Here is a 118,623-nt window from a genome sequence, read left to right as displayed (position 1 = left end):
GAGGCACCAGGAGCCCTGGGTTTTAAGGACACTGCTCTGGAAAACAAGTACATATGGGATTGGAGGCAGCTCTTGTGGAGGAGAAAGGACAGATCGAGAAACAAACACAAGCAGGACCATGCAGGAGACTGAGCAGCCCCAGGATGCAGCTCTGGGAGACTCCAAGCACTGAGCTCTTCACCAGGGGCTACTTGCAAATACCTCGTTGTACAGCTTTCCCTGCACTCTAGAATTCTTGCACACAAACTGAGTTATGCCGAAGTTCTCTAACGCCATTATTAATTTCTTCTCATTGGTTAAACAATCTATATGACCCTGAAATTTTGAGTAGCCAAACATCTCAAGAACACAAAAAGATAAGAACATGGCACGCCAGTGACAAACTTAAATATTAAGAACTGTCTGGTGGATAGAGAGATATATGCATGTATTTCCATAGACGCGTATTGACATGCAGCAATAGAAATTACATGTTAAAAGGGAGTTAACCTTTGCCAGATATTTCTAGAGCCCTATATGCTGCATCAAGGAAATGTGTACAGTACTCTAAGTGGATATAATGATACCAGCGTGAAACTGATGAAAACAGAAAACACCGATATGATGGGCTATTATGTTAAACGTTGAAATAAATCTTGTTTATAAACATTAATCCCAAATATTACTCTTACACATTGTTTGCATATATATGAATGTGAATGTTAAATGTCAACAGCTCCTTTGTAAATGAGCCTGTAACAAAAGTAGACAGTGATCTAAGCGTGCACAAAGGCATGCAGAAAATGTGGCTTGTTAGCTAACAAGCTTTATTTCTTACTTCCTAGGAAATCAGCGTACAAACCGCTCCTGACTTCCACAGACTCCAGGCATTCATTCATCTGTGGTTTTACAAAAGCTCATGCTCAAAAATCTGCAGTGATTGTATGTCCATGTGTGTCAACTACAAATGACATTACAGCACTCCTTGTTTTTTCTTCTGCCTTATCTAACATTCAGTTCTCAGCAGTCTGCACTGGAAAATATAATCTGGATATTCGGCACAATTCTTCCACTCTGCTGCAGAGTGCGTTCATAATACCAAAGGGCATCATGATGGGCTCTGCATCGGCCAACAGTGCCAATTCTATGGGCCAGCACTCACATCATGCTTCAAAGGTAATTAATTTAATGTAGTAATATCGCCAGCAGATATTTTCCCCAAGTTTTATATTAATTTAATTTTTGGTGGCAAAATAAGGTGTGTTTTTTTTAAAAAAAAAGAAAATTCCCTACAATATTATTTCCTGTTGATTGGCCTTTTTGTAACCAGACCACAAACTATCGTCTGCGATCCACTCCATTCCCACTGCACAGCCTCAAGTATACTCTCCACATTGGCAAAAGAAAACTATGTTGTCACGTGTTGAGACAGTTAAGATACCTAGATAAGGAGAAAGAATGTTTCCCCACGTCACATGAAAAACAAAAGCCGTATCCCACACCACGAGCGGCACTCCCAACAGCGGGCTGACACCAGCGGGCAACGGTGCTGCGACCGACGGCCTCTGCTCGGGAGGAACAGCGCGGCAGAGCCGCTGTCGGCGTGCGGCACGTCCCAGCCGCCCCATCACGCCGATCCTCGGCAGCTCTTCGGGCCGTTGCCTCCAGCCCAAGTGGCCGGGAAGCAGCCGCAGCTCCGCCGGGCCACCGCTCCTCCAGCAAACCCCGCGGTGGGCGCTCGCTGCGCCCTCGGGCGCGGCCTCTCCTTCGCCCGCCATCGCAGCCCCGGGCCCCCCGGTGCGCCCCGCCGAGGGGGCTGACCCGCCGCCCGCGCAGCGCCCCGCGGGCGCGCCGCCTTACCCCGGCCGCCGTCTGAACGCAGGGCTCCCGGGGCCGGCCCGGCGCCCCGGCTCGCTCCGCGGGGCTCGGCGGGGGGCGGCCCCCGGCCCAGGCGCGCCAGGCGGCCGCTCCGCGGGGCTGAGCGGGCGCGGAGGGCTCGCCGGCGAGCAGCGCCAGCAGCAGCCCGGCCAGCAGCCGCCGCATGGCGGCGGGCGGCCCCTCGGCGGGCGCGCAGGGCGCCGCGGCGGCTTTCCAGGCGCTGCCCCCGAGCCAGGCCGGGCCTCAGCCGCCGCATCCATCCGCCATCGGTCTCCTCCCACCGCGGCGAGGGCGGGGGGCGGAGGGGCCCCGAGCAGCGGGACGTCCCCTCCCTTCTCCCTTCCTCTCTGCGGGCCGGGCCGGGCCGGGCGCGATGGCGGCAGCCGGGGGCTGCCTGCGGGCGGTGGGGCTGCAGTTCTGGGCTCGCTCTCTGCAGGCGCTGCCCGCGCTGCTCGCCCCCGCCGTGCTGCTGGGGCTGCTGCTGGGCGCCGCCGCCGCCGCCCTGCTCTGCCGCTGCGCGCTCGGGCCGCGCCGGCGGCGAGAGGTACGCAGGGCCGGCGGGCGCGGGGCTGGCAGCCGGCATTCCCCGCTGCCTCCCGCCGCGGGGAGGCTCGGGCCTGCCGCGGGGTAGACAGCTCGGAGAGTCCGGCCGGGCACCGGGACAGCCGCGGCCGCCTGAGCCGGGCCGGGAGCCCCGGGCCGGCCCCGGGGGCGCGGGGCGGGCGGCGCGGGCGGTGGCGGTTCTGCAGGGGACACTGCGGGCTTGGGGTGAGCTCGGTGGTAGGTGCGGAGCCCCGTAATTCCCGACACGCATCCGTTGGAAAGGGTTTTACTACTTTCTTCAGTTAAAAATTCGCTGACACCGCCACTGGCTCAAAAAAGAGGCCGGTTTAAGCACTTTTTGTGTTCTGAACGTTGCCCTGCTGGCCTGCGTCTTCAGCATAGGTGACCCACTAGTTGCCTCTCACGGCCGTCGTTTCTTGTACGAGGCTGTGTTACTTTTGGGGGATACTGGAAGATGGCAGAGACTTCCTGAGATAACTGGAAGTAAATACTAATTTCTGTCCTAAAGTAGAACAATCCGATTTCCAAAGCATTTTATGAACTCCTCCCAAGTTCATTTTACAGACGGCACAAGTGGAGTATTAGTACTAACCCACAGTGAGAACTTTGCGCCAAGGGAACACATGTACACACCCGAGAAATAAAGGCAGCAGAACACATCTGACAGTTTCTTGATGCGAAACTAACAGGATTTTCTAAAGCGTGTGGGTTTGTTAGCAGCGTACCTGCCTTACTGTTTTAGGGACTGTGGTGGATGGTTCATATCCCTCTTATTACATGAAGTGTTTGTTTGGACTCCAGGATCACAGGGATAGCACATATCTGCAGGCAGACATGTTTTCTGAGAATTGTTATCGACTTCTGCTTTTTTCTCTCATCGCGTTTAGTCCCAGGTCGTGTTGGATTGACTGGATGTAGCAATGGTTGGCTCTGGCACAGCTGGGAGATTGGGAGCCCTGTGGAGCATTCTGCCAGCCTGCAGTGGGGGGTCTGGTTTGACTTGGTTTTTAACCACACATCTTTTCAGCTATAACAGCGCTGCTGCGTGTGTGTATCTGTTAGTGTTGACTGTTATTAAACATGACATAAGAGAAAAATCCTCTTGTTCCCAACTGCTTTTAAGTACCAGGTTTGAAACTCTGTTTGAAGCCATGCTTTAGCCTAATAATGGAGGCACTTCAAATGCTGGATCAATGCATCCTGTGCAAGTGCAAGCCTCTCGGATTCAATTGCTCGTTTTCCCTGCCTTAATAGGCAGTATCTTTATTGTGCTGCCACTACCGACTCAAATATAGCCACGTACAATTTTATCCTTTATGTCGTTTATGTCAATAGGGAATAGAAGCTGTAAGTTCTCTCTGGCCCCGATCTTCAGATGCATTTAGGTGCTTAAATGCCATTAAAATCAATGCTGCTGCTGTAAAAGAGTTGTTTATTTCGAAAGAAAAATAAGCTGCCCGCTGGTGCATACAGAGCACACTGTAGGGTGGGCAGGTTATATCCCATGGGTCTGATTTCCCAAATGCAAACAGGCTGTCTGTGCCCATTCCTTCCACATACTGTCTTCCCCACCGATGCTCTGAATCAAGCCTATTGTGTGTATAGCAGATGCTGAACTGCATGCATTACGGCTGCCTGCATCCAAAGTAGAAACAGGGATAGTTTGCCTAAGTATGCCATGTTGATTCCCAAGCAGCTGAGTTATCCTTGCAGTGGGAGCAGAGCAAGTACCCAGAGTCTGAAGCAGCCATAGGCACCACAATAAGCTACTTGTCTCTCAGCTCCAATTAAACACTATTCTATAGATCTCGACCTGAATCCATGGCACTTGGATGCATGCAGTTTAGTGCCTTATTGGTTCGATGATCTATGTATAAGACGCAGCGAGATGGTTCTAAGAAGAAGCCTTTACCATGGTAACTTCTGACCATGTAGGTGCTGTAATACATTTCTGTCGATAATATTCTGCTGTTAGAGTACGGCGTTACCTGGAGGCTCTTGTGACACTTTGGGTTGGAGCTTGTCTCATTGTGGTGTTCTGGTAGATTAGCTTGATCAAGTCTTACAGTAATTACAGTTAGACTTAGTTTTTTTTCAACTTGTTAATACTCTTAAAGGGGAGCTCAGTAGCACTTCAGTTGCAAAAATAACAAAGGACAAAAACAAATCAAGAAGAAGGCAATGAGATTAGAAATGTTAGCAGGAAAGAAATGAATCCTGGAGAAATTCAAACACTTAAATTATAGTGATGGAGATATAAAGGAGTGAACATGAATGCTGGATAAATATGAACAATTGGAGAGATAAGATGAGAGAAGCAAATTCTTATTTTGGAGTGGCTATGATGTCAGCTACAGCGGTGAATCCAATGTGGCTACTTCCACAAATCCCAGTTGCTCAACCTAAATTTTGTGAACTTCTGGTTTGGGACAAATAAGTAACAAGATTGATGGGAGAGACTTGTAGCTGTTCTTTTGTCATTAGTAGATTTTTAGGAACCAGCATCTGCAATTCGCCATGTCTTGGAGACTAAACCGAGAACATAGTCTGTATTACTGAGCATCTAAGTTCCAGAAAGATAATAGAGGCAAGTCATAAGGAGTGAAATGTATTCAAAGGTTGGGCAGTTCTCCATATTGGGAGAAAATGGACTACTGTATATACCAAGTGGCCAAATAATTCAAGGAGAATCTTTCCATAAGATAGCCACACGCATGGTGGCTGCAGCCATATCATTGGACTACATCAGAAAGCAGTTAGTGGATTGAAAATCTGAAAAATAATTTTAAAAGTAGTCGAGGTAGGGTGGCTGCCACCTTTTCCTTCCCTAAAAAAATTCCTTGCAATGCTGTGTTTGGATGCGTTGACCAACATTAGTATATTTTTTTTTGGTCTATCTAGTGCACAGGGAAGAGCGTGGGCAGCAGAGCAGCAGAAGGTTTTGTTCCTGCACATCCTGTGTCCATACCAGTGGCTGTGTGTTTGTTTGGGAAGTAAAGGCCGATGGGATGGGCTGCTTTTGGGGGAGAAAGACGGTGAACTTTTTCTGATGGTTATTTCTTCCTGACAGGAACTTCCCACACATAAAACTTCATTTAGGCAGTTTTTCACATAGCAGGGAAACAAGAATACGTTCCCTTCGTTGCAGGCAATTACAGACAGTTTTAGTTAACTTGCTCTAACTGAGAAGTTTGAACCAAGACTGAGAGCTTGACTCCATAGTCTGTAGTAAGACGTTTTGAGAGCTGATGGATTGATTTGACAAATTTACAGCCTCTTACAGATTTTCAGGTTAAAATTCTACTTCTAGGCTGACAAATCAAGTTCATGAAGTTCATTAATTTGAAAAAATGCTTCCTAAACATTCTCATTCATTTTCTGGTCATATTTTTCCAAATCATCCATTTTTCCATCATTTTCAGCTGATACTGAAATCATTTTCAGGATGGAGATGTGAGTGTATCCAGGCTGCTGTCAAAGATGTTTCCAGGGAATCTATGTGATCTCAGTGTTATATTTTATCTGTTTTCTCTTGGAATTTCAGAAGGATGATTCCCAGAGACTTCTGGAAAGCTTCAACTCTGATGAAAGAGAGCACACACTCCTGAAAAGTCAAGCAGAACCATATACATCAAAAGAGGAAATTCTGCTGGAGGTAAAGCTCTGCTTATGTTAGCGATTGTCTCTTTTGCTGCACGTAGCAATGAGCACATTCAGGGCCTGGTCCAAACTGTCTTAATTTTATTGGATTTGGAATTGAGTCCTTAAAATGTGTTCAGAAAAAGCACAAGAAGGAGAGTGGGAGCTGATGGCTGCTTGTGAATGCAAGCATTTCAGGCACTCATTTCCCTTATGAATTCCATTTCTCTTGGGGGACTCTTTTTGGATATTTTAATCAAGATCCTGAGTTCTTTTTGAACAGGGGCTGTCTCTACATTGTCCTTAATTTCAAAAGGCTGATGAGAAAAGTTAACACTATTGACATAAGAAAAAGTTCTTAAGTACTGAAATCAGTGCTGATAGTTGATAGTGGATTGTTTCCTGGAGAAGGAGATTTATTAGAGAAATTTTGACAGTAACAAAGTTCTCTCATCAGGTTCAATCTGGAACAAATACTTTTTTTCTAGAGCCTCCTTAAATGCTCCAACTCTCAGTTGGGCTGAGTAGATCAATGGAGGGAGAAAGCATAAATGAAGTAAAATGAGTATGTTTGTGAACAGCAGCATCTTCAATGGCTTTCTCACATAGAAAGTTCTCCCATCAGGTACCAGCTGAAGATACAGTGCAGAGGTCAAATGACCGCAAATACTGAAACACCAGTGTGTTGAGCTGGGATTCAAGGACAATTAGAGAAACAATTTTGAAAGAAAAGTAGGAGAAGGTATAAACTTAACCCACCCTCAACTGAAAATTGAAACAACTTTTTTTTGTGTGTGCAATAAGCTCAAAATAACTGGAGAACCAGTCCTATTGTGTAGTTGTGAGATCACTGGCTTTCACCCAAAGCTGGTGAACCTAAAGGTTGTGAGTTAAACTGCATATTTAAAAAAAATGTGCAGTTCAGCTAACTCATTCAGTCTATTATACGTAAATTAAATACATGCAGAAGGTGTCAGTTCAAGCCAGCCAGTCTGGTGCTTAGCTTGTAATGAGAACTGGTTTCAAGACAAAGAGAAGATAGACATTACTGTAAACGTTTTACTGTTGGTTTAAATTCTGACAGGTAATTAATCTTCATTTCAGTTTTGTGATTAGGAATGGTGACAAACCATGGCCAGTCATTTTGCTTGAGTTAAAGTACAGCATAACAAGTGAGCATGAATTAGATTCTCTTTTGGAGTGTAAATCCTGTGAGAGAACTTACATAATGATATAAGTTTATGCATATTACCGGTCCTTTTGAAATGGGATCATGGTCTTTTAAAGATGATCATTCACAGCTATATCCATTTCCCAAACACGTTAACTCATTTATAACACATTAAGAAGTAACCTTGTTATTTCGAGGGACTGTCTCCCACCTATTTGTCTAACTACTGAAGTTAACATATGGTTTTTTTCTATTCATTTGTCCCAATTCCCAGAGGCTTTTGCTGTTTCTAGCATCAAATTGATAGTTCATGAAGAAGCATAGATGGAAGGTGCTTTTAGTTAGGTTAGAGCACTTCAGAAAAACAGATATTTTCATTCTGAGACCTTCTACATTGCAGTAATACCATAATTACTGTATCAATAATAACTGTGTATTACTCATGCCTGCTGAGAAGCAGCATGCATTAGTTCTAGCACTCTGCAATGTGGCTTTACAGCTTTGGAGAGAAGCTGCTCTGCCTCCAGCCATTGCAGAGCAATGTCTCTGTCGGCTTCTATCCCTGAATATGTATTACAGCAGTTGTTCTACTCAGTATGAGCAATGTTTTACATGCTGACCCTGTGCTTTTAACTTTATCAGTAAATCCAAAAATGACTTCTGGAAATAAATGAGGCGGAGATGAAAAGGTACAATGATAAAAGTCTAATGAATTACATAGTTTGCTCTTCTCTTCCCGTCTCTATTTTTAGACTCTATTAGTGCTTTGATATTTCCTAGAAAAATCTATATAAAGAAAATTGTGTTTTGACAGATTGGATTCTTTCACTTCATATGACAAAACCAAAAAGTTAGAATAGGAAACCTGCTAAAGCTTGCTTTTAAGCATTCTGTCTGTTGCTTATAGCCAACCTTTTATTAAGCCATATATAACCTCACAAAACAAAGCTGATTATCCCATAAAAGTGCATAAAGCAGTGGCTAGAAAAGAGGAGGAGCAGAAAGTCAGATTACATGATACAGCAGATTGTATGAAAAGAATGCATTATCTATAAAAAGTTCTTCAGAAGAACATTGGTATTTTCTGTAGATTATAGGTAAGGGTTGTACTATAAAAGTTCCTCCTAAAAAAAATGAATGACTGGTTTTGTTTAATCTATTGTTTCTTTAATTAAATTGGAACTCAGAATTTATAGCCATGATATCTGTGGAGCTTATCCTTTAGAAGTTTCTATTATTAAGGTAATTCTAGTCTCTCATGTCAAAACTTTAGTTCCTTTTAAAGCAGGGAGGGGGAACGAAATGAAAATAACTTGTGAATACCAGCTATTGCCTGTTTTCCCTTGCAGGAGTAAAAACATTTTGAAGCAGTGGTAATGACAGTGTTCTCTTTTCTGGATTTCATATTCTGAATATGAGAAGACTTCTTGTGCCAATGCAGAAACAGTCAATAAATAATTAGTTATCAATGGGAATTTCTAAGTTGTGTAACCAAAAGAGGCATGCAATTCTTACAGCGAACAATCATCAGGTCTACTGCTGTTCCCAAATGGTTTTCTGTTCTTTTCCATACAGGAAAGTGAGTCTCCTCTGAACAGTAACATCACGGCATTTGCATTAAAGGCAAAAGTGATCTATCCCATCAATCAGAAATTTAGGGTAAGGTTTTAGATTCTACTTGTAAAAATTAATGATAATCATTCTGTGTCAGAGTAAATTTGCAGAGTCAATTAACAGAAGAAAACTTACTGCCCATCTGCTTAATAGGGATTTTTCTTTGTTTATAGTCCGTTGACTCAGGGCTTATTTTGTAAGGCATCATCTGCTTACAACTCCTCCTGAAACTTGCAGTGCTTTTCATGGTCTCTGGTCAATTTTTACTGTTGTCAAGAGACCCCTTCTTCCCATTAACATAAATGGAAGTCGAGTCTGTCCAAGGAGACACATGAAAAACCCCACAAGCATCTGCCCTTCAGTAGGAAAACAAACACTAAGCAGATAACCAGAACAGAAGAATGCTTTTCTGGGCAATGCAGGAACCTGTCAGTATGATGAATCTAAATATATGTGGAAACACTTTTTCTGTGTATATTGCTTAATTTTTTGCTTGAAAGCAAATACTGCAAATTGGTGAGATGTTTAGCTCCTTATTGCGTTGTATTAATTGACCTTGTAAATTTTCTTTGACTGTAGCCTTTGGCAGATGGCTCATCCAATCCATCTTTGCATGAGAATCCAAAGCAGGCAGTTCTGCCTAATCAGGTCATGGAGACATCTATGTCAGGCAGCCTGGGATCCCTGAGCCAGGGAGACAAAGAGGACTGCAGTTCTTCCACAACAATACATTCCACAACAAGCGATGAAAGATTTCAGGCTCGAGCCTTCCTCAAGGTGACCAGCTTCCCTGAAGTGCTAACATGTGAGAGGTAAGCAGTAAACCTGCCCTCGTGTTTGGTCATTTCCTAGAATGCGTCAGTAGTTTTCAGAACAATCACTAAAGGTCTGGTGTAAACTGAAGGCTGAGCTTGAATGCATACATTCACCACATAAAGACAGGACTATCTGCGTATGACCCTAAAAAGTGACTGGAGAGACTGAAGAAATGCATCATGTTGTATATTGAAAGTGAAGTTGTTCTTTATGCAATTCTGTGAATCAGAACTTTGGCAAAAACAGTCTCATAAAACTGTGTGTCACTGTTACAATAAGGAGATCCCTTTGATTTGGCTTGTATGTTCAGTTCACAAGTGCAGTGACATGCTCAGCTAGGGATGGAGTCCTCTGCGCAGTACAACATCAAGTCACGCAACAGGTGCCTCGAGAACAGCAAGTGGCAGTGGTCTGTTCTCTCTGTTTTAATGGGAACTACTCCTCATGTCATGTGGTGGGAAAACTTCCTTTCTCAGAAACTCCATTGATGAGCAGGTAGAGCTAATCAAAATGGATTACCAGCTTTGGATTTCTTTCAGCTGCACAACAGCAAGAAACCACTAGGTGAATACATACGTGTCTGTATTCTCATTAGCAAGAATAAGGAAATCATGTTTCTGTCACTATGAGGACTCAGGAAGGCACTAGTGATGGAGAATGTTTTCAAAATGCCCACTCTAATTGTAGTTGTTTTAATTTAAAGCTTTGGTTTCCCTTTGTTACAGTCACTCATGCCTATATTTATCTTGCCTTTTTGTAAAGGGAACTGCAACTCCAGCTTAAAAAAAGCACTATTTTGTTTTGCTTACTTTTGTGTAGATATATTTCATCTGAAAAAGAAGACAACGTAAGAGTAAAGTGACTTGACAGCTGTTGTAGGGGCAGTGCTTTTAGGAGAATTTAGTGGTTAAGTGAATCTATTATATGGTGTTGCTCTGTTATGTGACCTTCATTTAGATTGATATTAACACTTTTTAAATCTTTGTTTTAGCTTTGATGTTAAGCTCTGCCTTTGCAGTCTTATTTTAAAAGATCTCATGCTTCTTGATACTGAACTCAGGAAAGAAAAACACGTGGTAGGTATTCGTTTCTCATTTATAGCTATTTTTTTTGAACAGCTTAGTTGAATATCAGTTTAGGAAATAAACTACTGACTAGCTGGGAAGTAGTGTAGCAGAGTTGCATCTCTACAGTACTTTATTTTTTCTCTTTGTTCTGTATATATATGAACTTCACAAAGGAGTCAAATATAAAGAAATATATTGGGCTTTGAAATACAGGAGGTCAGACCGGATAATACAAAAATTTGGCTTTAAACTTTACTCCAGAGGACAACATACAGCACTTGAGGGTCATAAAAATAGAAAAAATACATATTTAATATATGTGTTTATATTTTAAGGACAATGCTTGTGCGTTGCAACTCAAAGGACTCCAGGCTCTTTAAATAAAGTTGAAAGTTCAACTGAATCAGTACCATTATCATATGTGCAATAGTCCTGATTTTGTATGACGGAGGAATTAAGGTACCCATTTAAACCATAGATAGCTAACTACGTTAAGTCACAGTGTCTAAAGCTGAGAGAAAAAACCAAACCAAACCAAACTAAAAACCAAACAAACCAAAAATGAATGTACACAATTGTTTATGGTGACTAGTTATGGTCAAGTACAGAATCATCACCATTACTGAGTTTTAGCTTAGTTAATGTAAATCTGGACTTAAAACATATGGCTTTCTCCTCCCCCTTTTCCCCGACCTCTGTTTAAACAGATTGGTCATTTCTGTTGTAATTTGTTAAATGCAGTGAGAATATTTCCGTTCCGGGATTTTCTGAACAAATTTCTACAAAATACAAAAGAAAAAGCGTGAAAGTAAACCTGGAAAGCAACTTCTCTTCTGCTGCGATTTATTCCCATCTAAGTAGATAAGGACGGGAACTTGAGATCAGATTGCAGAAGGAAATTTAGCTTGACTACAGAAGATTGAACTTGATCTCAAAGTTAATCATCCTTCTGTAAATGAAGGCAAGTTAACCACATGGTGATGTAATCACAGAAACACTGAGAAAATGAGCATTTATCGTACTTTGTGGCCTATCAGAAATTACCATAAAAGGCAGATGACTTTGACCTTTAGCTGAGGCTTTGACTAGCTGTGTATGTTCACTAGCAGGGGAAAAGGGCAAAAAAAAAATCAGTTTAGAGAATAGTTTCTTCCTTTTCCACTCTGCTTTCTCTGATTTCAGAGTCAGTCTTTGTTAGCGTCAGGTCTTGGAAAAGGAAACATATCCTCTTCCTTCAGTGTTCTCCTGAATTCTTTTTTCTTTCCCCCCTTTTACAGTATGTGGTATCTTAGTGTTGTGTGTTCAGAACTTGCCAAACTGCTATCCAGAACATTGGCAAGTGAGATCCAAAACATGGCTGCTTTACTGTTTTCTCTATTACTCAACTCTAATGATAACATACTTTCCAGATTTCGCTTAGCTGAAATGTTGGCTTCAATATCTGTTTGTATGTGTAAATATGGTTTTATTTATGTTTTTACATGTTTAAAGTGGGCAACTTCCGCATCATCTGTTTTCAAGTACATGAGTAATGGGCAGGTGGCAGTTAAATTTATCTTCACATTGGAAAATGCTGCAGCAGTTAGTAACAAAGTGAATTGTCTTTACACTGAGGAAAGAGAAGAGCTTAAGCAAAAATTATCCCAGTGTGCAAAAACATCTTTTTGAAGATACTAGTATTACAATCTTTAAAACAACCCAAACAAATAAACAAACAACAACTGGAAAATATGTGTATTTTTTGTAAGAGAAGGTGGCTAGAACTTGAAATGGTTAATTTTGTGTTGTATATAAAAATGACCGATACTTCATTTGACTGACTACAGTTGAAATCATAACAGTGAATATGTTAGTATCTTTCAGTTTAGGGGTTCATTAAACTTTAAAAAATGGACTTCATATTTTTAAGTGATCTGTATATTGTCCAGTAAAGGGCAGTTGCAGATGTGTCAGTCTGGTCCCAAGGCTATATGAGATTATGTCCTTGTTAGAACATAAAACCATCTTCCAATATCTTACATGAAGCCAAAGCTAAAGAATTTTTTGTAATGGAAGTACTACAGAGTTCTGATGATGTTTCTGTTATTTCACTTGTGATTCACTATAATCTCACTGATTGATTTAAATTAACAAAAGTTATCACAATGATGGCCTTACAATGTTGAGCAGGCACTTACCCTGGCTTTTGTTTCCTTCCTTTTGAACAGATGTTTATTCAGGTTCTCAAAATATACCTTGCAGACTTTTGTCATAAAAAGAAGATTACTGATGATTTGTTCAAGAAGATCCTTTTAGTTCAAGAAAATGTAAGTGGGTTTGTTGGTTAATATTTCAGACCACAGAAAATAAGAGTTGATCCAACCAGTTGGTGTAAGTTGCCGCAGCAGGCTATATCACCTACTCTTTTTAAACAGCAGTGTCATCTATAATCTATTTCAGAAAAATGCAGAGAAACTCCTTTGTTAGTTGATTTTCTCCATTACGTTGTCCACGTTTCCTCCTTCTTGTTGTATGAGGTGATCAGGACAGTAATGTGTCTAATCTGTTAAGAATTTTGTAATCTGTTAAGTATTTTGTAGTTGAATCCATTCAAGCAAACAGAACGTTGTGAATCTTATTCACTCGATTTAAAAATCTCTTAATTATCAGATCTTTGGCTGGTTCCATGTATCATTGCTGATAATAAAATAGCAGGAAATAAAGTGCTAGAAGGAAACTCAAGGCTTTTTTTAACAAGAGGAAATATACTTATTTTCCTCTTTATCCTTTTTTTTTCTTCCATATGCTTGTATCAAAATCCATTTTCCACTTCTGAACTAGATAAAATACATTGACAGTCAATATGCATTCAGATGGAGTCACAATACCGTATTTAAGATTATCAGAAGGGAAAAAAAGCTTTACATAACTGAACAGGAGAGCTGTTGGTTCCGCTTTCCATTTTCCAGATTAGAGTCATAGAAAAGTCTGAGTTGAGAACCACCTCTGGAGATCACCTGGTCCAGCCTTCTGTAGGAAGCAGAGAATACTAAAGGCTATCCAGTGCCCTGCCAAGCCAAGTCTTGAATATCTGCACTGAAGGAGACTCCTCCATTTCTCTGGGCAGCCTAGTCCAATATTTAATTCTTCTCACAGTAATGATTTTTTTGTTACATACAGATGGAATTTAGGCATTAAAGTCTATTGGCTTGCCAGCTCTAGTTGTTGATATTTATTTTGTCCGTTCAGTCTCACAATCTGTGAATGAATATCAAGAATCTCTGTAGTTGTACCTAATAATTTATTTCAGAATGGATTTTGCCTTAAAACCACTCCTCTGCTTTAAATCCTCAGGTTTAATATTAAAATTGATTGTATTTACTAAATGAAAAGTGAGCTTTGGTGTACAAATCCCTTTTTCTGATGGACGTCTGGTAATGACTTCAAATTATAAATGCAGAGGTAATACAGATGAGGAATGTTTCCCAGATTAGCCTAACCCTCAATGAGGCTTGATGGCATTGGTGTCTTCGTGTACCTAACTGAGCTGCTGCAAGACAAATACTAAATTTTGTTTATTAGATGCAGTAATTGCTGGATTAGGTCAGTTATTTAAGTATCAATATGAGATTCCTATGTCCTATATTCTGGAGAGAAGGGTCTTGAAATGTGACAGCCTTAAGTTGGGATATCACATAGGGATGAGGCTGATTATGAGTACCATGTAAAAGAGATGTTGGTAATAAGCTTTTCCTTATTAAAAAGTATGTAATACTGCATTGGCAAGACTGATAATTATATTATTCATCACAGACAGCATTTTCCTCTTTTAGTTCTGCATTGTAAGAAAAATTCATGGGATTTTGTTGAAATTGTTCGTGAAGCTTGACAAAATCTGGTTACATTTCTTGAAGACATAGGGTATCGAGTTAATGCATAGACACCCAAAATAGTGTGATATTAAAAGTAAATGTTTGTTACATAAGGCATGTTTCAGCAACTGAAGCATTCTCCATTTCAGTACCAAGCTACTGAGTAAAGGCAGAAGACTAGTATTTGTCAGTATCATTAGCTTTCAGAAAAAAATCATCCTGGCTTTAAAGGATTGAAAAACTTCAAACGCATATATTCATGTAGCCTATGATTCGTCCCTTATGAGCATTACAGGTGTGTTCATCCATGTGTGCTAGCACTCTGCCGGAAACACTATCTGATTGTCGTATCTGCATACTTCTCTGTGCTTTCGGGTGCAGCGTATACACTCATAGCTGCCATTTCAGATAGGGAACATGCATTAGAGTAGGAAGTACGTGTGGATAGATTCAAAGGATTATTAGTGTGAAAACGCATGAAGCAGCATTTACAAAAACTTGAATTCAGTGGAGATGGACAACAGTCTTGATCATGTTCACATACTAGTGGAAATGCATGTATTTGTATTGAGTGTGCTTCAGAACTGCCATATATATAGCTTCAGTTTTCTTCGCTTGCTGCAGGAGGTGCGTTACCCAGAGACTGAACTATCTGAACAGTCTTGTTCAGCCTCTCTAGCCATGAGCCACAACTGGCTTACAAATTCAGTCTGAATTTAGAAATGATGTCTGTTTTTCCATTTAACAAATAATTTACTTTTTTTCCAGGATTTTGAAGCATTACAGAAACAACTTGACTCTAGACTCCAGAATACTGAGATGTCAGGAGCCCATAATTCAGAGTACCAGACTCTAGAAGACTTAGAAAGGAAAGAAAGAGAATATTCTGAGCACATAATAGATAATGTAACTTTCTAATTTTTCTCTTTAAATTTTATTTTAGTGTTATTCTTTTGATGGGGAATGCTTTTTTCTTTTTTTTAAACTGTTGTGTTGACTAGTCCACAGTTAGTACTTTAGATGTGCCTGAGTCCTGAAAACATTTTTACTTTGCTCCAACAAAGTATTTCCAGCTCTCTTTGGGAGCCACTATGGTTTTTATACAAACATTGTTTTATCACACTGGGTTTAAAGATGAGAAACGTCTGTTGCTTGTCAGTAAGATTTATTTCAAGCCTAGGTATAGTCTGACTTTTAGGAATATAATTCTAGCACCTTGTTTTCTTCAGTCCTTCATAACTGAGTAAGAGAGTAATAAGAGACTATAAAACATTTTAAGCTGAAATAATTCCTAAGAATTACCTTTTAGCATGCTTTGTACATTTACTTCAGCAAATCATTTTGCCTTAGCAGTTCTGCATATTATAATACATTTATTTAAAAAAATTACATTTTATGTAAAAAAATACAATTTGATAGCCAGCATTTGATTCTCAAAGTGAAGTTTGGGGTTTTTTTTCTTCTCTACAGTAGTGTCACTGTGTCCAAATAGCTTGCAGGCTAGAAGACTAGAGGTTAAGAATATTCTGCATATTATTTTCCAGTAAATTGAGTAATCTGGAAGATATTCTTCTTCCCAGGTCTGTTTTTGAGGTTTTAGCAAATTCACTGCTGATGAAAATGAGAGACTGACTAGTCAGACTGATGGCTCTGTGAGCTGCCTGCACTGATTGACTGTGACACTTCAGCGCTGAACTAAACAGCCCATCGTCTCAGCCTTGGGTCTTTTTCATAGAGGAATTAACATTTTTTAATGTCTAATGGTTAAGTGTTCACTAGGAGTTTTCTCAGCTTTCTTGTGATTCTCTGTGCCTTTCACTGTATGGTGGAAGTCCTGGTAACAATTGTACATCTGTGTCAAGTTTCTTTTGCAGTTTAACTTTGCGCTGTGAAAAATTAAGTGTCTAGAATTCTCCAGAGTCAGTCACATAAAAACTCCCTGGCAGCCTCACTGAGCAGCATGAGGCAGTTATTCACCAGCAGCAGTCATCCTTCAGTGGGTCTGTCACTCTTATGCTAGCAGATGCTTTTCATCCACATTGAAAATGATTTCCGTGTACACAGATTCATATAGATCAGGACTGTGAACTAATCCACTCTTCTTTCAGTAATATAAAGAGCTTTTTTTGCCATACTCACAGATGCCATAGTCATTTTTTTGCAAAACTCACAGATACTTAATACGAAGCTTGGCAATGAATACATTTTCTTATCTTTGTGTGTACTAGTAGTCCCACTGAAGACCACAGAATGTTCAGTTGTGCACAGTTATAATTGTTTGTGGGATCAGAGCCTAAAACTAGAGATTACCTATACAATAATATATTGGAATGAACACATACACTTTGCTGATACTGCATAAAGTATTTAATTCCAGTGCAGTTAATAAAGTGCTTATGTAGCATGTGGCTGTGAAAGGCTTTGATGGTGAAAAACAGTGCCAATTTTCAGTTTTTCTTTTTGAGCAAAAATTTTGTTTGACTGGAATATCTTCTCGTACAGCTAAAGAAATTTCCCAGAAAAAAGGGCTGCAATTTGTTGTCTTTTTTAGTTTTCCCATTAATACTAACAACGTAATAGGCTTTTATAGGTGCAATAAGTGGAGAACTAACAACAAATTCTTAGTGAACAGAACAACTGCATTTAAAAAGGTCAGGATTGACCTGCTGGTTATGTGATTCCATATTCCATCCTATGATTCTATGTGCCATCAACTATCCTCATATAGTAAATAGGCTCTTTGGCTTTGCAAAATGTTCACTATAACTAATACTGAAAGCTGTCTGTAGTCTCAGTGACTTCTATCTCTGTAGACTCATATGCCTGAAATGAAATACTATGTATATAATTATTATTATATAATTTTTATTAGAGTTATATATAGTAAAATATATATAACTATATTATTACGAAATACTGGATGATTAATGAGGGAACATGGATTATTTTTTTTAATTCATATTCCACAGATGGAAGCTTTCTGGAAGCAGACTGACAAAGCCCAGCAGGCTTTTTTGGACCAATCAAAATGCTCAAGTGCCAAAGCAACAAAGATAACGATGGATCTGACTGAGAACATGATTGCAGTAGAACGCTTATTAAGTGAATCTCAAGATTTGCGGGCAATGGTAAAGTACAAAAAGAAATAAAAGCTGAGGGAGATTTAGACAATCTGAACACGAAGCATGATGCAAGTGTACAGAGTCTGTGAGTCCCACCTTAGAAATGATGTAGAGGGCGTACTACAGTTGTCTCTTTCGGCTTTGTTGCAAAGAGCTCAACTTCCATTGCGATTTATGAAGACTCACAGGAGGTTGAACTCAATGCACTTGAATTCTAATTCTCAAAATACCATTTAGGCAGTGATTTTAGGAAAAATTTATATTAATGCAGCCAATGAGCTGGGAGCAAGAGCACTAGATCTAATGATGAAGGAGAATCAGTACCCTGGGTGTTAGGACATTTCTTTTTGTTTCAAGGTATTTATTCCACTTTGACTTGAGAAATCCTCATTTAAATTTGAGGGTGATTCTGTGTGTGCAATGAGTTTAACTGGAATTTAAAAACTTTAACATCTCTTAGTGATATGGTTTTAAGAGAGAAAAATGTGTTTATAAATGCACCATCACTGTGCTTTGTGTTGTGTTAAATCTAACAGATCCTTTATTTGCTTTGCACAGGACATACTGAAAGAATTGCTTGGAATTTATAGACAAACAGTACCATCAGAATCTGGCTTACTGCATTTATTAGTAATTTGGAGAATAAATGGATAGCAGCTTTATTTGGCTTACTAATAAACAGATACAGTAATTATTGACTTGTTAGTTTTGCATTGGAGCAGCTAAGAAAACTGAGCTGGCCAGGTATGAAAATATTCTTTGCAGCTGATCACACTTGACCCATACCAGGGTACTGTACAGCAAGTTCTTTCAGATGGGCAGACTTCAAATTAGGTGTTTGGATACAGATACAGGAAACACCCCTACCTGCAGTCAACTACTGTGATGCTTACATCTCATTGCAAAGGTCATTGTGTGTCTCTGTTGACTACAGTAGTTGTCATACTCTTTCCAGGGTTGCAGCGTTGTCTAAAGCAGTTGCAGTTTCATCCAGAAAATCTTGCTCCTTACTCTAATCCTGGGCTTCTTCTCTAATAGTGCAATGAAAGCTGCTAGGCCATAGACAGTTGTGCTAATTTTTAGTATATTTAATAAACTCCAGCTGACCATATCCCAGCAGTATCAAAATCAGGTATGTGTCCTCATTTCAAAATGAAGGCCCATACTGGCTTGCTGTGTAGTATCTTGAAAAGTGGCCCAGGACATCCATGTTATCCTTTTGTCCATTTTTCCCCCTTGAGTATTTAAGTTTGTTCTTCAAGCTTGTTGTTATCTTTTCCTGCCTTAATGTCTTCTTGACAGCTACAAATAATGAAAACCACCAATAGTTTTGGATCAGCTTTTGCAACTGAACATGCGATAAACCCACTGCTATCCTATGCCAGGCAAGGTTTTCAGGAGTGTTTAAGTACATGAAGATTGTTATTCACATGGTCTTGAGAAGCATCCGCAGTTTTCTACACAGTTTGGGAATTAATAATTCAATGAAACAACAGGCACAACCAGAGACCCATTCTTAGTTTCTAAACAGGATTTTTTAATGTTTGTTTTAGGACATTCAGGAAAGGTTATTCAGCTGGGAGCTTATGGTGAAAATGATTGATTCACTGAAGTCCTATATACCAGAAGAGTGCAAGTGTAGATTAAATATTGTATCAAATATTCTGGACCATTTAACTGTAAAGAATAATCTGTCAGTCCGACAAAAGGAAGAACTTTTAACGGATCTGCACAAGGCGTTCTGGGAACAGCTGGCACATTTCAGTAATGGTGAGTACTTAGACCAAAGCTCATGACCTAACAAAAATGGATATGAGTTCTCATTATTGTATTAAGTAGTAAAAAAATTATGGCTTTGACCCTATACCCCTCTGTTTTAAGAAGGTGTTGATAAATCGGCCAAGAACACTGTTACTGAGAAGGGTGGATGCTTAGAATAGGAACTTTGGCTTTAAGCCTTCTAGGTCTTGTTTCAGGCATTACTGTGAACTTACTCTACAGTTCACATAATCTATACCTTGCTTCATTAATTTGAAGATTGAAGAAGAGTCACATTTCTTACAAGTATTTGTGAGATTTCTCAGTGTACTGTTCACGTACTTGACATGGTTGGTGATACGGGCTAATATTAGGGACAGTAATAGCTGTATCTGCTCAGAATACTGTCTTATGATCTCCTGCTAGCATGTGGAGCCAGAAGATATCCAAAATGTAGTTGTGCTATCACTATTGTGAAAAGATAATTTTAAGACTTATGATCTTCAGATAAACATCTCTTTTATTATGTCAGACTAAAATACTTTAGGAATGAAGTCTTTTTTCCTTCGTCTTACAGCCCTTCACATTGCCTATCTGTAAAGTATGCAATTATAACAAAGTCTAAGCTGACCAACTAACTCACTGATTTAAGGTTCTCACTGTGTCACTTTGCATGTTACCTAATGCCCAACATATTGAGAAACATACTCTGACTTCTCTGATAGATGTTCTATCAACGGCTCAGTGCTTCCTATCAACACTCAGGGAAAATTATAGAACATGTTTCAAAGGAAAACAGTGAGAAGTATTTTACTCTCACACGTTTTCCAGAAACATTTCTGCTACTTGTTGGCAGATTTAATGAAAACTGTCCTAGCAAAATGGCATCAGGGTTAGAGTTCAGTGAACTGAACAGTCAGAATGAATGTAGTCTTGTTGCAGTGTATTCCTGCTGCAGTGCTGCTCATTCACATTCAGGCTTCATGTTGATAAATTGTGGCATCAGGATTGGACCCAGTATTGACCCCTGGGGTACACCACTCATTACTGGCTTCCAGGTAGACTTTGTGCAAGTTTCCAATCCATCTCACTGTCTGCTCATCCAGCCTATACTTCATCCTCTTCTCTGTGAGGATCTGACAGGAGACTGTGTCCAAAACCTTGCTGGGGTCAAGGTAGACAATATCCACTGCTCTTCCCTCATCTACCGAGCGAGTCATTTCATCGTAGAAGGTGATCGGAATTCCTATGCTGCAGACTTGCACACTTTAAATAAACATGGATTAACCATGTGAACAGTTTGCCGATGCTCACAAATTAATGTATATCATGATACAGATTATTTCATGGATATTTGCTCCTAAAGCTGGCATGTCTAGTTCATAGTCTTTGCATAGGTTCAGCCACTAACTAAAGCATAAATATATGACTGTAGGTGTTTTTTCCCCTTTTTTGTCAAGTTTCTCGTGTTCCAAAGCAAAAATACCTCTGTTGAGGCCTTGATTTTATGCAAAGTACATGTTTATAGTTAGATATAGCTGTGTATTATAATTAGTACAGCCTGTGCAGAAGGGCATTGTCAGCCTCCTGGTTTTAGATAGAAATGAAAAGTGCTTAAAAAAGAATCCAGAGTGCAGCATTTTGACATAAGAGTCTCTGTTGACCTTACTTATGAGCTCCTAAATACGTAAGTTAAACTGTACCTGTAATTCACAAGCAGAACACAAAGCCAGCAAGACTGTGCTCCTAGGAGACAAACAAGGAAGTAGTAAAGAATCAAGTAGTGTTTAAAAATAACAGTTGCTACATTTGTTCAGATGACATTTTTATTACAGGACTTTCAGTGCACTTTCAAATGTTTTGTCAGTGCATCATCAGGCTGTGGATAAACACAATAAATCAGCATGAAGAATAAGTAGCGTGCTCAGTTCTATAGTACTGTGCTCCTTTACTTCTCCACAAAATAATTTCTCATAGTTAAAGCGGCTTGATGTGATGGCAGGACAGCAGCAACAGATAGCTATTTTTTTGCATTCCCTTTTAGCTGCCTGTGTCAGGAGTGAAGTACTGGTCTGGGGCAGGGAGGTTGGAAGGAAAGACCAAAGTTATTCTTAGGTAGACAGGCAATGAGATGTGAAGTAATGGCAGAACATCGTAAGTGCCGATTCTACCCTGCAGCACAGGGTCCAGATAGACACAGGAATTTATAAATCACTTGGAGCTATAAGGGGGATGAAGGGGAGAAGAACTCAGTCCCAAATATTTCACAGTACAAATCAGAGGGACCTTGACAACTTTTGTTGGAGGTTCCTCAATGAGTCTCTTGGGAAGCCTGATATGTCTGTGTGCCCGTTCAAGCTAATCTGAAGTAGCACTGCTCTAGACCTTTTCTCCCTGCCATATGTTCCTGCCCCTGTCCTTGCAGCAGCATTTGCATATCTGCAATTAGGTAATGAGCCACTTCTGGACCTTCCCAAAGCAAGAGGGGAAGGTTTGGGGTGCCGCAGGTGGGAATCTGTATCTTGAACTAACTCACTGGCTTTGCGTAAGCAGCAGCAGCAGCGAAAGGGAGGGTGCAGGATGGTAGCAATCCAAAAACCTGATAGATTTAAGTGCCATGTAACAACCCAAAAGTTCACATCTAAAAAGACTATCAAGGTAAGAGTCAAATTTAAAATCCGGCATGGTAATTACTTGCCTATTTCACTCACTAACAAATTTCTGTGATCTTCTGTTGTGTGACAGTAGCAGATGTTACTTTCTCCCTGTGGAGTTGTGGTATCTAATCATTGGTGGTTTATGTTCCAGAATGTATTCAGCAAAGTAAAGACCTGATCTTGAAACAACTGGAGTGCCGTGCAAAGAGGAGAGAAGAGTTCAAACACAGACAGAAAGCTGAAGAAGGGAATTTTCTCGGTAAAACTTTTCATGTTGAAGGTGTTCAATGTTTTCTTAAGGTGAGCATGTAAAAGCTTATTTTTCACTATTCCATTAGTTTTTAAGGCGAAATATATCACAGATTTATCCTAATTCCATAAAATAGGGATTTTTGGATTGTCCTGAGAATCATCTACAGTAGCACAGGTAGGATAGAATCAGACCTCCTTTTGCCTAGGCTTGCCTAGAGACTTTTCCTTCAGTGTTGGTCTTGTCTTATTGGAACAAAATGCCAAAGGATGTTAATGCTAGATTGCATGTTTTGTAGAAAACATCTTTTACTTGCATACTATGTGTTAGGTTCAATATAGCAATCTCTGGAGGAAAGTATCTGGCCTGCCTTACAGAAGAAAGCAGACTGCACTAATCTAATTGCTTTTCTGAGAGTGAGGTTACTGAGGCTCAAAAGACGATCAAATTTCACATAAGCAGAGGGAAAACTCATTATGATCACTGGCAGGATACCTTAGAAAAGGTTTGCAATAGGTAGTTTAATACGGTATACAATGGCTAGTGTAATGTTTTCTTGGCTGTGTTTTCTATAGGGTTCTATTGTTATTGTTTAGAATGTATATATGAAATCAGAGTTCTTAGCTGTAAATGCTGAGAGCTGCAAAACTCCTGTAACTGCTGAGAACTACAGACCCAAGTTATTAAGAAATAAAAAAAACCCTGAATCCTCAATTTTCATAAAAAGAAATAATGTAAGGTTGAAGTGGTTACATCCAGCAGCACTGAACTTTTGATGAAATCTTATAAGTTAGATAAATTACTGTATGAGAAGACTCAGATTCCAGCTGTAGCAAACTGTCAAAATTTATTGATCTCAACACTGCAATTTTCTACTGCAGGGCCAAGTGCTTTAATTATATTGTATGAATTGGATAATGCACTTACTGTTCTTGTGTGCAACACTTGCCTGGCAACACCTCATTTCAAAACAAAAGGTTTCAGACTACTTCTTTGGCTTTTCGTAACTTGAGACAAATAATTCTGTCACACATTTTTGTAGCCGTTGAGCACTTATGAATGTATTTTCCTTATATACATCATTCAAAACTCTTGGACACTTCCCAACTTCATTAAACAAAGCTTAGAAATTTTGTATTAAGACCTCTCCCCTACAAAGTCAGAGCCACACAGCTTTGTGCAAGAGATGCTGTGTTCTGTACACCTTAGAAAGCTAACAAATATGCTTAGTTGAACTGTAGACTAATGATCTGCTTATGACAGGCTGAGCAGGAGTGGGCAACTTTATGTTGCAGGACAGAACACAGCTCACTCTTAGTATTAGGAAATGCCTGTGTGCAAGTAACAAAACAAGTCAGAAATTTAAAGCTTCCTACTGTTGCAGTGGAGACAGCCTTTTGTCGCAGAACAGATGAAGTCTTGAATCCAGAGACTTTTTGAAGAATAAGAAAAATATATATATCTCTCAGCAGTTCCCATGATTTGACTTAAAAGATGTTAACATCTTTGTTGGAGACATGGACAGTGGGATTGAGTGCACCCTCAGCAAGTTTGAAGATGACACCAAGTTGTGTGGTGTTGTGGACACGCTGGAGGGAAGGGATGCCATCCAGAGGGACCTTGACAGGCTGGAGAGATGGGCCTGTGAGAACCTCATGAAGTTCAACAAGGCCAAGTGCAAGGTCCTGCACGTGGGTCGGGGAAATCCCAAGCACAAGTACAGGCTGGGCGGAGAATGGATTGGGAGCAGCCCTGAGGAAAAGGACTTGGGAGTGCTGGCTGATGAGAAGGTCAACATGAGCCAGCAATGTGCGCTGGCAGCCCAGAAAGCCAACCGTATCCTGGGCTGTATCAAAAGGAGCGTGGCCAGCAGGTCAAGGGAAGTGATTCTGCCCCTCAACTCTTGTGAGACCCCACCTGGAATACTGCCTTCAGCTCTGGAGTCCCCAACACAAGAAGGACATGGAGCTGCTGGAACGAGTCCAGAGGAGGGCCACGAAAATGATCTGAGGGCTGGAGCACCTCTGCTATGAAGACAGGCTGAGAGAGTTGGGGCTGTTCAGCCTGGAGAAGAGAAGGCTCCGGGGTGATCTTATAGCAGCTTTCCAGTACCTAAAAGGGGCCTACAGGAAAGCTGGAGAGGGACTTTTTACAAGGGTGTGTAGTGATAGGACAAGGGGCAATGGATTTAAACTGAAAGAGGGCAGATTTAGATTAGATATAAGAAAGAAATTTTTCACTCTGAGGGTGGTGAAGCAGTGGAACAGCTTTCCTGTAGGCCCCCTTTAGGTACTGGAAAGCTGCTATAAGATCACCCCGGACCCTTCTCTTCTCCAGGCTGAACAGTACATTGACTGCCCAGAGAAGTTGTGGATGCCCCATCCCTGGAAGTGTTCAAGGCCAGACTGGATGAGGCTTTGGGCAACCTGGTGTAGTGGAGGGTTTCCCTGCCCATGGCAGGGGGATTGGAACTAGATGATCTTTGAGGTCCCTTCCAACCCTAACCATTCTATGATTCTATGATTCTATGACTTAAATGGTCCAGTAATTATTTTGTGCGAACAATCACCTCAGCGTTGATGAGCTGTTCTAAACCTGTTTTGTAGTTTCACAGCTAGCCCAGCAGTGACGGGCTTGGTCCTGAATCCTCACTATGAGCCCAGAACTGTACCCATCAAATGCACTTTTCTTCTCTGCCTTCCCCCCTCCAACTCATCAAAGGGCTCACACCACCGTGGTAGCAGCCTCGGCAGTAACTGACCTTTCTGCTGAATTTTAAGTGGTTGACAATTAAGAAGGTGGATTTTGCAATGAACTTTCTTCACATCAGTTTCTTCTGAACACAAGTTGGATGATAATGATTTCGTTGCTGCAGATCTGATTTTTATATGACAGAATGACATAGATAGTAAAGGCTAGAGTCCCTGTATCATTCTGTCTCCATCATCTACATTTCCACTGGAAGAGGAGCATTTCCATTTTGTTTTTTACTGGCAGAGAATACAGGAATAATAAAGTGAAACACACAAGCCAAAAAGTGACAGTTACACTAAACCAGTCTTGCTCTGCCTTACCTTCAGTGGACATACAACTTACAGCAATTCACTTACCAAATTTTGTGGCAAACTACCATTTTGTGATAAGTCCGGATTTTAAAGTCCACCTCTACAAGAATGACCTGTACATGAAGAGTTTATGAGCACCCTTTGCTCTTTAGAAAAGCCTTATTGACATATCTAACAATGAAAGCCGTGTTTACCATCAGAATGTAAGAGGGCACTGGCAGTTTACATCAAAATATGGAATATTTATTTATTAAGACCGCTCACTAGTCTATAGAATGAGATGTGCTTTTTCTGTGAAATTCAGTCTTCCATTACGGCACATGAACCTGCCAACACATCATAGTCCCGGCTTGAAGGAAAAAATTGCATCCCTCTTAAATCTGTGACCAAGGACCAAATCAGGACCAAGGCATAGATCAACCTTTTAGGCTGAGTGCCATCTGACACTACCATGGGACATGGTGACCAGCCCCAGTGCAAAAGTCTATGTGTGTATGATCCAGCTGTAACTAAGGTGTCTGATGGCTGTTCTGCACCTCATAGTACTGACTATGATGAAGTGATATTCATACACAGGAAAGCAAGTTGCAAATCAGATCATTTTACATGTTTTCTAGTATTAGGTACATATTATTTAACCCAAAATTGCTGAGGTTATGGAGTTTCATACTCAAGACTGGGTGTGCTGAAATTAAGATGGTAAGGCAAGTTTCACTTCCCTCTCAGTCATGGTTCCAGAGAAACACTATTGTGATGGTACGTGAGAAGGGGATCAGGGAAGGGAAGGAGAGGATCACAAGAAGCTATTAAAACCTTTTCAGCTATTTAAATATACCTGTTGTGTTTCCTTTAGGCTTACCATGAGCTGTTAGAGAAGCATCGGCAAGCACAGTGGGAACTGGAGGAGGAGGAGGACTACAAGAGCACAGAGGCTGTTGCAGATCTCTACAAGGTGCCACCTCTAGTGATATGTGTTGTTTACTACAATAATTCTGAAGATCCTCTAACCCCACTACACAATGTCAGGCCTCAGGGAGGGTTGGAGAATTGCAGGAGAGATCATGGCAACTCCAGGAAGCTAGGCTGGCAGACCAGGAGATGGAGACAGGACAGTCTTCCACATTAGCTTGCCTTTTCCATTATCTTCCCAACACACTATGATTCCTAACCTTGTATCAGTCAGAAAATGCCTACGTGGTCTGCCAAAACATGCTGCCTGGGTGGCTGACAAGGCTGCAATAGCATTGAGAGCATAGAGTGTCTGACACTACTACTAGGAGAGAGGCTTCGTTTATGTAACATAATTGTCTCCTCTGCACCTTGGCAGATGATGCTATGCTTAGTTAACTTCACTATATCTCCAAATATAGTTTTCTCATCTCTTTTCCTCTCAGAGAAATTGTTTTGACGCTAGTTAGTTCCCTGAAATAAGTTCAGATCTTTGGTGTAAGTACTATTTTTACACTTCTTTATGCTACTGATTTGAAAAATACATAGATGGTTCATGCTTTTGCGTCATCTTTAATTATTTTATCTCTACACCAAAAAAATAAGATAACATGATCTATCTGATGGAGCCCAAAACTGCAGCCAGCAGTGACCTTTAATTAGGCTGGAACTAATCACTTGCAGCTCAACTGGATCCTTGTCATGATTAATTATGACCAGATCAGGGTGTTACAGAAACTTGTAGTCTCTATCACGTTAGGATAAGATGCCCACACAGTCTTAATTAGCACTAGTCCACATGCACTTTTTAAAATTCACTTGATAAAGCCACTGTATTTGGAACAAATAGTTTTGCCATGGTTTTATGTGATAGTGCAAGTAGCAGGATACTTGAGAAGAGCTACTGCTTTTGACAAAGGAAGAGTTTGCTTGGAGGGCTATGCCAGTGAATCAGAGTAGATTAATTGTACAAAGCTATTTAATTTAAGAAAAGTCAACATGCCTGTTGATATTACTGTGCACAGTCCATTCTCCAGAGTTACTAACTTCTCCATCTCCTTCCTCAATTCACATGAAGTCTCTGGAGACCAAACAATTTTATTTTTTTTTTAACCCTGCACAGTTCTTCATTTGTGAAATTGTATTTCTTTCCTTTATTGTGTGCTCTGCTTTAGTGACACTAAGATCAGACTGAAAATCCTATTTCTTTCAGCCCTGTTAGCTAAGTTTTCTTTTCCATTGAAGAAAAAATGGTTTGGGTGAATTGTTTCTAGAATTGCCAAGTTACCAGAAGAGCTGCACAAACTTAAACTGCCAATTCATCCAGCTCTAAGCCATTATATTCCATATTACAGCTGCTCTCTTATTCCTTGACCCAAACACTGCCAGACATGAAAAACTGCAAGTACTGTGATCCAACTGGCATCTGTTGAATGAGAGTCCCCAAATCTTAATTTCCATCTTTTTTTTATATAATAAAACATTTTTATTGTGGCATTTAACATAATGAACAACTGCACTTTCTTTCCTTAACTCTAAATACAGATACTACAGACTGTTTTCAGAGGGCAGACTGCTTCTGAATATACCTTGTAAGCAGTATAAGGTAGAAAGATGAGAAAATACAAATGAGCATAGCCCCTCTGTAGATAAATGGGGCTGTTGTGACTTCTGTAGTTGAGGGAAGTGCAGTAGTTACGCATGTTGTCCGTTACCTGAGACATAAAAGGAAAAGTCAGTTTGCTTTAAGGGAAGAACTTGCATCTTGCAACCACGATGCCTTTGCTTCCCTCTACTGTACCACACTTTCAGAGCAGAAGTGCAGCTTGAACACGCACTGGGCAGCAGGGCTTTGCCCCTTCACTTAGTTTGTCTGGGTTTCTGCTAGGGAGAAGCTGCTGCTTCCCAAGATTCCCACGGGAAGGTGACAGGGATTTGAGATACTCCACAGTGCAGTGGTGTGACTGCAGCTCAGGTAGACCTAAGCAAGCAAATGTTGGACTAACCAGCTGGGTACCAGCAACTCTCACGTGGCAATAGTCAGTGTGGTGCTACAGTTAAGTTTGAACCGGCTAGTTTGTAGAACCAGCTCGTTTGAGCACATCTGCAAACACTGTGAAGCTCCATGTGTCATTCCAGAAGGTCTGTACTCCCTGAAGCTTAACCGATAGTCATTTGCTTTGCACTCATTTGAAAGGTTTGGGCTCAGCTGTTTCTGTTCTACCATGAGCAAGGAAAAGCTTAAATTAAAGAATTGGTTAAACGTTCTATTGTTCACCTAATCTCCATATTTCCATTACTGCAAGCATGTGTTACTAAGTGAGTTAGAAGGCAAGAAAAGAGGTTCACTAGTAGAGAGTTCTGTTCTGTTGCTTTTTTATCATTCCAGTAGAAATGGAAGCCTAGCAATATTACTGGAAAAAAATGAGTGAAACTCTCTAGTCACCCTGGCATGCTCCACAGTTATTTAGATGAATATTCCTCAGCCTATGGTCCACAAGACATCCAAAGACAGACCGCAAGAGAATTTTTAAAAGATGCATTCCTACATTTGTAAATACAGTCAGAGTGGAAGGAACTAGAAGTAATTAAATATTTAAGAGTTCAGCCCTGTTTTTATTTTGCTGCAAATGAAAATTAGCCTTGCAAAACTGCACAAAGTTCCCACACACAGAATTTAAATAGCTGTTGGATGTAAGGGAAGTAAAACTGAGATGTCTTACTGGGAGGTAATTACCTAAATCCAAGAGGAGGCAAAGTGTCATCTAAATCACAATTTCTCCATAACCAAGATTTAGCAATAGCATCTTATGTGCCCCCTCTACCAAGTAGCTCATACCCTCTGCTGGCCAAGGATTAAAGAAACGTCACATATTTCTTCTGGGCTGAACAATCTAATATTGTCCAGTACTCAGAGGCTTTAGGGTTCCAGACAAGTTCCTGCTTCTGTACCCAATGCCATCTTGACTTTGGTTGGAAACGCACAGAACTGAAATGAATCACACCACGCTTTTCAGATTAATGGCAGCAGAACTCAGACCGTGGTCTTTGGGTTTTTTTCCACATCCAAGCCCTCTGTTTTCTTAAGTTGCTTTCATAATCCTTGAGGCATCATCAATATTGCAATTTATCAGATAAACACCAATATCGCAGTGACGATCAGCCATGTTGCTTCAGATAGATGACCATTTGGAGTAATATTCAATAAGTTCATGTACACTGTAACAGCTGCAGTGTTAAAGAGATGCATAATATCCAGTTAGCCAGAGTTAGGTCCCATTCTCAGGCATGCCTTCAGCTAAGAGCAGTTACTAGCGGCTTTCAAATCACTGTGTTAGAGCATACAAGTGCCTCCATCCTATATCAACTTTCTAAACCATCCACCTTCATTTAAATACTGTATCAAAACTTGCACTGTAGATGGCAAACCAGAGTAAATCCTCAAGGAGGACAACCAGTACAAAGTTCCCAAGGGTTGTGCTCTGACAAATTCACTCGACCAAGCATGGAAGCCCACGTGCCCAGCCATCGCCCTAAGTTCATGGTCCTTAGCTGCTATATTTGAAGGCTGTTACACCTTTTTTTTTTTCCAAGGGAAAAAGACTTGGCAAGATCTTATATGTGATAAGTTTAGGCCCTTCATTCCTCCTTCAGTTGTGCGCTGGAATGACTTGACTTGTTTCAACAGTTACCTTGGTTTGTCCTAGTATAAGCAAGCAAAGAAGCAAGCCTGACAGACTTTCTTTCGTGAATAAGTAGAAAGATAACCTCAATACAAGAGGTGATATTAAAATATAAAGGAAAAGGTCACCATGTGACCAAATAGGGAACCAGTGAATGTCCTGGGGACACAAGAGAATATGTCACTGACCTGTAAGTGCCACTCACTTGTGGGAGAAGATCCGTACGTTGTTCTCACAATGTTCTTCTAAGCCCATCTCAAATATCTATGCCTGTTTTGTATTTTCCCCTTTAAACAGTTTTTGAGTTCACCAAGATAGGTTTATATAACCCTCTAGCACTACTGTAGGCTGTAGTGCCACAGTACATCAAAGAATTATCCAAATTGATGAATAAATATGTACAAATGCAATGATCTGGAAGCTGACTGTTTGCATAGAATAATTGAGTAGGTTTGTTTTGTGTACACATGAATAAATCAATTAAAATTATTTAACCAAGGTCAATGGAATCTGTTGATGCCTGAAGTGAATGAATGTGTTATATTTGGAGGATTGCGTAGGACTTTCCAGCAATACTGTGGATTAAAGTAGTGCACTGTAGGTGAATAGTCTGTGTCTATACACAGGTTCCATAACTTAATTTTTGAAGTGCGAGTTGAGGAATGGGGGCAAGTGATTTTGCTTATCACAGTATGTCATAACTGAAGGAGGAATTGTGCCAGAAGTAATTGAATGGCTTAGCCTAATATTTTCATAAACACAGTCTGCAGTTATCCCATACACAAGGGATATTGTTTCCCAGTAACAGTTTTGTTTTGACTGAGGTAGCTTTTCAATTGCAATGATTTTACTGTAATTTTCTTTTACATGACAGCAAAAACCCCCAATATATCCTGGTCTATTACTCATGATCTCTTGAAAAGATTAATGGCTGGCTCCTTGCAAGTCTGTCTCAAGTTTAGTGTATCAGACGTTAATTAATCTTTAATCTTATCTTTTCCCTTATTTTCTTGTGAATTACCTACTTATTTCAGGAGGGAAGCAAGAAGTGAAAAGAGGTTGGTGGTTAACAGTTCATTATTAAGAAAACAAACATGCAGATTGCACAAAAGGAAATCAATTTCTTAACAGCTAAAAATTACATAGTCCATAAATACACACAATTTACTGTCATTTATAGTTTCCCTTTGCTGGTAGCAATTCACTGGGATGTTATTTCATTTGATTTGTCAGAGCATAGAAATGCACAGGAATTTAGACTAAAAGCTATTAAGTAATGGGTATTATCAATAGGCAAGGAATAAACATTTTATGAATGGGTAAACATCAATGTGAGGTTGAAGCAAAGTATTTGATTTTTCCTTTGTTACAAAAGGGGAAAATTTATCTTTGTCAAAATAAATAGTACAGCTTGTTAGAGACTTAACTCTTTAATTACTTTCCTTATGTAATTTCATTGACATGAGATATGGTTAGGGATGCTTTTCATGGAGGGGACGGCATTTTTAGGTATCCAGAGCTAGCTGCTTTTCAGCTAACAGCATGTCTCAGGTGGAAATCCGTATCAAGAGACCTCCAACTTGAATGCTTACTTTTGAAATTTTTTCCCTATGACTTAGCCCAAAAAGGCTAAGAGAAAGCATGATCTAACAGATGAAATTTGTGAACTCTTACTGTGTGAGCTCAGTCTAGTTCTGGGTTTGGGGACTGATTAAATTTGATCTAATCATAGATTCATAGATTCATAGATTTCTAGGTTGGAAAAGACCTTAGAGATCATCGAGTCCAACCATCCCTAATCCCCATTGAACCATATCCTCAAGTAGCTCATCCACCCAGATGAACACAGATAGACTTTAGTACTGTTTCAGATCAAGTACATTCCTTAGCGTACAAATAGTTTTGAACTGTTTTGTTAACTTGGGTAACTTTGGTAGAATTTAATCACATCTGTGGTCTTTCCTAAGTGTAGACTTAGACCATTTCCCCTACCAAATTTTACAAGGCCATTCCACTGCATTTTTTCAAGTGCTGCATTAAACAGCATAACCATCATATTGTACCTGTGGTATGTCCTCTGGGTAGAGCATGCTCAAGGCCAGGTTGGATGAGGCTTTGGGCAACCTGATGTAGTGGAGGATTTCCCTGCCCATGGCAGGGGGTTTGGAACTAGATGATCTTTGAGGTCCCTTCCAACTCTAACCATTCTATGATTCTGTGATTCTGTGCTGTCATGGGTCTGGGTTGCAGGGACTGCCTGGGGTCTAATGTCCGTGCAATTGTGTGTTCAAATTAAAGAAGTAGGCAGCCAGTGGTTCCCTGCATCCTGAAGAGAAGTTAATGTTTTGATAACATTAACATAAAATAAACCACCACTAGGGGTGGTTTATTTTGTGATCCTGGACCACAGATGAGAGCAGTAAGTGCAGAATTTGTGTCCTGCACAGAGGAGAATTTCTAACAGAACTTAAAGAAAAAGTGTTCAGTCCTGTTAAAAATCACTGTCCCAGGAACTTACAGCACCTGACCAGGCTTCCTGTTGCTTTTGTGTGCCAGTTTGCAATATATATAGGATGGAAAGAACAAACTGCATAGTTCTGCTTCCCCTCCATGTATTCACCCAGCATTTTCATTTTTAAAGGAACTTTTAATGTGAAAAACTGCTCTTGGAATTTGAATCCCACTTTCTTGTCCTTTCATACACCAGTCTTAGCAGAGGCCCATAAAAAAAGTATTTTGCAAACAAATAGTTAAGCACCTTTGATCTAAAGATAACTTGGCTCGTCACATGAATGAGGTGATGTAAGTAAATAATTTTGTGGGAATAGGGCCTAGTCACATTTTTTCTGGGTAACTGTACCCACTCTGGTAGTGCCAAATGTAAGGATACAATATAATTTGAAGCTTCAGGGAGTGCAAGCAGAACTCTATTCACTTGGTCTTTAAACAAAATGGCACGAAGGTAAGTAACAAAATACCTTTTTTATGTTTGGTGCAAAAGATTTCCTAGTAAATAAAAATACAGAGCTGTCAGCATGCCAGGGAAGTGCTATCAGTTCTGCAGCAAAATGTGTTGCACAGTGATTTAGCTGCCATAGGTTGAACTCTGTTTAAGAATAGAGTTCCTTAACACTCTGCCTGAGATCTTTTGAAATTGCAATGGTAATGCCACAGACTCCTCTAGACTGCTTTTGAACTATTTCAGACCCAATAGAAATTCTTATATCCCTGAGCACCCAGTAGGGGCAGGAGAATTAACTTGTCCTGAAGGGCTAGTAAAGCTCAGAGAAGATATGGTTTTCAGAGATAGAGCAATCATTCTTTAAATGTTATATGAGACACAGAGATTAGAAACATAGCATCTTTGAGTTTCTGTTAAATCCCAGAATTTGGAGACTTGATTGTTAAAATAAGTAGCAGCAGAAGAGAGAATTCAAACAAACCACTTTGCATTAGTGTTGGCAAGCTAAGCCAGGCTCACAACTACACAGGTGTTTAAGATGGTATAAATCCTGCCTCTTATTTTAACAGGAACTGGTAACTCATAATTAAGGAGAAGGGCAGATCAATCCTTCAACATAGGATGCACCTGTGCAGTAAATGTTACCCTAATGATTCTGTCATGTCAGATTGTGAGCAGTTGCTAGAAACGGGAGAAGTGTTACCAGAAATGAGATACCCAATTGTTGGGTCTTTGACTACTAATTCTCATATTTATGCCCAGTGTCCAGTTTCAGAAACCTGTAGCCCAGTTTAGAAGAATTCAGAACACTCTGAGATTAAACAAAGCCGGTAAGTGCTGAATTCTGAAAATCCTGCATGCTTTAAACAGGTAAGAGTGGAAAAAAATCAAGACAGCTCATCTCAAAGGTGTGGTGAACACTTTTGATAGTGTTGTGCCTCAAATTTTATCCATAAGAAGAGGTTACTGCAGGGAGCTCTTAAGATAAGCTATTTATTGTTTGTGAAACAGCTCGTTATTATGGTGATTAGCATCCTAGAGGGATCTCAGGAAGAAAACAATAATTTATTATTCAGTGCACAGTTTGGATATTTTACAGTAAAGGAGAAATACAAAGTAAAGATTTTTAAGAAATATGTCCATTCAATGGGTATTGATAAACCTAAACACAAAATAGATAAAGGTCCTGTGGGACAGTACATGAACCCAAAATTTATTATTATGGGGCACAGAACTAGATTTCACGTGCAACCTAAGTTCTGGTCATTCTTTGTTTCTGAGTTCTTGACTTTAAGATCCTCTTTTGGTTTTTTTGGTGGTTTGTTGGGTTTGGTTTTTTTTTGTCTTATTTTCTTTTTCATGATACCACATCTAGCAGTTGGAATGAGTTCTTAACACAATAGTACATTATACCAGTGTGTCTCCCAGAAAAAGACAAGTCCACTAGAACTTTTCATGTCTGTGAGCTGCAGACAAATGGTTCTGACATTGAGATAAATATTTCTGTGTTCCTATTGAAAGATTCTAGATTTTGATTGCTTAAGAGATTGTAATTAAGCCTACGTTTAAAAGAAGGCACAACCTGGAAGACTTGACTTATTTTTGCCACAGGAATGCTGAAAAGAGTTTTTAAAATATTAGCTGTGTTTTAAGAAAAGGAAAGAAATATGAATATTTTCAAGAGGGCTAACACTGCTTTACAATGAAAGCAACACCAAATAGGCAATAAAGCTTTTTGGACTGGTAAGATACACAAAAGTAGTTCTTCATATTGCTGGAGTACTGCGTGTCTTTGTTTTCTCTCTTGTGCTGGGGAAGGCTACCTGCCTTCACACTGTCTGCTCGGGGATCATCTCAAATTGTAGCAAGTTTACAAACACAGCTTGTATCATCACTGTGTGTTTGACAGTGAAATTATGTGTTTTGAACAGACTTTTTAGCTTGGATGACATCTGACTAAATCACCCAAACTCTTCTTGCGAGTGAAACAGCCTCAGCAATTGAAAACCACCCATATGGGACTGTTTTTAATAAAACCACTAGATGATGTTTGTTTTCCTAAGCTTTAACCTGTTCTGCATCAGAAGAACTTTGAATAATTCTGCCTTTCCAGAAGGCATTGAAGAGTGTCATTTTTTGGAGCACCAGCTATATCATATGACTAGTGTCAATTTTGTCTGTCTAAATGCTGTACCCTCCCTTTTAAGTCTTCCTTCTTTCTTGCCTTCATTGATTTCATATCAGCACCTTTGAAAATGTGCTTATGAGATGTTGTGCTACACAGGATTGTTTCCACAGCAACTTTCAAAATAAGTGTTTTATAACATGTCACTGTAGCCAGTAAAACAAGATATTCTTTGTACTGCAGTTGCATGTTGGCAACAGTTAGGATTCACGGTCTCATGGGCTTATGCCACTGTTACATTTTAAACACTGTTGTATGCCTTGAACCAAAACATTCAAGTTGCTTCATCTACAAAACCTGGTCTTTTTAACTCAAGCATTAGTGGCATTGGATTTTAGCTGTAGGCATCAGTCACTGGTCCAGTGTCGTCACTGGGACGTGGTTCCCTCACTGGCAGCGTAGAGACATGCAGTGAAACAGTTCCACAGGGCTGGGGGGTTCACTTTCTCACCTGTCTCTCTGTCCCTCTTTGTCTCTCTGTTAGGAGCTGCACTCTAAAGCTTCCCACGCCTTAGCGGAGTTGGTGACAGAGCTGTTTCTTCAGACCTTGCCTGCTGTGACCAGACTCTCTGTAGGAGAATGTGAGCTTCTGAAAGAGGAATGGCAGGAGAATTTGGTCCCTCAGCTGGAGAAATGGGAGACTCGCCACCAGAGACGCTGGAAGCTTTTTGAGGAACAGCTATTGCAAGAAAAAAAAGTAAGACCCGTATTACGTTCTGGGACCCCAGGGTCTAAAAATGCATGTGGAAAAAAATTATCGAGATATTTATCTGTAGAGGGCTTTGTGTGTATAAATATACAGCCCAGGTCCAGATTTGGGATGGCAGTTTGACCTGCAGTATAGAGTGAATGTATGTGCTGTGTATATAGACTTGCACAGAGGAGTTGGAGAGTAATTACTAAACATCTGTCCACAGTGTTTGATGGCTTTGTCAGTCCATCAACATTTTTTGGCAAGGCTGCTGTCTGATGTCCTCAACTCTTGAGCATCTACAGAAATAGTTCAAAAAAACCTTCATCTGGCCTGCTTGGAGAGGGTACATATGAGTACAGTTTACAGGAAAGGAGGCTTTACAATGATAAATATTTCTTAATCATTTTTATGTATTAGTACTATAATAATTGGAAACATTTGATACCTACTTTGTATAAAACTTACTCTTTACTCTGAGAAGGTGAAGAAACACACATCCAGCTTTCCTGCTCTGTTTGTGCCCAGCATAGGGGGCATTGACACTGGAGGAAAAAAGCAACAACAGCAAATGTGGAGGCATGTAACTTCAGCATTAGGCTGGAACTCAAATATCCCTTGAATTTATTCATGCAATGCTATGTCTCTCTTAACACTGCTTTGGAGACTAGTGGAGCTTAGTCAAAGAAAAACCTTCTCTGTACAAAGGTGTGCCCCTTCCCAAATGCCGTGTGTGTGCTGTATAGAGTAATTGGAGCTTCTTACATAAAAGGTCGGCAGAGTTCTTTAACACTGGCAAAATCATACTTTTCCCAAGCTTCATTCTCCAAAGTACCTAGACAATACAGTACATGGTTAATAAGGTACTGATAGAGACTGCTATAAGGTGTTCAACTTTTCCACCCACTTCTGTAGAACTCTGTGCTCTGTGATTCAAGAAACTATGGGCTTTCTACTAAATCTGGTAGAGGGGTTTGCTGACCAAAGGTTTTAGAATACCCTTGGAAATACAAAAATAAAATTATTCATTGGAAATTCTTAGCCATTTCCTTCTTCTCTGTTTTCCTTAATCTGGAGTTGTACAACTTGCACCTCTTTGATCATTTTATATTTACTATGTTGTAACTCACCTGTTATCTCAATTATTTTGAAAAACTGTTCTGCTTGCCTCTTCTGTTTCTGTGTCACAGGGATATCTGTAAAACTTAACTAAAATATGCTTGGGACTTACCACTGATGCCAATGAGTCTGCTCACATGCTTTAAGTTGAGAGTCAGCGTTTGTGTTTTCTAGCACTGCTGGCTGGCATTTAGTGTTTGAATTTGACATACCCATGCCTTCAGTGATTAATGAAACAATGTCTGACCTCAACTTTTTTTTTATTTTACCCCTTTTTATCAAGGATTAGATTCTATACCTGACTTGGCAAGCTTAAGCCTCTAGGTTGCTATTCATTTTCATATTCACCGAGGGTTCACAAATTTTCTGTCCTTGTATGTGAATGACCTGAGCAGCCTGGACTAGGAGGTGCACTACAAGAATGTCTCATAGTGCATGGAGACCAAAGCGCTGTGGTGGTATCTGCTGTCATTAAAAAACGCATTTAGAGAAGGAGGAAATTCTGTTGTGCAACTTAGGATTAGTCTCAGAAGTCAGAGTGCATGTTAGGGCACCTCTGCTCTGGTCCTTTCACTGTCCCATTGAACCTCGGCCATTGTTCAGGGCCAGAGAGGATGTTGTTCAAGGACTAGGAGGCTCTCCACAGAGAGGGAGATCTCAAGTCTAAAGTTTTGTTCCAAAAATGCTGTTTATGCATTCCTCCGTTACTATCACTGAGCACAGTATTGAGTGAAGGAACCACACCCTGGGATTTTTTCTCAAGGGATTAGAAGGATTAGTTCATCTCCAGCACCCAGTTGCTGGATAATAGCTCTTTGGGCAGCACTGTATGATGGATTCATTGAATGTGAATTCAGATGTTCCAATCATGCCCAAGCATAGGTTATTTGAACTAGAAAGTGGACTTTCCATCACTTTCAGTGTATCATAGCATTCATAATACAAAGCAGATGGCTTCCTAGCTGGAAAAAAAAAAAAAAAAAAAAAAAGAATAAAGGGTTTGTTACATCATTAACAGTAATTATTGAGCTGTAGAGGAATTCATTTAGCAATGACAGAGCTCTCACATTGATCTCTGGTTCACCAGCACTGCAGTTATTCAATATAAAAATTTCCTGAGCGGCAGACAGAGCCGTCCTCAGGACAAGTGATTCTGTGGGATACATTGCTAGAACAGACAAGGGTTTCTCCTAGTGGGAAAATGTGTGATTCCTCAAGACAATATTCTTTGCAGGAGCTTACTTTTTGGAAGTGGTTTGAGCTAAACTGGAAAAAAGTCCGCTATATCTCCAAAGAGAGGATGCAAGAAGATAGCTATTTCACCATTCTGCTAGACTGGCAAATTTTCCTGTATAAACAAGTCTGAAAAACATCTCATCACTCATTATATATTATGTTCAAGTGCAGTTCTTGGCCGTTTCCTAGTATAAATGCAGCAGAATGCACATTTAAGCAATAAGCTGACACTTGTGACCTACAAAAAGGAGCACTTGGTTTCCGCCTTAAGAAGAAGAGAGATGAGACATTCGTGACAGGTGATCTTGTCATTTAGGAGATCCCATAGACATTACAGTGGTGAATATGACAGAAGATCCATAAATCAACATTCATATTGTCAGGCCTTTTAATTTATCAGGCATTTTCCAGCAGGAGATATGTCTTTCATTTGCTTCTTGATAAAGGTACTATAGTAAGAGTTACATAGTCACCTGCTTTACAAACTTGTCAAGTCTTAACACCAGGAGGCTTTTTACCAGGTTATTTATGTGTGCTTTTCAAGGTGGCTCAAAAAGACATTTTTCCCATTTACTTGAACTGCTTTTTTTTTTTCCCCTCGATTATCTTTTCTAGTGTTTATACATATTTGGATATGATGTCCTTTGAGGGAACAGAATCTCTTTTACAATCAAAACGAAAAAATCAGTTTCCTATTTAACTTTTGCCATATATGCTTGAGGATGTGAGTGAGGCAAATGAGAATAAATGACTAAGGAAAATCAATTTTGAGCATTTTCCCATATCGCCCCTACCTCCTGATTTCTGTAGAGGAGCTCTCCTGCCTGGGCCGGGCTTGCGGGCAGGAACCCGCTGCACCAGGTTGAGGTCCTTGCTTGGCATTCCACGTGCATCACACCCCATCTACAGGCTGCTCGGGAGAAACCACTTTCCTTCGATTTCCTGAGGATCTGCGCTGAAAACATCCAAACTGAGAACTGCAGAAAAAAGTCAGCTTACTTGGGTCTGATTTACTGTTGTATCTGAGGTCTAACTCAAATTATTTTATGGGTTTCATTACCTACCAAAGGCATATTCCTCACCTTTATTGCCAGAGAGTAATACTTGACGTTAGCAGTACTCCAGAAGGTCTTGTAATGGACTCGTTGCCAGGAAGCAAAACACCGAGAAGCTTCCAGAGAAAAAAATGTGGTGAGGAGATTTCTCTCCATTCCCCCACCGTTGCTTGACACCCAGAAAGCTGAACCAGCATTTCTGCTTATCAGTTTTGACATGGCATTTTATTTCTTTCTCTTAATTTTATACTCATTTTTTCATAGTAATTGGAATGACTCTTCTTTTCAAGGAGCTAGACATTCCTCGGAGCTTTGCTCCCCTGTTTATGATGCTTTTGTCACTGATTTTACTGGTTAAATGCAGGAATCAGGGAGCCCAAGTTCTCTTCTAGCTGCTGAGCCTGTGCAGCAGCGTCATTTTCTCCACTCTGTACTGACCTGTCTCTGAGCAAAGTAAGGCCATTCCCAAGAATAGAAATGTGTTGTTATTTGGTCCAAATCTCAATCTGCTTTATTTATTATCCCATCCATCTCCTCCTTTCCTCTTTATTCTCTTACTGCTTACATGGCTGATGTACTTCTACTGTTCAGTTTAATAACTGTGCCCGGGGGGATCTTCTGCTGTATTTTCAGCTTTCCCTTGGTCTCGGGGGGTGAAGAGACCTTTTATAAATTTTTCATGCAGCTTACTTTAAATACATTCGCAATGGAAAAGGTGACTCATTCTTTTCCTTTAAAAGAAACTTGCTGTTCACCACTACAGAACTAGGCTATTTCTTCATAAACAGAAGTAAACAAGGACTACAGTTCCCGTTTTGTTATTATTCTGAGTGCCTTTTTGGATAGGATATACTGATAGCAGCAGAGGTGCTAAATTTTGGCTTCTTGGCTGCAATATTATATCGTTTAGCATTCCGATTGTAATTCAGAAGACATCTCTTGTCTTCTTTATCTTGGTGATCTACATCAGATTTAATCCACATACTGTTTGACTGTAAGCATGCAGATAGGGCTTCAGGAGGAACTTCTCAGTGAACAGCCAGCTCTCCAGAAATGACAGGAAGCCACGTCTGAGCCACAGGCAGGCTCTCAGGGAAAGGAAAGTAAAAAGTCATTTTCAGCGCTTCTTTTAACTTCTGAAAGAGACATTAAAATACGCAATGTGATGGATCTCCTAGGCATGTGCAGAGAGGTGTGAAACACTAGGAAGCCGTATCCACAGAGCTGCTAAAGGGAAATACTGATATGGTTACTACTTCAAGCAAGTGTTTACCATCTGTCATGATCATACCTGACGACCTGATAGACCTTAATTTGACACTCGCAGCATGCAGTCACTGCGCTGGGCTGCGCTCTGTGGTTTTAAGAATCGCCTAAACTCAAATCAGTGGAGGTCTGGCTACACAGATACGTCCCGTGGCTCTTTCTGAGCACAGCTTGGTGGGCTCCCCGGCCCTGTGCAGACTTTAGGACTGTGCTTCACCTGCTCAGCTGTGCTCTTTCCATTTGTCACCTGTTGTTGATTGCCTGCCCATCCTTCCTGGGCATTCTGCTCAGGAGTTATGTGTTTTGGTAGGGTTTTTTTCATGGAGAGTGGTCAGTTATATGCATTGGTTTGCATACTACAGAGAAGGTGCTATCCAAGAAAGAAATACATTTTTATTTTAAAGCCAAAGATGATGTGGTTTCTGATGTTCCACGCTTTCCAGGGGAGTTCATTCTGTGCTCACAGATAAAGCCTCTCTCCTGCACAGATGACTACTTCCCAACAAAAAGACTATCAAATCCAGTAGGAAGGCACAGTACCACTCCTGATTCCTAACACTGACAATCGGGCAATTACACACCTGATTCTTTGCTAGACATATTGATCTAGTGAAACCTTGCTGTGTGCAGTAATAGAAAATTTAGTCCCACATGTTCTGAATGAGGCTAGAACATGAAGTGAAGCTGTCAGAGAGCCTGAGTATTATGTTTCGTTTAGGGCTATGCATACGTCTGCAGGAAACCTGCATTTATTCAGCTGCCATTATAGCCTAACATATACTCTTCATCTCACAGTAATAGTTTGGGCCTTGCAACCATTTCATCTTACGGCTTATTATTCATTAAATTCTGGCAATACGCTAAACAATATCTTCAGTCCATGTCTCCACAAATTTACAGTCTAATGGCAAATCTGTCAGATCATTTAAAGATTACATTCTTTGGTCTAAATATCACCCTGAAGGAGCTGTAAACTTGCAGTCCATAAACCTAATCACACAATCTCAATTTCTAACTATTAGCACTGTGTACTATAAACAAAAGTGTGATGGAAGATGACATCTTTATTTTGTTCAGTGAAAATAAAAATTACATTCTCTACTTGTGAAAAAAAAAACCAAACAAAAAGCCCACCGCAACCTACTGATAAGAGTTGATGCAATATTTTGTGCAGTATTGTTCTTTTTCTCTTGATCCTCTGTGGCTGAAACCAGAAGATCTGTAGTAGACACAGCTCAAGGCTGATCCAAAACAGTGCAAAGCCTACCTTTCTTTTCAGAGAGCTTTGCTTAAGACCTTCATCGTTGAGAAGAAAATATTCCTAAGTAGAATAATTTCAATTCAGCATGAGTTTATTTCTTGAAAGAGAGAGGTGATTGTTTTTAGCTAAATAACATAAAATAAACCTGTTTCATAATGTGGTGACTACAATGACTGAAATCAGAGTATCTTACGATTGTAATTTTTTTCTTCTGCTTTTAGCTATGGATAAAGGAATATGCTCTGTCTGCTGTGATGCAGAACCAGCTGTCTGAGAAACAAGAGAAGATAATTCAGGGTGTCGTAAGCAGACTAGGATGCCTCAGTAATGAGTAAGTTTGGTTTTATCAGTAAGCAGTGGGTGCTTACTGTTGCATGCACAGATAAAAACTTATGTACGTTACTTGTGGAAAGCAGTGTTGAGGGACTATGAGCATCTTCAGACAAAGAGATACTCTAGTTTTTTGCCCAAGTATCAAAACCAAAAAAACCCTTGAGATATCATGACTCTATTAAGTAGAAAAAATAGAGTCTTCTTGTCAAGTGGTGTGCTTTCTGTGTGTCTACTCCTACATTCTTCAGTCTTTCCCAAGATTCTGTATCTAGAGAGCTCATGGTGCCTTACACATACACACAAGTTAGATACAGGCACAAACAACGTCATCTCAAATGTGCACACAGATTTCACCCACGTGATCCAGAATCAACTTCAAAATTTGCTCTCCTGTTTAAAATTGACCACAAACTTGCTTCAGCCACGTCTGCCCTGCCAGCTAACACCAGCCTCTTCAATATTTCTTCAGAGTGTGCCTCCTTGTTAATCCAAGATATGCTCTCCTGCATTTTCTTGACGTAACTTTCCTGTAGTTCTGATTACATTCTCTTTTCATCTTATTTCAAGTTTCCTATTTAAAAACCTTTTATTATGTAATTACAGATTATTATTTATCTCTTTTCTTCTCATTTTTATTTTAATTCAACTTCAGCGTGACAGAACTAGAAGTCTGTCACAACAATACCATTCTTTACACCTGAGCAGCTCTCCAAGGCACACTTTGTACGAGAAGACATTGCACAGAGTGAATAGTAACTCGTCATCGTTGAGCAATGAACACAGGTGTGCCAAATCAGCAAGCACCTTCACTGATTGATTTTTAATGGTCCTTTTTACAGGTGTGTTAACTATATATTACAAAAACACCGACTTCTGCTGTGTTCAGTACTCACAAGGTTAACCCTCCGAACAGTTGGAATGGCAGCCCTGGCCCGCATGAGACTGTCCAGAAAGAAGAGTTTGCTTCAGGAACTGAGAGAGCAACATACCTTGCAGAAGGGATCCTCTCCTTGCCAAGATGAGGACCAGTGGCAGTTACAGAAGGCAGTGGTAGGTACAGTGTCTGGGTTTTTCTCCAGAGGTCTCATATGCTATCGTGTCTGGCATTAGAAGTGGCTGTAGAAGAAAAAGGAAAATATACACTGTCAAAAATGCACCCACTGCTGGCGAAGGAGGTCCCTGAGTGTGCTTGTTTTAGTTTGGGCAGACATTTTAAATTCCCTAATACTTTATCTACTGGCTAGCTATCTGTTATACATGTTATCATAGTGAGCTTATTTAGCTATTTATTTTATATGATAATACTAATTAAACAAGGCATGGCAACGTGTATAAAGGACTTCTACACAAGTTACTGCTTCAGGGTAAGATAAATTCCTAATTCTGCTAGGGATCGTAATATGTACTTGAAAAGTTCTTACTTGACCATCAGAAGAAATTCTTTCCTCTATCAGAACTAGCAAGTTCTTCTATACTGTCACCATTTTTCATTCTTTTTTCTTTCTCCACTGTCCATGGGATGCTCAGCATCCATTCCCCGACATCCTTCCAAATATTCTAGTTCCTCTAGGTCAAGGAGATGGGAGAAAGTTTAAAGGATTTTTAGACTTGATAGTCCCACAGATTGCTTTCAGATCTGTTTGTGACTATTTTTTAGGGTTAATTCATTAGGGGTTCGTGGTTGTTTACTTATCTGCATTGGATATTTACCTAGAACACCACTGAATTTCAGATTTCAATCTCAAAGGACCATCCTAGTGGGTGTCAGTGTTAGCCTCTGCCCAGCCCAGATGCTGCATATCTGGATTGAACCCACTGGATTTACATCACTGTGTAATTAACTGAGAGATAATAATATTGTGCTTCCCTCTTGATTCTGATTTGCATAATACAAACCCTAATTCTCCAGTTGGAAGAGGAATAAGGACGTCCTGTTCGCTGTCGTTTTCATATTTGATACTTCTGTTGAAGTAGTTCCTGTTAAGTGTGAAACTCTCATTAACCTTCAGAAGAAATTAAATACAAAATAGTAAAATACAAATGCATATGACTGCATTCCTCTTGTGAAGTGCTTTCCACTACTCCCTCTCACTTGGCTCCCACAGGGACGTTAATTGATGCAATCACTGTGTTCCCTAACAAAAATGAAATGTCCCCAGGTACTAGTGTTCCTTTGGCCTTTCTCCATTACAGCCTGTTTCCAAGGCCAGCTAAAACCCATCTCACAAGTTAAGTGCCTAAAAATACACGTACCAGATCCTTGCTGCAAAAGACGTAGGGCCAAGGTGTGGAATTGTGAAAAGTCAGAGAGAAAAAAAATGTTATGAACCTCCAAAACTAGAACCAGTGTATAAGGAGTTAAGGAAAAGGTTAATTTACAGACATTCAACTAGAGTTTTAGACATACCATGTTGTTTCAACTAAACTTAATTTGAGCTTGTGCCAATTTTAGCTTGGTAGACAGTATCATGTCTATCTGTCGATTTCATATAAAATGTAAAACAGCACTAAAGAATCCTCGTTTGGACATAATAACCTGCCATTTAGGCTCTTAAAAAAAGAGAAACGATATAATGACATTTCGACTGTTTAAAAAAAATATCAAAAACTTATGTCTGAACTATAAAGACAGACATGTCAGAATACCCCAGCATTAATAGGGACATCATTACCTTCCACAGATGAATGTGAGCAGAGCAGGTTCTTTTCATACTTGCATTTCTTATTTCCAAGAGAGAATGAAATAGGTACTGTTGAATCCCTCAGAATAATTTAATGTTATTTAGCCTTAAATGAGAATATTAATATAAGAGGACATCAGCAACTCGATAGAAGGCAATCTTTGGAAGACTAATACATGTAAGGAAAACAGAACAGGTTGTACTGGTGAGTGTATACTATTGTGTGCTAAAGAGAGTTTAGAGGGAAAGTGGATTTAAGTAGAAGCATAGAAAATGGTGGCAAGGATGGTCCAAAGACCTCAAGAGAATATAACTCTTCAGCCTAAAAAAGAGATGTCTTCTGGAATCTCATAGGTTTTAAAACTGGCATAAAAGATGTGAATAGGAAACAATTTTTCACTTGTTTCTAATAAAAAAGAGAGCACTGAGCGAAGCTATTAGATGGCAGGTTCAAAATGGAGAAATGTGTGGATAAACTGTAGAACTCGCCACCACAGGATGCTGTAGATGCCAAAAACACAAATGGTTTCCGTGTGCTATTAAACATATTCATGACCTCTCCCAAGGGCCATAAGTAGCAATATACTGACTTTCTCAGGTAGACCTCACAAACTGTATGACTATTGCAGGTGCAAAACTGTATACTTGCCTTGTTCCTATACACTTTATCAAGGCATCCACGATTATCCCTTGCTGGACTCAGGATATTTGACCTAGATTGTTCATATTTTTAATAGAAATAAGACCAAATTCAACAGTACAGAATACAAAGATGGGAATACATCACCTGGAAATGACTAATGGGACAGGATGCAGCTGTTATTGTACGTATCGTGACAGAGGCGAGTCTTGTTGCAAAGACACGTGTATTAAATGACTGTACATAAATTTCCACTGAAAAATAGATTATTGTAAGTATTAAAACAGTAGCATTCAGAATGGGTGTACGATTTCCTTTTAAAGTGAAGCTGACTAAGTTTGTCACTGTATTTAAGTGACAGTGCTATCTTTTTGTCTGGTTACCAGGAGTCCCACATTCTAGAAGAGGAGGAGAAGCTTGAGGAAGAAACGCAGCAAACCCATTTAGAATTTCACCAGCAGCTAGTCACAGAAATTCAAGAAGCTCTTCAGTTTCTTCAGCAGCACATGGAGCAGGTGATTGGGCGGACACTGCTGCAGCATGCCCGACGGGAAGCTGGAAAAAAGAGTTCAGATGATGGACAGGACTTCAAGGTATAGAAATGTTCAGCAGCAGTTTTCCAAACAAAATGAATCCCACTTTGCTAAAATGGAAGGCAATTTCATTTATGCATTACCCTGTGTGTAGAAGTATCAGCAGGAGAGCACTACAACCTATGTTAAAACTGAAGACACTGAACAGGGAGGAGTGACTGACACACCTGAAGGCTGTGCTGCCATTCAGAGAGACCTGGACAGGCTGGACAGTTGGGCGGGGAGAAATTTAATGAAATACAACAAGGGCGAGTGTAGAGTCATGCATTTGGGTAAGAACAACCCCATGTACCAGTACAAGTTGGGGACTGAACTGTTGGGGAACAGCACAGGGGAAAGGGGCCTGGGGGTCCTCGTGGACAGCAGGATGACCATGAGCCAGCAATGTGCCCTTGTGGCCAAGAAGGCCAATGGCATCCTGGGGTGTATTAGAAGGGGTGTGGTTAGTAGGTCAAGAGAGGTTCTCCTCCCCGTCTATTCTGCCCTGGTGAGGCCACATCTGGAATATTGTGTCCAGTGCTGGGCCCCTCAGTTCAAGAAGGACAAGGAACTGCTTGAGAGAGTCCAGCACAGGGCCACAAAGATGATTAAGGGAGTGGAGCATCTCCCTTATGAGAAAAGGCTAAGGGAGCTGGATCTCTTTAGCTTGGAGAAGAGGAGACTTGAGGGGGGACCTCATTAATGTTTAGAAATATGTAAAGAGTGACTGCCATGAGGATGGAGCCAGACTCTTCTCAGTGGCATCCAATGATAGGACAAGGGGAAATGGATATAAGCTGGAACATAGGAGGTTCCACTTAAACATGAGGAAGAACTTCTTCCCAGTAAGGGTAACAGAACACTGGAACAGGCTGCCCAGAGAGGTTGTGGAGTCTCCTTCTCTGGAGATGTTCAAAACCCGCCTGGACGCGTTCTTGTGTGATCTGATCTAGGTGGTCCTGCTCCAGCAGGGGGATTGGACTAGATGGTCCTTTGAGGTCCCTTCTAATCCCTAACATTCTGTGATTCTGTGTGAAGATACCTTGCAAAGTATTTACAAACACTTCTGTAGAAGTACAGTATTTTCTAGTGACTTGCTATAGCAACCAAAACAGGTTTTATTAAGCCAAAACCTAGAACATTAAAAAAAAAAAGAGAGAGTTCTTGATGACAGAGAACAGCAAAAATGAGGAGGAAATTGAGATAGTTATCTACTGATGAAGGTATTACAGTTAATTTGTGTATTAACAGCTTAATATTAATACATATATAAATAATGAAATAAAAATAAAGCTTGCTTCATAGGTTAATAAAATTGTTCCAAAGTAAATATTTGGGTTTTCTGTATAATGGAAGGTTGTAGTAGAGCTACATGTATATTGATTTACTTTGCTGGCAAGTTGGGTTCACAAGTAAAATGAGCTGTAGAGATTAAACAGATAGGGGAATGGCAACTTCTCAGATGGAGGTGAGGCACATTAGAAAGATTTTACTGTCATTTTTCGTGTTAAAATGTTCCATGGGTGAATAGAAACACCTGTTTTCCAACGTTTTAGTCTGCCGCATTTTTAAAGCACAAAATTCACAATTTTGTGTGCACGTACAAAATTAGATTGGGTCTTCAGTTGTAGACAGATCAAAACACTTTGGGTTTTGACCTAGAAAATGAATTGTGACTTGTACTATGTAATACAGGAGAAACTGGTGGAAGCTGCTGTAGAAAGTGTGTATGGGACCAGCAGTAATATCAATAGACTGGTGCAAAACTACTATCAGCAATTAGGAAAAATCACAGAAGGCTATGAAGGGAAAAAGCTTCAACAATTGAAATCCTTACAAGGTACGTATGATATTGACAACTATAAGATAATTCTGGTGTTTTAACAGATCAGTGAATTTTTTTACCGCTGTAAAGATTGCTTTTAAAGATAACAGAAATGTGTTCTTTAAACTAAGCAACAAAACAAAATTACTGTGTAGGTCCATTTCCATCTTTGAAGGAGAAGTGGTAGAACTGTTACTATTAATAATTACTTGAATTACAGTCGTAGATACAGGACCTTGTTACTTGAAGTTTGGTACAGACACACACAGAACGATGACCCAGTGTTGGAGATTATAGTTTAACCATGACCTCTGGTTCACCAAGCTAAGGTCAGAGATACCACCATAGTCACAATGACCTGCAGTTGATTTTCTGGTGCTCTAAACCTCAACACAAGGCAAAAGAATTTAGAAACCAGAGAGTTGTACAAATATTAGTTGTACAGGCAACATCTACCATAAATACTGTTCAACTTTGCATATTAATATATGCAAATAAAATGAATCAATGAATCAGATATTCATAGGGAGAGAGAGAGGGTATATGACAAGCACCTACAAGCTGGATCTTTTCCCTAGAAGGGAGGACATCTGGCTTTGCAATCCCTGCTCCCATGTTAAAAAACAAAAACATCATTGGTGGACAGTCTGCTTCCTCTGAGGTGACTACTGTCAGCTTTGGGGAGTAGATTCTTACATTCATTCCTTTTCTTGGCTCAGTGAAATGTTTTTGTTTCTGAAGTTGAGGAAATTCATTAGAGGAGACACCAAAAAGCCAAGCATGCCCATCCTGGAACACTGTGTGAGCTACCACGTTGTTTCTTAGCTGTCAACCATGACCTTCTTACAGGTTGTGAAACTGCTGAAGAGGTTTGTGAACTGCTGGATCTCACATAAGTACAGGCAGTTTCTCCTGGAATTATTTTTAATTGCTCAGTTCCTTCAGGACAGGAGAACAAAAGCAAACTGTGATTATTGATTTCTTTTGTAAACACTCTTCACTCCCCTGCGTGACGGCTGCTGGCATTAAAGAAGTTAGCAAGTTAGCAAAACAGCAATATCATCAGCGGCTAAGTATTTGAGACACATGGAATGGATTTTTTTTTTTTCTAAAAATAGAGTTAGCAAATAGAAATGATTTTCTAACCACAGAAGAGAGTTTTTGAAGAGGAACAGGCGTATCCATTCAAGGCTGAGATCCAGAGATGAGTTGGTAGGAAGGATTTGTGAGCCCCAGTAGGAGCAAGATACGCTCATGGGTTGTAAGATGGAACCAATCTGTTCTGCACTGCCCTGTTGTGAACCTTGAAGACTTAGATATTAGAAGCTGAAGTGCTAGGGTTAGGCAGAATCTGTGCAGGGATTTTTGACAATCTATTTTAGACATTGGCAGCTAGCGAGGCAGTCATTTACTTAAGTTCTTACAAAGTCTCTCTAAAGACTTTGGCCCTGATTCAGCCAACTACAGAGTCTAAAATCCTTTTGATTTGAGTTCCTTTAAGCAGAAATCAAAACTGAAGCCTGTTCCAGAACACTTCTCTGATCTGAGCTGAGATGGATGTTGTTACACACTTGAATGTTCAACTTCGTCGGTGTTTTGATATTTCTCTCAACTGGTCTCCCAGTTAGGTTGTGAGAACTAGAATACCAGTCACTAGAATCACAGTCAGCCTTCTGGTCATTGCTCATTTAGATTATTTTTTCTCCTAGAGTTTGTGTGGATATATTACTGTTTCATTGTATTGGTGTTCCGTGAATATCCTGGTTTTAGCTGGGACAGAGTTAGCTCTTCTTTTTAGCAGCTAGAAGAGCTCCGTGTTTTGGTTTTACTCAGAGGCTCGCTCTGAGAAGAATGTTGTTAGCAAGCTGATGTTTGTGGTTGGAAGTGAAACTCCAAGGACTTTTAAGTGTGCCGTGTTCTGGCCGGAGTGCAGAAGCACGGCGGGATAAGGGGGGAGCATAGCTAGGACGAGGGGGCCACGATTCCCCTTGTGATTTGTCGTAGAACTTAAGATAGAGGGCCAAACTGGCCAATTAGTATTCCATATCATGTAGCGTCATGCCCAGTATAAAAGTGAGGGACAGCTGGAAAGAAGGGCTTTTTGTGCTTTTGCTCTTTCGCTGCTTCTGCTCTTTTGCGTTTCTGCGCTTTTGCTCTATTGCCTTTTTTTTTTTCTCTCTCTTCCAGTAATCACACGCTCGGAGTACTATCTCTCTCTCCCCCTCTCTATTTCAGGGTGTTGTGGGTTAGGCCACTCCGGCAACTAAACCCTACAGTTGCTCACTCCCCCACCCTGAGGGAGGAGGGAGAGAATCAAAGAAGAAAAAGAAAGGAGACCCAAGAGTTGAGATAAGAACAATTTACTACTACCGCTACCAATATATATATGTACGGATATGTACAAGGATAAATATATACAAACGAGTGATGTACGGTGTAATTGCTCACCACCCCTTGACCGAGGCCCGTCTCGTCCCGAAGCTGCAATCCCGAAACAGATAAAACCCGATACCGCAATCCTGGATGAACGGGAGGCCCCAAGACAGAGAGCGAGAGAGAGAGAAAGCACTCTGAGAGTCCAAAAGTGAGAGTCCTGGAAGGGCAAAAGCCCTTCTCTCTGGCTGACCCTCACTTTTCTATTGGGCGTGACGCTGCATAATATGGAATACTAATTGGCCAGTTTGGCCCTCAATCTTAAGTCCAAGTACAAATCATAAGGAGAGTCGTGGACCCCTTGTCCCGGCAATGCTCCCCCCTTATCCTGTTGTGCTCCTGCCCGCTGGCAAGAACACAGCACACTGAAAAGTCCTTGGAGTTTCACTTCCAACCACAAACATCAGCTTGCTATCAACATTCTTCTCAGAGCGAGCCTCAGTAAAACCAAAACACGGAGCACTTCTAGCTGCTAAAAAGAAGAGCTAACTGTCCCAGCTAAAACCAGGACATGGGGCCTCGCGTTTGTCTGGGACTGCAGCTTCGGGACGAGATGGGCTTCGCATAAGAGGGGGTGGTGAGCATCTACACTGTGTATTAAATCATCTGCATTAAATTGTTCTTATCTCAACCCACGGGTTTCCCGTTTCTCCTTTAATTCTCTCCTGCATCCCTGGGGCTGGGGGAGGGTGAGTGACCGGCTGTGTAGGGTTTGGTTGCCGGAGCGGCCTGACCCACAACAGTGAACTGCAAGGAAGAACACTACCTGTGTAAGCAGAGCACATTTTCTTTTCAACTGAAGGAAAAGAGAATCCTTCTGCTGCAATGTAAGCCTACAGGCATGAGGGAGGATGACAGAATTTATGTTGGTAATAAAAGCAGCAGTGTTTTAGATTTGGGTGGTCAGAGAGAAGCCCAGCTGAAATTCACAGATCAAGTTAATTGCTACAGTGAAAAAATATTGCAAACCTACACATGCGTGCTGCAGCCCGGCCGAGATTTTCAGAATCGACAGATAACTACTGCAGCTTTGTTGGTCCTTTTTACATTAGGAGTGAGCACTAACATCTAATGAGGGACTTTGAGGCTTTAATACATGTAAGTCTTTCTTTAACCTAATTTTGTGCATTTGTGATGCAGAGCCCCACACCTTTCTCATTTCAGCTGCTGCATTGGCCCCAGAAGCACTTAAATTTATCTCTGTGATTCTTAACAGCCTGAAGCTCTGCTCCGGGGCACAGCCAGGACACTCTAAGCCCTGCTAGACAGCCAACTACTTTCCATCCCAGCTCAGCCAGGAGGCAGAACATCCATGTGTCTTCCTTTTCAGAAGGGCCTGATCTGTTAAGTGATCTCCAAGCACCACACTTGAGAGCGTGATCCTCCTCACCAAATACTCTTATAAGTTCTCTCTCTCTAAAACACAGATGGAAAAAACAGTGTTGGCAATAGAGCCACCTACTGTGTGATAGCCCTGGGGTTAGAATGGCCACATAGGAAACATACTTCATTCAATTGTAGCTAAATGGGAGTAAGGAGCATAATGCCGGCCTTCTCTCTCCCAGTGACTGGGCTCAGTGTCAGGCTGGAGAATTTTGCTTCTTTGGGCATTCTTTGGCCTAGTAAATCTGAATTTATGGTCTGTCTGGTACAGCCACAGGTAAAAAGTTAGAGAACACCTTCCCTCTCCCAGCCAGCCCAGCCCAGCCTAGAGCACAGCCAGTCACTGCTCCCTGATGCTGTCCTTGGTAGGAGAGGTGCCTGTCAGCCTCTCTGGGCGTTCGGAAAAGGCTGGATACTCCCTAAATGAATGCTGTGTATCCTAATCTGTTAAATAGCCTTCCATCTCCCTCCTTCTGTATTTTATTTAAAAGCAGTGGTGCAAGGAAACCTTGCACCTTGCTGCCAGGCAGGACTTCAGGGACAGGAGTCAGGAGCCTGGTCAGCAGATAAATGCGAAGTTACTTGCAGAGTGTGAGCATACAGAAAAGTACACAAAATACTTCATCATCAAATGAGGGGACATTTAGTGAAGTTAGGCATTCCCAGGACTACGTGGCCTCCAAGCAGCAGTTTTCTTTATATTGCATTTTTTTTTTTAGGTATTACAGTTCTGCTTAAGGCATCAAAGTCTTTTCATGAAATTTCTGCTTTGAATTCCACATTAATCACTTAGCCTAGTGGGTCAAGTAGATAAGGAATTCAGTGACATTACCATCTCAGCTAAATGATACACAAATTATTGTCTGTGCAACAGAGCACAGCGGCAGAGCAAGACTGTGTAAGAAGTATTTGATATACCTGAGGAGCAGTAACTTTGGGAAGACTATCTAGAACAGGGATTAATTTGTGCTGGTGCAAAGCATAAATTGTAAAGTTGCCACAACTCAGAGTTTGTAATTTTGAGCAGAAGATTTTACAAAAACCTTATTTCAGCAGAAAGAATTGAAAGGAACAGACTTGGGAAGAAACAAGAGAATGAACTGACATCAAAAGAGAAACAGACCAAAGGCCTCCAGAACATATCATCCACAGTCCACCAAAGGTAGGAGCAGGCAACAGCACTGCTGACTCTATTTAAATGTGTTTGCAGATCTGCATTTTAAATGTCTAGCTGAATAAGTGCCTTGGGTTTGCATTTGATATTTGTCTTTGATGGAAAAGAAGTATCTGTTGCCAAATTGCATCTACCCTTTGATCTCAGAGAATTACTTTCTTATTAAATAAACTTTTTTGATGCTCATTAATTACAGACTGAAGAACTATACATAGACCATTAGAAAAAAAGAAAATGAAAAACAATGCCAAAACATTTGCTAAATTTTAAAAGAAATTTAACATAAATATAGGATGGGAACTGATACAATCTAATTCATTGTGTTCCATCTTTTCTGCTTTGAACACCAACAGTGTTTGTTAATTTGCTTTTGAGTAAACATATACCATAATGAAGAGAAAGTGTTTGAAGCATAAATAATACTCAAAATGGTAAGAAGATTTCAGTGAATGCCTTGGACAATCAAGATTACTTGCAGTAAATTTAGAGTGGAATCCCTCAAATGTTAGTTAAATAAAAAACATATTTAATTCATTACTGATTTTATGAAACAGTGTCTAGACAAAAAACACTGCAATTCAAAAGGAATAAGTTGTCATTAAAAGCTGTATGACTTGGCATGCATATGATACATTTTTGTAATCATCTTATTTCTTGACTCTTGGTTTATTATCCAGAACAAGACAGCATCTGCAATTTTGACATTGTAAAGAGGTTAATTCTATTTTTAGACATACTGTTACTTCTAAATTGAAAGAAATCATCACCTACTTTCTGTTTTTCATCCTTGTTTCAATTACAATAGAAATTGATTCATATAATAAAGGGCTTCATAAAAGATCTGGTAGTTATTCATTATCAAGTTTAGCATTTATTCCGACATACAAATTAACTTCTAGCCATTGTCTCAGTTTTTTCTCCCATAATCTATTCTAGTGTCTTAAAACAAAATAGAATCAAATCGGCCTTCATGCAAACAGAAATATGATATTGAAGAATATAACTATTCAGTATCTAAGCTGGTCTCATAACCATTAGTAATCTAACCTGTTTTCCTATTGTCATTATGATTTCTTTTACAGTCAAATACCAATCCTGTGTAAATTAATGACAAAATTTCCATTAATTTGTCTAACTCCTATCCAACTCAACACAGATTATTTCCTTTTGCCCTTGGTGCAAGGTTATGAGTGTGAGTTCAAAAAGTAAATTTTGAAAGCCAACCTTCTATAAGCATTGACTATTACACTACCAGCTTCGTTATGTGTAGATGTCAGAAACAATTTGTGTTATTTCCTTCCCTGAGGAATGTGATGAGTGATTGACAGCATTGCTTCAAGGTAGATCAGGCAAGAGAACAGAACAAATACAGATTCAGCAAAGTTGCAGCCATTCAGGTTCTACTGTATTAATATTAACGTTTAACTAGCGAGATAAAGCAAGCAAGGAATATAGATGTCAATACTCCCAGTTGCCAAGTTTTGAATTACCATGTTTTTGACTGAGTCTTAATTTGCTACTGAAGAGCCTTTATCCTCACACTTGATCTTCTAACAGCTTGTCTCTTTGGCAAGCAGACAGTAAAGCTGACTTTAGAAACATACAATGGCTTTGAAAGCCAGGCATGGACAACACAAACTCTTGATGCAATTCCTACTTCCGAAAGGAGCTTGTATCCCGTGGAGAGCCAAGGCAGGTTATTAAAATAAGTAAATCTATCTAAAAATCTACAGCAAAATTTTTCGTCCCAGCAGAAGCCGGATGGGACGATAGTGTTAATGAGCCTTTCTGTCTACAAAATCTTCTAAATACACTTTGCCAGGATTGTATTCCTCCCTTGAACTCAACATCAATACTTTTAAATTTCTCTTGACCAGGATGGTGCTGCAGCAAAAGAAGGTTTTGGCTCAGTTTGAACTGCAGCAGCAAATTCGTCTGGAGTCTCTAAAACAGAAGCTGCTGGAATTGCATCACCTAGAAACTGAGTTGGAGAATCAGCTAAGGGTAAATTGGGGTAAAATGACTCACGGATCTAAGTGGTTCATGGCAAAACATCAGACAGGTTGTAAGAGTGAGTCTCGTTGCTGTCCTAGTTGAAATTGGTGCTGAGATTCACCACTGTCTTGTAGAAGACGCTTCTCTGATGCGATCTGTGTTGTTTCCTGTGTTCCTGCAATGACATACACCTTTTTTGTCATACCACATGTAGAATAACATAACGCAGAATCAAGCTGTCTTGTGTTAACTGACTTCTGGTTTATCCTTGTGTGCAGGAAGCAGAGCAGGACTTTGTGAGCGAGTTGGCTGTGCTGGCCCGAGTTCCAGTGGCTGTGAAGAAGAAGCCTTCCAAAAGGAGCAAGCCAGCAGGTTGGAACAATCCTGAATTGTTTTAAAAAAAACTCACATCATTCCACATGTCAGTGCATATTTTGTGATATAACACAATGGAGTTTCAGGCCCTAATTGGGATGTAGAAAAGTAAGGCAACCTTCCCAGGTCACCCAGCTCTCCAGTAGCACAGCCACAAAGAAGTGTCACCATTCCTCACTCCAGAGCAGTCCTTTAGCCAATAGATCACATTGTGTCCACTGAGGTAAGGCTTTGCCTTGCTCAAACCAAAATTATTTTTCATGTCTTTATCGTGTTCTTTAGAAACAAGTCTGTTCACCTCAATCACTAAGTCTTTCAGAGGACAGCAGAGCTGAATCACCCAGCTTTCGTTCTGCTGGTAGAATGGAAGAATTGCCTTCCCACACACATGCTCAAAAGTAAAATCTTAATGAATCAGGAAACCTGAAATACTTATGTGGATTTACTGCAGTTCTAACAAATTAGACTAATATATTATTCAGGAGATCCTTGAACACAAATTGTCAGAATAGCAGTTGTGTTTCCTGACTCACATTTGAGGTAGAGCTCATCCTTTGAGCCATGCAATCCTTCTGTCATTATCAGAATAAAACATTTGACATTACATTTGAAAGGTGCTGAAAGGTGAGATGGGTGCCTGAAAGGGAAAAGAACTCACTCTCCTGGAAAACTTTGATGTCTCTCTCCCCAGTCACTTTTTTCTCAAGCGTGCAGAGCTGTTTGCCCTGGTAGGGACCGTGACCTCAGGGATACATGTGGAAGCTTAGCTCAGGGCCCTAAAAACAGTGACGACTTAACATCAGATTGTTCTGATTCAAATCACATAAAATTATGAATTGGCTTTTCTTCTGTTTGCTGGTAATAAAAAGACATTTTCAATTACTTGCTAAGAAAATTTATGATAGGGCTTTCAACTGTTGCACCTCATGGAAACTCACTTCAGTGTTCAGCAAGTGTGAAACTTCAAGGTCTGCTCTGTGAGAACTAACCAGTGGTAAAAAATCAATATACTAGACTAATGTGAAGTGGAGTGATTTCCTTGGAATGATAACGTGTACGTATGAAGTGTTGGAGTGTATTTTTTTTGTTTTCAGTTAATCAAAACCAAACAAGCTCTACTATATGTGATTCATTTTTTTTAATCCACATGCATTTGGCAATTCAGGGGAAAAAACAAACTCAAAAAGAAAGTCCTTTCCGTCATCAGAATCAGCAGACAAAGATGATTCTCATGAAAATATTCAAGAGCCCCCTGGACTGACTTCTGGTTTATGCAGGTACAGTAGAGGCTAAAAAAATGATATGTGGAAAACAATAAAAAGCAGTATAAAATCTACTTCATGAGCAGGTATGTCAGCCAAACTCAAAATATAATGCCTACACTAGCTGAGCTTCTTCGTTAATAGTTACTTCTTGCATATACTTGATCCTTTTTTTCCCTATATTCTTTTCTAAATTTAGGAAAATCATCTGAGTCTGCGTCTGTGCTGCTATGTATTTTATAAATAACTTTGATTTTAGGTAGAGACCTGAGAAATACTGGTTCCAAATGTCCTTTAACTAGGCTTTTTTAAAACCTGAGTCACAGACAGCATAAATCAGCAGAGACAAGTGAATCCAATGGAACTAGGCCGACATGTAGCAACCAAAATATGGTCTGTGGTATTTAGGCTTTCAACTTCCACCTTTATTTCAGGAACAAAGGCAAGCGCCAGTCTTTGGCTGATGAGGAGAGCAGCTCTAACAATGATTTTCTTGATAGATGTTTCAGTTGGCTTATGCTGGGGTGCTAACTAGAGGAGAAGAAATGGCTACAAACCTGAAAGATGCCAGCTGATTACTACGGGCAGATCAAACCAGCCAGCTGGTCGCTGGGGCTTGATATATTGAGCAGAGAAAATCCTGTTGACAGGCAAAGCAAACAGTTGGTTCTCAGGAGCCACAGGCCTTTGGGGAAAAGTATTTATCCCCTGAGTGACCTCAGCCTGGGACTGACTTCAGGAGATGGCTCCTTTCCCTCATGGCATCAACCCTTTTCACACACTCCTTTCCCACAGCCAACAAGGGATACGTGTGCAGGGAACAGGGACCCAACAAAGGAGCGTTTATCTTTATGCAACTTTGTTTTGGCAGCCTCAACAGAGGCAGCTGAAACCAGCAAATGCAGAAGTTGTAATTATATAGCAAGCACCTTTCTTCTCTTATCAAAATTAATTTAGTTTAAGAGAGAACTGTAGTGTTTGAAAAACTCTGTCTACAATTTTGTTATATTTGTCTTGTTTATTTCTTTCAGAGAGAGGTTACAGAGTCCATAGGATGAGGAGACTGAACCAAAGAAAAACTCAAAAGATGCTAAAAAAAAGAGGCAACAGATAGTAAAAGCTTTTATATGAGCTGTCTGAACACAGAGTACCAAAGTGTACTTCTGGGGAATCTCAGCGGCTATAAATACTTACTGAGCTGCTTTACTGAGGAACAGCGGAGAACATCAATAATAACTGAGAAATCTTCTTTAGCTACGGACCAAGAATCAATCCCGACTTCCTCTATCTGTTAATAAAACATTCCCGCTTGGTGTTAGTAAGGGGGAAACAAGGAAGTCTTTAATATAAGCTCTTCCAGATTGCTTGGGGAATGTGGAGGGGAGATAGTTTTAGATTAGGAATATACCAGGGGAAAGCATGGTTGCAGGAGAACAGATGCACACTGGGCTGGTTGCGCAGGTCGGTGTGTCTCAGGTTTCGTTACAATCATGATGTACCGTTTGCTTTTGAGCCCTAAATGTGGTAGATCGGGTCTTAATATTTTGTGATTGCTGCTTTGGATTAACCAAAATAGAAATGTAAAGAATGTGTAAACAGACCTCAGATGGCATTAGTACTTCAAAAGATTGCATTTAGTCTCTCTTTTGTCATATTTGAGTGCTTCCAAGTCTGTGTATGTTTTTTTTAAATTTGTACAAAGATTTTTTATAAATGTATTCCTCTGCATTTGTCTCAGATTTCAAATCATTATTTTGGGGAAGGATGAGACAAAACCGGTTTACTGTTTCATTTTTTATACTTCAGTTTCTAGTCTTCCTCCTTAAATAAACTCTTTTGTTTCCAGCATACTTTGTTATGCTCATTACGTTTCTTATGGGAATGCTACTTGTTATGCAAAGCAGCTAGTTCTTACTGGCTGTACAGAGCACCTGTATTGTGTAATAAATTGCCCCACTTAACCAATCTTACAGCTTTCAAGAAATGACAGTTTTCTGTCTTTTTGAAATGAACGTGTGTTTGGCTATCTGAAACACTGTCCTTCGGTGCATGATGGAATATGTTGCATCAGTTATGCAGCTTACCTCAGATGAAAGTGACTTTGCCAGGCGTGTTACGCACAATTGTTAAAGGGCTGATTTTCACCTCGATCATTGTAAAGATACTTTTTTTTTTTTTCTAAATTGCAGCACTTCAAGTGTTTGAATCTGGTATTTCAGCAATTGGTCTCTGCCATCTCTACCTTCCTGATCGAGGCATTTTATTTGCTGCTTGTTGGGCTTTTTTTTGAACGGATGCAGCCTGTTCACCTCTGAACATCTTACTCTGCAGTGCACTCTAGGTAGCAAGAAGGAAGCTTTGAGTGTTGAGCTGATGTTTTAAACCACGCAGCACAGCAGTGGCTCCCGTCACTGTTAGGATGCAGCCTAATCACCCAGGCAGAGTCTCTTATTTACCCGAGTGGGGCCTGTAATTACCCGACCACGGTCTCTAATCACCCAGGCAGGATCTCCCCGGATACTCTGACTCCTTCAGCTGGGCAGGACTGAAATGGCTTTCTCTCTCCCTTGGAAGAGGCGGAAAGGCTGGGGTTGTCCCAAAAGCGGGGCAGCAGTGCCCTCTCCCGGCCAGCTCGCGGGGTTTCCGTCCCCTGGCTGGTGGAGGTGCCGGGCAGGGAGCCCCGGGAAGGAGCGAGGGAGGGTGCGGGCTCTCGCCGGGGCCCCGCGAGTTCCCTCGGCCCCGGCCGCGGTGCGGGCAGCTCCGCCCGGCCCGGCGCTGCCCCGATGTCCCTGCGCTGGACTTTCTGCAAACAGCCGTCTCCTCTCTTCTCTTCTCCCGCGAAGTCACATCAGCTTCGTGGCAAAGCACCCGCTCTTCTTACCTCTGTTACCAGCTTCTCAGTCCCCTTAAATTACTCCGTGGATTCCCTCTCCTGTTTGAAGTCGTGCAGATTTTGTGCACGTCACGGCACTTACCTGACATCACTCCCTGTCAGTGATGCAGATACTGAACAAGAGTTTTATTAGACCAAGAAACAAGTGTAGCAAAGGCCAAGCTAAGCTCACAACAGTTGCTTTTCAGTTAAGCACTGTTCAATTTTATCTTATGTTGGTTTAACCATAGTTAACAGTCAGTATCTGGATCCTGATGCTGAAGATCTCCCTCCCAGCTCCTGTCATAGTCATTACGGAGTGATTTTTTTTTTTTTCCCTACCTCTGGCCCCTCAGTTGTTTAAATCCATGTGACTGCTTATTTCCAAGCCAACACAGAACAGTACTGAGAGTGAGATTTTTTTCGTAATGCTGTAAAGTACTTTTATCACCAATCAAAAGGGCACAACTCATTGCAACAGTCACAAGGTTCAGCATAGACGTTCCAGCTACTCATCAGGAGAAAAAGATTCTCACTATGAAATGAGTGAATCCCTGGAGCCAGTTATTCAGAGAGGATAGAGAATATATATCCTTGGAGAGTTTCAACACTCAGCTGGGCAAGGTCCTCCTGATCCACCTAACTTTGAAGTTAGCCCTGCTTTTGAGTAGGAGACTGGACTCCAGCTGATATACTTCATCCAACCTAAATCTGTCCATGATTCTAATATTCCTTCCTACTGATATGTTACTGAAATGTTTGGTATATATGTGTGTCATCTGCCCCACCACCGCCTTGTACCTTCCTTGTGTTTTAAGGGACGGTAGAAATCACTTGCGAGCCAGGGATTGTGCCTAGAGAGCCCCTGGGACATAAACTGCTAAGCAGTTTTACCAGCTGAGAGCAGCCTCCAGCACAGTGGATGTCAGAGGGGGGAATATGGAGATACTAAGGTGCCAATCGCAGCTCAAAACACTTGCTTTATAACATAAATTTATAAAGCACTCTCTCTTTAGTTTATTTAGGAGAGACTCACAAGGAGCTTTGATCATGCTTTACAAGTGCATATCAAAAACATTTGCTGAAGAAACATAGGGAAAAAATGCCATGCTTTGTTTCTCCTTTTTTTAAAATCAAGGATAACAACTATTGCAATGGTTCATTATTGTGTTAAGCTTCATCCACAGCTTTATGACAAGGGTGTAGCCCAAACAAATTCTAGGCATGGTGTTAGAGTTGTTGAGTGCATTGTTTATCATGAAAGAATCAAAATCTCAGTGGTCTCTGCTGTAGAAAAAAAAAAACGTGGAAAGGCTTGTCATGCAGAAGTCCTGCTGAAAGGCAGCCTGGAGCATACTGAAAAGGTTTGCAACTTAAAAGACTTGTGCTTGGGACCTTCAGGCTGGTGCCAACTCCAGTGCAATATGGGCAGTTTCATTCCTGACATAAACAAGGACTCCTAAGTCACACATAAAGGTCCTTTGATCCAGCCTGTGCACACCATAACCCAATACCAGGGCAAGCACCAGGTTTAGTGCCTTCACTCACCCTACCGTGGCATCCACAGCAGTCTTTGGGAGCCATTCTGACATCCAGAGATCCTTCCATACGACAGCTTTTTGGTCATGTTTCTTCCAGATGAATAGATGCATCTTCTATGTGTTCAGCAGAGACTTAAGCAGAGGCTTAGCATGCCCCGTGCTCTTTGGGAACTGCCTCTGCGCTGGGAGGGCTCCTGGTCTCGGCAGCCTGGCAGCTGTGGCCACTGGTGTGCTGCAGAGCATCAGGAGAGGGGACAAGGGTCCAGACCCTGCCAGCTGAAGACACACAGAAAGAAGCAATGCAGTCACTGAGGTACCTGCAGGTTGGCCAGAGGTGACATGCTGAGACCTAACTACTTTACCCATATCACTGCAAATACTTCATGAGCATATGAAGCTCAGTGTCTCAGACTCTGCATTTTTACTGTGTTATAAGACTCTTCCATGCAATTTATTTTGAATTGAATACCCCTCACTATTGTCACTGAAACATACCTGGAAAGCTTGTGCAAAGTTCACCAAAACCATGGTGGAAAACTCTTCTCAAAACTGTTCAGATGACTGAGATATAATACTGGCCAGGTCTACATGGCAAGAATGAGCTGGTGCCAAGTAGACTAGCTTGGCAGTGATGGCAGAGTCAAAAGGAGGCACTTTGTCATCGTGCGTTAAACTGCGCAACTCCTTGCTCCAGGAAGCCATAAATGCCAAGATTTTACATGGGTTTAAAAGCGCCTTGGCAAATAAATTCATGGCAGAAAAATCCACTGACAGCTACAGAGTACAAAGATGCTGCTACTTCTCAAGAAATTACAAGCACTGGAAACGAGGGAAACACTCAGAGGAACACAACATTATATGCTTGCCGTTTTCTTCTGGCCTTATGTTGTTGGCTACCGGCACCCAGAGAACATGGTCATCTGTCCTGGTCCAGTCTGTGTTTTTAGTTCTCACACATGAAGATCAGTGTATTGCCAAGAGGAACATTTAATGGCTAGGACAGCTGTCAGTTTTGGTACAGGCTTAGCATCATCATTAACAGCCTTTGCCACAAACACTAAAATTCAAACGAGTAACTGCATTGCTCTGTAGCAGACAAACTGTAACACAAGGCAAACTGCCACTCAGGAAACAATCCATGGATCCAGCTTTCTCTTCCACATCTCTTAGTTGACAAAGACAGCCCTCAGGCTGGTCATAGGGACTAATTTTAAGGAGTCTGCAAATGGCAATAAGGAAGAGCCTGTTTTACGTCTATGACTCTATCAGGCATTAAAAGCTCATAGCCCTGCTGCAAATTTTTAGAAGCTTGACAATTCAAAAAGCGTTAAAAGCTTTGCACTGCTTTTCTTCTTGCAGTTGAGATAACAGCAGCTCCCCACCCACAAGTTCACAAATTAACCATCTCCCAGCTTGGGGCTCTCACAAGGGAACTAACTCAAGTATAGTCTCCTGCCCTGCAGATGTATTCAAGATAACCAGCTAATCCATGTTTTATTTACTGTTAACTGTTTTATTTTTTTTAAGGCTACCTTAGTGATGTAGGGGCAGGAGTATTGCTGTGAAATAGGTAGCAAGAGCAGCACCACTTACCTTGCTTGATTTCAAACCTCCGTGAACATGGCACAGCATGTTCCAGCTCTCCAATGGTGTATCAGAGCAATCATCCAGGTGAGACATCCTTCATCTCACCTGGTGACCGTGCAATAAGGTACCTGTGCTCCAAAAAAACACTGCTTAAATCACGTGGAGGTAGTAATGCTTGTCCAGAGTGGAGAGACCAAGGCACAGGACAGGATCCATAGGCTTCCTGCATGCAGCCTGTCCATCAGCAGCGCTCAGGCTGCGGGGCTCATGGACATCATGGGCACGCTAGCGTTATCTACCCTTGGAGAAATGATAGCAATTACACTGACTTGACAAGCACAGTCTTGTTCACACAGCAGCACTGAACCACGAAGCACCTAACAAACACATGTATTTATTCACAGACACTTTACCATAGAAAAATAAATGTGTGTTAACAACAGTGGATCTTGACTAACTTGTAAGCAAAGAGTTTCTTGGTTTAGGATGTTGTTTAACACGTAGGAGGGAAAAGTGGAATCTGTCAATACTACTTACACAACAATCGCTCTGTCACCTCAAGCATAACAGGCCTCCTAGATCAAGCAGAAGTTTTACCTGGAGGTGAGCAACCATTGTTACTCACACAAACACACACAAGAAAATCACTAAGGAAGTTGTAACCAGCGGTTCCAAAATTTTCACATTATGTCAAATTCGCTGCAAAGTTTCACAAATGAGCTTTATTTCTATCGTCAGGGTTAGATTACCAGAACTGTGGCCAGCTCTGTTGTCATGCATAGCAAATGGGTTGGAATAGGATAGTAGAGATGGAGACCTGGCGTTTCAGGATGGCCTTACCTGATAGGCTGTGCATTATTCCAGGGCAGGCTGTCCTCAAGCTTCTCTGGTAGCATTATTTTACTTAATTTAAAAAACCTGAACCACCAAGTGAGCAAGCAAGCCTAGGGATGAAGGCACTCTCCAGGCAATAGGAAACATCAATTTGAATCCTTAGCAGAAGGGATTGTTCATGAAAAGCTTTATTTTTCTCTTATTTTGGGAGCAATCAATTCAGTTCACTTCAGGCGGAATTGCAGTGTTTCTTCACTGGTTCAGATGAGAGCCAAAGCAAAAGGAAAAGCTGGCTATTCAGACTAGCTTTGCTGCCAGGTTTTCAGACCAAGCTGACCAAAATGGAGTTTTCCAGGGTAATGGTTCCTTCCCTGGGCAAGCTGGAAGTGATGGCATGCTGGAAGTGATGGCATACTGGCTTCAGGTAGGCTACTTTCAAAAACTTTTACGTCCTGCGTGCACCTGGCGTGCACCACATGCCCTGTGCCAACACAGTTTATTCTGTGTAGAAAGGACGGACAGGTGCCAAGTGGTCAAGCATCCCAGCCAGATAAAACCATCCCACCAGCACTGTCCTGCTACAAGACTTCTCCTGTTGCAGCTTTGTCATGTAGACAAGGGCACAGCAGCACAATGCCAAAGGGGAGGTGTTTTGCTGACCTGCTTCATTTCGTAGCACCCACCCTCCACCATAGCCCACACCTCCCACATCTGCAGCACAATCAGACAAGCAAAAAGAGAGAGAAAAGGTTTCTTTACATAGTTTGTGAGAGTCAGAAAGACAAGGAGAAAGCACTTCCTTCACTCTCAGAGAAAGAGAGAATTCAAGTCCGCTTGCCTCACCTTACCTGCAGTGTGTCTTGTTCATGCCATGCCTAAACACTGTCCCGGTTCAGTCGGCAGAGAAAACCAGTATTAAGTCAAATATAACTTATGTTAAACTGGAGCACTGCATACTGCTTCCGTACTACAGATGAAGATGATGGCAATCAATTACCATTTCAATCAAATCAGATGCAGACCTGAAGGTCTTGACAGAAAGCTAATTTAGGTCTCATTTGGCCAAAACTGAGGCAGCTGTAATGTCAATAGCAAGTGCATTTTTACTGTGAACTCTATTTAGACAGATCATGGCATGCTATAGTATGCATACGCAGACATCTATACATTTAACACTCCTTCTGATCTAAGGAGGCTCCTTCTTTCACATGATGTCAACCTAAAAGACAATTTCTCTTGAGCTTCTCCATTCTAAATTTTAAACCATTGAGCAACAGCACTGGAAAGCAGAGGAAGACGCTTACCCATCAATTTATTTCCTTTATTTCACAAGCTTTGAATTCAGAAATTGAACCACAACTAGTAGATCTTGATACGGTAGAGTAAGTAAAAATGCATGTGATTACAAAGGAAAAACTCTGTACAAAAAACTTTAAAAATCCGACGGCAACTTGGATTATCTTTAAGTACCAAAAATCTCATGCAAAAGGAGAGCACTACTGCCCAGGTGGAGAAATCCCTGCAAGGGTGGCAATGGCATTGGTATGTATAAATTATGGCTCTGTCTAAAATGGAAACAAGAAGGACACAGACTCGGACCATAGTGAGTGGGAACAGACAGGTGCTACAGAGACCATTTGTCATTACGTGTCCTGATGATTTTCTGAGAGAAGTGCTTCTTGGGTTTATAATAAATTAAGGATGAAACAGAAGCTGCCTATACTACTCTACTGTATACTTTCAAGATGGCCATTTTCTTCCTTCATAAGTGTTTTTGGTGTCGTTTCTCAAATATGGACATTAATCTTGGCATTGTGTCTAGTCAATTGTTGGCAACGTGTTCTAAAGGGACTCACCCACAAAATGCAACTTGCATAAATAACTCAGTAACATGCATTAACTACTCTAATACAGCGAAAGGGTGCAAAGGAACCATCATTCAGTTACGAGACAAAGCTAAAACCTGTAGTCACTAAAGGGGCAATGGAAGCACCATGCTTTAAGGTGACTATGGCATGAAAGCACAATTGTGAGGCAAGTAGTTCCAAGCAAACACACCACACTATTATCACCTCTTCCTATACAAAAAAAGAAAGACATTTTGTTTTTTATTTCCATTAGTACCAAATAAAACTGTGGATTCGATAACACAGATATTGAAGGGAACGGACATTATTCCCACGATCCTTCATCCTTGTGTTTCTGTCCATCATCATTTTTCAGCCAAGACTGGTAATATTAGAGCGACCACCCGGAGGTGCCACAATGCGGTGGCCAGTACGGCGTGGGTTATTGTCATCTATCTGAGCTCCTGCAACAACAGAAAATCAGGAAACAAAGCTATGAAAAGGAAAAAAACAGCAGTGATGAGATTTTACCTGGCTAGTTCCAACTGTGCTTCCCTCACATCATCAGATGGTTTCTCTTGAGCCAGACTCCTGACATTTCTGTGCCTAGCTCCAGTTGTCTTCAATGAGAAGTGTAGGATTAAATGTCTGGTATCAGACTGATGCTCACCCTACATGGGGAACTGCTTTCCACTGACTTGAAGAAGTGCCCATGCAGGGATGACAGCCTACAGACTGGGTTCCTGTCCTGACAGAAAATATTGCTGTTATATCTAAAAAAAAAAAATCATATATGTGCAGAATGGGTTTTTCAAACCTGTCTCATTGATTTAGAATATCTGTCCCCACCGAGTCCATGGGTTAACAGTACAGTAAATCTGATGTTAGTGACCATAAATCCACGCGGAAAGTAGCACTGAGCTGATGTAAACTCACATCCACTTCAAACTGCATTTTAAAATGTTGAAAGGTTAAGCTTAAGGTGACAGCAAGCTTTCTGCGAGGCTAAACATTGTCTGATCACACTCAGCTTCCTAAAGGCAATGTAAGACTACCATAGAAGAGCAAAATCATTTTAAATGCTATCGTAGTCTCTGGTTCTGTTTAATTTCACAAGAACACAGTAACGTGCGTTTGCCTGATTTGGATCAAATTTGTACCCCTAGGTGCCTTAGTAATACCCAGATGCAGCAGTGGACTGTGAAACCACAGCTTCAGATGCTTATGAAAATCCCATTTATCAGTTATTATTATCAGAGGTCAAATTTGTAAGCACTTTCTTTGCTTTATATAGATTTATGTATCTCTACGTGCTCACCATGGCCCCAGGTGTAGGGTAAAAATACACTGCAACTCGACAGAAGAGTTTTTAAAAGTTTTGCTCTCCTTGGGCTTTCTTCCAGAAATTTCATTTAGTTTCTGAAGGCAGGCTCTGTCAGGGATGAAAACTCCACCACTGGCTCCCACAGGGGAGAAAATCCAGTGCCTTTCATAACATCGTAAGGATCCCCTTATCTACCAATTGGGCTGTAGACTTTTGAAGGATAAAGATTTGACACACTAGTAACTATCTTCAAATGACAAGAATTACTTCCAACAAGCCCAAAGGATGATTTTCCAGTCTGTTTCTTATGTACCATGGAAAATGTTTTGGGCACCAAGAGCAAAGAGGACAAGAAATACTCTAATCTGCATATGAATAGCTTCTGCACTGGTTTGCAGACCGTGGACAAGGACAGTTGAGGTTTCCATGTCTAGAAGTTTTTGGAGATGCAGCAAGAAAGCAAGCTGAGATGTCTGAGCCATGTAGAGTTACGCCAGGCTCAAGTCCCATCAGCCGTACATACCACCAAGGGGCCTCAGCCACATCAACCAGAGACCTCAGGGAAATAATACTAAAAGGCTGCGTGCAGAGAAAAAATTTAGATTGCAAACATCCCGAATATTTGGTAATTTGTAAAATATTCCTCGGGAAAGAATGCATAAAAACATATGTATGTGTATGAGTGTGTATGTATGTGTGTGTATATATATATTCCCTTCATACTAGATTAAACAGGTAACTATAATTGAAATTTATCACCAATAATCCATACTCAGTCAGGCTGAATTACCTGATAAGCTAAAATTAGACTGATGGAGGTTTCTGATTGGTGGAGGCTGGTTTTTGGCAGGAGAAGATTTAGTTGAGGGTGCAGGAGTTGCGTATTTTGGCGTCGCTGGGATTTCATACACAGGCCCATCATACATTCCTCTGGAGACTCCTTGCAGTCCTCCCACCTAGGTCAAGAGGAGAATAAAAACCCAGGCACTGAATGCTCTGATAATGCTCCCTAATGATACTCCTGGCTATATACAGAGACCACTGAGCACAGAGCTATATTCTGCATTAGCTGAAGTAAAGCCACATCTGTATTTTCATCAAAGCTACCGTCTGCTTTATATACAAAGGACATCATAAATCCTCCTCCTTGCATTTTTTTACATATATAAATTATAAGAGAGATATCCTTATTAGGCATCCTTCACAGTCAATGGGGAAAAATGGGATTCAAAAGAACAGATCTGATCTAAGATCTTTATTTTAAGGAGTATCAGTCACCATCCTCTCTCCATTCAGAGGCTGTTCAGCAGGGGTGGTTCAGCTGCTGAATCCCACTCTGGTTGTTGCAAGACTGATACCCACTACGCTGACTGTAGCAATTTCACTCGTACCTGTATTCTCTCTGCTCTTCCCCTTCAAATATATCATAATCTTCATTAGAACTCATTGAAAAGTGGTGTCGATTTTTAAATTAAAATTCCAAAATTTTCCACTTCTTGTCATGAACTAGAAAGGCAGTTATACCCTAGGCTGTGGCATGGGACCCATCTTTCATTATTTGTCAATCCTCAATTGTCTGTCATTTGAGCTCTGATTTCACTTTGAGGTCTCTAGATTTTATCCCTGTACAGTTCCTATAAGGAATATGAGAAAAGACAATCATAAGAGCCTCACTGGCCTTACAATCACAGGAATCTAGGAAATAAAATTTTTAAAAAACAGTTCAAATTTTCAAGAGGAAAATTCAGTCACTGAATTGCAGAATCCAAAGCTCATCAAAAAGTTCAGAAATCTGAATTGTTTCAGAGCCATTTCCCCAACAGGTTAACAGTGAAATTAAAATACTGTATAGGAAGGACACTGTTCACAGGGGTTTGATCCAGCTCTTACAGAAACCAATGCCTTATCCTTGCTTTCAGTGACGGGGACATCAGGCTCAGAAGAGCCGCCGTCTCGCAGGCTGAGCCAAAAGTAATACCCAGAAAGGAGCAGGGGCCAATTGCAGCAATGAACCCATCTTCCAGGGACTCACAAAGGCAGGAATTTATACTGCTATCCCTGTGCCAGGGATAAATTTAAACTCCTATCCTGTGTCAGTTACAGCTCTGCAGCCCTTTGTTTGACACGTTTTTGCTATATTCCGGTTTTGTGCACTAACATAGTCAAATGGTGGCTGACATGACCATCACTGGGTTTTTCTAAATATTTCCAATCGCTAAAATTCAACAGTGGGAGAAGAAACACAGACATGAATCTGCTCTCTCTTCCTCTTGGCAGGCAGCAGAGGGAGCTGCAAGAGCGAAAACATCAGTCCTCTTGGTCTTTTTGCAGACCTAAGTATCTAAAGGTAAGTATCTCCTAAGAATCTAAAATCAAAGGTCTTCCCCAAAATCCAGGCCCGCTTGCAAGACACAGGTTACTTGGCCCAGTTACTTTTGTGCAAACTCCTGGTATAACACACCACTCTGACATTTGCTTTTAAAGTGTTGTTTTCACTATTTAAATTACATTTATTTAATTTATACATAATCTATATATAATTTACATAATTGATATATAATTTAAAATCATATTGCTGTATTAATTATTAAATTATAATAATCTTTTTTATATAGCACTCCCATGCACTAAACTCTTGAGAGGCGAGTGTGAAGAGAAGGCCCATGTCATCTAAGTGGACAATGTAAAAAAAGTGTAATAATGAGTGCTATTTTGCAAAACTTTTGCAGATGCATTTGATTCTTACAGTGCCTTTTCTTGTTAGAAGTTGCTGTATCCCGCAGCTTGACAGAATTTGTATAACAAATGATGAAAGATAAAACCTATTGACCCGCTCATAGACTTAATTTCAGCTGCCATCTCCACAGGCGATGATATATGCTCACTTGAAGAAAATATAGGTTTTAGTCCATTTGTCTTGTTACCTGTCCTCAACACAGTGAATTTCTTGCTCAGTAGCAAAAAGCAATTTCCAAACAATCCCAAACTAGGGCCAAGCCAACTGGGTTTCAATAGAGGAGCACTGATAAAATTCAAAACCAGAAGCGACCCAGTCTTAATTTTGGTCATTTCCCAAGCTTTTTATTAAACACAAAATTCTTCTGAGCTGTGAATGCTGCTAACACTCAGCTTAGCAAATGCACCAACAACAATTCAGAGATGCCAACTATAATGAGTATCTGGCTTGCATGCTTTTCTTCTTTGCAGTGTGCTGTTCAGTATGCAAAGCTCAGTAACAATTTAAAATTCTGTTTTTCTTCTGCTAATCCTCCTCCCAAAGAAGCTTTATCTTTTTTTTCTGAATTTCAACTAAAAGTAAATTCTATCGCTATTCTACTTCCCTTCAAAAGACTGCACAGCTGGACACAAGGCAATTATGCCCGAGTGACCATTATACGCTCTACCCACTGAAGCTCACGGTGTTAATTAAGTTGCATCAGTTCACACTTGCAGAGGAACCATTTTTTTGGTCATGTTTTGAACAAGTCATATCTAGCCCATCTGATATGAACTCAGTACAATAATAATAATAAAAAAGCAAGTGCTACTGTGGTTTCAAGAGTGTGCGGCTATAAAGAAGATTAAATAATATCTGACATTACCTTATTCCTGATTTTGATGCGCTGGTAAAGATATTCTGGGAAAGGTTTGCGAGGGATGAAGCGGCCCATTCCCTTATTTACGTGCAGATTTCCATCTTCAAACACAATCTTCCCTTGGCTTATGACCACAAGCGGGGCACCATGGCACTCCATTCCTTCAAAGATGTTGTACTCAACGGCCTGGGGATCAACCAACATATTCAGTGCAAGTTCAGTACAAGATCTCTTCCAGTTACTAACTTATAATCTATATTTGTAGTCATATTTTTAGACAACTGCCATTGAGAGGTGAGTAAAATTGTTTTGTCTGAAGGAAAAGCAATGCAGTACAATATGAAATGACTAAAAGAATCTCTCTGATTCGACTTTCTTGGATCAGGCTTTTCCTTTCCATTGCTCACTTTCCATCAGGGCTTTATCTCATTTATTTTTGAGGACTTTCCATATTTATCTAGAGCCTCTAGAAGTGTGACAGCCTTAATAAGAAGGAAAATTGTGACCCAGCTGCCAGATACCCAAAGGACATGGTCCCACCATGCATGTGCTGTGACTGTAAAAGGGAATTTCAAAGGTGCCAGCACACATATTTCTGTCTGAAAAAGCCCAGAAAGGACCAGGAAAGCCTGAGTCTAAATGGGGATGACTGTCAAAGGACAGGTCATTACTACTTTTTTGAAAATACAGAGAGATCCCAAGACAGAGGAATAAAAACTGAATCACCTAAACTTACTTTTTAAAGACTTCTAAGGGTTTATGCTTTCTTAATATAAGCCATATTACTGGATTTCCAGTAAAATATTTGGAAGAAATCCCCAATCTAAAAGACCAAAGCACCAAACAGTAAGATAACAACTTTGAAATACACAACACATAAGATAAAACCTGTCACAGTCAAAATCAAAGTAACTGTGATTTACTGATACTCTGCACTAAGGGCAGAGAAGTATGCAGCAAAGCCTTGGAATTAAACAGAAAATCCCAACTGTGAAGCTGCTCAGAGCTGTATTATCAAAATATTTAATAACCTGTCATAGTTTAGAACACTGTTGATTTAACCACACGATTTATAATATCAAGTGCTTTTCAGGTAAGCAAAAAAGTGAGCTGGTTTTCGTGCAATGGTATATGCAGAGAGAAGAAATCCTTCCTGATCTCAGTGCTTCCAATGCAAGGTTTCGATACTTTCATCTTCTGAAACATTCACCTATTTCAGAATAGGAGTAGGCAGCTAACCCACTTCTCTGTATCTCCTATTTTTGGTGTTCACAAGAATTAGATCAACATTTGAAAAGCAATAGTGACATTTATTTTTTCTTGCTGGTTTTGCTTTTCTCCTTACCGATTTATGGCTTTTAGCTGTTATAGTCTTCACCTTATCAGGGTCCCAAATAACCACATCAGCATCCGATCCTACAGCAATCCGGCCTTTTCTTGGATACAGATTAAAGATTTTGGCAGCATTGGTACTGGTGACAGCTACAAACTGGCTCTCATCCATCTTACCTGTGGCCTAAAAACAATGAGACTTGAGCAAAACAGGTCTATAACATGAGGATTTACTATCCAGAGTGCCAAACGATCAGGGAGATCCGTGAAGGCAGGTGGTTCATATATATGGTGATGTTGCACAAAACTGAGGTTTTATCATGCAGGACTTTATACAAAGCACATTACCTGGGACTTTCAAATAAGTCAATGTGTTATTCCTGGCATCCCAAAGAGCAGCCAATAAAAGCTTAATGCAGATAATACCATCAGGCGGCTCAGTTATCAAAGGTCCCTTTCTCTACGTGCTGATGCCCAAGTGTGTTTTGTTGCTAGACCTAGTAATTTCCATTTAAATGTTTTAATGAGTTTAAAACAGAGAAACTTATATGAGTATTACAAAATTAAATAAAAGACCAACAGTCAGAAACATTTCTTGAAAATTAAGTCCATTCTACTATTAGTATTACCAAACCTATATATCTAAGTAATACAATCCCAATTATAAAGTCCTTGCCTGGACAAATGTCACCATCAATTGAACTTTTTATACAGTCAGTGGTGGCTTAATAGCAGCTGTACACAACAGCATTTTGAATTCTCAGTAGAGTGTTTTAGGGGTCTTCCCTGGCGATAAGCAAGAACAACATTCCAAGGAAGAATAGTGCCAAACTTTTTAATATTAAATAAACACTTATTTCCTGCCTGGTAAAACATGAGATTTGCAAAATATAAGCGAGACTGAATGCTACCACCTGTAAATCCCATGTTGCAGCCCTTGCTGCAGCTCCTTCCCTTTGAGAGTAACAAAAGGGAAATATGGCTGGCTGGCTGCACTGTGCTTGCCTCCCCGCTTTGCAGATAATGGAAACTGCTTCTGTGCTTGGAATCTCAATAGAGGTCCCTGAAGAAAGTGGTTATTAAACACAACCTGGGAGAAGTGCTCGTGAAAGCACTGTAAATACTACCACTTCCCAGTTTGCAATATGCATTCAAGTGCAATGCGATGTCAGGTAGCAAGCGTGTGTGTGAGCGTGTGTGCACGGGTGTGTGTATGTGAAGATGGATAATGGAGGGAGAATACCATTATCTATTAGGACCCATGGAACCATTGAAAAATTGCTAACTTATACCCGCACCCCCCTGCAAAACATGCCAATATGAATTACATGCGATGTTCTCCTTCAAAGCATTTTCCAGCCTAGCCTCAGGCTCGGCTGCCATCCATTTATAATTTCTCCAAAATGATGAGATACTTCCCAAATTCAAACAATCCATTCATCACATTTATTTGGGGTCCACTTCAGAGCCATTAAACTGCCCCAGATCCTACATCTCTGAGAAGCATCCACTCTGACACAACTGGAAAATAGAGCAGTGGAGTCTGTGAAGCCTCAGGTCTAATACAACACGAATGTGTTGCACTGTCAAAAGTGAAACACAGCCCTGAGTTTGTAAAACTGGAGAAGGTTTTTGCAATAAACAATCCACCTCCTAGCAGCGCTTTCTCAGGGAATTCTCAGAAATATATTAGAAAGTCACTTAAGTACTGGCCAAGAGTCTCCTGGCTTTCATTATTCAGCCAACACTCAATTTCTTTTTAGTCCATAAAAGTAAGCAATTACTTACTACAGCCTTGTCCCAGACAACAGTCATTCTTTCCTCAATTCCATTGACCCCTTCAGGAATCATAGTGAAGTTGTCCTTTCCAATGGCTTTCTGGGCAGTGCTATACGGGCAATGTCCACTTCCCGTCACCTGCAGGTCCCCACTGCGGAGTTAATACACAGAAGGTTTAGACCAGGCATCACCAAGGTTACCATGGCCTCAGACTAGCTGTGAATGGACCCTTCAAGCCTACACGCCAGAGGCATAGGCTGTAAATCATGTCGGCAGCCTTTACACGTTGGCTACAGATCACTGAAGAGCGACGATGGCATTGGACATCCCCACTTTCCCCCAGGAGCACCCTGAATGCCCAGATTACAGCCCCCTTGGGTTTCAGGCTGCTTATCGACTGAGATCAGGCACAAACCCACTAACCAGGACAAAAGATTATTCTAGGATTAAGGAAATGATTGGATGCTTGTATGAAATGTTTGCCACTCTCAAGATAAATTAATTCACAACCATGCTGAAAAATAATGGCAAATTTTGCAATGCAAAGTCAAGAGCCTCAAGCTTGTTTCTCTGCATTTCTCCCCTGCACATATATTTTTCTTACAATTCTTACACAAATATTTCTTGTCTGACCCTCCAAAACAGAACCATGAAAATAGAAAAGGAATGAAAGTTTTTTATCAGGTAGTCTTCTCATTAAAGAAAGAAAGGCATAGTGCAAGTCAAACATGTGCTCTGACTTTATCTAACTTAAAGGTCTTATGCAGAAAAAGGCAAGGAGTAAACCACAAGAAGAGCTACCAATGCTTTTATTTAAGAAGTTGTTTTTTCAGCCTAGAGAAAATTTTTTTTGCAGAGCAGAACTGGATCAACAGTTGCTTTTGGGAATAAGGAGGAAGAACATAACCAATATACAGAATCTTGCAAAAAACAGTGACGAAAAACACGACAGGTTCTTCAATTTCCACAGGAAATAGGTGTTAGTTTTAGGTCCTGATTAAGCTTACAGGAGTCAAGCGCATTAGAACACACTACAATTTCTCTTCTATCACTCCAGAAGAACAAAGTCCCCAAGAGCCTCTCATCCTTTTCTTTAACTGATTATGTAAAGTTCCAGCTCTGAAACGTCTGAATGGTTCTGGTCCACAAATTTAGATTCCAGCAAGCTAACAAACAGCCATGTGCAAAGAAAAGAAAGGTCACACATCAGTAATTCTAATGCAATTTTCTGCGCTGCCAGCCGTAATGATTGCTGACAGTCAGAGAAGAATCTTTGGCGTCTTTTCTGGTTCTTCACCATGCTTACATCCATCCACCCATTTTTCAGCAGAAACCAAATCCATGTATTTAATAGTAAAAAGGCAGATATGTTTTAGCTATTTCTGATTATTAGTGACTGCCTGGTGTTATTCCATAGGATTAAGCCAAATCTGTCAGTTAAACACTCATTTATTCTAATGCAATAAAGTCAGAAGATTGCAATGCCACTTCTCCCTTTCTGTTGCTCTTCTGTCAGCTAAGCTTCTTGTGACTTACCCTCTCTCTCTCTTCTGCACTCTGACGAATACAACCACGAAAACATGGATGTCACAGTCAGGCCCAGGTAGCACTGCCCATCACCCTTAGCTTATGTTGTGCTTCTTACACCTTGCTATTAAGTCCTAAACCTGGAAGATAAAAAGGACTTGCTTCCTCTGAACTCCGTTTTCCCTCTCTGCTGACATTTAATGACTATTTTAATGACATGCACTCCACTCCTCAGTCTAATCAATAAGACTTGTGAAGCTGAGGCATATTACTCAAGAGCTGCCCAACACGTCCCGATCAACCACACAGGCTCTCCTCCTGTTTAGATGTCTCCCCCTCTGCTGTCATATGGGGGATGACCATCAGATCAACTGAAAAACTGAGAAACAAGAAGGGATCACCACGGAAAACATCTCCAAAAGGGAGTGGTGGGAATTAACAGTGGACATATGTGTAGCTTTAAATGCCACATCAATACCTCATCATCTTATTCTCCACCGTAAACAAGGCTTTCACGGCAAGTTACATCTTCCATGAAGCACCAAGTTCTCACATCTCTAGTTCAGAAGAGATGGCGTATCACAGCCGCAATAATGCAGCAGGACACCATGGAAGATGAAAGCTACCTCAGGTGCATGGCCCACAGATGAAACAAGGACCAAACCTCATGAGGCAAATCCAATCTGCAAACCCCAAAAGACAGGCTGGATTTTTATATGTTCAGCTTTTCGGTGAAAAATCAACACTTTCTGTGGAAAACAGCACAAGCAGTACGCTGCATACTTGCAGAGGAAGAATGTTGTAAGGATTTTTTAGTGAATGTAAAATACTTGACTCCTAATGAACAGTGCAGTAGAAAAGTGAAATACTGTCTTTACCATCATCTTTGCATAAAATTCCCCACAAATGCATAGTAGACTGATAAAACGTACAGTTCTTTTTTTAGTTTCACAGTATAGATTTAAAGTATTAAAACTGAAAGCAGGCTAAGCTGCTGTCATTTAAGATCTAGGACTTTAAGCCACTAGAAAAAAAAAAGCCATTTTTGCATGCTTGGAGGATAATGAAAACTTCTGTGACTCCTCAGTTTGTCTTTCTGATGTTAGTGTTAAAAAAAAAAAGTCATTATTTGGATTCCACTTCTAAAAATTCTCTTGCTATTTTAGCTAATCTGTTTTGACCCACTTACTATTATTTGGGGACTCTCCTCTAGAAAGCATGTAGCTGTGTCCGACAGCCAAACATTCTGATACACATTCATATGTGCTGGCTAAGAGCCTTACCCTCACACAGTGAGCTTCACTCTTTACAGTGCCAATCGTGACGGATCGGACTAGAAAACTAATTTTTCTTCCTTGTCCTTACTTTAAGGAACAGAAAGTTCAACTATGGAAAATTATTTCTGCCATCAGACCGTGACAACAGAACAAATTCCGGCATATTCTTACCAGAACTGCATGTAACTCAGAGCTCAATTGTGCATTCATTGATAGTGCTGTTCATGCAGCATCATTAGGGCAGCTGAGTGAAAAACTAGGTTTGGTGGACTGCACGGCCTGACCCACTGTGTGCAAGGCAGGATGTGTGCATATTGCATATTGCTCAGTGGCACTGAGCTGGAAAGGGACTTTTTACAAGAGTGTGTAGTGATAGAAAAATGGGTAACGGCTTTAAACTGAAAGAGGGCAGATTTAGATTAGATATAAGGAAGAAACTCTTCACTCTGAGGGTGGTGAGGCACTGGAACAGGTTGCCCAGAGAAGCTGTATATGCCCCATCCCTGGAAGTGTTCAAGGCCAGGCTGGATGAGGCTTTGAGCAACCTGACCTAGGAGAAGGTGTCCCTGCCCATGGCAGGGGGGTTGGAACTAGATGATCTTTAAGGTCCCTTCCAACTCAAACCATTCAATCATTCTATGATTGATGGCAGTCTCCCATCACACATCTGTGATGTAGCTGCCCATCCAACCGAAAAGGTAGCTTTGCCCAAGCCTGAATTACACATGCAAGGGCCTTGTATTACCAGCCATACTGGCACTGCCTGCCATACAGCTTGCCAGTTAGTTATGCGGAAAACTAACCTCAGAAGGAAATGTTTTCTGAAAACCAGTGGGTGACTTTTAGCGTTCAAATTCTACTGCTCTGTCTAGAGCACTGGAAACCCTAGAAAGGGGGAGCAGCAGGTGAGATGAGTGCCACCACATGGTGTTAAATAAGGTTCTGAACAGTAGAGTTCCTCACTCCAGCGCTAGCAATCTGTCCTGGTGGGACTTCAGCTGTGAATTTCCATATAATTTCAAAGCAGATTGCCTTTTGCTTAAGTTAAAGAATCACAGCCAGCTACAGGCAGAAAGTACTTCCAGGGATGGGTTTATGGTCTGAGTTGCTGGCAAGGCATTGCTGATGTCTTCTTTTCTATATGAGAAAGATACTTCTCCCTCTGCTGTCCACATTCCTTTCATCTCTCTAGTGATAACCCACTCCCTGCCAACCTGAAGACAGTCAGCCCATATCCCCACGCTGTCAAGCCTCCAGTCACCAGCTCGTCTCCAACTGTGTCCCTGACAGTCTCCTTTGTCACCCACTCTGGCCTCTTTCTCCTGCCTAACGTACCTTCTCTATAGGTACCACTTATCTTTGCTGTCTTCCAGCTTGAGGACCCTGGAACCTATAAAGACACAACGCAATCTAGAAGTAAAAACAAGGCTGCAAGAACTAAAGACAAGTAAATTTATATGATTTTGGTCCATCCAGATGAAGACAAACTACCAAGTCAGAAGTTTTCAATACACAGGAGCTAAAACCACTGAACTCTGCTACAAACACTTGCAATTTAGATTAAGACAGCCTAATTCTCAAAAATGCTCACAGCTTACAGCCCTGCACTAGCTTTGACAAAAACTGCACCAAGTAGGTTTTTTAGTTCTAAGTATCTCTGCGTTCAGGGACAACCCTGATTTCAGAAGCTGTGCTTGCCAGATATAACCAGGGGTTAAAACTGAGTCTATTCTCACAGAGGGCAGTCTATCCACTGGGCTGTTGCTTCTGTTAGACAGTGAGGATGCCATCAATCATATATTAACAATTCGGCTGAAGAAAACAGAGAACAAGGGAGAAAGCCAGTCTGAAGTCCTGGGCTAAAGACTATCTAGCCATACAACTAGGAATCACTTGAAAAGCAGAAAGAAAATGAATTAATTCCTGAATAGCCAGCAGTTGCCTCTCTATCATGCTAACCAGGAGCTGGAGTGTCCATGCCTGCTCACCCGCCTGACAGCCTAAACACAGGGATATAACCATCCCTGGTTTTCTATATCCCTTCTCCGCTGTTTCATGTATGAGACTGGTCTAAAGGAAGCTGAGCTGATTCCTACATGCCTCATCCCATGGGGCTTTTGCACTTACCTGACCATCAGACTGTAGAAAAAATTAAGGTCTTACCATGCTAAGAGTGAATTTAAGTGATCTGGAGTGGTAGGATCAGGGCTCAGAGGTGGCGAGGTCACGAAAGCTGCAGCCTTGGCCCAGTTTTTGCTCCAGTAATGTGTCCCATCTGTCCCCAAGCTGGCAGTGATCGGCTCTCCAAAAACAAGAGGACCTTGGGGAAAGCAAGGATATAGAGGAACTGATTACAATCCACTCTCTCTTCAGCACATTATCCTGCTTGCTGCATGCAGCCATGTATAATTCACACATTGCTACATGGCCAGTGTAGCTCCCAGAAAATTAAGCAGCCCTGGCTTTGTCTGTGTGATAAAAAATTAATCAGGAGGCTCTCTGAGCTACACATGCTTTTGATCAGCGTATTTACAAAGCTCCGTTTCCAATCCAGGAGGAGACAGTTCAGATCTGGTTGTAATTTGTACTGTTTTAATCACAGCCGTGTTCTCTCTGTTGCTCCGATTCAGAACGCATTTAGGTGGAGGATGGGCTCCAGCAGACAGATGCCTTTTTCCTACTCCCAGGTTGGACACAGCACCAGAAGATAGCAGCATATGGTCCCCAGCACCATACTCCACGTCTCCAAGAATACAAATACCAAGACAATATTTTGCTCTTTGGCTTTTCCATATTGCTGACACACTTTGTAGCACCAACCAGCTGAACAGTCCTAACTCATAAACGAAGCTTCAGAAGTGGCTGCCCCCAGGCTCACAAGTCGCTTTTCAGTGCTCTGTAACCTGGACCCCTCCACGGCCCCAGCAAGCAGCGTTGACCCACAGATGTCCCCAGTGTACATCGGATGGGCTCAGCCTCCGGCAGCAAGGCCAGGAGTGAGCAGGAGGCAGCTCAAAACAGCAGGTTCATGGCCCAAGCCACTTCTCAGAGGGTAATACCCCCAAAATGCACAGAGGATGTGCTAGACCCTGTTAGGAAGAAAACATCTCCCCCCCAGGAACAGAGATACAGCAGTCTAAGGGAAAGGCAAAAGGGAAGACAGGATAAAGACAAGCTACAAAGCAATCTTCAAGGGGACAGTTTGTGGGGATAGTTTCTCACCTGAAAAATGTAAAAGGATTTCCCTTTATCTTTCCCAGCCATAAATATTTAGGATCTGTGATGGTGCTACTGTTCTTTGATAACCTCTCCCTATATCTTGTGATTTGGGTCAAGATGTACCAGGTTTTTCCACTGAGCTTGTATTCAACAAAAAAAAAGAGCTTAGGGGAGAAAGGGAAGTCTCTTACCTTTCTTTCTGGCCAGTGCAATGATATCAGCCGCACTCTTGCTCATCACCTTGGTGATGTACACTGGGCAGTTTATTCGACTGGCAATGGTGATGGCACGGAAAACTGCTTCTGCTTCAAGCTGAGGAAAAAAAAAAGGAGGAAAAATGTTAACTGCAAAGGCAGACTGAAGAGAAAATGAACTGCAGGACTGAGCCATATTTCTCATTGTTTAGCAAGAATTCTTCAGTGGCTGATTCTGCTTTTTCCATAGAGAGACACACAGTGCTGGGAGAGAGGGAGCTAACCCAACCTCAGTCACTTCGCGTTAGGAGTAACCACAGCCAGGCTGTACTCGCCAATGGGGTACAGCTGTGCTGGCATAAATACAGCTCCTTGGCTCCCTGTGCCTCAGGAAAGATTATGTCCAAGCAGCTGATGGGGCTCTCTTCTGCTTCAGACTTCTATCCTGCAGTTGTAAGCAGAAGGAAGCAATACAACATTGCCCCAGCTCGGAGACAACCTTTGAGCAATCCCTGGCAGCTTACCCTATGCAATCTTTACATAAGGATATGACAATGAAGGTAAAGTATTGTCAAACAGCAACTTCAGCACTATGGACTGAATTTAGCCCATAATCCATAAAAGCCTTTGAAGCATCGCCCAGTAAGTCCCCTCTGTCAGCAAGCATAAAGGCCATCTCCTCCCAGGGAGCCATCTGGGATGTAGGCACACAAAGCAGTCATCTTCAGACAGAGAAGCAGTGTCTCCCAGGGACTCTGGAGACTCCGTTCCCCACTCATCAGTTTTATACTTCCTTCCTGGGTGGACTCAGCGTATTGGCATTTTAATACCTAGAAGTCTATTGTGATCGAAAATACTGACTCGATGGCACAGAAATTTCTCTCCAAGAGTTGTGCTAGAAAAGACAAGCGATTTAGCCCTTCCAAAACCACATGGCTTAATTCATCACAGTTTTGTAAAGTAATTTTTCTTAACTCAGATAGTCGCTTCAAGTTTTCCTAGGACTTTTATCACAACATTTGCTCTGGAAGCCCCAAATGCACCTGCTGAAGACCAGGGGAGGAGGCAGGACCCTTGCACCCCAGCGCTGGGGCTGAGGTGGTCAGATGGCAGTCAGAAAGACACAATATTCCCCTTCTGGAAACTGCAAATGCAGTTTTTCCTTAGGTGCTTGTTTTCATTAAAAGGGAACGACTCCATTCTTCTAGAATAATTTGAACAGCAAAATGAAAAAGTACATAAACAGTTCAATAGAAGAATGTGACCAATTAAGCCGATTCCTTTTGCCTTGGGGAGAGGTTATATAAAGATCTGCAAACCACAACAATCTCTTCAAGTTTAGCCTCAAATCCGCAGGGCCTTGTCTCTTTTGGTCTTCAAGGAAAGCAGTCACTTCCCACTTCCACCCTCCGTCATCGCATTAACGGTCCGAACTGTGTACATTAAGGGACATCCTCATGTCTCCACCTTTTCCTTCTTATTAAAGAAACCCTTTCCAGATGCCTGAGATGATCCTTGCCAGAGCCTGGTTTTATTATAAGAGAGCTGCACAAACTGAGCTGCCTCGCAGCATCTTTCCATTCTCATATATCTGCATTCCTATAGCCTGCATTTCTACTACAAAACTATCTTCTGGCATAAAGGTAGATTTATATGTGAGCATATGCATATGCAGGCTATATACGTACACATGAACCTTATAGGAGGTTTTCAGCCAAAGCATTTTAATGAACAGTTACCCCAAAACCCAATCCACAAGCTGCACTGCTGATCTTTACCCTGATAAGCCCGGTTCTTGTCATCATGAACCAAATCACAAGGGTGACATTCAAAAATACATGCCCACCGTGCCTGAAGGCACATAGCAAGAGCTGCAACACCTGGGTGTACAAGGACACGCTCATCCCTGGACCGAGGGAACGCACCGGCTGCAGCAGCAAAAGGGTATTCCAGGCAAACAAACAGGCTGAAGGGGACCTGGATTTTTCAAGGCTTTGAATAATACAGGAAGAGGCCGTGGGAGAAGCAGACTGTTGCCTTTCCCCGCACACCCATCTATCATCTGCACATACAGAAGCTGCGATACTACGTGCTCAACAAAGCGTTTCCACAAACAACAAAATGATCAAAGTCTCTTACCTCCTCGGGCCTGCTCAGGGCATGTCCTTCGGGTCCGGTGATTCCCATCTCCAGGATGCGCTTTTGTTCCTGCAACACAGCAGATAAACGCTGACAATCGCCCTAGGACGAGACCCGTGCACCAGGCATCCTCTGTCAGACCCACAGTCATACTGTCTGACTGCTCCTTTTTCGTCTGTGTAAACGCAGCTGCTGCTGCCCGGGGAGGAGGACTGAAAACACTGCCTCTAAACCACTCCTGCGCCACCCCGGCACCTGCTCCACCCAGCCAGCACCAGATTTCAGGGGAACATTTGTCACTGCACCGCGATACAGAGTGTTTGTGCCTCAAGCCATTGGGCTGCACCATCGGAAATCTCCTCTGCCCTCCAGAAAGTCTCATTTGACACCAAGACACCAACCCAGGGAACTGGTTTCAATCATTACACTGAATAGTAATTATGGATATTTCCGGCCTGCAATTCTTTCTTTACTCACACAAGTCCCTTTCTGGCTGCGAACCACGAAGCACTGTGATCTTCCTTAAACTTTTAGCATTGCTGAAACTTCATCAAATAAAGTCTTGCCTTTGGCATGCAGTTTTCTGCAACACTTTCTTCCTACAGACTGAATCACTAAACTTACGTTTCCACGAAAGCAAAACAGTGCCCTCCAGTTGTGAGGGCACTGTGTCCATGCCAAAAAGCCCATCTTGGGGTCAACGGGGCTTTGCCAGAAAAAAAATCTGTGCTATGCAGGTTCACTGCAGTGAGATCAATTTTTAAAACTAGATAAAAGGCTTCACCTATCTTTTAGTTTAAGGTCAAGCAGGGATATTGGAGTAAATTTCCCTTTTTGTAGAAAATGGTGGTCATGCAGTTCTGAGTGGAGGTTGGTCCAGGTCTGCCAGCAGAGCAGAAGTAGGACCAGAGCTGTAGATGTACCTTCGACCCTGCCCTGCCTGGTCCACAGGTCTCTAACGAGCCGAGTTCAACAAATGTTATGACTCTGTGACACAGACAAATGTCCCCTGGAGACCAGGATGAAGTTACCAAACATACTTTACTGTGTCATGTAATAAATATTTGATCCCAGGTCCCTGAGGGTGAAAAGCTCCCACATTGCCAACACAATCCAGCAAAACGCGAGTGAGCTAATGTTCACATACCCTTTCACCTTTGCTGCAATCAATCAAGGCTAAAGAGGCATTAATAGGAATGTATTAATCTGGCTGTAATTAAGATTATTTTGGTTAGAAAATTATGTTTCATAGGTATTCTTAAAAATAGCTGTTCTAAATCATTAATGCAACAGCTCTGAACAGTGCCAGCTAAAGACTCCAGATAATTAAAATATAATAAAAACTAAAGTTGCAACGATATAACACAAAAAATAGTTAAGATGGCAAAGAATGGAACACAAAGCAAGATAGATTTGTCATCTTGACGGAAGTCATAAAATCAGATCATATGATAAAATTACACATTGTAAGAGGATTTCATAGTGCTAATAAGATAGAATATTGGTTTGATAAGATCAAATTTGGATTTGCACACAGGATAGTCCTGCAAAACACTCCTGCAGGCAGCTTTCTTTTCACTATCCAAATAATCCTTCTAAATAAAAGCATAAGGAGAGACATGGCAATGGTGAAGAAATATGTTACGTATAATATAATTTACATTTCTTCACTACTTCCTCTTTTCCCAATAAAGTATGTTCCTATTCCATGGCTGTATACTAAAGCTGATTAACGGAAAACATAACTGAAACAGATTGCTATCAGAAATGCAATTCCACGAGTGCGCCTTGATTTTAATGGGCAACATATCAAAACATCACGGGTGCCATTTGATTTGTTTTATTTTGCCATTCCTACAGTAATATTGACTTACCAGGTTTCTTATTATTAATTTTCATTCTACTAGACATTTTATGTTGTATTAAAAACATAATTTATATATCTTGGTTGTTTTAAATCACGCTAAACTTCACGGGAAGTTTTCTTCCCCTCTTGCATCCAAATGACGGTTTTCATCTGGTTTCAGTGGGGGAAGGACACAATCGCACTGTACGTGCCTGTTGACTCCTCACTAGTAATTTACGAGCCCAGTGGCTATTTTGGCCAAACTTGAAGGGACAAGGGAAAGAAGGCTCTCCAAGGGGATAAATTCTTTTCAGGCAGATAAAGGACAGAATCCCACAGAGGGAAAAACAACAAAATAAACCCACATGGTCAAGAGCCCTTACACACTGCCCAACCACTCAAACCTTCACTTGAGGTTCTCCGTTAACCATGAGACAAGGTGGCTTCCCTAGCCCAGATCTCAAAGACAACTTGTTTTTAGCTATTGTAATTTCCCTGTCAGCTCTGCAGCCTAGTCCTTAGCGGATAAGCCAGCAGATAAAGAGCTCAGCAGATAAATCAGTCGGAACACTCGAAGCCTCACAGCCCTCAGAGGGGCTCTACGCACGTTCAAGGGATCAGAGGGGGAAGACATCTCTGCAACAGCCTTAAAGGATTCATCTGCCACAGATGTATAAAGTCGTAACAACACCCACCCAAGCCCACCCGTTCTGCTTTCTTGGGGAATCCTGGCCTCTGTAAGACCTGAGGCAGGTTCACTATCGACTGCTGTCCTTGGGATACCTCTGCCGCACAGAGCAGAGCTAAGGCAGGCTCGAGTGCAAGGGCAGTACCTACGGAAGGCACCTGACCTGCCAAGTCTGCACTGGGCATCTGAGACATTTTAATGGAACACACTGAATTTGAGCCCAGTTTCCTGATTCTGACAGGAATTTTAAAAGAGTGAGACTTAACACTTCAATGCACATTTTTGAAATGCTTAGAAGATCATGGTGGTTTCTTATTCTCAAACTTCAGACTTCTAAGAATATTCTCAAAAATAAATAGGTCTGAGAGCTTTACCACCCACTCCAAACTCACTATGCTGCTTATGCTGATAGCTGCAGCAAGACATTAGCACAAAGCTTCCCAGCTCCACTTTTTGTCCCCAAGATCTCTGAGCAAGTCTTTACGTTGTTCTGCTTCACTTGTCTCTGTCAGATTCAGAAGAGATCTTGATTCCTTCTGTCCATCTCACCCAGTCCTCATCTGCTACCAAGGCAAAGAGCTGTCTGGATCGCTGCTTTACTTCATGGATGCTCTGCCAAAGGACACAAAAGGTCCTCCCACCTTCTCATCCCAGAGGTCATATGAGCAGTGTGTAGGACATCAGATCAAATTAAGGCATTCGCCAAGTAGTTCCTTTCTTTCTGCCCATATTTCGACTGGAGGGCTTTACTTCTCCTCTCTGATGTCCACCTTTTCACAAAGTGTAACAAAAGTGACAGGTCACTCACCTGAGCTATCAAGTCTCCATTTTCAGCATGGACCAGGATAACAGCCCCAAGGCTTTTTAGAAAGGTAAAGGCTTCATAAAGCTGCAGGTAGTAGAAAGAAGGAAACACCGCTGAATAAGGAAAACACATTACTTAACACTCAGACCTCTCTGTACACACCAGTTTTGCTCCTTCTATGCTGGTAATTATCTAGGCGAATAGCAAATTATCTCCCTCTTCCACTCTCTACACAGAGGCAAGGCTTCACTGCCAGGTCTTGACTCACCCTCCCCCTTACACACCAGCCAGTCCAGGACGAGCCTCTGCCCTTCTGGGGCCCTGCCCCACCGGGTCAGAGCCAACATTCCCACACGGGGTTGCGTCTCCCTCTGACACAGTGGCTCCCCCAGCCCCTGGTACAGCAGGGCTATCTCTTCACACCCTCCCACCCACGGCTAAATTTGGAGAGCAGTCTCTATTCCGTAGTTCTAGCAAATGTAAAGTGGAATTATTGCCATGGAATGGTAATGATGAATGGGCTAAAGACACTTTCAGTACAGCTAAAACACCTCTTTTCTGAAGAGCAGGCATTTTGCACCATTTTCTTAGAGCAGACAGTGTCAAGCTTTCAACAACATCTTTAATTCTGCAATTAAAAGTCATAGTATTTTCTCTAGAGCATCTTTTTTTTTATTGCTTTGTAAGATTCAAATCCCATCCATACAGAAGGGAAATAATTAATCCTATTGCTTTTACTGCGAATTCCTAAGCACAGATCTACTGAAATTCAGTTCCCTTTCTAAAAGGTACTCAGCTAACGTGCTCCCTGTTTAAACCAGACTTCAGCAACATGGGAGCCCAGTTTCCACACACAGATCAATTACTGAAGACACGGTTTCTTCAGCGCCCGCTTTTGCACTAGGGCACTTCAGTGAGCATTGAACGAGTCGGAATACACGGCCTGCAACATGCACATTTAAAGGTGGTAATAGGCATTAGCCTAGCCGCACGTTAAACAGTTTGATGTATTTCTCTTGGCAATTCCAACAGGGAGCTGAATTTAACAGGCACTCCCTCTCAGAGAATATTTATATATTATTATGTCTAAAATTCCAATTAAAGCCACATGTATTGGAGGTGTAACAACAGTTATCTAACAGACCTAGAGCTATAGCTCTGGGAATAAGTAAGAAAGAAACATTTTCTCAAGCGAATAAGCAAACATTATTATTACTAACAGATGCCATTGTCCATTTACAATGACCTGATACTTATGAATGGGAAAGCTGAAGAGTCTGGAATCTGTAATGAGCTCTGGACAAACAAGCTCATTGTTATCTCTAGCCCTAATAAGAAAATGCCACCTCCCCCAAAGAGCAACTCCATTTCACTGTTTGCAACTCTCGAAATCTCAAAACTGCCACTGCCTTGAGTGCTTCATCTTTTCTTGCCTCTCTGACCCAAAGTTCTGGAAAGGCAACAGCAAAATAAAGTAGGGGCAAAATCCTGAGAAGTGCTGAGTGGCTGCAGTGTTGGGAGACACCAGAAAAATCTTTGCAGAAAGTGAATGTCATACACTTGAAGGACCACACACAGATGTTCAACACTGCTCAGGCACTGACCCTCCGGAAAGAAGTCTGCCACTGCTCATTTCTCGCAGTGTCACTTGAGTCAGTGAGAATGTTTCTCGAGGATTCAACCTTAGCAATTCCTCGCAAGTGTTGAGAGGGAGATCTTAGAAGAGACGACAGATCACAGCAATTAAAAGCATTCAGAGCAATACCTGGCTGTCAGACATTTGGTAGAGGTCTTTGTAGGCCATGTAGACTTGGAAAGAGTTCACACCTGTTCCAAGACAAAATTCAAAGGTGTTGCCATGTAAATAGATTCTTAAATTGTATTTGAACAAAAGCTTCAGGAAAAGTAAGTCATAGTCTATGTCTGGACTAGGCTTTTCAACAGTGATTGCCAGAAACAAAGCATGGCTCCTCCATGCTAGGACTAGAAGCCCGAAATCCACTCTTCTCTGGGGGAATTTGTTGGACTCTCTGAATTGCCTGTGTTCAGCCCTGGAACAACCCAGACACCACCACAAATGAGACTGCATGTAGCCAAATCACAGACAAGCGAAAGGGGCTAAAGCAAGTGTGTAAAGTTTGTAAAGTTTAAAAAAAAACTTGTGTAAAGTTCCGGGAATCACTGGTTTTCTTTTTAGCTTTCTTCAGCTAATCAGGAAAACATTTCAGCTTGACCTGAAACTGTGCTTTTTAATAGATCTAGTTAATTTGCCCCTAAGCGCTGAGAAGCTGTAGCAACTATGTATCTGAATTTGCATACAAACTTTTTTTCTTGATCCTACTGCCCAAAGCACCCATCTTAGCTGACGGCAGACACTGGGAAGGAGTGGAAGCAAAGCCTGAAACCAGTTACAAGGACAGCTCACCATACGTCTCCTTCCACCTTCCAAAGACGGATTTATGTCGGCAGTCATACAAAACCATGAAAAGATGACAGCTCAATAAACGCTAGTGTTGAGTGTTGGTGGCCAAGAACCAACTGAATTCAAACCACTACAAGATTTGCTAGTTATTTCAAAGACTCAGTTATTTACACAGCTTTGTATTCTAAGGGAATAGGAATTCCAAACATCTTCTGTTCCCATCTTCCGTACACAGGAATTTATATTCGTTTATAAATTTGCCTTACACTTTAGTTGACTGACAACATCCCTAGTTTGGTATGGGGACTGATCTCAGAGGTTTCTAACTTAAAAGAAAAGTAACTTCTAAGCTGTCTAAGCCATGTATGCTGCATTTCAAAATAGCTGTCATGAAAACCGTGCTTCCTGGGCAAGAGGAAAAAGAAAGAGATCTGCATGTTATTCATGTTGACTACACCAAATGAACAAGGCTCTCTGATGAAGATGTAACTGCTTCGTGAGTCTAGAAGGAGCAGATACATCCTCAGGCAGAGGGCACAGCTGTTCACATGCACACAGAGAATTTGTTTATTCACAACTGCAAGATTAAAATACCCCAGGATACACGCAGGATAAAACCTTGAAATGATCCCTGGTATTATGTCCTCCTGCTAAGGCCAGGCAGCTCAGGGAGCAAAACAAAGCGGGAGCCGGCCGCTCCTTGCTGCTGCCGCAAGGATCAGCAGCAAGATCCCTCTGACGGATCACATCTGCCCAGTCTGCCTTGGAGGAAAGCTCCGTTTCTCTTCACAAACTCGCAGAGTGTAGCGTCTTGGACGTCAGCTGCACCTCGGAGTCACCTTTCTGCGTGGGTGACCGTGCACACGTGAAGCAACGAGAGCCATGTCAAGGCTGGTCCAAGCCACACTGACTAGCCTCAGTGACGGCACTGCACTGAATCCTCTTGTACACATTTCCCTGTAAGCAAGGAGCTGGGTTACCTATTGCTCTCCTTTATCCACTAGGATCTAGCCAAAGGTAATTAATTTAATCACAACTCCGCAGGAGATCAAGCAGCTTTCTTGGGGTACTGTGGTTGGAAGACATACATTGACTCAAGTACTACATATTCTCTTTGTTGTTCTTCTATTGCCTTTGTATCGTCTTAGCCCCTTTTCCGACCTTGGTAAAATGACTGCTATGAGTTTTGCCCCCACTCATGTTGATGTTCTCCTTGAAGTCAATGAGAGTAGAAGGGATCCCATCATGGGACCTTGAGCCTGTCCTTTACGACAACTCCCATGGTGCAGCAGCAGAGCTCTCCCATCTAAACGCACATCCATGCCCTCAGCTACCACAGCAGATACACACAAGTGGAAGGGCATCTCACGGGCTGCCTTCACAGCTGCCAGGAGAGATGGTTTGAACCATCCCAGCTTGCAAAGAGACCTTTACAAAATATCAAGATAAAATAACACCCATTTACATATACAGGTACTCAAGATTCGACTCTTTGCCTAATGCCTTAGTCTGGTGTCTCGACCTACTCATATTGAAATACATGGCTTTTCGAAAGACCTGGTCCATGGCCTATTGACCTGAATGCTTAATGTTTGTTCCATACTACATCCTTGTTAATGTACTACTTGGTCTCGCACCAGGAGTACTCAACAGGATCCTCTCCAAATTTCAGACAGTACTACAGGTTTTTTTGAACAGTGACGAAGTGCAGTAGTTAAAGGAACGAGTGAGGTGTCTGTCAACACATTTCGGGCTGTTGTTCCTTTGCAAATACTGGAGAAGACCAGTCCCAAATTAGCTGATGAAATGCTATAAGCCTGAATCTTTATAATCAACATTTGGTTCTACAAAATCTCCAGGTCTTTCCAAAGCCTGTGTCTCCTTAAATTAGCTTTGTATTGATTTAAAACTGATTAATTATTCAATTATATCTCATGACAGGGCACCTCAACAGCAGCTCTATGAGCTCCCCTGTTACTCGCATCGAGATTGTATTGGGCACACGCTGCATTGAAACGTGATTAACTGAGCCCTGTTTCTTGGCCAACTCACCCACCAGACAATCAGCTGAGAACAAATTTAATCCAGACTCCCAGCTGATGAAAACCAGTGTCACTTCACTGACATCAAGTCTATTTGCACCAGGTGGCTCAAATGTTTCCAATTATCACCAGATACTATCTATTAATCTGAAAGCCCCCCGCAATGCTGAAATATTTCCTATTGTGCTTGTGCTTTCACACTTGCCCTCACCTTGTGTCTCCTGACACGTGTGAGTAGTTCTCAGGCAGTTGACTGCCTGAGACATACTGCAGCATTCCTGAGAACAAAGCTGACCTCCTAGTGCTATGGCCACCAAAGAGGCCACCAGAGGCCCCAAGGGACCCATCAAGGGTCCCATTCAGGAACCGATGAACAGATTCCTGCTTCCCTTGACGAGATAAAGGCAGGTCAGCTTTACATTGAAAACTCACGTTTCTATAGTTGGAAAGAACTATTAATCTAACTGTCTGCACTAAGCTTTTAATGTAAGCCCTCAGGCAAATTTGGGAGTGCTGAGCCATCTGTGATCTGGGAGCTCTGGAAAATACTATCTAACCTTTGAAACAAGGCACAGTATACTTGTCTGAGAGTACAGTTAGCTAATGCACAGCAATGTATCCATGTTAAAGCCGACAGCAGGGAAACAGCACAGATTTGGCACTATCAGTGTTGACAGATGTCATCACCTTGTAAAAGTCACCTATGTTATAAAGACCTATGTAAGACCAGCTCTCTAAATTATGTGTAATCTTGCTGATTGAAAGGGTTCGTTGCCTAAAATCTGGTTATACAGCACACGTACTGCTAGCATGCTGCAATACAGGATAAATTCCCCTACGTGACTGCACCTCCATAGTATCTCAGTGAACAATTGCTCACTCAAAAATAGGATTTTGCTTTGTTTTTCTACTTTGATAGTACATTTCTGTATAGAGAGAATTTTTCAAATCTAAGTCATCACTAGCACTACACCTTACAAAGGATGCTGCATACACATATTACTTAGACTTCCCAACACAAGAGTCATTCTGATGTACCCATGGTACCTAAATACCATTTCAAAAAATATTTCCTAATTCATATCCATGCATTTTCAAGGGAAGCATCAAGTGAAAAATATTTGGAAAAAATGTTTCTCAACAAAAAATCCATGCTGTTAGGCAGAATTTTAAGGAACTGTATCAAAACTATTGTTTTCTGAAGGTTAGCTTCAGTTGCCCACACACATGCATCTGGTGCCACCAAGATACCCTCCATCTCTGAAACTGCCACAATGAGCTGGCATGTACAGAAAGGTATTTATGAGAGGTTTTATCTGTGCTATTCTGGAGCAGTAGCTGGAGTCCAGATAGGGTAACTTACAGCATCTCACACGATAGCAGACCTGTTAATTGAACTGAATCAAGCTCATAAGTGTCTTAAATAGATTCCTAATTAAGTGACCTGTTTTTTGTGAGTCCCGAAACAAAGCATCTTCTAGTAACTTCAGAAAAGGCCATTAGAGACTAAGCACTTGAGAAAATCAGGACATTTTTTCAATATTAGGTACCTAAGTTTAGCATCGCTTTTTCTATAACTTGAACCTATTTTTAAAATATAGGCATGTTTTATAAAAGAAATCTAGTCTCGCAAGTACATTATCCTAAGGTATTGCTGAGAAATGAGCAATAGCCTGTGATGACCTTTTCTCAGACACATGTGCCCTTCATATTTGGGCCTAATTTGAGGCAGCTAAATGGGCAGATTCCAGCCTAGTTAAAATCTGAACCGCTACCTTTAAATGTCTCATTCTCTCCATTCATGAAATAGAGGATATAAGGTGACTGGGCTCATTACCCTACACGCTGATCTCTGAGTTTTATCTTAAAATAAAACCTAACTATGTAATGTCTGAGTCTATTTCCACATGCACAAGCAAGCATAAAGTGATACATTTGTATCTGACAACATACACATCTTAATTTTCCATGCCTATATCAGGGTAAACCTTTTCCCTCTGCCAGCCTTGCTGCTGACTAGCACTAATGCACAAAGTTTTAGGTCCATTTTACACAGCAGCAAGTGAATACAAAAGTTCAAGGTGGTGCAGAACCTCGAGCAGCATACCCAGCACCTGTGCATTTCTGTTCCGGATGATGCATTAATTAAAATACTTCAAAATTTCACCTCCATATGATATTTCAATAAAACCAAAAAATACTACTAATTTTCACTCACTAACCTTTGTCTTGCACCAGGATTTCCAGCTCTTCTCGAATCCCCTCATACCAGCTGGTGATGTCCACATGGAGAGAGTAATCACAACAGGATTTGGTGTCAGCTGCCTCATGCCACTTCTCAAAGGAGGTCAATAAACTCGACCCAGGTTCTGGAAACACGTGGTCAACTGGAAAAGAGATTCAGTGCCTGTTATTCAGACTGCAAGCTGTTCAGATTTCCTCAGTGCCTATAAGTTGCCGTACAGCACCTCGGCCAAAACAGCAGCCTTGGAGGCAATTTGTGTGCAGACCGTAACCTGGGGATGTTAGCCGGGTCCTGCCATCTCAGGTACAGCAGAATTTGTGGACAGTCTATACTAAAGCTGAGTCTGGCAACCTGCTTGGTGCAGCATCAACAGACGTGCAGTAGGAGATCTGAACATCTCATAGTTTAGGGAACATTTGGTTTTCTCTTTACTGTTTTGTAAGAGACCACAAGTTCTGGACTTAGCTATATTTATTGTCTGTGTGTGTCTATTTCTATGTATTTCACAGTGAGCATTATTATTAACCAGTGCCTCACAGTCACTGAATTGGCCCACTCTCCCTTACCAATATATCAACGGAGATGACAAATGCTTTCTCAGCAGCCAGAATTAGGAATATAGCCAAAGGTCTGATGTAGAGCATGAACGCTCAGCCACAATATATGGCAGATCGAGTGGGCTGCAACTGTGCATCTTCACTATCTCAAGGCTTTCTGCATCTGAGGATGCCACAATGTTTACTGATTATAACATAAAGACATGACTACTATGCATATATACTTATCTTTGCAGGGCTAGGACAAAAGTAAGTATGGAAGCAAGATGGGCTTATCAGCAGCATTTGCAAATTTAATGCTGCACAGGAAGCCTCAACTGAAGAACATACACTAAAAAAAGGAATAACAAAAGCAATGAACACCAGTGCATTTTGCACTTATTGCCAGACATCCTTTCAGCTAATACTTGCTGTTGAACATAGGCAATAGATAATACCACTCAGCAAAAAAAGTCACGTTCCAATTCAGTGGGAGTAAAATCCCACTAAGTAGCTCCTCTGAACAAGGAAACCAAGACAATTTATGTCACCTGAAAATCTGCCTCACAAAATCTATCTAAGGGCCAAGCCACTGCTAGGAGGAAAAATAAATCTTGTCCTGCCATCTGGTAGAGAGAAGAAGGGCCTTTAACAACTAGAAACACTTCTCCCTTCCACCAAGACAGACATTCTACAGGACATCTCTGGTAAGAACTTCCTCAATTCCTGGTGCAAAGTCCAAGTTCACAAATAAACATCTTGTTATTTCCAAAACCCCTGAAATATAACTAGGTGGGAACAGCAGATCTTTGTTGGATTTTCTGTGCTATATACTTACAGCATTAATTACATTGTTTTTTCAAAAATCCCAAGAGTAGGTATATTATCCCTCAGTGCTTGTTCTGTATTTCAGAGGAAAATCCAACAGGCAATTCCCCATGCCACTGTTTCTTTCCGAGGGTAGGTTCATTTCCAGGCCAACCCTGGGTGACAGTGATGAATGGATCTCCAACACAGTGCCCAGAAATTTGAAGATTCATTGCAGAATATTGCAGAAAATCGGTATGGAGCCTCCTGTAACTATCCCCATATGTGCTACAGGAGCTTCAGTCTGGGGTAGGAAGAGTTAGTATTGCTAGTACTCACTGATCATGGTGGTGCCTCCTGCTAGCGCTGCTTTTGTGCCTTGATAGAAGTCATCAACAGCAGTCATTCCTTGGTAGGGCTTTTGTAGGTAAGTGTTGACGTCTATTCCCCCAGGAATAACCATGCGCCCATTAGCCTCTATGGTCTTGACTCCTCCGGGAACAATCAGATTCTCTCCTATTTGCCTAGGCAGCAAGGAAAACCAATATTATTTTACTTAAACAAAGAAGCATAGGGGACACATATTTGAGGCATGTAGTGGAGAGGAACCCAGGGGCCATACAGAAAGAACTGGGACCTCAAAGGAAAGGTGAAGCTCAAACATCCCCTCTGGCTGCTCTGCACGGCACCGGCTGAAAAAAGCAGCCGTGGGCTCAGGTTCTTTGCATTGCTCTAGTGGCCAATAAAGAAGCCATAACACACCATCATTAAAAAATTATTGGTTTTTTATATGATTTCTATCTTTAAACAATTACAAATATGTACAGTTAAAGCTCTTTTGGAGGCTCTGGTTTTGTATATTAAGTTCTTAAATGAAAACAGAAAAACATAGATCAAATATGACAGCAAGCTGGAATTGTAAATATATGGTAGAAACACAAGGCACATCAGAAAGGAGTTATAATCACTTGGTAACCCAGCAGTGCAAATTTATCCTTAAAAAGAAATCTAAGTATCCTAAAATGCAGAAATACATATTTAAAGACCCAAACACCTTTAATCTACCATGTCACATATTCTTTATCCTCCTCTTAAAAGTTAAAACTTAGTGGAACATTCTGCATAACTGTATGGAAAAATGTTAATTAACTATTGAAATCTTCTTCCCTTCAGTTCTTCAAAACAGGCTATTTTTTTTTTCACTATTAAAAATATTAATCTGTCCCCCATGCTGATATCAAGCAAACTCCAGATATTTACAATCAAAAGACTTTTAGTGTTCATGGACACCATGAGTAAATTAACCTTTGACTTTACATTTTTATTGTCTACTTTGTATGGTGCCAAACAGGAAAACATATGGGTCTGTGTGGAAGTCGTGTCTCTGTGTTGTTACACCGTAATATATTTGGGCTTACAGATAAATATAAGGTAGTTTAAGTTCACTTAGTTTATCTTGTATTACAGACATGCAGTCCTTGTCCTAATTTCCTTTTGTCTGGAATAAAATAACATTTATCCACAGCTAAACAAACACCCTAGACATCTGAGCTGCTGAATCTGTTTCTCCCATATTAAAATGCAACTCCCACCTATGGAGCAAAACACAGGAACTGATTAACAGCCAACTGCAATGAGCTAGAAATGAAAATGCATATAATCGTTAATTAAAAACAGTGAAAAAAAAATGGGATAATTATTCACATTGGAATTTGGCCAAACCGCCAGAGTTAATAAATAGCCCCAAGAGGTCAAGAATTCGTTTCATATGCTATGCAAAAATGTCACCTCCAGCAGCTTGGCTCCCCCGGTGCTCCGGGTTTTGGCTGGAGGGAAGCAGAGCTATTGGGTTAGCAAAGTCCCCGCCAGCATCCCGAGCTGGGTCTCAGCCACTCAGCGCTGCACAAATCCAAAAGGGCCGACACGTGACATAATATCCCGGCTTGAAGACGTACAGCTCCATGTCTGGCGTCTAGTATTCATCAACACGTACAGCACTGGGAGCATGTCATAACCTGTTACAGCTGTGGAGCGCTAACGATACCATGACAAACAGGGAACTGGTATGCATGTGAACGCCAGCAGCAGCCCAGCACATCCAATTGCACAGACAAGTTGCAAGAAGCTTCTCTGCTGTTAATATCTGACTTGCAAAGGCATGCCCTAAGGCACTCCAACCCATAAGCACACTGAAAGCTTGTATAAAGTCAGGTAGCCCCACAGGTAATAACGGTGTTGCACTAATTTTCATTAGTTGAATCCACTCCCCAGATTTCCATCAGAACAATCCTCAACCTTTGTACGGTGTTTTTGTGGCTAAAAAACTGAACTGGGGAAAAAAAAAATCACTATGATCAATCTCCTTCAAATATGGTGGAATTGCACTCTGAGGACTAACACACTTTCTGAAAATAACAATATTAAAGAAAACCTATCTGAAAACGTAAAAGCAATTCATCTTTATTTTCTTCCACAATCACTATCTAACAGTTCCCTGTTCAAGAAAGCACGTATCCTAATGAAGTGAAAGAGTGCTAAGTATGTACAGAAGTTTTTTGATGACTCATTGCTCATTATTTTCAGCGTACAGTTGAGATAACAGTTTATTTGGCAATGGTTGAAGTCACCCATGTTGAAGTGACATGGGACCAAACGGCCTCTGTGGACGATGTTACCTGTCAGGAGCCTGTCTCATCTCTTGCCCTGCCATCAAGATTAAGGCTGGGAGAAGGCTGATCTTCACTGGCAATCAAGGTTATTTTTATTCTGACTGACAAGAACACAGAGTAAGAGATAATGTGACAGGATTCCTGAATCGCTCAGTCATTAATGCTAAGTATATGTTAATAAGAATGGGGTTCAGTCACTTGTAGGTGAAAAAATACAATAGCACAGATAACTGTATTCTAGACATTGTACAAAAAAATAACGGAGCTGGTTTTCTGATGCACCAGCAACTAGAAAACAGACTCACAGCAACTTGATGCTGTCTACTGTCTTCAGTCAAACAAGCTGGTAAATTCTGTCATACATCAGCTGATTAAAGCACAATGGAAACAGCAGTTTTCAACTCTTCATAAGCCTATCCCGAGAAAGCTGAAAATCTCCCCCAGAATTCAGTGGAGTTATTTCTGTTCTCATCAAGCTCAGAACTCTTTTAGGCACCTGAGGCTCTCCCTCTATCTTGGCTCACTGTCTGCCCAGCTCTGGAGACCCCGTCCCCAGCCACCCATCCTGCATGCATGTTAGTCCCCTCCAGTCCAGAGGGACCCAACCCTTCCCCTCAGCAGGGATGGAGCAGAGGACAGTGAGCACCAGACTGTGACCCGCCACTTGGCACAGAGATCAGGGCTCATCTCCTTATGTGGAAATGAGAGATGGGATAGATGTAAGCAAAATATATTATTTATGTACCAATGGCAATTTAAATTACTAAATAGCTAAATTACTATTTAGATACCAGAGAACTGCCTCTCAGCCGTCACCTGAGTGTGCAGGGTTTAACTTTCAGTTAGGAAAAACCCACCTGCACCACTGCTCCCTTGTACCCAGGGAGACAGTTTGAGCATTGATAGGTAGGAAAAAACATCTACCATCCTCCAAACAACAGCTAATCTTCAAACATATTCAAGGTTACATCTACAGTCCTCTCTGCAGGACAATCTGCAGGGACATAAGCCTTAAAAGACCCTACTTCGTTAGTGAGCAAGAGAAACACAACCTTGTATTTTCCGATTAGTTTCCACTGCAGAATATGAAAATTAACCCAGATCTTCTATATCCCAGTAAAACCAGAACACTATCGCCTATTCTGGGCTGAGTGGTTTGGTGGCTGCTCCACCCTGTAGAAAGAATTCTGTATTATCAACAGAATCTGCAGCTGGAGAGTCAGGACATCAGCTGAAACATGGATGCCTGAGGTTCAAGGTCCTGCTCCAAAGGATCTTGAGCAACATTCAATAACTATGTTAAATACTTATACACAATGGGCAGTTCCAGCTGGATAAACTAAAAGAGACCAATCCCAGAAAATATAGTGCTTCCCTATACTGCAGAATTTATCATCTGAACGCAGTTAGGACCCAAGCCCATCTCACACCAGGCTGCCCTCATGAATTAGCTGCTTTTTCACAGCAGGACTTCTTGCACAGTTTACAAAGAAAAACCTCAGGTCATTGAAATCAAGGAAACCAGGCACGACTCCAGTGTTGGAACAGTAAACTTGCCTCCTTAGGCAAAGATAAAAGTATTCTAAAAACTAAAATCTTGTCTGTCTATTCATTACTAATCCCAGCTATCTCGGGCAGCTGAGACACTTTCTGGAGGTATGGATCCATGCCTGGATTTCAGAGGGAGTCTATGCACTTAGCAAGGGCTGGCAAATGGCAGGGCAGCTGAAGACTGGCATTGCTAACCTGCCTACCGAGTACCATCGCATTTCAGCAATCAAGGCCAAAAACGCACAGCAGTTTCAGACTTGCAGCATATCATGCGCTTAGTTGTATCAGTTCTGATGCTTACAAGAGTTACTAGGAAATCTGCATCTGAACAAACAAAAGCAGAGAAAAACTCCATGAAAATGCCTATCAGAGAGAGCACAACTTGGTTGATTGCTGCTATTAAAAAAATGTATGTGTTCACAATTTTGTGCCTTCTCCACTTAAACCGATACGCTCCTTTTGCCACTTCTGCAATGCAAGTAACACTACAAATGGAAAAGCAGAGTGCTGCATTAAAAAGAAAACCACATAGTCCGTGGATACAAGCATTCAGATTTTTTTTCTGTTATAATAACCTGAATCATGAATAATGTAAGTAGCCACAGATATGTAAAGAATCAGACTTCTAATCTGATGTTATATTCTCAAGAAAAGGAGCTCTGAAAACAAGAAGGTAATGAATTATTTACCAGATAATCATAATTATGTTTCTGCGCATTAAATTGTAGCCTCTGGAGACCAAACTTGTTAGGTCACTAGTGAAAATATTTAGCAGTCAAGAAAAAGGCTTTGATGCTTGCGTACGTCAGAGTGCTTGTACCCACTACGTTACTTTGCAAAACTAGAGACCTTCATCTTCACTAAGCCAAGGTAGGAACAGTAGAGCTACACCAATAGACATCTCTGTTACTGTTTCCCTGGCTATCATAACACGTATTTCACGTTTTTTCACCTAAGGAATACTTTCCCAGTTGCTATATTTTATATCCTGGTAACTCAATAGGATTTACTTTCCAATTTTGTTAAGATTTAAGATTGCGTACCTTTTCTAGGCAAGAAAAGGAACATATGAGCAACATGTAACAATGCTGTAGGAACAGTTTAGCATTAACCAACAAGGGGACTGAGAAGGACTTAGTCCCCATTAGCACTGCGTAACAAAGGGCATATTTCTGTGCTGTACAACTCTTTAGAGCACGGCTGCATTCGCCTTGATTAGACGTGAGGAAAAAAAAGTTTTAATGAGCCTTCTGTCACACATGGACTCAAAAAATAGCCATTGTCCTTACCGTTACTTCTCGTGTTGAGAGAGCCTACTTGCCTTGACTATTTTGGAAGAAACTAGGATTGAACTGTTGGAAATGCAAATACCTTCAACTTACAGTAAAGACATTTGCTACTTACGTAATCTTTAAGTAAAGATAAAATGGCAGAATTTCATAATTAGACACTCTTTTACTATGGCCCCCATATCTAAAGGTAACTGAGATGCTGGCTGCAAGATCTCAGGCCAGCACCATCAAGAAATCACAGCAGTCTATACAACAGGCATGCAAAAAAGGTCAATATTTTAAAAAACCAACTTTATAAGTCCATCTTCAAGGTATATGTCTGCATAGAAGGAGTGGTCATCGTTGATAATTCTTCCACCTTTAATGAGCAGTCGGTCACTCTGGAGAAAGAAAAAAGGAAGAAATGTGGATTTGTTGAAATAAATAAACATAATAATGTATTGATGATACCAAATAGGCTTATATTACATAGAAAGCCACTAATATCAAAGCACTTAAACTATTTAAAGATCTATGGCATAGGTTCAGGTGGTTAAACAGACAGTGGAGAGGAAAACCATAGTTTCACTGACTGTTCGTTTCTGACTTTTGGGGCATGAGGCCTTACGCTCATCACAGTCTTTTTTGCTCAAAGCAGAACTCATTGCCCATGGAAACACTTGAAATCCTGCTACACCCGCTTTTTTCCACCACTTTACCGTACAAAGGCCAAAAGGAGAAGAGAAGTCACCAGAATAAAGTGCCCAACACTGGAACAGCCAAGCCAAGCTCACCTGGGACTCTGGGCACCCCTGGAAGAGTAACAGAGCTTGAAATGGGAAGGGACAAGGTCAGGAGAGGCTGCTGAGCTCTGTGATACAGAAATTCCTGCCCAAGGAAGCTCCTTTAGGCAACATCAGCTCTGCAGGATCAACTCAGCTGCTCCACTGAGGCAGCCAACAGACATGTCCCACAGCTTGTGTCTCCCATACTGCGTTACAGACTGACAGCGGCAAGTCCAGAGGGCATGAAGAATGGATTGTTGTCTAATTTGTGAGTCCTGCAGGTCAAAGGCTGCTGGTTAGCTGAAGGCACTCTGTACTGAGGGTCCCCACATCACATCTCACTCACTCCATGAATCAGGACAGGAGTGAAGCCTCCAAAGTTCAGTATACCTGAAAGATCACACCAACAGCAGAGCAAGCTATTGCCTCCTGGTATTCACTGAAGTGCCAGAAAGCAAACATTTTTTCCCTGTGAAGAACTGTTCAAATACCAAGTCTGCTGGGGCACAGTTCACAACACTCATCTGTTTCCGTTTTTCTCTATTCAAACAGTTACGCTGTTCTCAAAAAACACATTTTATAGAAAGAAAATATTACCACTGCGTATTCCTGAGAATCAACACTTAAGCTCCCTCACCGAAGAAGTCACACTGGAAAGGTCAGCACCCTGCCACCTACCCAGAGACAGGGAAAGCCTGTAACTTCAGTCCTGTCCTGGTTTGGGCTGGGATGGAGTTAATTTTCTTCACAGTAGCCAGTATGAGGCTGTGGTTTAGATTTGTGCTAGAAACAGTGTCGATAGCACAGAGATGTTGTTGTTACTGCTGAGCAGTGCTCACACACAGCCAGGGCCTCTTCTGCTTCTCACCCCAGCAGGCTGGGGGGGCACAAGGAGTTGGGAGGGGACACAGCTGGGACAGCTGTCCCCAACTGACCAAAGGGATGTTCCAGACCATATGATGTCATGCTCAGCAATAAAACTGGAGGGGAGGTTGGCCAGGGGGCTGCTGCTGCGGGACTGGCTTGGCATCAGTTCGTTGGTGGTGAGAAATCATTATTTGCATCACCTGAATTTCTTGGGGTTCATTTCTCTCTCTTTGTTATTTTCCTTTTCAATAAAATAGTATTATTATTATTATTAGAGTTATTGTTATTATATTTTTTCAATTATTAAACTGTCTTTATCTCAACCCAGGCATTTTCTCACTTTTACCGGTTCAATTCTCTGGGGGAGTGAGTGAGCAGCTGTGTGGGGCTTAGTTGCTGGCTGGAGTTAAACCATGACAAGTACATAACACTTTTGGAAAGAGTTTTGCAAAGTGACTGCGAATGCTGAAAACCTCTAAAGCATCACAACCTCATTTTCCCATTCATATATAAAAAAGCCATTTCTTGTAAATTATTTCCTTGGCTCACTAAACAATAACTCAGAATCTTCATTTTGTCCATGTTTTATACTCCTCACTCCAGACTCAATTCCTGGTTTAATTACAGGATGACTCACGCATATAAACCACACGTCTCAAGTTCACAGTTTAGAAAACAATTAAACAAGCTGATATGTTTCCTCATCTATAAAACCAAGACAATGATACAGACCTTCTAAAAATTTGTTGATTAAAAAGTGCCAAGTCAGAGCTCAGGGTGTTACGACAACCCTTCTTCAATGTAACTTCTCAGTTATATGTATCATATTTACTATTTTACTTTACATTTTGCAAGTTCAAAGCCTCTATAGCCCTCCATATCATTCTAGAAAAGCAAAAAAGGAGAAACAGACATTTCAAGAGGAGAAAGAACAGGGAAAAGATGTTTTAAATACAGTCCGTGACAAAAGTGTATGTACACAGAAGGTCTGAGGCTTTTCTCCATGTGCTGCAGCAGCGAGATGACCTTGGGGGGGAAGCAAGACCCAGAACTACAATGAGATATGTCCCCGGGACCTGCCTCCAATGTTGGCACCCTCTCCTTAAAGGATGGAGACCAGTGCAAGTCCTGAGTCTGGAATTTGCCAGAGCGGGCTCCCTGTTTTCTCCCAGTCTCTCTCCTGTCATTGGCAATTGCAGGACTTGTGAAGCAGCAGTCTGAATGGTAATAAGTTATTTTGCCACATGCTGGCAGTTGCATCTCCACACCATGACGATTTACTACACTGCAGAGACCACTATCCTGTGAGCTCTTCTTAAGCACATTCAACTTCCTTCCTAAACAATAATACTGTCCAATTACAAGAGGCAAAAGCTTATCGATACGGGCAGGGAACATTACCAGAGCATCACATCTGTCACTGCTAATGAGTCAAAAAATCTGCACGGTCATCAAGATGTTCTACATTCTATTTCTTTTAAAACAGGAGAAGATGCATAATAAATAGAAACAAATGCAACAGGTCTGGAAAATAAGACAGATGAAAATAAAGCAGAGGTACAACCCCCAAAAAATAATTGTAGACATAAAGACTTCATATGTTTCTATATATAAATACACATATATAAGTGGCAAAACTAGATATTGGAATAACCTAAAACTAAAAAGGATACAAATGCAGCTTTAAGAAAGCACTCAATTATGTGAGTCATCCACTAAATTAAGGCTCACTTACAGTTTATAAAGGATTACTGAATGTTTAGCTACAAAGTCTCGCCTTCTTCAGAATTTCAGAGGGTCTAAGAAATTCTGGTGAAGAATGAAAACTGCACTTTATGGAGACTTTCAACATTTTAATTCTTGACCCCTTCCTGCTCAGGAGAAAATACAAACCATTCAAAACTGTTGCAAAAGGGACCAGGTCCTGCACCTGAGCTGGCCTGTGGCTGAGGATGTCCTCAGCCAGGAATAGGAAGCCAATGGGAGACAAGGCTGCCCCAAACCCACAAATCTTGACGCTCCCCAGCTAGTCTGCCAAGCCACCAGCGACAGTGCAGTGGAGCCTTGCCCAGCTTCCACCAGGACCTGACAGATGTGGAACCATCTCTGACACACATTTCCATTCCAGCAAATCAGCAAATTCAGAAGAAAAATGGTTCTGTTGGAACTTGTCCCAACCAGCTAGAGCTGTCAGCGTGCCTGTAGGACACATTACAGATGGCTGCGAGCCAGGAGCCCACGCAAAGCAGGGTGCCTTTACACCAATGGTGCTGATGGGCACAAGCAACCCAGGTGGGGTTTCAGTGCCATGTGGACAACCTGACGGCCTGCCATGCCCAAGCAAACGGGCGCTGCCTCCCACACCCTGCTCCGGACCAGGGGTGGCTTGTCCTCAGCCAAAGCAGTGGTACCAGATGCTCTGTGCACCTACCCATATAGATGCGTTTCCATCGACACGCTGGAAAAAATCACGTAAACACAACTGACTAGCAGGGAGGCACGGGTTAATGTTGACAAGCAATGTGCTGCACACTTCATGAAACCAAAGTTCATCAAAGCCTTGGTCAGCAGGTGAGCATTCACACCTCACCATTGCCTAAGCAAGGGCCCTAGCCTGAAAGCAAAGGGACACTGCCACTGTCAGGCAGGATGCTCGCCGCTTCCTTACCAAGTGCCAAATGTCCAGAAAAACTAGGGACCAAAGTCTTCTTCTACCTGGGTAATACTGCAGGCGGGAGGGCAGGCACACTGTAGCACCCTGGGGAAGGCAAGGGGAGGGAGGAGGGAGGAGTGACCTGAAGCTCTTGAATTAATCACACAGCCCTGACCCATATTTCCCCCTCCCAGCTGTAAATCCCTCCAGGCAGGACACTTTCTTGGCCAGGCTCTCAGACACACTCTCAGCCACCCCAGTAACCTGCAGGGGCTCTCACAGCACAAACACCACGTTCATGACTCAGCTCAGGGGGTGACAATAGTGCAACCCTTTACATTCCACTAACAGATGCCTCAGACACTGGTGCCTTGGCTACTGAGCCCTAAGGGCTCCATACCATGTTTTCTGTGCGCTGCCTACCAGAGAACTGCCAGCCGAGCTCTCCTGGATACACGCCGAGGATAGGTGCTGGGACCTCCTCCTCCCTCCAGCCTGCCAAAGACAGACACCAGAAACACAGCAAAACAGGGGGTATTATACTGCGCATATAAACTGAGCAATTCATCAGGTGTCGAGATTCAAGGGGAAAAAGCCCTGCTGTCACTGCCACGGGAGGTGTGGGAAGCACCACTGTCAGCCCACACTGTTGCTCAGCATTCGGTGGGGGGGGTGGGAGCCGAGGTGCTTCTCCTCCGCCCACCCCCGATGCAGCGATGTGACCACATCAATGCATCACTGTTTGCTCCCGGGTCCCGTGCCCGGCGATGACACAGCATGGGCACAGCAGCGACGCTTGTCTCCCTGCCAGCTCCATTTTACAAGCGCTCCGGCACCTCCCGGCTCAGCTCTCGCTGCTGCGTACCGTACCGCCGTTCCCATTATCCACAGCTCTTCACCTTCAAACCCCGCGCGCTGCTTTCCCGGTGATTTTTCGCTAATCGCTGTCTAGCTTCTCCTGCTTAATCTGGCAGCAAAGCCACCGAGCTTCGTCTGCGACACGACAGCAATTATCGTGGCAGCAGCAGGAGATGCTACGCATGGAGCAGGGTTTGCTGCAGGAGGAGGAGCCGGCTGCTCCAGCACGAGGCGGTGGCTCTCGCTCCCGTACAACTATTGTTTGCCTTACGGTACAAGCAACATGGAGCGGCTGTGAGCTGGCGACTGGCACAATTTGTACCAATTGCCTGTTTTGCTGAGTTTTTTAAATCGGCTCGACTCAGCTCTTGGGAAGCATGTCCGTATTTTCACACGCTCCCAACGGTGCAAGGCCAGCAGCGACGAGCAGCATCTGCGTCAACCTGCCAGATGACGAGCCCCAGCTCTGCCGCGGTCCCCGGATCTGCAGCGGGCTCTGCGCAATCACAAGCGAAGTCAAATTCCTTTCGTCGGTAAATCACTCAGCTCTGGGTTATTTGTAAATATGATCCGAATGTTAGATTCAAACGTTAGAGTAGGAATAATTGCAAAGAAATTTAAAATCAGCCTTTTTCATTCACTCAGAGCTAGAGGTATTTAAAGATACTACACACAACAAAATTCAAATACATTTTTTACAAAGGCAGTTCTGTTTGCTTCTGGAACTACCGAAAAATATAGTAATAGAAACTGCCATCCTCTGACATAAGATTTACTAAATAAATATTATCTCAAATTGGTGCAGCATGTCAAAATACAATGCAGCACAAGTTATAGCAAACCACACACTTCTCTACAGTGTCGATACCAATGGTGCTGCATCTACAGGCACCTTTCAGAGAAAACCACACCTCTATCATACAAGATGGAGTTTGGGAAAAAAAAAAAAAAAAACAGAATGAATCTGCCGTTATGTATTCTAACCATACAAAAAGATTCAGAGATTTCAAGAGCAGCGTTTTCACCAAATAGCAGCATCTGTCCAGACTGCAATTCTGATATACACTATTACATTCTTGCTTTTCTTCCACAAACAGAATGTCTATCTATTACATCTTCATCTCTAAATCAAGTAAATCATTTTTTTAACTATTACAGTTTGCTTTACAATTTAACTACAATGAACTTCATACAACACACCCAGCATATGGGTTCAAGCGCTGCTTCATTCTTGCATTTGGACTTTTACGAGTGCTGCATTGCAGCCACTGCCTACTGAAAAAGTCTTTGCAACACTCTTAGCCCCAGATTTCCCAGGCCTAAAGGAGGAGGAAATACTCAGCAGTGATTTCACCCTTTGCATAATTATAAGGATTTACTAGAATATATCATTGTCCTTACATCTCCAGAGCAATAATAGCTGTATTCTCTAAAATCCAGATTAGTCAATGGCCCTGAAGATGACTAAGGATTTTATGCTAAATAACCAATTGAAAACAGTTTAAATTGCAAATCCACCTGTATTTCTAGTTCTCTGCCTATAAATGCATGTGGTTTAAAAGACATCAGATTAAAAGCAAGAGACATAAAAAGGCATTAGGCTACATTATCACACTTGCAGCCAAGATATTAATCTTTACTTTTTTAGCATTTGAGAGGCAGAATCCTGTGTTGCTAAGGCTTTAAAAACGCCACTGAGAGTTAGAAAAGACACAGCACCCCCAATTTAGAGGGAAGGTTCAAAAGCCAAAGGCTGAAGATTGATCTTCAAACTTGATCATCCAAATCTCCACAAGACTGTTTGCAAGGGAGTGGTTTCTCAAAGGCAAAAGTGCCACTGGCAGACAATGGCGGGAGGCACTCAGAGCTCCTCTGTGCTCTCCTTCTTGCAGAGGTACTTCCCATAATATACAAGAGATTTAATTTTTTTTTTTGTGGATATATTTGGTTGTCTATTGTCAGAGCAGGCCAGATTCAGACTCAGTTGTGAAACAATACCACTAAATTACCTCGCTTTTAGAGAAGTACTTACAAATAAGGAACATTTCTAAACTTAATGGCAAAGGAAAAAAGACATCCTTCCCAAGAGGAATGCTTGCTTAAAATCCTTTCATAAGGATCAAAGAGCTGTAATGAGATTTCATGAAGTACTGTTTGCTTATAGAAGATCTGCTTTTAATCAGCACTATCTTTCCTTCTGAATTTCACCCCTAGGTTACCCTCCATAGGAAGTAATTTTTAGATAGGGTGATCCCGGAATCAACTCAGGGAATTGCTTGTAAAGCACTGTATCCTCGAGGCATCATTTCCGATAGGCCACTAATGGAGAATCCTGCTTTTAAGGTCCTTTTCTTAACAAATACACTCCAGTATATGGCAATTCATTTAGGAAGGATTATGTTGATTGTAGTAATGCTGTAGCTTGGTCTGTAGCCAATATATTCATTCGTCTTTATTCATTTAAAAGATCTGATGTTCTTTTGTTTCCCCTTTGGAGACCTGACTTTCTATTCAGCTGGCGATTTCACTCCTTAATCACATGGTCTAAAAGGGCTACTCCTACAGCTACTAACTCCATGGGGATTTCTTCATTGTAAACGTCATCTTTGCTTTGCTTTTAGAAGGGAAGCACGACAAACATCTTATTGATAACAATATTTTCATTGGTATCAGCAGAGGTTTCACCTAAGTATGGGCTGGAGAGTTGAACCCATTGCATTGCGTGTTGTTACAGCCCTCTCTTGGGTTACATGCAGGTTACATCAGCTGGAGCTAAACTCAAGATTGCAGCAAGCCATTCATAGGAATGGTTAAACTTGGGAAAAAATAAAAGCAATCTACAGCATGGCTGGCTGCAGTGTGCCACTGAACTGAAGATGAGTTTTATCTAAGTTCTAGTCAGAAACCTGCATCGGGTTACTGGGACACATCAGCCTGCGCACCTGTCATGGTCGAAATCCGGCTAAGACCATAAGGAATCTCTTCTCTGACAGAGGAGGTGGATGCAAGGGAAACAGAACAGTAGAAAATGTCCTTGAATATGACTTGAGCAACTGTAATTTGTGATCAACTAAACATGGTGGATACAGGTGTGTACTGCTTGCACTTAGATGCTTTTTGCTGTCATCTTGCCTCGTATACCCACTTTTCCTGCAAGTGATTGAAAGTTGCAACAAACCCTTGCTGCTCCACCTCCCATGGTATGAGGACTGGTCCATGAACAACCCTTCCACAGCCTCTCAGCTCTGAGTACTGCGTGCTCTTTAGCCAGCCACATGCAAGGTGGGCAAGGGTGACCAGCTTTACTTAGAGAGATTTTACTGAAACCAGTGGGGACACTTATTATTTGGTAGAAACATAAGCGAGAGCTGAGGCCTTAAACCTCATCAGGACACATGCTACAGATCAAAACTTCATCTTGGCAAATGCATCAAGTGACAAGCAAAAGTAATCCCGAAGTATCTCTGTCCCAAGGGTCAAGGCCACCATCTTTACACGTTGCAAGATTAGAAACCTGCAAAATTATTTTGCTACTCATCTCTGTTCCATCTCCGTCATACCTACAAAAGCAGCAAAAGAAGTTTATCCCAATTAACTCTCAGTCTGACTGCTTCACCACCCAGTGGGCTCTCCTGGCTCCCGCTCCCACAAAGGGAAATGAAGCTTCTCCCTTTAACCACATGTATAAACTTGCTTACGAAAGAAATGGCAGCAAAGCAGAAAACAGACCTTGACCTCCTGTCTGTAAAGTGGTTCATTGGCAGCAGTTCCTCTCAGCGCTTGTAAGAAGGAAATTCAGACTTGCTGAACAACTACCTCACTGCATCAGTTGTCTTCCCAGACAGCCACTGTCCCCTTTCCAAACCTGCCCAGCTTCCAGCAAACGCAGCTCAGTTCCCTGTGGTAGCACCAGCTCTTACGTTGAAAACCCTGATGCCCTGCTGAGGGCACCGACTGACAAACTCACTGTGGCAGGTAAAGAAATCACTGCCCAAACCCTTCTTTCTGTCCCTCTGCCAAAGGTTTCAATCTCCACAGAAACATCCCCAGAAGGACCTACCCTGACACCAGACGGAAGTCACTTAAACACTGTGGCCGCTTTTTCTCTTGTAGAAAAAGGAAAGGAAAAAGACACATCAAAGAATCATAGAAATGGTGACTGGAAGTCCAACAGCTTCTACTGAAGCAGCTAAAGCATCTCCAGAGCTGCCAAGTTCAAGTCCAGTCCACTATGTAACGTGAATTCACAAATGTTCATCGACAGACAAGTAAACTGACAGGGGCCAAGTCTACTCAACAGCTACAGACAGAAAAACGTAACTTTCAGTATTAAGCAAATATTCAAGAGTAAGAATGATCCAGAAGTCCCAGGCCTTGGTGTTTTAAAGTAGGACAAAAAGTGCTGTCTAAATCAGCCCATATCTTGCGCCAAGAGCAGAACAATAATGTAAGACGTTGTTCCCATGCCCAGCACTCAACAGGCTTTTCAAACACTTTTGGCAAGTCCCGCATCAATCTGTGTGTAGCTTCGTATTGTTAAACAAAGGTGGGTGGGGAAAAAAAGCACAGCCAGGGTAGATATGGAATAGATCCAAACCCAGACAAGGAATTAGATGTCCCATTCCAGGTGCTCACCACACCTTGCATCTGTAGGACATGCCCCTCCTTGTGTCCAAAGTGAATTAGCTGGCAGCTCTCGCACTAGAGGTGCGTGACACTAGAACACCACACGTTACCTCAGTGCTTTGCTCAGGCCAAAAAGAAAGTTTGTGTCTTGACCATCCTCTCACACAGAAGTCCAGCCAAATGCATTTTTTCATAGAATGGCATAGGCTGGAAGGGACCTCAGAGATCATCTAATCCAACCTCCCTGTCATGGGCAGGGACGCCTCTCAACTAGACCAGGCTACTCAAGGCTCCGTCCAGCCTGGTCTTGAACACCTCCAGGGAGGGGGCATCCACAACTTCTCTGGGCAATTTATTCCAAAGTCTTACCACCCTCGTACTGAAGAATTTCTTCCTAAAATCTAATCTAAATCTGTTCTCCTTCAACTTAAACCCATTTCCCCTTGTCCTATCAGCAGACACTCTTGTCCCTCCCCAGCCTTCCTGTAGGTTCCCTTCAGGGCAGCTATTCGGTCCCCCCGAAGTCTTCTCTTTTCAAGGCTGAACAATCCCAGCTCCCGCAACCTGTCCTCGTAGCAGAGGTGCTCCAGCCCCTGGATCATCTTTGTGGCCCTCCTCTGAACACGCTCCAACAGATCTATGTCTCTCTTATGGTGGAGACACCAGAACTGGATGCAGTATTTGAGGTGAGGTCTCACAAGAGCAGAGTAAAGGGGGAGAATCACCTCTCAAATTTTCTCTCTCAAAGTATTCTGCAGTCTTCAACTGAAGTCTACTTATTTCTCAGCTCTCGTCACATCAATCTATTCAAAAGGCTACAACTAAAATTATTCTGTGCCCACTCCTCTGAATTTCTCCAGCTTCTCTTCATTTTTCTGCATCTGTTTCTTTTTCTCATCCTGTGCCAGTTCTCCTCTGTACTTGCAAAGCTCAATGATGAGATCCTCCCTCTGTAACACCATATTTTGAGCTCTCTTGTCTCCCCATGCCTTACAGTCTGCCAGCTCAGGATCAGCAGCTCCTTCCCCCATTCACATTCCAACTTTTGGACCATTCCCAGGAACGTTATTCCCTTTCTAAGAGATTTGGGCACCATTTGCCTCTCCGATGTCCCTCCTTGCATTTGCTTTGGTGACTAGCTATTCTCCCTCTGCTCAGTACAGTTGTCTTCACACCTCCTCTTCACCAAGCTCATGCTGATTATGTTTTAATGGTTGCAATCGCTATTGGAACAAGCAAGTCCCATAACAGACATTTTACATGCCACATGCTTTTTTAAAATTGTGCTCTGTATATGCTGTAATTTTGAGTTCATCTGAGCTGAGGCCTTGAAAAGAGCCAAGCACTACCAAAACAAACCAACCAAAATAATTTGCAACAGATCGTTCAGTGTCATCATCCCCATTGATTCCCTGTAACATGCTGCACTAGAGGAGTATAATAGCGAAGTCAAAAGCAACGGGCGGGGGATGTACCCTGGAAAATCTGGTCTGCATGAGAGCAGGCCTGCACAACCAAAGCACAAAACATTGCCACCTCATGCAGAAAAACACCTTAGCAATGGATGTGGTGGCTGACTGTACTCCACAGCCCAAGAAACACGCTGCTGCAGATGCACTCTTGGCCATCCTTACACTATGCACACACTGCTCCATCCCCATCTAATACTCCTGAACCAGAAGAGTGAGATCCTCCTTGCTCAAGGACTTCAAGACAGAACAGAGGGCATGACCGAAGTGCTTACACTTACTGGTTTAGTGCATCTCTATTTTACATCACCCAGAGACTGGTCTGGTGCCTTCAACACTGAGGTCCTTCTCACTGCAGTCACAGTGAAAGGGGCTCAGTTTGACTGTGAGTTTCTCCAGGTTGACTCACAACTGAATGGCACCTTACAGCAGAGCAGCGCTGGGGCTTAGCTAAGAACAGCCAGCCTGGATGGTGCACAGGATGCATAAAGGGCGGCAGGAGAGTCACAAACAGGATACATCACAAGAAGTATGACTTTTCAGGGGCTGGAATGAAAAAAAAAAGGCAGGTGAAATTAAATCAAAAAAAGCAGGTGCAGATTTGGTAAATGAGAGCACAGGGAGATTGCTCGATGCCAAAGGGGGATGGTCTGCAACACAGTAACTCTACTGTCCCAGATACTTCCAGGAGAAAGGGGAGGAGGGAAGTCAGGAATAAAGCTGCTTTTGGGGAAAGGGGTGAAGGGGGTATCAGTCAGGCACTGCGAGTAGCACGAAGGAGTCAGGAGGCACGGTCAGACAAAGCACCAGGAGGCAGCTGTGCCCATTTGTCCCGAAGTCAGCAAAACAGAAAGGACACCACAGGGTTGTCTACCCAAGAGTGACACCTGCGCCCACACTGATTGGAGCTGAAACCAGCCTCTGCCTCTTCCTTTACAAAGTTCCTGATGCTGCAGACTTGACCCACAGCAAGCTCCCGGAGGGATGTTTTGGCCAGGCACTGACCACAGGTAGTACTTGTGGCAGGATGCTGTGGTGGGATGCTGGGTGCTGCTCTCCTTGTGCGCTCAGGACAGCTTGTGACCCCACACACAGAGCACACATTTGGGATGGGAAAATCCACAGCAAAGCATCAGCACACAGGACACCGTCAAAAATGAGTTTCTCACTATTCCAATGAATCCAGGAGCTGGTGTAGCTCCAAAGAGGAGTGTGTGTGTGTGGGAAACATTAAGCACAGTAACAAATGACATTTTTATATGATTTCATCATCACTGTTGTCATTGCATAACTTTCCAGAGCTATCACATTTCCTCAGAGCCCAGAAGGCTTGAAGCTTCAATGTATTTCCTCAGCGGCAGGATGAATATCTAATTTACCATACCGGAATGGGGCTTTCAGAAAATACATGCAGACAAATGCAGTGGGCTCTTGTGGGATGGGCAGCGCATACAAGTTGTAACAGAGTGATTTGCTTTTGCTGGAGAAGAAGAAAGGCCAGAAGTGTAAAACATCAACATAAAAAAAGGCAGTCCAAGTCTGATGCCTGCCAACTTCACTAACATTAATTTATGCCTTTGATTTGGTCACAAAACTCAACACTAGCATTAATGAATATTCATTTCAAAGAGAACAGGCTGAGGTTTGGGCTTTCTTTTTCCCAGCAAACCTCTCACCAGCACAGAGAAGGAAATTTGCGAGAAGTGAATAAATTAAAACAAACTGTTGATTCCAAGACAAACACTCGCAGTTCTTCCAGTTTCTTCATTTACTACAAACTGGTGAGCAAACACCCAGCTATGGGTGGGAACCTGTAACACTCCAGCTACCGATGAAGGTCAAGCCACACACAAAGCTGCTGATGCAGAGGGCAGCCAGGGCCTCCCCCAGCCCAGGGGTACCCTGAGGAACGGGAAGTCACAGGACGTGCTGAGGACCGAGACAAGAGGAGCCATCACACCAAGAGCCATCTCAACATCCCAGCTCAGCCTGCGCCACCAGGCAGGGCTGCCTGTTGATAGTGGAAAACTCTATAAATGCACCACTTTGGTATCATATGGCTCTGCTTTTAGAAAGAGGCTGATCCCCTCCTGACCAAGTATTTGGGCTGAAGGGTTTTTTTCTGAATATCAAGAAAACCTCAAGGTGCTTACGAGCCTTGTAACACTGGCTCAAATAATGCCTTTAACCACCAGGTTTGCTGACGAAGCTGCCACACCCACCAGCCAGCCCAACCTTCAGCTACTGAAACTTGCCCTGCACCCGGATGGTGCCAGCTTTCCTGGGAAAGCTCTACGAACCCAAACCAATGCGAGCTCACCCTGCTTCCCTGCTCATCTCTGCCCTGGGTGCCACGGCAGCAGTGACCCCATCACCCACTGATCCAGCCTCCTAAAAGGAAAGCAGGCACCAGCCTCGAGACTGACACCAGTGCTGGGGAAAATATCTGCGTGACCAACCTCTGGGGAGATTTCCCCCGAAATCCCCCTCCCTACCAGCTCTGCCTATTCTTTACCCCCAGCCCCTGTCAATCTACTGTATCTATGGGAAATATACTGAACATACTGAATCAAAGGACCCAGATCCCTCCTTTCTGGCATGGAAAGCATGCTCTATTGTAGTCCTGCTCGGGGATAAAAGCATCCAGCAGGAGCCAGGCACAGATAGGCAGAGTATGGTTATGATTAACTCTCTGACTTCTGATCCCCACCATGTCTGATGTATTAATAGCGCACAGAGGTGTTGCTGCTGGCATCATGGCGCTCTTTGATTTTCCAAGCTTTCCCCCTCAACGTTCCCCCCCCCCCCTCCCCCTCCCCCCCCATATCTCTCCGCATCCCCGGCCCACTCTGGCTCATCGCCCCCTGCCCCCGCCGGGGGGCTGCGCTGCTCCTGCCCGCTGCCGGGGGGCGGCTGCGGCGGGCACGTTGTGCTGCGGCTCGTCCCCTCCCTCTTTTGTTCTGCCTCGCCCGTCGGCCGAGCCTCCCCGGGCCCTGCTCCTCGGGAGGGCGGCACCGCCGCCCCCGGCCCCGGGCCCCACCAGCGCCGGGGCAAGCCCCCCGGCGGCCCTCCCCTCCCCGCCCCACCTCCGTCGGCCCCAGGCTGGCGAGAGAGCACCGGGGGCTGGGCGCCGGCTGCGCGGAGGGCGAGGAAAGAGTAAATAAATAAAATAAAATAGAATAAAGACTACAGACTAAAATAAAAAATTAATATAAAGTCACTCTCAGCCCGGAGCTCCAGCAGGAGAAGAGGGCACCGACGCTCGCACCCACCCAGCCCCGCGGACCCTCGGCCGCGGCCCCGCAGCCTGGCGGGCTCCCCGCCGCCATCCGCGGGGCACTGCGCGGCCGCGGCGCTCCCGCCTCACGCCCTTCCCCGCCCCGCTAACAAAGGAGCGAGGGCAGCGGCTCGCTGCGTGCCGGGATCCGCTTACCGTTATGTGGGGGATGCTCTTCTTGCCCTGGTAAGACATGTCGGCTCTCGCTAGCGCCGGGCGCACGCAACACACCCCGAGGAGCGAGCGGAGCCCGACGGAAAAATATCGGTGGTAATAAGAGGAATAATAATTCAGAGCCCGGTCGGGTGATGGAGTGGGGCGGGGGCGACCCGGCAGAGCTGGGTAATGGAGGCAAAGTTCCCTCTCCCAGAAGGGGAAGGGAAGCCAGGCACACCCGGCACCTTTTTTTCCGGCTGCAATAAAACAGGGACGCGGCTCCCGGGGGGGTCGACGAGCGCTGCCTCTCCCGGCGGCAGCAGCGCCCTCCCGGCTGCAGGTCGGAGCAGGATTCGCTCAGCTCAACCCAGGAAGCGTTTCCTTCCCTCCTGTCCCCCACCCCTACCCCCTCGGCCCCCCTTCCCAGCCCATCAATCCAGCTCCAGCCTCCCTCCCTCCCTCACCGGCGCTGGCAGACGCCGCCCCTCGGCTCCGCCACCGCCTCGCTCGCACGCTGAGGTCAGCGGCGGGGTGTCGCGGCCGTGGGCTCCCGCAGCGTGGGGACCGGGGGGTGTGGGGGGTAACCCCCAGCTGTGGGTCCTACTGCGCAGCACATGGCGATGGCACTGCCTGCTCTATCCCCACCAACGAGTCTGACCTCAGCAGCCCTGCCCTCCTTGTCACCGTCCCAGTGCCATTCGCTGCTCTGCCCTGTCCCCAGGGAGGCCGTGGGTGCTGGCACAGCCCAGGTGCAGGCTGGCCCAGGTGGATGCTATGCCAGCAGCTGCTGGAGAGAAGTGGCTAGTTGAAAACCCTCGGTCTTTTCTGACTCAGGGTGCCTCCACCCACCCACAGTGCTTGATTAAGGCTCCATGAACAGCTGCAGGAAGGGTGAAAGCCACTGCAAAGCTGTGCCCAAGTTAATTCCCCCAATGACACACAGCCAGGGGCTCTGAGCACACACCCCTACAACGCATACAGAGATACACGGCATTTTCCACCCAGGTCACATCTGCGGCACATCTCCCCCAAAATCACTGTTAGGAGCTTGCAAAAAGCTCTGGCCGCCGCTGCGCTGGGGTCAGGCACATGGTTACTGCTCACAGCGCACCTTCCTAACTAAGCCAGTGACCAAACCTCACCTGCTTTACCCCAAACCTCCTCCTCACCCCACCAGAGCCAACTTTGGAAGCACAGTAAGATCCAGAGAGGTAGTGCGCAATGTGTTCAATGCCCAGAGTCCCAGGTTGAACAAGGAAGCAGGGAGGATGGGGAGGAGGCATCAGAATGTCCCAGAAAATGGGGGACATTCAGGGTGTGCCATGCCCTCCTGCTGCCCTGGGGTCCTGGTGAAAAAGATACAGGGGTTCAGGTGAGCTGGGAAAGGAAAGACTGCACTGCAGCTTCCTGCCTCTGAAGGCAACCCTGAGGTCGTTGCAGTGAAGCGGCACCAGTGCAAGCGCAGCGTCCCACCAAGCCCTGTCTGCTCACTCCAGTGTCCTACCACACCAGGTGTTGCATGGGAGGCATGTGTGGCACCTGTCCCCAGCCCCAAGAGGATCAGCGCCCCATTCATGCTCAAACTGAAGAAGGGAAGAAAAGAGCGGAAACTGTTTAGCCTGTGGAAAGAGCTGAGCATGGACAGGCTATACAGCCTCCAGGCTGGGTGCTACGGGAAAGGGCGCATTCATGCAGGGACAGGACTGCAAGGCCGCGTTTCTTTCTAAGGGGAAACCAATGACAGCCCCGGTTCCCAGGAGAGCCAGCCCCCGGGTCTGCCTCCAGTCTGCCTGCCACAGCCAGGCTTAAGATGGAAGAGCACAGCTGGCAGGGGCTAGCCGGTCCCACTGGCCTCACTTTTCCCTGAAGTCTACCATATGAGCCCAGGTTGCAGCCCCAGGGGTGAGGAACCCCCGGGCAAAGGTTTCGGCAGGTCCTCCCGCCTTTACGCGCTCCCTGCCCGGGAGACAATGAAGGCGCATGGGGAGGCGGGGGGAGCCAGGGGCAGAGCCGGGGCCGGGGTCTGCGCCTGGGACAGGCTCCGCGGAGTTTTGCCGGCGAGCCCAGAAGTGCAGCGGGGGCTGCTTTGTTCCGGGCGGCGGCGGGGAGGCGCCGAGGGGGCCCGGGCCGCCCTCCAGCTCACTCGGCATGGGCAGCGTTTCACCGGCAGCAAGGGAAATGCAGAAAACTCATCGCCATCACTTACAAAGGAAAAAGATTTTTCTAGGGTCGCCCCCCAACTCCCGCCCCCGCTATGCTCAGGCAAGTGAGATAGTTTAGGGACCAGCCGGGCTCTTCCTACAGCATCACCGCGCCGGGGAGGAGGGGTCCGTGCCTCCCCGACCTTCCGTGCCGAAACTCCTCCGCAAAGGCGGCCTCCGTCCCCCTGCGCCGGCGATCGGGGCTCTGCGGCACAGCGCGGCACGGCTCGGCACGGCTCGCCCGGCGAGCGGGGGCGGCAGCTCCTACCCCCCGCCCCGGGGCCCCGCTCCGGCCCCGCTCACCTGCCCATTGTCCTGGCCCTGCAGCAGCTCTTTCCCCACGGGGTATCTGATTTCCACGCCCGGGGTCTTGTCCTCCCGGTCTCCCGGGGAGCTGATAACGGAGCCGGAGACCTCGCTGACGTCGCTGGCAGTCTCGCTGTAGTTGTCCCCTCCGTCCAGCATGTCGTGCCGGCTGCCGCTCCGCGGGGTCCGGGACCCCTTCTTCCCCACGCTGTAGGCGTCGAAGTCGATGGTTTTGTTCTCGTAGGCTCCCTCCACGGAGGCGAACATGCCTCCGTATTTCTGTCGCGGTGTCTGGGCTGTCGTACCCGGCCTAGCTAGATACACAGGCAGGTCATCTTCTTTATTCCAGTTCCTCTTTCTCTCGGCCATTCTCGCTGTCCGGATCTCTCTCTCCCTCCCTCCCTCCCTCCCTCCCTCTCTCTCTCTCTCTCTGCCTCCCACTTCTCTGCACCTTCTACTACCGGGATAGACTGCTAGTGACCATAAAAATGAATGGATGGATGCAGCAGTGGCGGAGCTGGGTTGGCTGGTGGGATCTTTCCCTTAGGGAGATGCAAACGTTAACCTCCCTACCCCCACCCACCCCCCAGAAAAAAAAAAAAAGGAGGAAAAAAAAATAAGAGAGAGAGAGAAAGAAAGAAATCCAAGTGGGATTTAAAAATAGCCGTGTTAGTAAAGAGCACGTGAAAATAAAGTACAAAGAGCGGAGCGGAGAGGGTGGCAGAGGCAGGTGATTGGAAAGCCCCTGACGAATGGGAAGAGCAGCAGCAATCCCCAGAGCAAGGACCGCAGTGCACACGCTCCCCCGGTATAAAGAATGATCGGGAGGCGGGGGGAGGAGGGAGCCCGCTACATGCACACACAGCCGGTGCAAACAGGGTCCTTCCCGGCGGGCGGGCGCCAGTCACCTGCTGCTACGTGGCTTCAGGGTGGGGAAAAAAAAAAAAAAAAAAAGAAAAAAAAAAGAGGAAAAAAAAGAAAAGCCCAAAATCTCCCCAGCCCCCCCGAGCGAGCCGGTGGGAGTTTCTCCCACTTCGCACACTCACACTCCCCCCGCCTCCCTCCGCAGGAGGAGGCTGCGGCGGAGCCGGGCGGAGGGGCCGGGCAGGGGGCGCGGCCGCGGCAGCCCGCGGTGCGGTGTGGGGGCGGGCCGGCTTCCCGCTGCCCCCCGCCGCTCGGGGTCGGTCGGCGGCCGCAGGGGGAGCGGCGGGGAGAGGAGGAAGGGTGGCCGGGGTGGGGGGAGGAAGCACAACCAGCCTCAGGCCCCCGGGGCAGGGGGGCTGGCGCCGCCCTCTCCCTGCCGCAGCAGCTGGTGCCCGGGGGGTGGTGGCTGCCCCGCTCCTCCCCGCCGCCCCCGGCCACCGCCCCCCCGCCGCGGCGGCGCTGCGAGGGCGTCCGATCGCGCCGCGCAGGCAGCAGGCGCGGCGGCAGCCGGCCCTGACACGGAAGTGATCGCGCCGAGCGCTGCCTGCGCCGCCGCCGGGGATGGGGCGCCGGGGGGCGGCGGCTCCGCGCACCGCCGTGTCCAGCCCGCGGAGCCCGGCGCGCCGGCCCGCCGAGCGCCCCGCGGAGCCGGGGAGGCCGGCGCGGCCCCGCGGAGCTGTCCCTTCAGCACCCCGGGCCGCGTCGCGGGCGGGCGGCCCTGGCCGGCTCTCGCCGGGCGCTCGCTTCGGCAAGCGGGAGGCAGCCGCGGCAGGAGAGCTTCGTTTCGCTGGGAAGGACACCGGCTCCCAAAATCCAGGAGGTTTTTTTAAAGCAGAGGGGTGGAGAATGTGTTACCCGGAGCTCTCCTCACAGCCCACTTCAGAAAGTCCATCTTTACACCTCTACCTGTCTTACACTGCCTGAGGAGATTATCCACTGAAACCACAAAACCTTGGATGCTCCTCTCCTGCACGTGCAGCCAATCTCCGACAATTCTTGACAGACTTTGAAAACACCAGTAGTTACATAAGGAACATTTTCTATTGCTCTGAAATAATATATCGGAACAAACTGATCTCTGATTAAATGACTAAGCAAATTTGAAGCAACGGATGCAACACAAGACCTGTTTAGTGCTCACGTACAACATGGTTATGCCGTTGGAATACAATCCCAGCCACACAGCACTATTGTCTGTGGCCCACTGGCATGCCTGGTAGTCCCAGGATGAGAAAATATGCAAGTTATAAATTGATCAGGAAAAGAGAGAGGTTAAAGACAGAGGCCCCTGGGATTTCATCAGAAGCAAGTCCAGATAAACATCTTGCTCATTAATAACTACCCATGGACCAAAACCATGTAAAACCCAGTGATGTAACAACATACCTGAACATTGCCAAAACACATCAAAGCAAACCATCTTTCTTTGCTGCATTTGTTAAAATGCAGTGGTACCTCCTGTCTTGAATGTCCTGGAACAGTGTGTGGTGTTTGCATGAGGGAAATTAGGAATTTAGTCAAAAGTTCACTGATCATTGATTATCAACACACTGATTTTAGAAGTCACATCATCAGGACTATCGTTTCTGAGCATATATTGCCCAGCATTCCACAGCTCACTTAATAAACCTTGCTACCACATTGACACTAATATCATATGGAGATTTCCCTGATGTGTGGAAAAATAACTATAGCTTGTAGGATGTTACTTTATTGCTTCCTTAAGTTCTTTTCTTGTATGTAGGCAAATATTGATGTCTTTGTTCCTAATGGTAACATTGAGATTTATTGATCTTGTTGAAAACAAAAGTCAATTTGTTCCTCCACAGGACGCCAAACCCTGATAGTTGGTGAAATATGCAGGTGGTACACACAGTGTGATGTGTGACCTGCATGTCTTCGTAAGTGTTGGGAAAATTATTCATTTTATGAGATATTTCTTTCCAATCAAGAGATCAATTTGAACCTCCAGAAACCAATTCTGATGGTCCCACAGTGGGTCCAATATGTTGTACATAGTGCATGCATCTGCTGAATGATT

At 42.7% G+C, this 118,623-nt stretch overlaps 2 protein-coding genes across 2 annotated transcripts; one reads left to right on the top strand and one right to left on the bottom strand.

The window, feature by feature from the left end:
• Positions 1-2,230: 2,230 nt before the first annotated feature.
• On the top strand, positions 2,231-57,641 carry EVC (EvC ciliary complex subunit 1). The gene is given in 21 exon segments (XM_086612049.1): positions 2,231-2,401; positions 5,966-6,076; positions 8,807-8,890; positions 9,425-9,657; positions 10,653-10,737; positions 12,936-13,034; positions 15,348-15,485; positions 17,549-17,707; positions 19,255-19,471; positions 22,268-22,416; positions 26,285-26,383; positions 35,694-35,906; positions 42,059-42,168; positions 43,010-43,220; positions 45,878-46,084; positions 47,759-47,903; positions 52,758-52,866; positions 54,756-54,882; positions 55,152-55,245; positions 56,414-56,525; positions 57,542-57,641. Coding segments are annotated over 21 exon segments (2,973 nt in total).
• Positions 57,642-65,563: 7,922 nt separating this feature from the next.
• CRMP1 (collapsin response mediator protein 1) lies at positions 65,564-116,027 on the bottom strand. The gene is made up of 14 exons (XM_086612594.1): positions 115,656-116,027; positions 98,773-98,861; positions 93,309-93,493; positions 91,604-91,768; positions 86,683-86,744; positions 84,921-85,001; positions 81,579-81,647; positions 79,437-79,557; positions 78,190-78,346; positions 73,232-73,373; positions 71,457-71,627; positions 70,118-70,297; positions 67,306-67,471; positions 65,564-65,655 (listed from the first exon to the last, which is right to left on the bottom strand). The coding sequence occupies exons 1-14, from the start codon at positions 116,025-116,027 to the stop codon at positions 65,564-65,566; spliced, it is 2,052 nt and encodes a 683-aa protein (XP_086468720.1).
• Between the last annotated feature and the right edge of the window lie 2,596 nt (positions 116,028-118,623).

This window comes from Tauraco erythrolophus, chromosome 5, assembly GCF_009769465.1.
Source record: "Tauraco erythrolophus isolate bTauEry1 chromosome 5, bTauEry1.pri, whole genome shotgun sequence".
NCBI classification, from domain to species: domain Eukaryota; kingdom Metazoa; phylum Chordata; class Aves; order Musophagiformes; family Musophagidae; genus Tauraco; species Tauraco erythrolophus.
Note: the sequence above shows the minus strand (reverse complement) of the source record. Positions and strands in the feature narration are given on the sequence as shown.

Coding starts and splice junctions, on each gene's coding strand:
- CRMP1 (XM_086612594.1), bottom strand. CDS start 116,027: ATGGCCGAGAGAAAGAGGAACTGGAATAAAGAAGATGACCTGCCTGTG. Junction 85,002..86,682: donor ACCAAATGTCTGACAGCCAG/GTATTGCTCTGA, acceptor TACTACCTGCAG/CTTTATGAAGCCTTTACCTT. Junction 79,558..81,578: donor CCCTGAGCAGGCCCGAGGAG/GTAAGAGACTTT, acceptor TTTTTTCCTCAG/CTTGAAGCAGAAGCAGTTTT.